Below are 126363 nucleotides of genomic sequence, written 5' to 3' on the forward strand. Positions count from 1 at the left end.
TAACAGGTTAGTCAACATCCATCCATTCCTCTGTGTATGCAACAGCAAACTATGTATATCAATCAGCAAGGCATAAGTTAATGTTACAGCCAGATGTGTTAGCTGTAAAGTGAGCACATTTAACACAGGTGTCATTGAGGACATCAGACACCATTCCAGGGTTCCCTCCTAACAACCACTGCAGCATAGCACAACACTTTATGATGCTAATGGACATATGCTGCAGCTCCAAATGCTTCCTCCACCTGTGTTGCTGACCTACCTGCCTGACAATTCATTAACCAGGCAGGGCCATAAACAGATTGATTTCCAAGGACTTTATGACCTAAAGGAAAAGTTGAAAAGCAAGAGAGATAAAAAAAAAGCCACAGAGCTTAAAGGCACATCTACTAAAAGCTGATAGGAAGAGGCTGGCAGCCAGCACCATCACCCTCCAGCAGCTCACACCAGAAGGCAGATGCTTTGAGGAAACAGCACCCCTGTGATAGCACAACCAGCCCTCACTATGGGACCCAAAACACTTGCATGCTTTCCTGTGTGAGATTGCCCCTATCAGGGCAGGGCTCTACAATACTCATTACCAAGCTAAAGGCAATTAAGAATGCAATGAAAGTCCTTCCATGGATAATCACGCACCTAGGATACAGATGAGAAAGATATTCAGCTTCTGCAAATGATAAGGAATGGAAACAAGCAAAATTTCATTGGCTCTTTATGCAAGAAGCCAAAAAAAGCTCTGGAAGTGTAAACTCAGTACATGATATTGCAACACTCAAATAACCTTATTACTGAAACCCATAGTAACCCCTGCTGAGAGCATTAAATATTAATAATGGCTCACAGCTGCTACAGCTACATAATGGGCTTATTTTGATGAGGAATAAGCTCACTGCTTAAGTAATGTGCATCAGCTCAAACAAACCTACTTTCCTTTTGAAATTCATTCAGGTCCTTCTCTCTTTGCTGCAATTAATTACAGAACCCAGGGCTATTATTTTTAAAGGGCAGGATTTGCCTCTGATCTCTGTCCTACATTGCACTGTTTTCCACCAGAAGTTGCAGCATAAGCAGAAGTAGGCAGTGTAGCTCCACGCACCACCATTGCAGGGGGCAGCCTTGTTTTGATCTGTTCTGTCCTGATTCCTCTAAATCTGCCCACACACGAACCCACAAGGATAGCTTTATATTATTACTGAAGTTAAAGCAACCCTGCTGTAGCCAATCCCTGTACCCACATTGGTAGAAGCACTGTAGGTTATGACATCTCTAACTTGCTTCATAAATAACATTAGGTTACTTCATTTCACACTTCTCCATTTAACACTTCACAAGGAAAATTTGGCCTAAGATTTCTTTACTGATAAAATAACTGCTGTCTATCTGATCATTAACAGAATGTTTGCCTAGCTAAAAGGTACTTTCTTCTCCACTTTGCCATTAAGTTATATGGGCTGCCTTAACAAGGCTCAGCTGATACCCATCTCTAGCTTAGAAGCTTCCTGACTTTAACTTTTATATAGGTCAACAAACTAAAGTAAATAAATCAAGACCACTGTGCACTTGCCGACCTAGATATGGATTATTTACAGACATAAGAGGGCAGCTAGGAACCCTTATGAACAGGCAGGCAGTGGACTGTATACACTTAATACTGTTGGTTGTGCAGAAAGATTCGCCATGCTCTACTGAAAAGAAAAAATCTCCTCAGAACTAGTTTAGGAAGAGGAAGCAAATCCCTGAAACAGAGACATCACTCATTTCTAGAATTATCTTTGTGAGCTAATACAATAGTTACAAAGCAGTAGTTCCAAATAAGTTTATCCTCAGCCAGTTCCTATGCAGGGGTGTTATGCGAGAATGTAAAGTTTGTTATCTAGGTCTGAATACCTCCTCAGGGAAAAAACAAACAGAGGTTTACCCTTCTCCCCAGATACAGCTCCAGAAAACCCTCAGGTGGGCAGACACTTCACAGCCTGAGTTGAGGGCTCTGAAATGAAAGCTTTCATTTAAAAAGCCACATTCCTAGCTGCTATAGCTGCAGCAACAACCTCCCCAGTGTGAAATGAGTAATGGATGTAATGATGTCTGCAGGCTCAGAGTAATGACTCAGAGGAGGGAACTCCTCAGTCACATACAAGTCTGATTAGAGCATCAAGTTCAATGCCCAATTAGGTGACATCAGTACTACTAGCATTACCTAAAGAATTACCTATTTATTTCTTGAGCTGAAGTGATTTGGGCAAGTGCAGCTCTTCTGAGCTGGAAGCTCATGTGACAGAGCTCACAGAAGCAGAAACGAGGGAAGAGAAAGGACAGAAGACAAGAGGAAGGAAAGTGGCAGTCAGTGCTGCCAAGAGACTCTGTGCTTAACAGAGGTCATGACCAGGCACTAAACCAAGCAACTAAAGCTTTAATTGCAGGATAGCCCAGGCCCATCAGGAAATACTCAGACGGATCAGTAAGCTGCTGGGAACATACTGAGGGTCCCAGTCAGCCTGGCACTGAAGCAAGTGAGCTCCCACTTTTGCCACTGTACGGTGAGCCACTATCATCTCAGCAGGGCCCTTGTCTTAAACTCAAAGCCAGGGAGCTCCAGGCAAGCTGGCATTTCCCTGCCATTTCTCAAAACTACTTCAGCACTAGGGTCATACATCTTTACAGCGAGCAATTTTCTTCCATAAAAATAAATTCTCATTGGTAGGATACTTTATAGGTGCTTCTGTAAATTACTTGGAATGCACATGAGAAAAACAAGTTAAAATGGGATCCCTAAGTTCAGCTCAGGTTCAAATATTTAGCTCTTTCTGTTTCAGAGGGTATTCACTGTAGATAGAGAGCAGACAGCTGATGGGCTTGGGGTCTTGCCAGTACCTCAGATTCAGATGCTGTCTTGACTATAACGCTATAGTTTAGGTTTGAGGAACAAGAAATGAACTTCTGTCCATCACTGCAGCAAAGACAAGACAGCCTGGCAGCTGCAGGGGAAGATAAATCACTCATGCATGTCCTCGGAAAGGTTGATGACTAAAATAAAGCTTTCAGCACAGAATGCCTACAGTACCCTCACATAAATGCAAGGCTGGCTGCTGCTGCGACCGCTGATTTGTGTGTATGCTGCACACACTTCACACGAAGCGCAGTTTAAAACAACATCGGATTAAACACTAATAGGAGTGCACCCATCAAACGCATCTTCCAAAGCGACTGATATCAGACATTCAGCTCACGTGTCGGTACACGGAGCAGCACCTCCACCTCGCACGGCGGACTCCATGCCGCAGCTGCTCAGCTCTATGGCCGCGCTGCGCCGCCTCAGCCGCGGAGCGCTCGCACGAGCAGCGGGCAGCGCGCACCGCGCCGCACTGCGCACGCGCGCCGACCTCGGCGCGTGGTGTGACGCATGCGCGGAGGGACCGCCGCGAGCCCATCCGCCGCCGCCGTTACCGCCGGCGGGCGGGAGCAGCTGGGCCGCGCCATGCCACGGGGGAACGCGGCGGCTGCCGAGCGGGAGCGGGGCCGCGGGCGCTGAGGCGCGGCGTGAGGAGCATGGCCGAGCTGCCGCGCGTGGAGCCTCCCGGCGAGCCGGAGTCGGAGGCCGAGCTGTCTCAGCGGCTGGCCCGCATCAAGGCCCGCTCGTACGGCAGCACGGCGAGCGTGGCGGCGCCGCTGGCGGAGCGCTACGTGGAGCACCACCTCAGCGCCGGGGACACGCTGCAGGGCATCGCCCTCAAGTACGGCGTCACGGTAAGGCCCGCGGGGGAAGCAAGGCGTCGGTTCCGTGCCGTGTCCCCGGCTGCTCGGCCGGCCCCGCCTGCACAGATTGCTGCTGGAAGGGGAACGCGCGTCGGGTCGCGCTCATCACCGCCGAGCTCGGTTCACATTGCAGATTGCTCACCTGACTCCTATCCGGCTCAGGTGCACTGCTGCTTCCTTGCAGCCCTAGGAAGGGCTGTGCAACACATTATGGGCTTCTCCCAGCCTCTCTCACAAGGCTTACCATCAGCTCCTAGCACACCGCATTGCTCCCTACCTCGCTGACAGTGCACCTGAGGCCCAGCAGGCTGTCAGCAGTGCTCCCTACGTGCATTTCAGTGGTACCAACATGTAGTTGCAGGGGGTGAAGCAGTTTGTGAGCACAGCCAGCAGCACAGGCACACAGTGAGTGTCACACTCACACCAGCTGTAGAGAGCACCTTCCAGTTGGGCTCTGTCCAGAAGAGGTACAGTGCAGGCCCAAATTAGTAGGTTGAATATAACAGGTTTCCTTTCCCTTACCTATTTCTGAAAACTGCTGAGACTTTCCAGCTTCAAGTTGCAACAGTATTCAATCTTTGTTGTGAAAAGGTTTGAGAATATTTTTCTTCCCTGAAATACTAAAGAATTTTTGACCAAGTCTTGGTAACAGCATTCTTGGCGTTTGCAATTTACATAGGCAAATGTTAAAACAAACCTTTGTTGAGTACTAAAGCAAGTAAAGTAACCTTAGCATAGAATCATAGAATGGCCTGGGTTGAAAAGGACCTCAAAGAGCATTTAATTTCAACCCCCTTGCCAGAGGTAGGGTGGCCAGCCACTAGAGTAGGCTACCCAGAGCCACATCCAGCCTTGCCTTAAATTCCACCAGGGATGAGGCATCTACAGCTTCTCTGGGCAACCTGTTCAGTGCATCACCACCCTCTGAGTGAAAAGATTCCTCCTAACATCTAACCTAAATGCCCCCGTCTTAGTTTAAAACCATTCCCCTTGTCCTATCACTGTCAACCCATGTAAGCAATCATTTTTTCTCCTGTTTATGTGCTCCCTTCAAGTACTGGAAAGACCACAATGAAGTCTCCTCCCCAGAGCCTTCTCCAAGACAAAGAAGCACAGATTCCTCAGCCTTTCCCAATAGGAAAGGTTCACCAGCCCTCTGATCATTTTAGCAGCCCTCCTCTGGACCTGTTCCAAGAGCTTCTCATTTAAAAACAAAAATTTAGTTGCATTTTCCATAGTGAATGAAGTCTTTGGCCTAAATGATTTAACCGTTTTCTTCTTTATTCAGAAGTGCATTTGCTCACTACAGTAAGTAGAAAAATGATTACACATGGATTATTAAAATAGTTTCTAAAAACTATTCTAAACACTGTAGTTCCCCCTCAGCTGAAATAAAGTTGTGGATCAGATCTATCCCATCTAGGGTGTTTAACTTGCAGACTATAAACTTCATACTGTGATTCATTAAATAAACTTTTGTAGCACTAATGATGCGTTTGAAGTATAAATGCTGGTTTTGAGCTCTCATTTGTCGTCTCTTTGTTGCTAGTATTTTGGCTAGGAAGCCAGAGCTGCATCACTATAGACTCCAATTCAGAAAGGTTAAACTGACATGGAATCTCCCTAAGGGTACTGCCAAGTTAGCTGAAATCAGTCATTTGTTATTGCTCTAATGGTTTCATCCTAAGGTTTGAATGCATGCAAACATGCTGGCTTTACACAAAATGAAGGCTCTTACATGTTCACACAAGAATGAGGACTGACTTTGTCTGAGGAATCACTACATTTGCTTCCTACACTCAGTATAGTTGTCTAAAACTGAGGGGTGCTGTGCAGCATCAGAATTATCTTAGGCTGTCATTGCCTCCAGTGTTACTGTTAGTTTCCCCATGTGGTTTTCCTCAAAGGGAGGAACCTTGTAGCAGAAGACATCCTGTCCCATGCCTGAGATGTCATGACACATATAAGCAATTTGAGACAGATGGAACTAACATTTTAAAGAGAGAGATCAGTATGATTGTTTTTTGGCTTCATCCACTGCCCTTCACCTTACTTCCCGCAGATGCTATTAATCTTGCATGACTGAGGTTCATGAGGTATTCCTTTGAACACTTAAGTAATTTAACTCTGGGAATTAATAGCTCACATAGAGTACCTTTTTGTCTTACAGAGGGATCCCTTTCAGTGGGGGGAGAGGGATGAGGACTAGTTTCCTGTCAGTGGTGCAGTTCTGATGAATTCAGCACCAGTTTACCCATTAGTGCCACTTCAATTACATTACTAAGAGGAAAGGCTTTTGCTATAGTAGATATAGCTAACAAGTCAGTTTTCTTCCTAGCACAGAGAAAACTGGGGTATGGAGAACAGAATTTAACATCTATGAATGTAGGAGTTACAGTTGTAGGAGTAGAATATAGCACATTATCAAGTAATGTGATCAAGACTGTAAAATGATATTTTTAGAGACATTTCTTATTTCATTGTTACTAACACAGGTGTGCAGTTTTCCAAATGCTACCAGATAGTATTTAAAGGATATTCCAGGAAGAATTAACCAGGGATAGTGTTGCAGTGAAGCAGGATAGAGAGTAGCACTGCAATGCATTATTTATCTGCTGCTAAAGCATCAGCTTTCTAGTCCCATTGTTAAAGAAATCAAAGGTTGAAATAGGGTTTTTTGTTTTAGATTGTTATTTTCACAAAGAGCTCCACTTAGCATTTTAAGCACAGGTTTTCAATATCCTTCAAGAAAAGCATCAGCTTCCAGAAATTCTGAAGATTTGCATTTAACTTGCATCCGATGCTGTTATGAATCTCATTATCAAGCAAGACAAAGCTCCCTTTGTGGCACTCCAATGGTACTTTGCTTGGGAAAGAGCTTGGAGATATGTCCTATACTGCATAAGGTGCACTAAAGATAGTTCATAGTCTTGAGGAGCTGGAACAGCAGTGATCTTCTCTTTGAGAGTTTGTGAAACTGGATGCCAGTTATTCAGCTTTTGAGAGCGATTAAACCCTTCATCTTCACAGCCACCTGCAGTAATATCTCTGAAGAATAGACAGAAGCTTTCTAGAGCCAACCTCCTATTATATTTGACCAGTATTTCACCAGGCTTCCAAGACTCAAGCAAATTCATCCATATACAACTTCACAGCTGTTGCTACTGCACAAAGCTGTAACAGCAGCATAGCAGATGGTCTTACCACATGCAACAGGTCTACTCTGCACATAGCACTTTGTTCTAGTTCTGCAAGTGGCCACACATCACATAGCCTGGAGCATATGAGCATGCTGAGAACTCACATCCTCACCCTCCACTGATTTTTTTATGTAAAGAAAACCAACCTCTGGCAAGAGGGGACCGTGGGGAAGTTCTTTCAATTACACTTTTCTCCTATGTTTTCTTCTCAAATCTGCTGCAGGGTAGAGCACATTCAGGAGAGGCAGGTTAACATCTCCACTGCTTTCCATTGTTTTTAGGCTGCTTCCACTGCTAGCATCCTCAGCGTAAGAAACAACAGTGGTTTTCTGTTTTTCAGTTGGGAAGGACACCAAACAATGACAGAACAAAGCTTAGAACAACTTAAAAATGATAAGCAAAAGATAGTAGAGCAATTTTTCATCATCCATTAGCTAAACTCAGGATATTTCAAAGTAGCAAATGGCTGCTGCTTACAGCTTCTCAGCATTTTACATAAATATATAGCAGTAAAGTTCGTATTATGGCATGACTTCAGTTTTTATTCTTAGACATTTCCACTCCCTTTAATTTAATAAGGTATAACACTGCTTCTCTGAATTAGAAGAATATTTTTTGTTTTCTTGACACTTGTTTGCAAGCAGGTTTTACTTAGTGTTTATCACTCGGTAATCATGATTGTGGATCACTGCCTATTGCAGTCACCAGGGGGTTAGGACTTCTGGTAAAGTCTTGAGCTCAAGTTGTAGCAGAAGCTGTTTAACCATGGACAGTCATTCCTGATGTGAGGTGTTTTTTTTTAATAATTTGCATTTGAGAAAGTCAGCTTAACTCACTGACTTGACAAATTTTGGCAAGTGAGAACTTAAATATTCTTTGTAGAGAGGCAGCAGTAAACATTCATTACAGCCTTTTCTTTGTAGAGCAACCAGAGACACTATTACAAGTTCCATTAAGTTTAGAACAATTGGTTTCATACAAATCTCTGCTGATAAAGATGCATCACTTCATTCTTGCTTCTGCTCTGATGTAGCATTTGCTGATGAGGTTATGGAGTGTTGTGAGTAAGAGTTGCATGGAAAAGATTTAAGTTAGGTATTAGTTCATATGCATTCTGATGTGGAAGCATTTGATAATCCTGCCCCAGAATTCTGTTCAGTAGAGAAATGCATGTAGTCTACATAGCTGTATTATACATTGCTTAGAGAGCCTTGTATCCTTTTCCCAACTCCTCACTGAAACTTCAGCTGAAATCTGAACTTATATCTGCTGTGGGGAAGAAGTGACATGGATGAAGCATATACTTCTCTCCCAGTGTTTGTAGTGTTCCTTGTTCATAGCTAGCATGTCCTAGAATGTTTGAGGTAACTATCACCCCCATCACCCCTTGTTTATACTATGCATGCTTTTCACCAGAGTAGTTCCCCTGTAACAGCTCTGAGCCTTACTCTAACATAAATCCAAACTAACAGCTCTTCACTTTACTGTAAATTGCTTATGTGAGCCTGTGTAGAGATTTAGAGATTGGAAGACCATTTGGGAAATGCATCTTCAGGTAATACAAGACTTCAGAAAAGACCAGTAGTGTGGAGTCAAGTGTGTGTGCAAGGGAAAAGCTAGGATGTTCAATCTGTCTTTGAATGTGAAATAATCCTGTTTTGAAATCATTGCTACAGCTAAGTGTAGTCTTACTGGAACTAGGGGTTACTGTAGCACTTCAGAAAGGTGCCTTTTTTGCTTCACCGAAACCTAATAATTTACTTTTTTTCCTATCTTTTTCAGATGGAACAAATAAAGAGGGCAAATAAACTGTTCACTAATGACTGTATATTTCTGAGGAAAACCCTGAATATTCCTGTTGTATCAGAGAAACCATTACTGTTCAATGGACTTAATTCACTGGAGTCTCCTGAGAATGAAACAGTTGACAGCTCCCCTTCCTGTGAAGAAGGGCTAGTTGCAGTTCAGGAAGAAAGTAGTTCTTCTCCCAGTCCTCAAGAACCTGACAATCAGCCCACTGCACCAGAAGAACTGTCTGCCAAAGATTTTCTTCAGAGATTGGACTTGCAGATTAAGTTATCCAAACAAGCAGCCAGAAAACTAAAAGATGACAGTATCAGGTAAATACCACTTTCAGTATTAAGCATCTTCATTTCATCCTGGAGGCTTTTCAGTCTAAGCTGAACCCCCTTTGTGGAGCATCTCAGACAGCAGTAGTTTTATCAACAGCTGGTCTACATACACTATCATCATGCACAGGACACATTTACAGAGCACCACGAGCAGGTGCCTTGACATGGTTCTAAAGGCTGCCTCACTATACATTATTCATAGAATCTGAGCATATCCTACGAGAGCTATAATGCCAGCATTCTCCAAGATGCCTTGCTGTGCAAGTAGGCAACTACTTAAGCAAACCTAGTTTGCTGTAGAGTACTAAGCCAAAGCATATGTGGAAGCTGACTGTTTCTCCTGTCCCAAGTTAACTCACAGTGTTCTCCACACTGCAGTTTCTTAAGCATTTACACATTTAACATTTAAGCATCTACACATTAAACCAAAACCTTATTTCCTGGGAGGTTTGATTTTTTCAACAAGTTGTTTCAAGACAAAAGCAGTATCATTAGCTTAAGTTTTCGGCTGGACTACTCAGAAAAAGGGAAGGATTATGAAAAATTTGCATAATTTACTAAAAGCTGCTTGATTACTCATTGCTTTTCTCCTACTTCTATTCTGGGAAAGTAAGAAGGTATATGAGATTTGAGTAGTAGCTAATGATGGTCAGAAGTTAGCACAAAAGCTTGTATGATTGGGTTTGGTGTAGTTTGTGCTGTTACTGGGCTATGTGAATAACCTTATCTTTGCATGCAGGCTCAAAACATTGAAAAGAAATCCTTTGACGCTCACAGTGCAACAACTGAGAAGTCTTTCAGTTCTCACAAAAACACCAGAATTGGCAGCAGCACTGAAATTATGTTACTGAACGTATTCTTAAAGATATACTTCTGGAAAACAACCATCTTCAGAGTGCATGACATGTCTGAATTAACACCAATCATTGCATTAGCTTTATGTAAACTTTTAAACGGCAGTATTGTCAAGTAACCAGTAAGCAGTTTGAACTTCTCTGAGAATTTGTAGTAGCAACACTATGGTTCATGCAGCCATTACAGTAAAGATGGTAGGCAACTAATTTCTGCCAATAAAATCTTAAGTGATCAGTCTGAATATTGATCAGTACATTGGGGTATACATTAAGCTCAGGGGATATCCTTGCAGGAACAAAATACAGATACAGCTGCAGCTCTGCTGGACTGCTCCCATCATGGCCTCATTTACCCCATCCTACATCCTCCAGCACTCAAGGCTTAAAGTAAAAAATGAATTTTTCTTCTAAAAAAGAAAAATGGAGAACAACAATACTGGAACTTCAGCATGTTCTCTACTTGATTATCCTTCATACCAGTGCCAAATCAATAAGAAATACTGTAAAGAATCAAATTTATTTTCAGTTTTCTGTTCTGGAAAATAATGAGATTTTCAGACATATGTAAAGAACAGTAGCATACAGCACACAGTGTTATTCTCATGGGGAAATGCCAAATCTTGTCTATTTCGATCCACTAGGAAAACTCATTATTTTCTGTGATACCGTGCCTCAAAGGTAAAGCTATCTGTTTCTAATCTAATGCTTATGATAATTCTCTTTCTAGAGAGGAGGAGAATGAGGAAGGTCCCTATGCAACTTCTTCATATCACCAGTAGAAGACGTGATAGCCTGAAAACTTCCCATGAAATCAGTTCTTAAAGAACTAAATGGTCAGTAATTCAAAAAAGTCTTTTGGACTCATCATCATGATGTACTTTAAGTCATGGATGGGTAATTGCACTGAAATTGACCTCTTCTGCCTTCCGTAGGTTAATGTCCTTATGCTATATCAACAAAGGGTTTAAGCCTTCCAAATCTAGCAATGGCCTTTACGCCCCTTCTGTGCAAACTGTAGCATGGTAGCAACAATATATCCTTGAGGTCACCCTATAAGCAGGATGTTGATCTTTAGTAAAGATTTTGTAAATACTTGTTACAGTGAAACTTGTTTTAAGTATTTAAAATGTTAAATAAGTTTGCTTGTGAAAACTTACTCTGCAGACCCAGACAAGTTTGCTGTGGAAGTTGTGTCTACTTCAGGGTTGCAGAGCTTGCCTCTGAACTGTGCGTGTCTGTGTGGTTATAAGAACACACGTTTATTTCTTGAGAGGGGTATTTGACTTGTTTTGATTAGTCAAAGCTTTTTTCAGTAAGGAACTGTCTGCAAACTGGATTTTTGCTAAAGAAAGGGAAGAGCTACAGCAAGAGAGTTTTCCTTTGTGAAATACAGCATCAAAATGTCAGATGTGTGTTCTTGTGTGCAGTTACATTGTGTGGTTTTAATTTAATAAATAAAGAAATTCCAATGTGTTTGTTCATTATGAAGTCAGCTTGATTCTAGTCTGGATTTGCAAAGAATGATTTGACCAATTACATGATCTGTTAGATTCAAATTTCATGGCAAATGTAGTCCTTTACTATATGCAAAGCACTACCCTTGCTGCTGCTTCTACATACACAGTGTCTTAACCCAAGGGTTTGCTGTTTATGAGAAATATTTACTGCCAATGAGACTCATAATGACTGTTTGCTCTATGTAGTTGTGTAGTCAACAAAAACCTTTCATTGAAGTTCACAAGAAACCCTGTCAAGCCTTCACTATTCTAAGTATTCAGGTCTGCAGATTGACCCCACACAAGGCTGAGGAAGACAGAGTGCAAACCACATTTACTCTTTGTCCCACAGCTGATACACAAACAACTTCTTAATCATACAAGACCCTTTCCTCAGTCATTCAATAAGCTGCACAAAACTCTGTAAAGAATTGCTGCATCCCTGCTACAATGACAGCAGAGCAACAAGGTCCCAGACTACAGCAAAGAAGAACTTGCTCAAATACAACAGCCACAAACAAAGAAATAAAGGAAAACTGCTTCTTACCTTCAGAAGGCCTCAGGCACATAGGGAACTCCAGCAAAATCCCCTTACCTCCACTGCCGACCCTTAAATGAGGTCTGGAAAGGGGTGGATCTTGGCTCCACCTCCTCCAGTCACTCACATGCATTGCATTGCATACACCTGAGCTCCCCTGTGCTGGCCCTGCCTTCCCACCAGGTGCTCTGTCACTGCTTTAGCTGTAACTTAGTATTTCTGCCACACCTGTGTATTTTATTTTCCACTCTACCTTCAATCTTCCTACACTTGTGTATGGGAACTGCTGAGTCACAGCCCGAACCACTGATGGAGCACCTGAAGGAAGGCCTGGTCAGTGCTGGGAGCACAGGTGAAGGCGATTCACCTCTGACTGGAAGGGGTGGAGCTGGGCTCAACCCCTCTTGCACCCCATTTAAGGGCTGACTGCCACTGGGGAAGGCTCTCTTGTTGGAGTTTCCTTTTCTTGGAGTATTCTCTTTGTGAGCTCATCTTCTCAGTGATGGGTGAGTATTCATTTCTTTCTTTTTGTAAGTTCTTGTTCATGCTGTTGGTTTTGTCTTCACTTTCTTGCTTTTTTAATTTTTACTAGTTGTAGGGGTTGAAGGGGAAAATTTCAGGCAGAAGAGCACTGTGCAGATAGTGCTTCTTGTTTTGTCTTTAATCAGCTGGGCAAGTGTATGTGTTTGTAGCTTTTACAAATTCCTTGAGTTAAGCATGGAGAATCTTGGGCAGACTTAAACTTAATGCTTTTAAATGAAATAGGGTGTATTTGCTGATATGTTTTCATTTGAGTGTTGTTAGTAACGTGGCTGGAGCCTGTTAAACTTTTCTATCCAACTGATTCAGCATTTGGGTACTGTGGTTCTTCTGGGTGCTTTTAGAAAGGGCCTCCCCTTTCCTGTAGCCATCAGTAAGCAACTCCTATTGCTCTGTGCTCAGGGCCTCCTCTGAAAGCTGAGCATTGAATAGAAAAGATGCATTCTTCTCAACACACAAAAGCAGCCTTGTACTACTATGGCTTGTAGTAAAGTGTTTAATAAAGTACAATCTCAGACACAATAGTCTAATAGAAAAACTTAAAATGAGAATATTGTATATATTGAGCATGTTACATTTTCAATGCTAACTTTGAAAGTGAAGGTTTTCTGAAGCATTCAGCAGAGATACAAATAACATAGAAACTGTTTTTTAGAAGTGGGGTTGTGCAAGTGTTGAAAATACCTTTCTCACCAGGTAAAAGGAAAGCAGTGATGGAATAGGATTTGCTGTTTATGTATTAAATACACAACTGTAGATGTCCAGTGTTAGTGTACCCACAAAATGAGGATTAGTAAGGGCTGTAGTGTAGGCTGAAGCTCAAGTCAGCGTGTTTGATTTTTACTTAGCATATGTCAAAGCCTTTCAGAAATGTCATCAGGCTGGCTTTACTTTTATTCTCTAGTTCTGAAAGGTGAGTGCTATCAGGTAGAACTGATAGTTCATATTGTGTGTGAACAATCAAACCAGTATTTGAGGTGTCCAGATAACAAGTTAAGCATTTAGCAGGGTGGGAAGTGAATCTTGTTTGGGGAACCATTGTTGGGACTGTTCATTTAAACATCAGAGTGCTTGATCAGTTCTTAGCTGGACACTGTGTTAGTGGAATCATGTCTACATATGTTCTGTAGGTTATAGAGAGCAGCAGGGTGAGCACAGATGCACTGATGTGCATATTCTGAACTGGTATTGGGTCATGCCCATTGTTTGGATCTTTTTGGTAAATGATGTCATATATATTTTGTTGAAGTTGTAACATGGCAAATGGAGATGTTAAAAATATTGGACCTGTCTCTGTAGACACAAACTGTTCTATAATCACGGGTTGTTGGTGATGTCTTTCTGTTAGTTCCAGACTCCTACATTGATACCAGCTTCTAACAAAAGCTAAAAAATTGTTATGCTATGCATTATATTGATGGGAAAAGAAATTTTGCTTTTTACAGACTATCTATTGGGGAAGGAAAGCTTGCAAATCTTAGGTCTCTACTAGTTCCTCAGGTGTAAAGGTCTGTTGTTATGTATCCTGATTTCTTTTGTACATCAAAATGGAGGAAACAGTCCGCTTCTTCAGTGTGGTAGTTGCAAAGCTCTAAAGGGACAAAAGTACTTTCTGTCCTTTGGGAACATGAAAAAAGAAGAGGCTATAGAAGAAAACAAATACATTGATTCAAATTTATAGGAATTCTTTTCTTAATGTTTTCTTTTGCATTTTTAAGGGGCTGTTTTTCAAAGAAGGTTGTTTTGTCTACACTTTTGAGTAATGTTTTAACAGAAGTATCACTGTTAATGGCTGATGCAGCAATTCAGTGATGTACTTTTTGGATGCTGCAAAGCATTCTTTAGATTGTCATCTATTTTCAGAGAGCTGTGATGTTACACCTCACTATCATATTTGTTTAATATTTGTTACTGGTAATGTTCTAGTGATAATGTTCAGTTGATAATTTGTTTTGCAGGGATGCCAAAGTTTACTTCAATCTCCCCCTTCTCTTTAGTTTCCAATTGTGCTGAAGAAATAAGGAAATGAAAGGCCTATTTAGCACTTACTGAACTTTGTGCTATGCAGGCAGTGCTGTGAGTCTCCTTTCACTGCTCTTTGTGAGTTCTTCAGGCATAAAAACATTCATTTGCTCAAATGTGAATTCTTCATAAACTCTGCAGGTTGAGGAAGAATAAGAGTGGGATTTTGGTGCCTTTTGGGTACCTAGTAATTGCCTTGTGACAGCATATATGTGATTAAAAAGTAGTTTTCCAACATGACACTGCTCAAAACAGAGCCAAGTCACTAAGCAGGAAAATAGGGCTTGTGTTTCTAGAAGCAAATTTCCCTGCAAAATGGCTTTAATTGCTTTCCTTTTTTATAAGGAAGTAATGTTTATTTACACTTGTTATCAGGCTACTTGCATCAGGAATTCAGCTAATGCATGCACAGTCATAAAATGGTGCACTAAAGAGTACTTCTACACATGCTGAATGAAGTCACAGTGGGGAGAATAGAGCTCTTTGAAGAGGCAGTTGTAGTGTCAGAGGGCTGTTAGCTCACAACACTGTGCTGTAAGTTAAAATACTATGTAAAAGAAACAACGTCTTTTGACTTTTTTTAGGACTTTAAAACAAGATCTCGATGTAAAATATCATTAAGATTGATATAAACTTTAATAGGTAAATTATTTTCAAAGATTTTATTTAAAGAACTATGAACTATTTCCTAATAATGCCCTTTACATAGTTGCATCTATAGAAAGCTAGGGGAACGAGAGCGGAAAGGTGCAGCGTTAAAAGACTTTTCCATCAGAAATGATCGGTTTATCTACAAAAGTAAACCGAACACAAATAAATCAAAGAGCATTATGTAAATATTTACCCTGTCAAATAGAAGTTCAGTGTCAAAAGTTGGTGTTCAGATTTGATTTGTCAGTGTAAGGAAATATAGTATGCAGTCAGTGTACGGAGCACTACAGCTCTCTGTTCCTAAAAAGTTATCAGTACAACGTAAAGGAGTTTCTAAGGATATCCTCAAAACAACAGACCATAAGTCATGGAGCTGGGATGGGGGGAAGCTATGCTAGTTTTCTACATGGCTGGCAGCCACCAGCTTTTTACAGGCTGCCATATATGCGTTTGATTACATCAGCCTCTTCCTTGTCCAGGATGCCCTTCTCCACATACGCATCTGCTTGCTGATCAATGAAATCTCTCAGCTTTGAAAGATCATAATCTGAAAAATAAGAATTAATTTACACAATGAGTTATACCCATCATATTGCTCTGCTTAAGAAACAATGCCATTGCAAAGTCAGTCCTGCGAAGGCACTTATCTAACACAGAGTTCACCACAAGTACAGCTTGTGAAGCAGTAAAAAAGAGAACCACCCACACAGTCTTCTTCCATCTCTTGGCAGGTTTACTACTCAAGAGTAATAATCATCTCTTGCTTGTTTGCTGGTAAATGTTCAAGTATGAATATTTTCTGGTCCAGAGATTTGTTGTAGTCAGCATGCAAAAGCTGGTGTTAAAGCCTTATTATCTTCACCATTGTCATGGATCGAAATGAAAGTATTACAGTGACTGTTTCCAATAAAATTCTCACTTACTGCAGACATCTGCATCAAAAATGGACTTCTTAGAAAACTCAAAGTGACTTCCTGAAACTAGATGGCAACAACTTATTTACCTTGATAGAGAATATAGTATCCTGATTTGGAAAATATTGCAGAGTATTCTTTATGACAGAAATACTGCCAAAGTACTCTTTGAGTGTCTGCATGTCAGTCTGCAGCACAGGAAGGTCCTTTCTCCTTTTCTGATAGATGCTTGTGTCTATGCAGCATGATTCATCCTCTATATATTAAAAAATATTTTCCTACAGTAGAAAATATTGCTGTTTCCTGTGAGCAGAATGTAAAGCTTTATCTGTTAGGATCACGACTTACTAGTCTGGGAAGCATTGTCTTAGGGTTTTATGCCAAGTTAAGTGAATTAGTATCTTTCATAAAACCAGATTCATCCTGAATATTTGTATACCTTATGTTAGTAATGATTTTGTATTGTAGCCCAATGATTTCACCATATAGCAATAAATGGAAGGACTTTCAAACTGAATATTGTTAACAAAATGTTTTTTTTTACTTCTTATAGCTAAGTGGCCAAGAATTATTTAATGTCTCTCTACTTCTATTAGCAAATCTATGCTTGTGGTCTTTTTAAAAAAGACAGGGAAATTACAAGTGACTAATTCAGAAAACACTTATTCAAAGCTCCTTACTGCTTCAGGGATATCTTCTCCCTATCCAAGTTAGTAGGTATTTTGCCATTTGCTGTACTGAGGCCAGGATTTCACTTCCATTCTGTTATGGGCTTAAGAAAATTTAATTTGTGGCTTCATCCTATCTCAGTGACAGAGAATAAAATAGTGAATTAGTATTAAGGTTGTGAGATTTGATTCATGTTGATAGAATGAGAATCTCCAGTAGAAGACACCATTGAATCATGGAGTGGAAATAAATGGAATGACAAATACTAAATTAATATCCACATTATATTGGTTGATAGTGATAGGATGAGTGCAAATGATTTTAAACTAAGACAGGGTGACTTAGGTTTGGTGTTAGGAGGAAGTTTTTCACTCAGAGGGTGGTGATGCACTGGAACAGATTGCCCAGAGAAGCTGTGGATGCACAATCCCTGGAGGCATTCAAGGCAGGGCTGGATGTGGCTCTGGGCAGCCTGTGAAAGGGGGCTGACACTCAATGATCTTAAGATCTTTTACAACCCAGGCCATTCTATGATTACCCTCATTACAATTCTTAGGCTTTTTCTATAGTAGTATTTACAACTCTGTCATTATACAGGTATGTGAAGGCTGAATTTCTAAACAAATAGTGTGGGATTATAACTATACAAATTAGCCAGAATTTGGTATCTTAGTATTTTGTGGTAATTTAATTTGATTTTTTCTAGAAGTCTGTTAATTGCTAATGCTTAATTACTGGCTATTAATTTGTGCAAGTAATTAGATAACAACAGCTGCAGCATTGCACTGAGTTCTTCTCTATGGTACATGAAGTGAGGTCTTATCTGCATATTCAAATCAATTCATTTGCTGTGCATCCTGAAATTAATTGCAGAATTTATTTTTATTCCTGAATGGCAACTCTTAGTGTCATGAAACTAGAAACTAAGTATTCTGTGAAAAATCTAAAGGTGCTATTTGCATGTGTTAGTTAGATGAGTCACAGCTGTGCTCTTTGGAGACTATGGTATCACAACACACAGCAGCCCACACCCAGTGGTGGGAGAGATGTTATTTTTACACCTGAGTGGATCTGCTCTTAGGAGAGCACAGATTTTACAGATCAAGCCAGGTCTGTGAGATAGGAAGGACAGGCCCAGAGCATCCTCAAACAGTTGCCTGAAATAAAAACTAAACATCTTTAAGTATATACAGTGAGTAAAACAATCCATGCTTAAGAACAAGGAAGTCTACCTCTTTTAATACATGAACTTTGTAAATCATTTTCCTTCTAGCTCCTGGATGCTAGATGGAAGTAGGGAAGTGATTGGACACATAAATAACCTAATCTTGTACTGAAGGAACACAGCACTATGCATTCACTGTCAGATAAGCCTACTCTGACTGTACTTCCCTAATCATTGCAGGAGAAATGAGTTAGCATTTTACAAAAATAACAATTATAGAAAAGGTACAATAACTATGATGTATCAGAAGAGTAAGGACTGTTTTCTAACTTGCTCATAACTTACACTCACTTTAAGACCCACTTCCATTGCCGAAGGACAGTAAAGATCTTTTACTGTAGATGAAAATCCATTTATGTGGAAAGCTGTGCATTCAGCACTAACCCAGTGGATCCATTTTCTGGAAGTATTAACATCAGTACATCTAATGCATTTCTAAGCAGATAAAATGTTATTGATCTGCACAGCCACTTTCAAGCTGCAGCAGTGTGAGGGAAGGCTACTGATGAGGAGGGGTGAGGGGCTGCCCTGTCAGTATGTGTGATACAGAGAAATAATGTCATTGGGAGCTAATTATTATGATTTTTAAACAGAAATATGTATTAGAAGTGTCAGGAGAATGCTTCATCAAATAGTACAACTGTGGTTACCATTATGTGGGAATGGTTTTAAGATGGGGGGGAAGTAACTGTAGCCTTGAAAGAAAAGGCCTTTCCTATACAGAAGCTTTGTAATTGGAAGAGGAACATGCTGGGCTGTAGGCACTCCCTTGTCTCTGAAATTGATTTGTATACACTATGGCTCCAAGAGGGGGTGGCTAGATTACCCAGGGCTAATCTTATCTCAGATCCCCTTCTGCTTGGCTGGCACATGAAGGATTCTTCTCAGTAGGCTCCACTCATACCCGAGGGGTGGATCTGTTAGCTAGGAACCGTCACTTACAGAGTGGGTGACAACATGAGTCCCAGCAATAGCAGAAATAAGGGACAGGAGGCTGGTTTGACAAAAGATCTTGAAGGAAAACATGATATAGATAAAGGTCTGTGAAAAATAAGCTAGAGATTTTGCTGCTGCTGGTTTCCTCCCTCCAGCTCTCATACATCCCTGTCTCCAAGGAAGAGTCAAATGGTGGAGCAGCTGGTGAGCAGACCCTGTGCATCTGCTTCAGTCAGTGCTTCCCTTCTATACAGCTTTGCATGTGAGAGATAAAAGTCATTAGCTTAGATTTGGGCTGCAATCCAATGTATTACAGTGCTAGTGACATAGTTTTGTATGTTAATTCACCACTATAAATCAGAACTTGTTGCAATTTTTGATGGCATGCACGGTGCTAGCCAGATGCAATGAGCTTTTCTAGACATATCCAGGCATTTAAACAGATGCTTATCTCATGTATAAAATCATAATTAAAAGATATGTTGAACTAACAAATAAAATGCTTAATGAAATTGACACACTATTGGTGATGACAGGCAGACCTCTGTGTCTTTCTGGGTGGCATGTGAGTAACTTCCAGCTTTGACACTGTGCATTTGTGGGCAATGGCAGTTTGAGTCAATTTCCATGAGTTTGCCTTCTATCAGTAAATGAACATTGAAGACTAACTTTGTATGTATAATTTAGCTTGTAAGGTCACCTATTATCACTCTAATAGACATGCACAGTTTTGTATTACTGTTATTGAGCCTGCAACACAATATTAAGTTATGCAGTTTATATTATACGGTTTGCACTGTACGTGGTGCCCATCCTAATGTCAAAGCTTTTTATTGCATACCTTCTTTGTTACCTTGATTGTTGTGCTTTTTTAGCCATTCAATGTTTTTCTTGATTGCTTCCAAATATGCCTCAGCTTTTCCTAGAGGAAAGGATAAGAGAAATTAAGCACTTACATCAATGATTGATGCAGAGTGTTTAACTGAGTGAAGTTGGTTACAGCAAAGGCAGATTAAAACTATTCTTAGTTTCTGTTTAAAAGCTGAGTCCTGTCAGCCTTAGTCAGTGAGAATTCCCACAGATGGCCATGGGGCTTTATTGGGACATGATTAGTCAACTGCAAACTTAGAATCAGGTTTTTTTTAATCCCTGTGCATAACTTTTGGCAGCATCTTCAGGTACTGGGTATGAGAGTTGTAGGCAAGCTTTATCTTCTTGATCATAACTGTTCAGCAAAAGTGAAGCTGTTAAGACAGTAGGGGATGATTTAATAAGACTGAAAGCACTGACTGTCTGCTTGTGTACAAAGTGTCAGAAATCTTCATTCATCATTACTAACAGTGTATCACGGATATAAGATTGTAAATGTTTTGGAAAGACAAGCTGAAATACAGCTCTTACACTGCTGAGAGAAAGCGAGCACTAAAAGCATTAAAATAAGTCCTTTTTATAGATGAAAATTTAAAATATGGCTATTTTTGGACCAGAAAGTGCACATGATAAAATTAGTTTCAGGATTACCTAATAGAGCCCCTAAGGAAATATTCCAGCTAGTGGTTTTTGAATTCTTAACTTGGCTGGAGCTTTATTGATGTAATGCTCTAACATTTGTCAGGAAAAAAAAAACCCTAGAGTGATTAGCCTGTAGAAGGCTACTCCATTACAAAGTACATTACAGTATCAGACTGTAAAATGTGAGCTGAGCGTGCAGAGCTGGCTTTATAGTAAGCTATTCTATGAAAGAGCAAAGAATATTGTGTGAGACAAAGAACTAAATATTAATCTAATTTTGATGTCTAAAAATGCAGGACTTTTTTTGAAGGTAAAATAATCTGAACCAAACTGCATAGATAAATCTTCAGTAGACAAAGTAAACATGTTATTTATTACTTCCCATGGGTACTGAGACAATTTCTCTTTACTGTGAAATTGGACAGCCACCTTGAGATATTTTTCCTCTTCTACTCATGTAACCACTGTCATGAAAAATCTCTTCTACCATCTGTGACTGGCTAATAATTTGTAAGCTTACACTGGCCATGGGAGGGACCCATGTGACCAGTGGACAACAGTCTGTAGCCTTGAGAATTAATTTGTCACTGAATATCTTGCAGTGAAAACATGTGAATAGAGACCAGAGCAGTTCAAAGCAGGCCACAGCTGTTTGTTTTTCTACAAATAACTGTGTAGATCCTGATGCTGGGTACTTAGCAACAAGAACCCACTGGAAGGTCTCTGCACTAACATACATCCTTCACAAGTTCAGCATCAATTATCTGATAAATCTCTGTATATCCCTTCCAAAGGAAGCCCTCCAAGTCTGGTCAGTAAATTGCTAATGAAGGTTTTAGAGTACAGAACTAAGAGCTTACTCTGGAGGTGCATCTAAGGAACCCACTCTGTTGAAAGACAGCAACACACAGACATGTAAGACGAGATAGTTCATTCTAAGCTTATATACAATCCACTTCTAAGAATTATTTCTACTACAAGCTGAGAGAGACAAAAATGTATCTAAGTATTTCAGAGTTGTGTTGGATGCCACAAATATACCTAAACATGGTACATTTCTAATGGAGAAGTAATGCAAAAGACAGGAAAAGATTCTAATCACTTGAGACAGGTGTGGCAAAAACAATGGTTATTTTGTACCTCTGGGCTCTTCACTGTTTCCTGCTGCATTCTGTTCCTCATTTTTTGTAGAATCCTTTGAGATTTCATATTCCTTCTCCATTTTAGCTGCTTCTTCCTTCGTACTGTCTGCTTCTTCACTACTCTTGTCTAAGGAAATAACAAGATTAATTTTGTATCCCACATTCCAGAAGTATTTCTACATTATGTCAGTATGATCTCTAGGAAGTAAAATATTTTGACTGATGATTGAGGAATAAACACATTGGATCCTGTCTCAAATCAGTTTCTAAATGTCAAATCTACCCCAGACCTCAGGAATGTATCTGCTCTTATGAAAAGTGGCTGAATACAGGTGATTAAACTACAATAGTATGTAGTTCATAAGGCTTGTCGTTTTTGAGCAATGTTTGGTTTTCACTGAAGGAAAGGGAGTTCATGTGAATATACTTGAAGTGAACAATTAAGCAGAAATTACTATCTTCTTGTGCATTTAGACATCCACGCTATGGCTGCAGGCCCCTAAGAGACTGTATCTCTAACATTCTGTCTTCCAATGTAATTTACCTGTTTTTTAACTGAAAGGATTAAAAAATGTGCAATTAAATAGCAATTTCCAGAAGAGAAAATTATAGAATAAGTACCTGCTGGTTGCTTTGGTTTGCTTTTAGTGGAAGGATTCTCAAGTTTCTTCTTTGTCTGAACAGCTATCATGGTATCTAAGTTTTCTAGAAATGAAGGCAAAACAAAACCAAACTCCAGTTATTTTTCATTGTATATGATATAGAGACTATACTATGTTCCCTACAACACCAGTCTGAAGGATGAGTAGAACTGTGGAATAAATCTTCTTTCTTTTCTCTTGAGTTTTTCTCAGCTCTGCATTAAATCTTGATCAATATTTAGTGAGGAAAAAGATACTAAATCATGACAATATTAGTACAAAATATGGCCAGTAAGTATAAATACAATAAAACTATGGATATGGGTTCTAATCTTTTGAGTTGTCAGTCACAAATTATATATAACTATGTCAGCAATGTACTCTGGTGAATGCAATGAAAGGGTTTAATAATCAGTCTGTGAAATGTGTACTTTGTCCTGGTAGGACAAAATTCTCCTGTTCTTCCATACTGCTTCTCTGTATGGATTTTATACAGTTTCATTGGAAATGAAATCTGATAGAAGGTTTAAAATTATTTTTAGATTAAATAAGTACTTTGACTGAACTGCTTTTCAGAGCATTTAAATGAAAACCCAGTGGACAGTGGTAGCCATGTACACACCCAAAATTTAGCAAGTCTGAAATCAACTAAAATCTAGGTGCAAGTTTTAGGTCTGAACTCAAGTAAAAGCACTTTTTCATCAAAAGGTATTTTTGACATACAATAATCTCGTGCCTATGTTGGGGGAAAAAGTTTTTTTATACAATACTGAATATCCACAAATATGGATGATCTCAGAAGCTGTCATGTTTTCTCAGCCATTGTGTAGTTTTCTTTTTCTCTATTGGCTTTTTTCATAGATTTGATTAAACAGTTTGGAAATTTGAAAGATAGCAGATGGTGGAATACTTTTACAGTACTTTTTTTGAATTGTCAATATTCCTTTTACATAAACAGCTGAAGTATTCAGTATTAGATATTCTGCCACAGTTAGCTTAGGTAATACAGGGGCAGTACATATTTTAGAATGTCTTATGTACTGAACCAAGCTTTTATCCATTTGCTAGGAGCAAGTTTTTCTATCAGAGATGCTCAGTGCTGAAATGTAAGGAATAGCTTCTCAGCAAGCACAGTTCTCCTCATGGCAGCTCACCATAGACAATTCAGCCTGGCATCCAATGAGCGCAACATAATCCTGTCTGCCTGCATCATCTATGTTTTATTTACATAATGCTGAAATGTAAGTGGCTTTTGCTGGCAAGAGATTGCAGATTGCAAACAGCAAAAGATTTTGCTGGTTTTTGCAACCTGTCAATTCTACATCACACTGTATTTTTTGTGTGAGAAAACTGTTTTAATCTGGTACGTGTCATTTTAATGTGTTTTTTTCACTCTGTCCTATGCCCTAAGCAGGTCTGGGCTGGGTTACAAACTGTATCAGACACACTGATAAAGAGAAAAAATGAGCTAGCATTATAGTGGTACTGATGCCTCACTTATCTCTTGATCCAGAGCTTATGGGGAAGACTGAAAACATTCCTTTCAGCTGAGACTGAGATTCTATTTTCATCCTGAATTGGTACTCGTATTCTGGCAGGAATATAAGGATTTCTGTGTTGCAAGAAGCACAGCTTTTAGGATAAGATTACACAGCTAGGAATGCTGTGCTTCACTAAAAGCATCTTAATAAAAGGAGAGTATTAACCTGGTATTCATAATTTAAATATATTCACTTAAAAGCCCTTTCTAAATGCAAGTGAATATATTATTCTCCACTAATTCATGCACATGCAGAAATGTCACTATTTTATGGTTTATTCCAGCAAAATCTAGTGAATCAGGGAAAATCTAGTAAATTAGGCATAAAAGTTGATGTTAAAATACTGAGTATTCAAATGTGTTTAAAAGGGCACACATGTAAATTCACTGATTCCTGAATGCCTTTCAGGTTCTGTCCCCAAAGTGGTCACTAACTGTCTGAACTTTGTTACTAAAGCCAGACTGAATATGATAAAAAATAGTGTATTCTGAAGCCTTCATGGCAACAGTAAAGGTATGGACAAGATTGAGTGGCCTTTTAATAGGGGCTACGTTTTACAGAGGGAATATTGAAGCTGTCCTGCTAGCTGGATGACAACTCAACCTCAAGATCTCACAAGCAGCTGTATTTTGTGTAAGTGTTCTCTTCATAAGCCTGCTTGTGTTTATGGAGATCTACATATATAATTCAGACAATTTTGCCAGAGAATTCTAATTCTTCTTGAAGAGGATGTATTGCTATGTTTTTCCCCCTTCAGAATTAATGTCTCTAACAGCTGGTATAGCTCCAGAATGTTTGCACTTGTCACACAGGGCTAGGCCATGGCTGCACGATGTTTGCTCTGAGTTCCACTAATGGTGTGAGTCATCTTCTGAGCTGGGATGTGCCTGGCCAGCAGCTAAGCAACTGAATGTAGTATCTAGATCCTAACAAGAACTGATGACTTTTCCGGTTATCATCTCCTTAGCAACATAATTTTTACAGCATAAAAGTTCAGAAAGGTAATGACCTTTCTACAGTGCCAGCCACTTATTTGAGATGGCACTAATTAAAACAACAGAACAATAATGACGGAGCTAATGGAAGCAAACTACGTCAGTAAATGGGTCATGGCTGTGGCGGCTGGCTTTCCGGGGAGCAGATCATCTCATCAGTGGAACCAGGCAGCAGCAGTCAGATCTGGTTTCTGCCTCACCTCCCTTTCTGCCTGCTGCTTTGATCTCAAGTGACTCACTCCAGCATCCATTTTTCAGGAGGGCTCCTATTTTGGGGAGGCACTGTGAGACAGCTGAGGCCCAGATTCTGCAGGCAGCACATGCTGACAGGTCCCCTTGACTGCAATTGGAAATGCAAGTTCCCATCACACTGAAAACTCTGTACTGAAGTTTTTCAGGTGGGGGATCTGAGAATCTGGATCATATAAAAGCAGAATGCTTATCTTTACTCTGTGAGAATGTACTGTGGCAACACCCTTGAAATCTGTGGACAAAGATATTACATGAAAAAAGTATTATGAATTAAGTGACTTTTTTTTCCTCATTAGAGAGGTGGAAGTTGATGTACTAGTTTCTGAATATTACCATTTGTTGTTTTTTTTAATGGAGTTGGTAATGGAACTCAGACACATATTCCTCTCTACAGACAGATTCATGGTGTTTGCTGGACTGCTGGTAATTTTCTGGCAAAGACTTTTTTATCTGCATAATTTTTTTGTGCCCAGGAGGCAGTTTCACATTCTATCCTTGTCAAACTGACTGATGCTGAGATTTCATGTCATTAAACTTCTGCAGAAAGGCCTGCTAAAAGGCTGTATTTATTAAGGGACCAAAAAGGATGGCTGTGGAACCTGAGATCAATCTTGGTGATAGTTATGAGATGAGTTTACTTAATGAGTTCACACACTACAGCAGCTATGGATGGAAAGCTTTGTGCTGATGACTGCTTATGAGATGTGTATATTTCATGCATCAATTGTCTCTTCCAGTAGGTAATCTGAGAGAGTTTGCAAAGCCTTTTTTCTGTGCTGACAAATCTCAGGATATCAGTGTTTCCTTGTGGCTCTTCCATGTAAGAGCTGCATATCAGCTTAATTCTGTGGTCATATTCCCCTTTTACTGTATGTGAGTGTGGGTACTGTCAATATCCAGTGGATTTCCACTAACATAGCTAAAAGCAATGTGACCTTCAGTCATCTCCTGTCTTAATCCTTTTCATTGCTAATCAGAAAGGTGAGGAGTTGCTGTTCTGGATGAGGCCCACAGTTCATTTGATCAGTATGTTTTCTTCAGCTGTGACCAGCAGCAGATAATTCAAAGGTCATTTAGGCTGCATAATAAAAGCAAATCTAGGAGAAGAGCTCTGCTGTAACTCAAACTGGGTGAATCAAACAAGGGAAGAGCTCCAGATGCAGTTTTGGTTACTAGAGATGATGACAAGGTAGATGTAGGGAAAATGAAACCCTAGGAGGTGTCAGTGAGGTCTTCTGGGTAGAGCTGTGGAAATCCTAATGCTAGTGAACCAAGTACCAGTGTTGCTGCATTTTGAATGTAATGAACCATGCTTAAGAAAAAAAAATATTAAACTGAAGGAAGTCTATCAAAATGACAGCAAAGAACTTATTGATCAGAAAAGAGAAAAGCTTGCCTCAGTTGCCTTGACAAAATTAAAGTTGAGAGAAGATAAAATTGCTATATATATATATATATGCAAAGGGGTAAACACCTAATGTAAAGGGAAGTGAGATATTTAGTGTGGGTGATAGTGCTGATACAAATTCAATTATGAGCCAGACTAAATTGAATTAGAATGAGGTTTCAGAGCACTGGAGAAGTAAGATTCTCAAATGACCCCTTAACAGAGTTTGCACTAAATAGGAATAAATAACACAACCAATTTATAAATGGGTGCTCACTAGAAGATAGCCCAAACTCAGTTGTCCAGGATGTTCCTGTAGTTATGATGGTCTTTGTCAGTTGAAGTAATCCTTTTAAACTGTCTGTAAGTTATATAAAATGCTAGGGGAAAAAAACCTGCATGAATTGCTAAGAAGCACAGAAAGAGAAAAAAGTTCATATATCAAACCTTATTCATATATCAAACCTTATGAATTTGCCTTGCAAACCTCCTGTTCCTTTCTGACTTGATGTTTTAAGTGTCAAGATATGGCATTTTCTTTTTGAATCCTCCTGATTGGCTGATTTGACATGGTGTGCCCGAAGCTCAATGATGCCATGAGGAACATGTCAGATGACAAAGCCCAGGTAGCAGCATCACTTGTAAATTGGTTACAGGAAGATGGCTGGAGTGATTTGAAATAATATAGCAGCAGTATCTCTTGGTAATCAGATGAAAGGCAATTCAAACAATAAAAACACAATACAGATAGGGATGTTTTGAGATAAACAAAGCTCTGGCCAAGTCTTCTTAACTGTCCTCATTTAATTCCCTACTTTACAGAGTATTTCTCAGATTCATCTCTTCAGGATTCTAGAGGCATTTCCTTTACAGTGTTCCAGGTCTCTGAGAGCTGTGTGGTACAGTCCTTCCTTAAGCCTTCCCCATCTGAGATTGCCACAAGACCTGTGCACCCACTTCAAACACTTCGATGTCATACACGTTATAAGCATCATGGTTTGTGACTGCAGCAGCAAATAGATGTCTCCATTGCAGGAGTGGGCTGGATTTAATTCTGAGTTTGGTGACAACCTATTCACCTTAAACCCACATCATCATCTCAGATCATAACTTAAGATCTCAGTGCTCAGCTGTCATCAGAGAGATGGTAATGCAGAAAGTATTTTTTAAATGTAGATATTAAATACAGTAAGAAAGAAATGAAAGCTTCACCCTTCTTTAGAAACTGGGCAATATACCTATTTATCAACAGACATCACCAGGAAACTGATTTCTACCAAAGCAGGGAAAAAACAGAGGAGGAAGTAAAGGGAAATTGAAGAAGCAGGAAAATATTTGCAGGAACTAGTTGCAAATTTGAAGGGTGGGTGGTGATTAAGAAATCAACTGTAATATATTCCTTTTGGTTTACAGGCCTGTACACTTGATTTGATAGTCATGCAACATGGTGGGAGAAAAAAATCAGTAATATTAAAACTACTAGTAATCTCCCTCAGAAAGGCAGCTGAGAATTTAGATTTATGGATAGGAAATACTATGCTATCATATGTTGTCCCTCCTAAATAATGACAATAATAACTTACTGTAATGAGTACTGATTCAACTTTTTAATAATTCTGATGCTAGCAGAATTTGCACATCATAGATGTTCATTTTTTCCTATGCAGTCTGAATGAGGAAAAATAGGAGATGACAAAAAAAAAACAATGGGAGCCAGAAAATCGTTCACTGTTTTGTGCAAATGCAGCAGTAGTGAGGATAGATATGGATGAGGCATGGGATGAAGCGATGGAAAGGAAGAAGTATGATTATGCATGGGTAGTTCCCTGTATGAAATACTGTCAGTGCACTTCATCTTCCAGGTCAAAATGAAGGGAAGAACAGAAATTCCACCTGACACTGTCCATATATTGTGCACAGCCCCTGGCACTGGACTACCCACAACTTCTCTCAGCCCTTTCAAAATCACACACTTGATATTAGGAAGCATTTGCTTTTGGAGATTGAGTAGGGGAGAGATGATGCCACAGATCTGCTCTTTGCCTCTTACCCTTGGCTCAATGCCTGATCTTGCCCAACTAAACAAATATCAGGATCAGACCTCTGGCCTGGAGTGTCTGTGCTGATGACAACTTCAGGGGTTAGTCACAGTACTGAAATGAATATCCCTGTCTCCCAGGAAAAGGACAGAATGTGTCTGCTGTGCACTGCTCTGTGCTGGGGAAAATGAAGAGCTTTGCCTTACTCAGAGGTGGAGCTGTGAAGGGTACCAGGCACAAATGTGAGACAGAACAGCTATTCCATGTGCCTCAGCACAGACGGACTGTGCCTCTTTGACTTCCCTTAGAATTTTGTCATGCAGCCTCAGCCTGGCTCAAAAGGAGTATGACTGTGAAACAGTATCCCAACGGTGTCTTTAGAGAAGGACTGAACTAATGGGTGCATGTGTACCCAGGCAACAGCTCACCAGTGAACCTTCTCCCTGGCTCTAGTGTGTCCTGCAGTTGGTGCTCTTCTTTGAAATTGCCCACAGAAAACAAATGACAAAAGGGTAGAAGAGGTAAACAGAGACATCTGTCCATGTCCATTTCTAACTAACACAATCTCCTACACAGCGGCAGGGGAGAGAGTGGCTCCTGATAGTGAGTCAGAGCCCAGGGGAGGCGAAGAAGAGGTGGCTTTGGTCTAGAGGAGGAGGCGGCTGTGACTCAAACACTGCATGCTGTTGAGCTGCAGCAATCTTTCCATTTCCCTCATAGTTAAAGGGGATTTTGCTCCTAAACCAGTTTGCTGTGGTCCATGTGGTGTACACTGTGGCTATACAATGCTAAACTCTCTGTAAGGAGGTGAAGAGTGGGATCCTGCTTAGAGACAGCAAATCTCCCAAATGCTCAAACTTGATTTTTTTCCCCACAATATTTTTCAGTTGTAGATGATAAAGAAGCTCTGGTTTAGAAACTGGAAAAAAAAAAAAACCCAACCCAAAATGGCCAACCTAAATAATATGTGATAAAATATTCATTATATACAGCATCAAGGTGAAGCCCCTACATATCTGTGAGATAAAGAAGTCCTCAGGGCAATAGTTAGTGCTTCATGCACTAGTAAATAAATGAGTGCTCCACACAAAAATAAAACGTGCATATAGCTGATTTACATTTCTGGAGCAACAGTTCATTGGGTAATGCAACTTTTATTTGGAGTGGAGCGGCTATGGATAAATTAGCAGCAAACCTACTCTTATAAGCAGTGTACAGTAGCACAGTATAATCACTGCACTGTGTAAAAAGAATTCATACATATCCACTGGTGCATGTTAAGAATCTGTCGTGTCTGAAAACTTTATTTTTGTTTTGGTTCACTATGGTTTAATATTTCCTAGAATACTTCTAAAATTCACTCACTATTTTGATCTTACTAGTGGGAGATGATTTACAAATGTATCTGAACAAACTGGCAGAAACCATTTGTTTCTGTGTCAAAGCTGACAACAATATCATTAAAATTAGTGTATTATAAAACTAGTTTGCTTTTTCTATCTAGTATAAATGGAGCTTTTACTAGGAGAGTAGTGGACTGATACACTTTCATTTTTTTAAATTAGCCAAAAGACAGCATGGCATCAACTCTCAGCACACAGAAAGTTCCTCTTCTCTGTGCAGCATAGGCGGAGCATTTCCTTACCACTTATCTGGCCTGTGATAATTCTGGTAGGAAAACTCTGAGTGAAGCTCCACCATGACACTACTCATCAGGCAGAGTACAAAAGCAAAGTGTTTTTACTCACAAACTAATATTCAAACAGTTTAAGTAGGTTTACAGTGCATTTCTTACTCTGCTCTACTGAAATCAAAGTGAGTTTTCCTATTGGCTTGAACAGCATTCCCTTTTCCCTCAAAGCATTCAGTACCATAACGGATACAGACCTTCTCAGTTCAGCATCACCCATTTATACAAAAGTAACAGCATGAACACCATAAAAAGTGAAATAATTTACACTGTCTCAGTCACAACCTCTCTGAAAGCTTCTTGCTGCTTTCAACTGGTCATTATGTGGAGAGACTGCAGCTCTTTCACTCCATGCAGTCACTGCGCCCTTACCAACAGCAGTCATTGTTTCAGTAACTGATATCCTCTCCACCTGTGCAGCAATGATACCCTCCCTGTTCATCCAGAAGGTTGGGGCAAGCTGAAGGATTCAGCTGCTCGGGCAGGATTTTATAGATGCTGAGAAACAGCCCAAATGTGGATAAATTGATCAACTGATACTACCACTGTATCTAATGGACAAGGTGTAGCTGTCATCCCAGGTCTTATGACCTTTGTACCAACAGTGTGTGCCCGTTCTTTTAATCGCAAACAAAACAACTGTGAAGCAGATTTCAATCTTCTGAGGGCAAGATAGGCTTACTAGGAAGGCTTATGAAACCCTTTGAATAATCTAAAAATGTATCACAGGACTTTCATTCCACAGGCTTTGCTCCCAGTATATCAAAATTCATCACCCAAAGTTAAGGAATAGAAGATAGCAGCATTATGCCATCAGCAGGGCAGTTATCAAATGTGATGCCATTTGGCTGAATGTACAGTTTGTCTGTTTGAAGCAGCCTCTCTTTAATGCTTCCAGAGCTATACTTTCTGAATACGTGCTGCAAAAGACAAGTAGTACTTTTTCTCACATCATATGTATTAATACACTGGTGTCTGCTTTCTGGGTTTTGTGTTACAGGCTATATTTAGCTTATGGAAAGGTTTTAAATATGTATTTCATGATACCGAATGTGTGTATTGAAACACCAACTTCCTTTCCCTTGCATTTGTATAAATGCTTGCATGTTTTCCTTGCACCACACTGCAGCTAAATCCTTTGTAACTTAAAGCTAAACCTAATAACATCATTCACTGCAGCAGCAGCAAGATATTTCCCCTAGAGTAGGATACAATGATGATGACATAATGCTGTGGTTCCCAAATCCCAAGCCAGCTGTTACTGGTATACGCATTCAGATTCACTGTTCTCATGTAAGAGGCACAAAAGCCTATGACTTGATTCAGTAAATGATTTATTATTTTGAATATATAATTCCAGGACATAGCTTATGCATGGCTTCACCCTTAGAGTGAGGGAAAGTAATTTAGGCAGTTTCCTACTGCGATATAGTAAAGAAGGAGTATACTTCATTTTTCCCAGAAACAGTAGTTATTTTCTGCCAAGTAGCATAGGATCTGCTAATTAACTCTGGACCAAAGGAGCAATTAAAAGCTGCCAATTTTTTGTAATTATTTATTCTCCCTGTCAGATATTCATAGTAATTCCTTCATCTGCTACAGATGAACATAGCAGTGCATCAGTCCCAAAAACTAGATTGCACTGAGCAACACAATACATATACAAGTACTACTAGGTGTATTATGTTGTAAATTTTAGATGAATAAGGGTAATAAAACTGCTTGCTTATGGATGCTGCAAGAGCTGATCCCCTGTGCTTTCTTTTCATAAATATTTGAGAATATTAACTCAGTGAATGAAGGTCAGTTTCAAAGTCATTTCTCAACAGCAAATCTAAAAAAAGAGAATACCTCAAAAGCAACTTGAGTCCTACAAGAAAGCTTTTTCTACTACAGTAAGTTCTCTAATGGAGTGCAAAATCCACCTCCCTTTAAATCACTAATTTACAAGCTAGTATCTGGCTACATCAGTTGATAGTCTTGCTTTGAATCCAAACTAAATCAGACCTCTCAAATTCTTAAACTAATCCCCACCTTCTGTATTAAGACGAAGAAGATGAGGAAGATGACAATTATCACTGTTGTTAGCATAAGAACATAGCATTAATAATGCTGTTAAAAAAAGTATGTAGTCTCACCCAGATAGGAAACTCCTTCTTCTGGTGTGATTGTTCCATATTTAACCATCATCTTCACAAAATCAATCAAGGTTTTCATGATTGTTATTAAGGTCTCTTTCTCTTTTGTCTCTGTCTCTGCATGATGGGATAAAGCAGAAGTAGTCAGACTTTAGCCAACTTAGAAAAACTCAGTTCTGCAAGCTCTGCATTAAGTCTGATGCATAAAAACTGACCTAGTCTCTAAAAAGGAAGGTTGTGGTGGATTACCAAACAGAAATCCTGCATATGTTCCTCTTTAAACTGCTCTTGCAAAATACACCTGAATATAGAATCATAGAATCATCTAAAGGTTTTGAGTTGGAAGGGGCACTTAGAGGTCATCTAATCCAACTTCCCTGCAATGAACAGGGACACCTACAGTAGATCAAGTGCTTGGGGCCCAATCCAGCCTGACCTTGAGTGTCATCAAGGATGGGGCACCCAACACCTCTCTGGGCAACCCGTGCCAGTGTCTCACCACCTTTATTGTAATAAACATTTCTTATACCTAGTCTAAATCTCCTCTCTTTCAGTTTGGAGTTTTTTTTTTTTTTTTAATCTTGAAGTTCTATGTTACAGAAATAAAATGATACTAATTCCATTTTATGGATGGATTAAATGATTTGACAGAGTTCAAAAAGTGGGTCGGGGGCAGATAAAGGCACAAGAACTACTTAGAAAACTGGTCTGGCTCTGTATCACAAATGATTCAGGGACTACTTTGGTTCACTAGCAAACATCTCAAATGACAGTGCACGAGACCATGACTAAGGTAAAGGGAAAACAGATGATATTACATGGCTGGAAAGATTGTGACCTCAAAATAGGACATGACCATTTTCATGATAAAAATTGATGTTTCTTGAAAATGCTATCTCTGATTATCCTAATGATTGCGAATTCCTAGCTTTCCTTTTCTACTGCATCTATCTGCTGAGCAATATTACTGCCATTTCTGCATTAGCAGCATGATATTCTCCCAGTCACACTGTTACACGAGCATCTTCTGCATCTCAGGTTGTCACTGAAGGATCCAGCAGAGCCAGGTGCTCAATTAGACAGGGATGGTCAGAAATAAACTCCCAGCCTTGGCAGAGGACCAACCCCTTTGGAGAGCTACTGAACAGGTTTTTGTATTGCTCTCTGCAATATAACACACATCTGCAGGATGCAATTGAATCTCCTCTCCAGCTTGCTAAAAGTTGGCAGGTGGACAGGATAAAGCAGGAGTCTAGGCAGAGATGTGCAGTCAGTGGAAGCCAATTCTGTTTGCTTGATCACCTCTTAACCCCAACATGCCTTTTTGCATTGTGAATAGAGAAAGGGGAAGGAATAGTATGCAAAACTACTAAAGGAAAATGAAAAGAACAAGAATAATATGAGGTTTCTAGACTGGATTTCAGCAAAACACGCCTTTGGGTTTTTCATTCTACTTCTCCACTCAAGTGTTTATAGGGACAGGCTGAGAAAAGATTAAGGCTCCTGCAGGACAAGGAATCAACAGAATAAATTGCTGCTGATGGCGCTGAAGGTATGCTGGCTGCAGAGAGTAAGAGTTGACGTGTGGTGGAGCATGCTGACAAAGGGCTGTGGCAGGGTGCCACAATCTTGCCTGCACTAATTGGATGGCAATAATGCCTAGCACCGGAATAGGAAGAGACATGCAGAGCTTTCATTGCAATAAACAGCAAACCTGTGGTTTGTGAAAAGGCTGGGAAACTCAGACTCATTTACTGGTAGAATGACTGTGAGAATTTTACTCTGACTTCCTTGTATTTCTGTTGGCTTAGAAGACAAGGACCTTATGGGAAAGATCTCTGAAGAAAACAATTTTCAAGTTTTTCATCACAACCTTACAAGAATCTTTAGTCTGGAGAAGAGGAGGCTCAGAGGAGACCTTATTGCACTCTACCACTTCCTGAAGGGGGGTTGTGGTGAGGAGGGGGTGGGCCTCTTCTCCCTGATAAATAATGACAGGACGAGAGGGAATGGCCACAAGTTGCGCCGGGGAAGATTTAGATTAGATTTGAGGAAACATTTTTTCTCTGAAAGAGTGGTCAGGCACTGGAACGGCCTGCCTAGGGAGGTGGTTGAGGCACCATCCCTAGCGCTGTTCAAGAAGCGTTTAGATGAGGTGCTAAGGGATTTGATTTAGTAGTTCAGTGGGTAGGGATGGTGTTAGGAGGATGGTTGGACTAGATGATCTTGTAGGTCCTTTCCAACCTAATGTATCTATGAATCTAAGAATTAAAAGAGTTTAGGATTCCTGAATCATATGTCACACAGGTATCTCATTATGCAGTCTGGAGTACCACTGCTCCCAGCATTTAGCCATACACACAAAATGAGTTTCTGTTTTGCATCTTAGAGAACAATTTTTAAATAACATGGTCTCTAGCAACTAGGGGAGCCATGGGTTATTCAGGGAGAGAAGTGCAGGAGAAAACAGAGAATCTGTTTCCTAGTTTTTCCCTAAATATGACTGTAAACACATGATAAACTCACCTGAGTTAAGACTTTTTAATAGTGCGTAAAAGTTTGGAAAGTACTGAAGGTCTTCAAAATCATCTTCAGAAGGCAGCTCATTTCTTCTTTCCAAGATATTAGATGATGACCATGTGTTATCAAGTGTATCATCAATTTCTCCATTGATGAAACTATCCTGATCAGATTTGCTTGATTTCTACACAACAGACATAAAAATAAATAAATCTGTAAGCACGTTGCTATTAGTCATAGAGTTAATAGAGCAGTAAATAGCATCATAATCTTATACTGATGTTTTCCTATATATCAGGTAAAAATGAGACTTTTTTTCTCAAACTTGTTTCAATTTGGGATCTAGCTTAAAATTCATTGTAATTCACTATTTGTTTTTAGGTCTCATGGTATTTCTTTCTGAACATTAAACTATTCATTGGCTAAAGCAAAGCAGTCTGTTGCACTATTCGTATTGTTTGGTAAGCAAGTCAAAATTATTAGCAAAGTAATTACCATTTTTTCCTGTTGCTTTTCCTTTGAATCACTGTCTGCTATGCTTGGAGGGTAATCAAAATCTTCAGACTCCTTCTCACGATCCTTTGCTTCATTTGCAATTAGCTGTTGTAAAGCCTCTGCCACTTCATCTTCCAGAGTATAAGCCTGACTCTCTGTGATCTGTTAAAATATTTGTGCAGAGCACTTGTAGAACATTGTGGTTCTCTTAGAATTAAGGTCAGTATGAAACCTGAGCTTTTAAAACATGTTGCTTCTAATCTGTTTGCTTCAAAGCTAAGCACAGCTAAGTTAGGTGTAACAGCTTCTCTGTTGTGTGTATATATACACACACACACACACAAATATATAGAGAGAGACATAGACACATGCCTATATATAAATATATATATATGTATACAAATATACATAAAATATATGCATATACATACAAACTTCTACCTACACATAGAGCCTCCAAGAGGAAAATGTAACCCTATAGGACATAGAGCAATGGAGTCCAGCTTGAAGAACTGCCTGTTTTGTTTACCAAAGTATATACATACCTAGTTCTTCAACTCAGTATGTATCTTTGAATAACAACAACAGAATATGGTAATACAGAAAGGGAAAATGCAAATAGCTTTCTAGGTCATCTTCAAAATGTTCTTTCTATGCTTTGTAACAGTTGTCACTTGAAAAACAACACTTTAATGTAGTTGTCCCTACACACCTTCCTTTATAATCAATAATCAGTAATAGCTGACTGTGCATTTTCTTGTGCAGAAAATGTAAGATCAGTAGATTAAAATATTTCATATTGCAGCAGCTAAAACCATTGAGACATCCAGAAATTAAAGTCAAACTTAGTCTTGGTGCAAATCAGCAACGATGAGAAATGTATCCTCAGATAATCAGCACCATCACATTTCCACTGATTGAAATAATTAGTAGGAGGGTAGGAATGAGCTCAGACTTTTCTCCATAAACATGCAAAAGTAATTGATAATAGAATAATGAGAAGAGATATTACAAGGAAAAAATGAGAGCAGACATGGGAGGAGTGGAAGTGGCATTTTCTCTGCATCATAAACATTCTGCAGTTGGCATGTTTTGCTGCAAAGCCATCCCAAGAGCAGTGCTGTTGTAGACCTAAACTAATGTGCCCAAGTAGTCGAAAGGCTTGCCTACAGTCTGAATCTCATTAATTTTCTCTCAAGTCAGCATTATTCATTGGACACAATGTTCCTGCAAATTGTTTTTTAAAAGAGCTCTAAAGCAACCCACAAGACAGCTACATGAAGTATGAATATGATACTTACTAGCCCCAGATTCAGAAGTTTTGAAACAATCTTGTCAAACACTCCTCGATCATTTTCCTCATAAATCCTTGTAGCAATTTTTTGAACAATGTCTTCAGCAGTCAAGGGCGTGCCATCTAATTGATGAAGGCCATCTGGATCATCTAAAAGGATTATAGTTTAACTGTGTGATAACTGTCCTAACTCATTTGGATTAGATTTCTTGCAAAAATCATTTGCCTGTATGGGTTTTTGTTTTTTTTATTTTTTATTTTTTCCTCTTCAGAACAAAGCCATGCTCGTTTAAACACAATAGGAATGCCCTTTGCTAGGACTGCAAGGCATTACATCAGTGCCAAAGAAACGCTCAGATCCATTTCCTACAGCTGAAAAATATATTTAAGACTGGCTCTTTTGAAAAAAGCACAGAAAAAGGACAGGAACAAACTGTAAAAAAAACTTGTAAGAATGAAAGAATACTGTTCACCCATAGATGTCATATCAAAATTTCACAATAAGCAGCATATTAGAGTCTTATTTGGATTTCAGCAAATTAAGCTTTAATTATTTAATCATTACTTATGGGAAATAATGTCATCATGACCACTGAGAAAGTGAATGGGATGAGTAAGCTTTGATCTGTGATCAGCACACCTTGTCATAATTAAAAATACCTCCAACTAAATGCTTCTCCCAACTCTCAAAGGACTCAAACTACAAGTCAATTAGCTACTCCTATACTAAAGTTTCATATTCTTCAGTCTTCAGTAACTTCTTTTAGTTATATGACGAGGAGAATCATTCAACAGACTTAACATTTATTACAATTGTATGCAATTTAGCTCTACATAAAAGTGCTTCTTCCTTTCAAAGCAGAATAATTATATTTTCATTTGAAAATATGTCCTCTTTTTCCCATCAGATCTAAAGCTCTAAAAATTAGTTGGATTTTCTTCCACAGATTAAGATTGTAATAATCATCAGTAGCAGTTATTTGCATTGTGTTTCAAAACTGAATTGCAATGTGAATAGCTTTTACAACTGGATTTCACTGTGGCAATGAATAGAGCTCACGGTTAGTGATGAATGCAACATCTGTGACTGTAATTGGTTTGGAAGAGAAGTCTAACCTAAAAGTTACTGAAAGATTTTTATAGAATACCTTGGAATTTATAATCCAGCCCACTTTTAGTAGAGTCATAGTCATCCACGAGCCTGCGGTTCTTGGTGGAGTCTGCATCATCAATGGCCAATTGCTGTTCATACAAAGAGCTTCTAATTGACTCCCTCTCTTTTTCATTCCTCTCTCTTTCTGCTACTGACTTTAGCAGGTTCAAGTCATCAACAAAGGAATAATTCCTGAACTCTGGCTTATTGTCTGGAAAATACATACAACATGGAATCTTATACCTCTTAGAATACTGTTATGAAAAATAACAAAAGATGGAGAGATGTTTTACCTGTGGGAACTATCTTCCTATTTTTATCTGCCTCAGCTTCAGCAATCTGGTATACAAAACAAATAAACAAACAAACAAAAAAATTAAAAAACAGAGGCAGAAGTAAATAGACTAAAATGTGTGATATCTTACTTTATCAATAGCAGCCAAAGCCATAATTCCTGATCTTCATTCTTAGTACAAATTTGGCTTAATGCATTGTACATGCTTAAGCTCTTGGCATTTCTTGTCAGTACCAACACACCCTCTGACTAGAATCAGATAAAGCAGGAGACTGTATAGATTTTCAGCTTTAGGGAAAATACTAGTTGTGTTTTCCATCCGTAACTCATGCTCTAAGAGTACTCTCCTAGAATTTGAACACAAAGGAGTTCCACACATGTGAACTGTCGGAGCTGATGACCTGCTCTGGGGAGGCTGGAAAACCATATATATATATATATATATATATATATATTTATACATATTTAACCATATATATATGTATAAAATTTCTTAAAAAATATTGAAACGCTATCTCGTGCATAAAATACAGCAGTATTTACTGATGATTCCACTTGTGTGTCATTTGCTAAGCCATCAGGATATTCATGCATCTTTCATCTGAGTGCTGAAAAGGTTATGAGAATACAAACAACAGAAAATACATAGAATATTTTTTATATTACATACCTGTTCCTCCAAAGGTCTTTCTACACTTAATTGCCTGTTGTGTATAGCTTTATCTAGAACAAATAAGTGTATTCAGTTACATGATGCACACAACTCCAGGGCAGAAGCACATCTTTTCTTAATTTCTACTTTTCTCACATAAAACCTGGTGTCTTGAATACGACGCTAACTGTAAGTTTTCATAAAAATGTCTCTGAGAGCAAGAATGAAAGAAGTCAAACATTTAAACAAAGCATGACTGGGGCAAAAGGAGAGGTTCTGCAGATGAGGTAACAGAAACACAGTAACCCCTTTCTGATGAGAAAACTCAAGGAAATTAGGGGAGGAATGCAGTAAGAGATAGACTGAAATAGCAGTAATCGGATCGGCACAAGCAGGAGATTAGAAATCTGACAATCCAGAGTGCCGGGAGAGAAGGGGAGCGGGAGCTGGGCACCGCCGCGAGCAGACCGCAAGAACTCCGCGCCTCTCCGGGTGCCACCACCTCTCTCCACTTCGCTATCACGCTGCAACTCCAGCGACTCACTGTTTTGCGCCGTGAATAATATTCCTTTGGATCTAGCCGCTTTTAGCCAAGCGAGGGGAAAGTTTTGGCTTTCCTCCATCGATCCCCAGCAAAACTTTCCCCATCTCGGAGAAAACGGCTTCGCGAAGGGACTTACCTCTGCCCGCGGGCTTCGGGAAGCCGTGCGCCCGGCTTGTCAGCAGCGACAGCACCTGCAGCACGACCGTCAGCTTGAGGAGCATCCTGCAGCCGCCCAGCCCCGGGGCCAGCCCGGTTGGGGCCGGGATCCCGCCCGTCTCTCGCACCGCACCGCACCGCCCCGGCCCGGCCGCCGCTCAGCGCCGCGGAGCCGCCTCCCGCCGGGCGCTGTCCAGCGTCGCGGTGCTGAAATCCTCGGGAGCCGCTCCGGCAGAGCTCGGCCCCGCTCGCTCCCGCGCCCGCGGAAATGGTGGAGGCCGCCCCGCAGCCCGCACGGCCGGGGGAGGAGACGGGGGAGGGCTGTGCCGGCGGAGCATGCGCGGCCCGCAACGCGCCCGAGGGGCGGCAGCCGCAGTCACGGGCAGCCCCTGCCCGCTGTCGGCGCGGGGATCGCGGCTTCCGAGCGGGGCAGCGTGCCGAGCACCGGGGTGCACGAGCCTGAGTACGGGGTGCCCCGCCCTGCCCGGCCCTGCCCGCCTTTTGAACAGTTGAAGGCCTGGGGACAGGCCACGGGCAAACCTGATCAGCTCGGATCATGCGGAGCCTTCGATGTGGTCGAACGGGAAAGGCTGAGCTGCGAACCGCGAAAGAGAAACCTGGTCCTGCGCTGAAGGCCGAGGAATCACGTACATACCGACCCTTTCCGAGGGTTCAGTGTAAAGGTACAGCTATCGATGACTCTTTGCTGCAAAGAGCACATCCGAAGTTTAACTGCAGCTCATCTGCTTCTATCAGATTTAGAACTGAGAAAGCACAGAGGGCAACAAGCATGTAGGCTAATTCTGAACATTTCATAATTGAAAATGTAGCCCTCAGAAGCACAGAGGAGCAGCAAATCCCCAGAGACCTGGGGAAGACATTTTCCCATTTTACAGAAGAACAAAGGACCGCAGCAGCGCTCTTCAGAACGGCAGAATCTGCTTGCAGTGTTGAATACAAACAGTGGCAGTCTTTCTTTTAAAAAGACCTTATCACTTTGTAGTCACAAATGCAGACATGCAGGGATCAGCTGAAAACGTTTTAATGGAGGAATCTCAGAGTACCACAGTACTTAGTGCAGAGACTGCTAAAAATAGCTAGAATTGGCTATGTGAAGACATGAAGAGGATCAGTGCATATAGAACTGGAAGCCAAGACTACAGCTTACCCATTCAGACTCTTGTTGATGTATAACATTATCATAGTATAAGCTGGGAAAAACAAAAATTAGGAGAATGACTATTAGTTGTACCTTTCCATATCATTTATATTAAATACTGGCGAGATTTGATGCTCTAGGTTACAGAAAGAAAATAGCTTTCAGTTATAACCCACAGTCCTCAACTGTAGCACGGCTCCTGTCCGTGGAGCTGTACCAGAGTTAGAAATTATAGGATAGCTTAGATAAAAACATTTTAAGGATGGTTGTATGTAAAAATAAAAAAAGCCTTATTTACACATTGCCTGACAACCTATAGAGAAAATTATTAAGTTAAACAGATTTTTTCCATCTCATTAGAAGCACAGAAAACAAGTAGATTACAAAAGAAGGTGGTGTCTTCTTCCTCTGCCATCTTCAGCATATATATATATATACACACCAGCAGAAATCCTGGGAGTGTAGAATATAGCTGACATAGAAAAATGAAAACATAATTTCGTACTTTAATGTGGTTTGACATAATAACTCAGTTTTTATATTAATTCAATAGTTCATTGCCTATCTGATGTTCACAAGAGTTAAAAAAAAGCATTTTCTCTCCATTTACTCTTTCTGACATTTATTTCTATCCCACTTCCAACATTTCCTACAATACATTGAAAATACACATCCATTTATAGGACCATAAACGTTTAGTCATTCAGAGAAACATCACCATGCAATACTAAAGCAGTAAATTTACTTTAAAAATACTGAAATCAAGATAGCTGTAAATATATGAGATCAGAAAAGGAGCTCTAGTTGATGATAATACTGCAAAAAAGTTGTTAGTTAAAAATATACCTATTTGTGTCATGTGTCTACATTTGGCTTTTTGTCTATAGTGATATGTCCAAATGCATCCCAATGCATGTTTTACATTATACATTTCTGTTTATTAGATAAATGCTTCTATTTATTTCTATTTCTATTTCTATTTCTATTTCTATTTCTATTTCTATTTCTTATTTCTATTTCTATTTCTATAATGTAGAAATATTTTCTACGTTATTTCCCAATTCCCTAGAGCTGAATCACCTTCTGCTTCACTGAGCCTCTCTAACCAAGGCAGGACTCTGCAGCAGTTGGGAGTGACACTGGGTCAGAGAAAGGAATTCCAAATTTCCAAATTTGCCTTCATCGAAGCCAAGCCTAAGTCTTGAGACACTAATCATTTCTGCTTCAGCCAGGCAACACAGATGGCACATAGGGGTGCACTCAGACACATCTGAGGCAAGCAGGGAGTGCACCTGCAATACCATGCTCTGTATTTGCATATTTGACTCAGTGTTCCTTCATAGTGCACTGGTGATCTTGTATGACATGTGACAGCATCTTATTGCTGCTAATTGGAAGAAAATGTGTTTAATTGTCGTAGAAAAATGACAAGTTAGAAGTGCTGTCTTTATTTCTCACTGTATCTCTGTCTTTATTTGGCATCATTTACATCACATACTCCACAGTGCAGAGAAAACCCAGTGAAGCGTGTAAGCTCTTCTATTTTTTGGATTCTATTTTGGCTCCAGCAGAACCAACCCATTTTCTATTTATTTCTATTTATTTCCAGTAATGATTCATGAGCCAGAAAGAATACTACTTGCCTATCAGATGCCAAGGAGAACTTACAGGAAAGGCAATTAGAATGTTTTTATTATGGTGAACGCAGTTGATACAGAGCCTTGAGAAATAGCTGAAATGCAGCTGCTCAGTGCTATTTTTGTGGTTGTTTCATAACCACACTTCAAGGCTTTTCCATCTAGCTGATGAAAACAGAAAGGAGATGAAAGAAGAAAAAGCAGCAAACACTGCCAACCCACCTTGCCAAGTGTGTGCCTAGATGGTAACATTCCATATTTCAGTGGCTGTGCTTTCTCTGCTTTATCTCACATCATGCTAAATGATGCACCAGGTCTCAATAGCCTACAACGAAAAAAAGAAAAAGGAAAAGTGCTACTGATGATTTTTATGCAAGGTATTAGGAATGCCTATAACCATCTAACAGTACGTCACGTATTCTGCACATATGTCTGCACTATGAATAGCTCTCCCGAGTCCAGGGCAGCCACCAATGGCACGAGGAACTAACGCCACAGAAGCTGGATTTACTGAGGCACTTGAAACTCAGAAAAGAACAGAACGTAAATGCCAAGCTAGTGACATGTTTGCATTTATCCAAGCTCTATCGGCTGTACCACCCTTTCCCGGCTGGCTGAGCTCACGTTTTTGGTCTATGAAGCTCACAAGCTGCTCCCACTTCTGTCACACAGTGTTATGTCTCTGAATAAGCAATTTTTAACAGAGCTACAACCACGGAATCATAGAACGGCTTGGCAGGGAAGGGATACCCTCAGCTGTCTCATTTCCTACAGGAGGGCAGCTTTTCCAGGCGGCAGCAAAAGCCTTTAATTTAGCCTCGTGGAAATGTCAGCTTCCAAGATCTTTGAAAGTACGGAGTTCCGTTCGCTCAGTCTTTTATTTATTTATTTATTCTAACAAGCAGTCCTCGTCTGGCTTCTCAATTCAGCATGACTTTCAGACCAGACATGCGCTGGGGACCGGGAAAGCATTTTTAATTGCGAGAAAGACATCTCCAGTTCCGCCCCCCCCCTCCATTTCCAGGGGAAGGTGGCGCTGCGCTAACAGGAACGCAGCGCACTGCGCGCCGCTCAGTTCCGTCGCCCTTCGCGCCCAGCGGCCGGCACAGCGCCCCCTGCCGGCCGGCGGCCGCGCCCCGCTCGCGGGCGCCTCGGAAGCGCGCGCCGAGGCAGGCGGGGCCGCGCCTTCCGCTTCCGGTCGGGGGCTCGCGGGCCGCGGCGGCGCTGCCATGAGCGACGTGGTGGAGCGCACCCTGGGCGCGCTGCCTGCCCTGCTGGGGCAGCACGAGCCAGGCGCGGGGCCGGGGGGTTCGGGCGGCCCCCACAGGCTGTCGGCTTCCTCTCGGCTCGGGAGCCTCATCCGGAGCATCACGGCTCTCACCTCCAAGCATGTACGGGGCGGGCCGGGCCTCGGTCTCTGAAGTCCCGTTGCGCCGCGGGCCGCTCGGGCGAGGCGGGGTGATCTCGCTGCTCGTCTCCCTCCCGCCGGGCCCGAAGTCTCACGGAGAGGGGCAGGCGAGGTACCCTGGGCCGAGCTGAGCGCTTCAGGAGCCGCTGGTGACTCAGTGCAGCGGATGCCCGCTGTTGTTTGGGGCATGATGTGTGGGAACAGGAGTATGAATAATGCCTTCCGTACTTGAGTGACACTGTGGCGTTACTGCCATCAGTGAGATGGGCGCTGTTTTTCAGAATGTTGTGGAGGCCTACTCCGTGGAAATTAGTTTTTGACTTTTTTTTCATATCTTGTTTCAAAGAATTTCACTGAATTAAAACAAGTTTTTTTTTTTTTTTTCTAGGAAGAGGAAAAATTAATCCAGCAGGAAATAACCAGTTTGAAAGCAATGGTATCTGCCCCCACCACCTCGCTTGTAAGTTCTGTTGGTGGTTGCGTTTGTCCTGCTGCTTCCCCAGCCTGTAAATTATGTGCTTCACTCTCAATGCCCAATGGAGTAACTGTTTTTATTATTTCTGTATAGCTGCTTTATCACTGATGTGAGATAGCCACCCTGCAAACCCACTGATATTGGCACTAAGTAGTTACAACACTGTGATTTCATTCTTTTGCCTCATATGTAATGATAACTTAGGTTGATGTAGTGACTGGTTTAAAAAATGCATTAGCAGTGGGATTGTCTTAACACTTCCGGTAACTCAATAATATTTTGTTAATAATTTGGTGTTCAGATATCTGTCGCAGTCAAAACTAGATAATGTCTTTGAGGGTGTTATCCTGTTGTGCCCAAGATTCAATGTTGATTTATAAAAACATGTCCATAATGGAAAAGTTAGAAATACTCTGGTATTAGGAAACTTACAGGAACGTTGTTACGTTCCTGTTAATGCCTTCTACTTTGTAGTAGTGAAGAAAAGCAGGAAGCAAGACTGACTGGAAATCTTCAATAATGTGTTTTTGATATTTCAGAGACTGATGAAAGAATGTATGGTGAGGCTCATCTATTGTGAAATGCTGGGTTATGAATCTTCCTTTGGATATATCCATGCAATCAAGCTTGCTCAGCAGGGGAATCTTTTGGAGAAAAGAGTTGGTATGTGTATGTAGCTGGAGCCTTAATAATATTTTCAGACCATGTTGTCAAAATTTCTTTGAATTTATAATTCATTTAGAAATACAATTGAAAATATTCTTGTAATTTAGTTGTTTTGCTTCTTAGTCTCTTCTCCTTCTGAAAATAACTAAATCCCTGGTTTGTAGCTTTGTAGAGCAGGAGGTAGGAGGAATAACTTTCAGTCATCATTTCTTTCAGTGTTTTGAGTTGCAGCACTAATAAATGAGTCATTTACCACAAATATGGTTAAAAACCAACTCCGAACTAAATAAGAATTTCTGTCAGGATCTGACTTTTTTTTTTTTTTTTTTTAAGAATTATAGTGCAAAATAAGAGAAAAACTTTAAAAATTTTTATAAGGACCTTGGAGCCACTTTGCAAAAGCAATAAGGTATTTTATTGTCTGTTTTGGTGACGATGGTATTTAGTTTCGAAACAGTTGTAGGAAGTGAGTCAAACTTGGAGATCCTTAGAGTGTAGGTGCATGAGTTCTTGAGGAGATCTGAAAGGTTACTTCAGATTTTGCTGAAACTTCATGCAGCTGATTTCCTTGCCCTGCCGGTGTGGCTGTAAAACTCCTTCTGGTAGATTTGTTTGAAGTAGTGGTCAGCCTGTCTTGTCTGGAGATTTTTCTTGCAGTTGCTGATTCAACTGCCTAGTGAAGACATTTCTTCTTGTTTGCAGAGAAAATGGTTTAACTCCAAGCAATGCTATGTCTGCATACACAGAAGGAAGGCAGTGTCTTGCGGGATATGCTTGTTTGATATCCTTTGTTTGAATTTCATCTGGATCATCCACTCAAGTGTTGGAATTTCTGAGGAAATGCCTTACAAGTGATGATTTAAAGTTGCTTTTCCCCTGACTAATGAAAGCCAGTGCACAGATGCTCTGGTAGCGATTAAGAAAGTTATTCTTCACCAAACCAGGGAGGGCAAGTGGTAAGCTGATTTGAAGAAAACTTTATATGACCTCTGTAAGTGTCAAGAACTGGTGTGTCTTATTATTAATCAGTTTGAGACCTTTCCATGCTAGGACTATCTTTTAAGTAGGTTTTGGTGAAGTAATTTTTTTTTTTAAATGAAGATGGCTTAAAGTTCTCCAGACACAAAGAGCTGTTAAGCTTTGATCTGGTAATAAGATGTGTGGGTTTGTTGTTTATTTTATTCTGCAGCTAAATGCGATACATAAGGTTGATCTTGTTTGTTCTTGCTGTATACCAAAGTCTTTATTAAGGAATTGTTGTCAGGTGATCAGATCAAGATAGATTACTCTTCCCCAGTACTAGACTGATTAAATTTCTACAGGTGTGCTAAAGTGATCAAGTGTAGTTTCACAAGCAGATAGGCTCAAGTATATGATAGCAGACAGTGGAGTTTGGCCTAAATTGTTCGTTTTGGTCTTAAAATCTTAAATGAACCAAGTGCTTCCATCTCTAAGACAAATAGTTACACTATATATGTGCTCCTGAACCCTCTGTTTTTATTCCCTAAATTTAAAATAAAGATTTCTTTTTCTGAAGGAAAAGTTTCTGGCATGTTACTTTTCAGGGGCTTTGAGTTTTTCTTTGTTATTGTTAAGTAACAAGGAGTTTTGGCGCAGGAAAGGGAAATAATTTTATATTCAACTTGGAGTACAAAATTCTATTTGAAACTGAACTCTTAAATTTTGAAGAAAGAGTAACAAATGTGAGGAAGCCCATTTACTGGGTAGGAATGTGGTTTTATCAGCAGAGATGTTCACTTTCCAGGAATTGCTTTCTCATGATGCTCTTGGCTGCTCTTCAGCTCTTAACAGTATTGTATTTGTCACAAGGTATGGTTTCTTGGCCATTATTTGTTACGGTTTACTGCAACTTAAAGTGTGTTTGCTTGGAAATAAAAGAAAGTCTTGATATTTGAAACATGAGCTATTGCCATCCTTCAGTGGCTTTTTTTTAGTTGTTTGAATTAACTCTTCTTGTATTACAGACAGGATTAAGTTTTCTATCTTGAAGTTGCTTATGGTTTGAAAGTAGTAATGGAGGCTGCTTTCTTTTCCAGGTTACTTGGCAGTTTCATTATTTCTCCATGAAAATCACGAACTGCTGCTCCTTCTTGTGAACACAGTTGTGAAGGTACAGTGTTTTTGGAGGTTTGGAGGTAATCTAACCTTGTACCACTTCATAATTTAAGTTGCACAATCTCTCAGCTATATACTCTTAAGTTACATCTTGCTCTCTTGGAGTTCCTGTTTCTTTGGTTAGGTCAATATTTGAAATGTCTTTCCCTAGCTTTTCTTGTTTAATTTTGGTGCTTCTTTTGTTGAAGCCATATTTTTTAAATTGTAAACAGATGATATGCCATAAAAATTCAGTTATAGGCTATACTATATGTATACACTCTAAACTTCAGAAGGAGCCATGCATCCTTATTTCAGTGTAAAAGTTTGCTTTTAGCTGACAGCAAGTATCTGTTAGCTTTGAGTTTTCTCTGAGTTCTTTTGATTATTTTGATAGAAACTGGAAACATTCTTTGGAGTGACACAAAATCTGTCACAAAATGAGGTTTTGTAGTAGTCTCCTTTTACAGTACTACCTCTCATGAGTCAACTTTAACCTTTAACCTTTTATTACTTATACATTTTAGTAAGCTGAGACTGAAAATAGTATTCATTTTGCTGTTGTGATAGAAAAATTCTATAATCCTTGAAAATATAGTTTGAAACTGGTGTTATGGAAGGAAGTGAGAAATGACAGTCCTCAAGGGACTAAATGAGCGTTGAAACTATCTATGATAAACAGCCAGAATAAATAATAGTGTGAGCTACACATGTTTAATTAGTTTTCAAAAATGATGCTAATCATACTTAAGGAATATGTGTTTGTGTGGTGTGGATTTTTTTGGTGTTAGGTTACAATGAACTGTACCTTCTGTTTTCAGTTTGATTGGGGACACATAGTGAATTTGTTCTCTTCTTAGGGTGTAGATAAAAACATAGTATAAAAAATGTAATTGCTGATGTTATTGAGCTTACTCATCTGTTTTTAAATTCTTTGGGCTAGATTGAAGGCACTGGAGAGAATACTATTGACTTCAGTGTAAAGTGACTCATTCCACTGATTCAAGTGAGAGCTCAGCCTAGTTTTATAATGATCAAACTATTTCAGTAAGCACATGTTGTGTCTCTGTCGTGTATGTTTAAAATATGAACATAGCTCTGTAATGCGAGTGTGAGGAGCCCCTTATTTCTGTATGAAAGAAGTAAAGATCTTGGTTAGCTCAGTGAGAGCTGAAACTTCTCAAGCAAGCAGACATCAGGCTGGTTAGCAGCAGATGGCTTGGTGCAGCAGGCTAGATCCAGTCTGCTTGCAAAAGACTTGGGGTGTGTCTGTAGAGAACTTAAAAGTATACATGAAAAATGAGTCTTATTTCAATGGTTACAATAGGACTTACAGAGCACTAATCTAGTGGAGGTGAGCATGGCCTTAACCGTTGTCAGCCAGATCTTCCCACGGGAGATGATTCCAGCTGTTCTTCCCTTAATAGAAGACAAGCTCCAGCATTCTAAGTACGTATCCATTTTTGGGACTGCATGTGGCCTTGGGAGGTTGAATGACTTAATTTTTTAGGTGGTTTTAGTAAATTGGTCTTTTTTTCTCTGATTTGACCTTTCTAGTCGTTACTTTCAGAAATTGTTCCTCTCCATTTTTCTCTTGTATTCTTATTTCATTAATTTGTATTCTTTGCAGAGTACTGGACAGGTATTTGTTTCTTTTATAACCAGTTTGAATAGGTAAATGTAATGTAACTTGTCTATTGGAGTTCTTTTAGTAAATATGTGGATGAAGAGGTATTTGTAGAGTATATGGAGAATTGGGGATCCTTCACAGATGCCTCTTTTCTAGGAAACTCTTTATCAAAGCTTTATGGATCTCATCAGATACACTTTTACCAATACCCTTCATTTGTTTGATTTGTCATTCCCCATACCCAGAAGATAAAACACTAGAAGTGCTGTATTAATTAGAAAGTTGTAAGAAACTGCAGAATGACTTAGTAACTCATAGACTTGATTTTTTTGGAGCTGCACGTGTGGCCACAGTGGATTTGTAGTTGAGAATGTCATGGTTTGTCTAACAGCTGCTCTTGTGAATTGTCAGTCTGACAATAGTTAGACACTACTACATTCTTGAGTTAACTGTGTCACTGCTTCACTTAGATGGTATTTTCAAATTCATTTGGTCCCAATACTGTAAAACATGGATTCCCCTCTCTCCCCATATCACAATGTTCTGATGGCTGATCACATCATTCTACTTTGCTATAGAAATGAGAACAAGTGTATTTTTCTGAGTAAAATTCTTGAAATGTGCAACATCTTGATATTGGTTTGTGAAAATCTCATTTTTCTTCAGGGAAATTATTCGAAGAAAAGCTGTTCAGGCTTTATATAAATTCTATCTCATTGCTCCTAACCAAGTGCAGCATATTCATGATAAGTTCCGGAAAGCCTTATGTGACAGAGATGTTGGTGTCATGGCTGCTTCTTTGCATATTTATCTTGAAATGATTAAGGTAGGCAGAGAATCATCTCTTGAAGCTACTTATGTATCTTTTTTTTTAAGCACATAGTGTACTGTGGTTTTATAGCAGAATATTACTCCTAATTGTTAGAAAGGTTAACTTACTCATGATGGATATGTTTGCACTAGCTCTCCATTTAGTTTGACAGATGCTTCTTGTCTGATACAAGTGTTTAGTGCCATTGGCATCCTTATTTGGCAACAGAGTTTAACATCTGCAGAACATTAAAGAATTCAGTATGTTTTTTCCTCTGTAGCTTTGAAGTTACATTCACTCTGTCTTGCATATGTACAAGATACTAGCATAGGTTTAAAGTTGAAGAGTAAGCTGTGTGAAGAAAGTAGAAGCTGGGTTTAAAGAAATGAAATAGTGGCTATTTTTATTGTATTCATTTTGTGGATTGTGCTTCTGAGGTGCTGTATTTAAAGTATTTGCACTGTGTTTCTTCTTTGTTATGCAGGAAAACTCTTCTGGGTTTAAGGACTTGGCAGAGAGTTTTGTAATCATCCTAAAGCAGGTAGTGGGAGGAAAGCTCCCTATTGACTTCAATTATCACAGTGTGCCAGCACCGTGGTTACAAATCCAGCTTTTAAGAATACTGGGGCTGTTAGGAAAAGATGATCCCAGGTAATCAGGTCTTTTTCTGTAATTAATGTTCTGAAGGTACAAAGAATTCAGCTATGACCATTTTCTCATTGACAGCTTTTCTATCTTTTTATTAGAGGAGTTTAGAGTTTGATTTCCTTTACATTTTTTTAATATAAACCAATACACTGAACAGATGACTTCTGAATTGAAAAACTGTTTTTTCAGCTTCTGAATTGGATAGGCAATTAATTGTTATGGAATATGCTTGAAATATGTTTTTGCTGGAGTTTCTGTTAGCAGGTTACCAAACAACAGTGTGAAGAGTTACAGGGCAGAGTATTTAGTTGCCTGTGATATTTTTCCCATTGATTCTTTGTTGGCTTTTTTTTGTTGTTGTTCCTGCTTAGGTGTTTTTACTTTTATGGTAGTTACTTCTTAAAACTATAAACCCAATTTAGGTGTCATTTAGAGACAGGCTGTAGAAGTCTAACATGTTAAATTGAATCCATGGATATGAATAATTTGTATTGCAGTTTTTTAATATTGGCATGTGGGTTGCTTGGACGTTAAGGCTACATGCTGTAAGAATTGTAAATATTTCTTGTTAAACAGGACAAGTGAGCTGATGTATGATGTTCTGGAGGAATCTTTAAGAAGAGCTGAAATAAATCATAACATTACTTATGGTAGGTGAGAATCTTTGTCAGTGCTTGGGACAGTTGAATGGGCGTTTCATGCATGCTAAAACATGTATGCATGGCAGAGCTCTAGATATAGTGTAATGCCCACTTGTATTTTCTATAAGTTCTTTTTCCACTGAAAATGGAAGTTAGGGAGAGGTATTAACATTTAGTAATACACGGGGAAGCCTCTGCCAGATGTTCAGTTTATTCAGTTTAATTGCTTCTATTAGGCAAGAACAACAGCAACAAAAAATGGAGTCAGCTTGCAACAGAACTGGTCCCTATGCAGTTTTCTATTTTATCTTGTTCTTAGTTCATTCCTTTTTATATTGAGCTGTGACAGATTGCCTTATTCCATGCTGCACTGCACGTTTGTGGCAGTATTTGTCTGATCTGCATTTTAAACTGTCTAAACCAGAATAATCATAATTTGTTCTTTCACATTTTATGGTAGTGGAATATAAGAAAAGGACTAGTTCTGCTAGGCTGTGTAATTTATAGCTGTGCTACAGTGGTAGCTGTATATTCCCATATTTCAGTTGTATTGAATGTAGTGAGAATATCATTTGTTTACAAAAAGGAAATGCTTTTGTTTACAAAATATCTGCTTAAAAGCCAAAATATAGGTACTCAACTCTTTAGAAGTAGACACCTTCCTTAGTAAGATATGACTGCTTTAAAATATTAAGTGAACTGTGTTCAGTCTCATTGTTTTATCATACTTGTGTGCCTGTTAAATGTTGCATAATAATTATTTAATACATATTTATTATGCTTCTTTTCTCCTAGCCATCTTGTTTGAATGTGTCCAAACTATTTATACCATTCACCCCAAATCTGAATTACTGGAAAAGGCTGCCAAGTGCATTGGAAAATTTGTTTTGTCCCCCCAGATTAATTTGAAATACTTAGGTAAGAATAGCAGATTTCATTAAAGACTTTTTAATTTTGTTGTATTGTTTATATTCTTTTAGATAATTTCCAATTGCTTATATTCTAGGTTTAAAGGCTCTGACCTGTGTTATTCAGCAGGATCCTAATCTGGCACTTGAGCACCAGATGACAATAATTGAATGTCTGGACCATCCTGATCCCATTATTAAAAGGGAGGTTGGTGAATTTTTAAACAATGCAAATTAAGTTATTTTTAGAGTGGATAGTAATTTTTCTGAAGTGAAGAGTGTGAAAGGTATGTATGTCTCAGGCACTGAGAGCGTGCAGTTATGAGCAATATTAATGTGACAAACTTTGTAGATAAGCAGTGTGTTTCATTTAAGTCTCGTTAAGTCAAGACAGTTGTTTACTTTCACATTGTACTGAAGTGTTTCTGTTTGCCTGATAACTGTTTTCAGTCATCAGAGCTGATTAAATGTACCTTGCTTTCTCTTTCAGACTTTAGAAATTCTGTATAGAATTACAAATGGACATAATGTGATAGTCATTGTTCAGAAGATGCTTGACTACTTAAAAGAAACCAAGGAAGAATATGCTGTCATCACCTTAGCTGGCAAAATAGCAGAACTAGCTGAGAAATATCCTTTTATTTTTCAGAAGCCTTTTTGTACCATTTAAGGCATCTTTCATGATCTTTTGAAATACAGGAGTGTTACAGTCATGCTTTTCCGCTCTTTAAAATGCAAACAAATAAGTGTGTGTATTCTTTTTTCTGTACTGTTGAAAGTTTCCATTCAGTAAAGTGCATTTTTATTCCTTTCAGAAAAAGCAGAAATGAATGCTTCTTAATCTCCAAGGTTAGGGAAGGCAGTTCAAATTTTAAGTATAAGAAAACAATGTTGTTTTCTCTCGAGTATTTCACTAGATTTATTATTCTTTTATAAAACAGCTGCTGAACTGCTGAAATGATCTGTTCTGTCATTCATTAAGTTGGATGAACAGCCTCAAAGGAATGTCAGATAGCTAGCATGGAGGAAATGTGAGCTAAAGGATTGTACAGCAGGCTTCCAGAACTAAATGCTTACCAGCATTCTCTTTCTGTTGTGTGAAGTCCCATTAAAGCATTCTTTTTCACACTGTCATTTATTCATTTGTTCACAGCTTAAGATGTATTGATTAGCAAACTACGAAGTTATGCCTTAGCACTTCATTCCTTAACATGTGGACAGGTATGCTCCAAACAATGAGTGGTTCATCCAAACCATGAATGCAGTGTTTTCAGTTGGAGGTGATGTTTTGTATCCCGACATCCCTAACAACTTTCTGAGGCTTTTGGCTGAAGGTAACTCACCACATGCTTTGAAGAATTAAACATGTTATTTAATCATTTGGCTTTCTGAAAATATACTTTGATATAGTGGCATTTGTGCTTCAAACAAAGTATGCTTTTTAATTTTCCAGGATTCGATGATGGAAAAGAAGATAAGCAGCTGCGAACATATGCAGTGAGGTCTTATTTAGCATTACTTGAAGAGGAAAATGTGTTCTATCCACAGAAGTTCCTTCAAGTAATGAGTTGGGTAAGATAGATGCATGGTCAAAATTGAGTACACAGTTGTGAGGAAGCTGTTTATGTAGTGATGCTTATAATTATTTTATTTTGATAATGAATATTCTCGTGCAGGAGAGCTACTTAGTTTGCCCTAGTTTGCTGAAAAGCTGATGTGCTTTCAGAGCAGGTTACTGTTGGTATGGTTTAGAGCTCTCAGCGTGCAGGCAGATTGATGCAGCTTTTCCATCTTTATCAGTTAGGCCAGATATGGTTATAAAATGCAATTCTAGCCTTGCAGGTAACTGCACAAGTACTGTGGCTGTTGTGCTGTTCTTTTAGCACCTTGTTGAGCTTCGACTGCCATCCAAGGAAGAGGCTGTGGTTTAAGCAAATTGTGTTTTTGTAAGGCTTTTTTTTTTTCACTTCTAACTTTCTTTTCAAACAGCTTTGTTTTTTTTTTTTTTTTCTGTAAAACTAAGTTAGAATCTACAGAGATAAACACAAAGATCATTTCAAGCATTTGCCAGGCTGGAAGGATTATGTAGAATATTGTTAAGGGCTGAAGTCTTGTTGAAGCAGTTTGGATATTGTGTAGTTTTGATAAAGCAGTCTTCCAGCAGTAATGCTGGGAATGCCTTCTTGATGTGCAGTTGGATGTTCAGATTACTTTTCTGGCATTACTGTGAGCAGTCATGACCTTCATGCAGCATCAATTAAACCAGCAGCATTTTGTAATAGTTGGAGCCAGCTCAGTGGTGCTGACTATTTTACCAGTTATTCATTGGTTGTTCAGTGTGAACAGCTTTAAACTGAAGAAATAATAAAAAAGTGTTGGAGCTCAAATCCAGTAGTGAGATGTCACCTCATACAGGATCTCATCCTTTCTTTTTATTTGCACAGAAGGTCCTTCTAAGATCTGTCTTAGTTCAGTGTCTGGTGTGATGCTATGTTTTGGTCCAAGGAGGAAAACAATGTTGATAACAGTGATGTTTGTAGTTGCTGCTAAGCAGTGTTGTAGAGTCAAAGCCATTCTCAGCAAAGGGGAGCTGGAAGGGAGCAGAATTGGGGCAGCTGAATTCAGCTGCCTGAAGTGATACTCCATATGATATGACATCATGCAGAAGGAGTTCTGAAGGGGATGGGAGTCAATCTCTTGCTCTCTTCCACAGCTTGACAGGCTAGCTGGGCATTGATTGTAGTCTGGTGAGCAATTGCTTGTGCATCACTTGTCATGTATATGCTTTTATATATATTACTCTATGTATGTATAAAATATATATTTTAATTCATAATACTTATCCTTTTGCTTTTCTCTATCTTAATAAATAGTTTTATCTCAACCCACAAGTTCTACTTTCTTTTTTTCCAGTTTTCTCCTCCATCCCACTGGGAAGATGGGGTGTGAGCAAACAATTGTGTGGTGCCTATCCACCTGCTGGGATAAACCATGACAGTTATTTCAGCATCAGTGATGGCTTGCAGAATGCGTTTCATTTTGTTACTATTTGATGCTACATGCTGATTTAAAAGCTGAAAACACTGCTGTGTGACTGTATTTTCTCTGTTGCTTGTGCATAGGTTTTGGGGGAATATTCCAGCCTTGCTACAGATGTTGATCCAGAAATTATTTTGACAAGGCTGTACAACTTGCTGAAGAAGACTTTTGTTACCTCTGAAACTAAAGCATGGATTATGGCTGCAGTCACCAAGATAGCATCGTGTACCTCTGTTTCTAAAACAGTTGACAAGTTAATCCAAGAATTCAGTAGCTCTCTTGATACCTGCATGAGACAACATACCTTTGAACTGAAGCATCTGTGTGAGGACAAAGTACTGATGAGGGACTTGCTTCCATTTGATGCTAGTTGTAATGATATGGTGGTAAGAAAGCTGCAATGCACGTTCTTTGAACTTTTCTGTCTGAGTAGTTAGGTATTTTGCTAACAGGTGTTTTCAGAATGAATTACATTTGGCAGTTCTGACTGGTGCCAGTTTTTAGACTGCTTAAAGTGAGTTTTGAGAAACTTTTTTTTTTTTGCCAAATATGGCAAATGATAAAATGCCATGGTACTTTGTAAGCTGAAGTAGCTTTAACAAAATTACAATTTCATACGCTGACTTTTTTAAAAGCCAAGCTAGGTCAAGTTTAGTGATTTTGTGGAGATCTTTAATTCAGAGCTTTTCCTTCTTGTTTAGAAATTACTATTTGCTCTGGAACGTCTGTAGTAAACGAGGGGAAATAGTGTTGGTATTGATAGTATTGTTTAGATTATTTTTCCTTTGGTATTTTCATGGTAGAATCCATTGCTTTTGGAAATGTCCACTCTGGTTTTTTTGTTTTGTTTTGTTGGTTTTTTTATAGAAAAAAGTCAGTTTTGGAGGAGTTGATTTAAGTTACAAATCTGTAGCTCAAAGTTTCTTTCAATATACTAGAATAACAATTTCTGTACATAAAAACAGTTCTAATGGATGTGAGCAATACCGTAGCCTTACTGGTAGATATGGGAGGTGAGACATAAGATCCTAATCTTGCTGATAAGACAAAATATTCTTCTGGTAACATCAATCTTTTGTATAGAAAATATAACCGTTGCTTTCTCATTTCTCTTTATTCTTTGTAGGTGGATGCTTCCTTATCTTTTCTGGATGAGTTTGTGGCTGAGGGTCTTGGCCGGGGAGCAGCACCATATAAGCCTCATCACCAGAGACAAGAGGAAAAGCTTTCTCAGGAAAAAGGTGACTGCAGAACATCCATTTCACTGTGTAGTGTTTGCAGTGTTCTTAGATTTTTACAGGGAAACCACTGTAGACTTGAATTACTGTTTATTTCCCTCAGATATCACAAGCATTGGTTAGCATCTTCCACTAGTTCAAAAATAACTCTAGGAGGTAAGGTGTAGGTTAGGCAGAATGTTCAGAAATATTTTAGAAGGAGAATCTATGAAATGTATTCATTTGGAGTTCTTTGGTTTTAGGGAACTAATTTTTATGTGGTGTTAGTGTTTGAATCTGAATATGTATGTTGTTTTTCAGGAGGACCTAGTCTTTTTTTGTTTAAAAAGAAATAAAAAGGCCAGAAGTAAGAGACATTTTATTAGCTTTGTCTCCTCCTTTGTCAGGAGATCTCTTTCTTCTCAGATCTCCCAGCACTTCTGCCCTGCTTCCTGGGAAGAAGAAAGCACAAGGCTAAGCGGAGATGAGAGAAAGAAACTGTACCCTGTAGTAGTTTCAGGGCTGTAGTGGAGGGTCTGTGCTCTGCTTCTTGCCTAATTATGACTGTTCATGTTAAGGTATAGTCCAAAACAATTTTTAGCAGTTACTCAAACTGCACTTTGTTTCAGAAAAGATAGCTAAGGTGAGTGGCCTGAATCTGATTTGCCAGTCTTGTTGAAAATAAATTGTAGACCGAAGTGGGAAGAACATGAGTAAAGCAGGTGGTGGTATATGGACATGTTGCTGTAAACTGGGTATGTGTTATGTAGGTGCGTGAGCAAATGGAAGAGCATAGGTCTGATACAGTATTTTGCTCAGCACATATTAAGAATTGGCAGATATTTTAGTGATACTCTGTGAAATCACTTATGCTGTTTGTCTCTCATGCCTAAATGAAACTTGAGTGGTCAAATTTGTTTTTAATGAGGATGGAATCCTGAATAGGTTAGCTTGAGAAGTGTAGTAGTACAGCATATTGATTTTTCAGAAAGAGATTTCCTTATCTTTTTGTGCCTTACTGTGATTCTAAAATATTGTCTGTATTGCAGCTCTGAATTTTGAACCTTATGGATTGTCCTTTGCTTCAAGTGTGTCCTCATCTGGTATCACTGGTAGACAGTCCCCCACTGGCTTGTCATTTGGTTCTGATACATCTGGAAATAGTGCTGAGACAGGGCATAAAGAGTGAGTTAATTTGTTTTTAAAATGAAGTACATTTAAACTTATGTTCTTAACTCTTTTTGTGTGCTTTTGCTTCATTGTGCTGTATAGTTTGAATTTGCATTTGCAGTGGGATGTAAGTAGTGAATAACCTTATTAACACAGAACTTCATGTGGATAGGGAAGCATTCACTTGCACTCTGTTCTTCACTGTGTATGTTAAAGTGGCAAGTGGTGTTTGAAGCAGAGTGCTGGCATGCTTTTATGAACGTGATGTTCACATAGGTTGTCCTGTTTCACTGTTTCCTCTTTCAGGACAAATACTCTGAAACTTGAGGGCGTCAGGAAGCTGTGGGGCAAAGAAGGCTATCTTCCAAAAAAAGAAAGCAAAGTAGGGAAAGAAGACGATGCACAGACTGTGTCTTGTGGCAGCTTATTGGCAGGACGGGTGGCTGAACCTCCTGTGTCGCAGTCTGATCGAGTTTCCAGCCCCTCCGAGGAAGAAAAAGAAAAGCAGCAGCTAGCATCAACATTGTTTGTTGGGCTGGGATCAAATGCTAGTGTCAGTCTGGTAAGTGGTTCTTCTGTGACTTTACCAGTTAGAAGTTCATGTATAACCTTATTTACAATTAGAAATGCTTAGATGCAAATGGAGATGAAATCTATGTTTTTGGTAGAACTAGACAGATGACACCACGACACTGAAAAACTATTGGAAATTGCCATTGTAATCCAATCATTTGCTAAGAATGAAACAGATTGGATATTGATCTAGCTGTGTCGGGAGTACATCCCATTCAGTAGATCTTCCTTCTTTTTACCTGTTGTGTTTCAGGTTTTCTTACCAATCTTCCCTAAGAACTGTTCTTTGACTGACTTTGTTGCGTGTCACTTGCTCCTTCTGTTTCAGTGTTAGCATTTACACAGCCGATTGATAGAAGCTCCTTTTATCCTCAGCTTTCTTTTTTACTTTTCAGATGGGGAAGGTGGATTTGTCTACTCAAAAGTTCAAAAGAAAATCAAAGGTAGATGAAGCCCAAAGTAATGAGGAAACATCAGATATGCAGAATAGTGCTGCATCGGATTTTGGTCCCTTACTTGATACAGTTCCTATTACCAAGGAAGGCTGTGATGGAGATAAACACACAACTTTAAGAAAACCTTCCGTTTGTTCTTCAGGTACTGTGGAAGGAACACTTCAGTCCCTAAAAAAGCCTGGGCTGGATGGCAGGCTTTCAGATAGTAGACTGTCCCCACTGTCTTTGTTTGCCGATAGTAATATTGAAATTCTTCAGTCTTCTCCAAGTTCTCAGTGTGAAAATGCCAATAAGATGGTGGTGCTCCCTTCCTTAGCAGAAGAACTGGAAGAACTCCCTCACTCTGAAGTAGTAGAACTTTGTCAGAGTGATGCCTTAGCTCTGTATTTATGTAAGGTGTGGAAAGATGACTCTTTGCTGCTCGTTGTGTTTCTTTCAAATAAAAGCACTTCTGCACTTAATGCTGTGAATTTAGTGTTGGAAAAAGAACAGCACTTTCAGGTAAGAAACTGTTTCCGTTATTTCAAGTTTACTTCAAAGTTTTTGCTTTCATTTGCATTTCAGTGTGTCATAGTTCAATATAATAGGCATGCCTTTTTCTCTATGCATTTCCTTCAAGCCTGTGATATGACTAATAGGCTTCCAAAAGATAATGGCAGAAAACTCCGTACTAAACTTACAATGTCATTTGATATTTAAATATAACATCTCACTTTTCTTATTTATATTTGATTTGCTGCTGCTTGCCTCTGTAAAAAATACGAACTTCTGCATCTGAATTTACTTTCTTCCTTTAGTTTGAAGGTGAATGTATGTAATCAGCAATACTGAGAGTTGTATGACTTGAGTTGCCAGAGAAATCACTAACTTCATTGTTATGTCTGGTGGGCTTGTGCAGTCAGATAAATACAAACAGTGACAGGCAGACATGGTGCAGTTTCTTCACATGAAATTGTATAAGCTTGCTTCAGCCTTTTGTTTTTTTTTCAAAAGTATCAGTTGTTTTGTTCTTGTGCATTCAATTGATGGTGGAGTGAAGTCAGTATACTTTTGAAATTGACTGCATTTGTGCCTTGAATGAAACTTCAACTATTCAGAGGCTGTTTAAGAATTGTATATTGGTATAACTATCCAAACAGCAAAAAGATTTGCCTCTCCTATGCAAATCTCATAGTGCCTTTTGTAGGTGTTCATGGTTATTGTTTGTGAGAACTGAGGAATATTAACTCTGTTCACTGGCCTAAGCAGTGCAGAAATAATCAGTGATCATAAAAGGCACTCTGTACAGTTTTATAGCTGTTTCTTACCCACTTAACACATCGTGAGAGAAAGGCTTAAAATGTCTTTATTTCTTTTAAAAAATATGATGTAGATTTTGGAGAGCCCTGCCTGCCAGCTTTCTGTGATTGAAGCTCAGAGTGTGGGACATTGTCAGAAGTGTGTGTGGATGGACAAAGTCTGTACACAGGGCGTTATTTCTGGCGTTGTTAGTTATCAGTCAGAAGTGGAAACTCACCTTGAATTTTCAATACCTTTATCGTTGCTGGATTTCATCAGGTAAATTAAGCTGTTTAAAAAATGTGTACTTCAAATGTGTACTAGACAATGCAGGATTGTCTCAGTATTGATTTTTGAAAACAAGGCTTCATCGTGAGTGACTCATGCTAAAAAAAAACAAAAGAAAACACCAAAAACCAACAACAAAATTTGGGAGATCTTTAATGTATATAGTTTGAACTTAGAAACCCAAAGCAAGACTTGAAACTTTAATGATAATTTGACAGGAGTTGGTTTGCATTGTTTGTTGCTTGCTCTACTCAGTTCATTTTGGATACAGAATTTTTTTTAGGAGACCAAGTTTATTCTGAATAATGCATCTTATCTCCTGCTATGATCTGTGGTAAACTTTAGGCCAATGGAAATGACTACAGAAGACTTTGGGAAGCTGTGGTTGTCCCTTTCCAATGATGTAAAACAGAATGTTAAAATGCCATCTTCTCAAGATTCCCTCTCAGCAGCTGTGAGTGTTCTGCACCAAAAGCTGAAACTCCACATCGTTGATATTATAGGTGAGTGAAGGTATGCTGTGAGATGGCTCACTAATCTGTATGTTTTCCCACAAAAATAAATACATGGAAGCAGAAGCAGATATATTACAGTTCAAAATTGAATGTTTGGGAGCATGGTAAACACAGGGACATTGTCCTATGGGTTTTATTGACATTACTCAGCTCTATGCAAAAGTTGCTGTAAAGGTGTAAGTGTAAAACAAACAGTACCTTTTACAAGGGAGCAAACTTGTAAGCGTGCTGAAGAGATCTGGAAAGGATATAAATGTTTGAGGAGAAAAAATAAGAGGTTTGTGAATGATACTATAGCTATATCTGATTGTTACTTCACTTATTTTTTCTGTGGCCTCTGTTATTTTAAGGTAATGAGGGAATACTGGCATGCCAGCTGCTTCCATCTGTGCCCTGTCTGCTGCACTGTCGTACTCACTCAGGGATGCTGGCTTTGTGGTTCAGATCTCCTTGTTCTGCTCTTCCAGATGGTTTGCTCTATCAGTGTCAAAAGGTGATGGAAGAATCCTAGTAATAATAGTACCTGCCTTAATCTATTTGGGCTGTGAAAAAGAAGTGAAAAATTTATAGAGTTGCACTGATGATTACCAAAGTGAATTGAAGGTTTGCTTCTCAGAAGTATTCCCAACTTTCTTCTGACTGGCACCTGTCTTGGACTTGAGAGGGAAGGATGGTGACCTGAAATATGCCTGCAAAAATGTGCTCAGGACTGTACAGTGACTACCAAATAATCCATTAAAATATTGTTATCTCTTTAAGTGAAATGTATTTTTCTTACTTTTGTTGTAAATGACTGAAAGTATTTATTTTCATTATGCAGCTTTTGTAAATGTTAACAATCATTCTTCGTAGCAATTACTTAAATATGATTTTAAGGAAAACAGATCTCTTATGCACTCAGACTTGAACATTTACCAGGTTCACCTGATTATTTTGAGAACTTTTCTAAAATTGTTTTTTTAAACACTGCAGTTGGCAACAAGACCCACACTGGTGGTTGTGTAGAGTAACCTATGTAGCAACAAAATCATGTTTTGAACTTGAAAGTTTTTGGTGAGTAATGCACTTGCCATGATCTTGGCTTACCACTGAAGTACATGAGTGGTAAGTAACATCTGAGTAGGGTCTTGGTAGGAGGCAGGCATGTGAACTTGTGTGAAAGCACCTCAAGGATAGCATCTAAGACTTCTCAGGTTACTTTCTGTCTGCAGTTCTTGGTGTTGCAGTCCCATTCCCTTTCCTTAGGGGTCAGCAGCAGTCCCAGTGTTTGAGTGGCGCATGAGATGTTTCATGTGGATCAACTCTGAGATCATGGACGTGGGAATGCTCACTGCCTTTCAGACTTAATCCTGTATATTTAATCTGGCTAGGTTCTCTGTCCAATAAAATTAATCTGAGGAAAATTTTATTTGCATTTTCTAATTATGAATAGCTCCAGTACAGCAGATGTGGCTGCACTGAGTGTGCATGACCAGGAGCTGCAGTGAGGTGTGTGAGATCTGAGTCAGCCCAGTGTTAATGATGAATGTGTTTGAATTGTCTCCTTTTCTTCCACAAATAACATCACAGCCTTCAAAATCCAGTGTTCTTAATTTAGTTGAACAATACATGAAATCTTTAATAGTTGAAAGATTATTTATATCTTCCTATGGTTTTATTTAAGAACGTGAAAATTTTCCAGATGGTTCAGACATGATGTAAATGATGTCTACAGTAGGATTCTCTCCTTTGTGAATGTTGATATGAAATTGAATATTAACAAGGAAGTTTCATATTTTAGTTTTATTATTTCTTACCCAATAAGCATTGGTTGCAAGGGAAAATAAAGTATCATTTTTGCTAGTGTTTTGGTGTTTGTGAAATCATAAGAATGTTAATATGCTGATAGTTCCTTTTTTTCTTTGTTTTTAGTTACACTGCTTGTATTATCACAAGCAAAGATCCTTTTCTATTGCTGTTTCAGTACCTTCTTATTGACAAATCTAAAGTGCACTGAACCTGTAAATACATTTAATGTTCTGCATACTTTAATGTTTGCTCGTCACTTCAAGAAAGCTTATATAGATGAAAATGAATTGACAGTGGAATGATCTCCAGCAAATGACTTTTCTGCTGGTAAATCTGACTTGTCGTGCAGTTGAACTTGTGGAATTATGTGAAGTGTAATGGAAGTATTTGTTTCTGGCCTATGCATTGAAACCATCTCAGCCTTTCCATTGTTTGATGTCCTAGCAATGCCTCGTGTCACTCATGTCACTGCTCTCTATGACCTTTTTCACTGTATGATAACGTATGGTAAGCTATAAATATGCCATCTAAGAGAATTATGCTTATATCACATAAAGGGTTTTGTAGATAATTTGTACCTATTAGTCTTTATTTCTGGAATGTCCAGCTAATAATTTTCTTGATCTCACCATCTTTACATTTCTTGTGGTTTAATTAAAGAAATAATTAGTTTGTTTATTGCCCTGCGGACACCACCAGGATGCAGCAATGTGGAACCTTGTTCATAGTTTAAGTGGTATTTTCCTGCCCTAACTGCTGGAGTCAATAGATAAGTTATATGGGCTAATAATATTATTAATATTAATTAATTAATATTTTTCCTATTTCTATCAGCTTCTCCTGTTTCCCCAAGTATGTTCAAATATTTTTAATGAGAGAGTCAGAAAATTGGTAAAAGTAGATAGATAGATATTCCTAACCTCTTCTCAGCCTGCTAGGAGGATACACATGTAATGAATAGCACTGTCTTCAGGGCCTTCTGTATTTGCAGATAGCTTGGAAATGGTATTGCCTGATGGTTTTTATATATTGGAAAGAGCAATCTCCTCCGTGTGCTCTGTCCTTCCCTCCATCCAGCCCCCAAGCTGTATTATCTGTGTGGATAAGAATGTGCCTTGTCTTCTTCTGGACTTAAGGTGTGTATCATAGCAGGTAAAAATAGAAGCAGGCCTGCTTAAGTTCTCTGGGTAAGACTTGCTTTTGCAGTTCTCTTTCTGAGATAAGAGGAAGTGGTGTTTCACCTCTTCAGGGTCAGTCATTTATATGCCTTTCTATGAAAATGTTTCTCCAACACAACTGAGATTGCACGTTCAATGCGGTGTACTGTTCTGTGGTACATCTGCAACTTCTTTAGGATGCCAAATGCAGTCACTCTTGAGGATTTCTTCAATATTAATGGTCTCTGTGTGATAAAATTGGCAGTGATGAAGCAGAGAATATCAAGTCCTGCCATAATAATAACTTAAAGAGCAGTGCTTTACTGGAAGTGTGACTTAAAGTACCACTTACTAAGATTTCCATTAACTTCTCTTTGTGCCAGCTAGCTTACAAGTCCTGAACTGCTGACAATGTTTTTTTTTGTTTTGGGGGGATGGGGCAGGCAGAACTAAGGGAAGAAGAATATATGCTTGCTGTTGTTAAAGCATTCTGGTAAGTCCTTGCATCTACGTGTTTGGAGTTGGGATTTGAAATGTGCCAGGAATGTCTTCTAACTTAAATCACACTTTGCTAAACAGGAACTAAATGAGATAGTTGCAAAACATGCTTGCTAAAGAGCTAGGTCTTAGGCATGTTCTGGCCACTCTGGCCCTGGCACAGAGCGTTGGTATCATCTCAGCACCAGGCTCTGCCTGAGGAGAGACTGGGACCTGAAATGAGGTCCTCTGTTGTTTGCAAGGAGGTTCTGAGGCTGAAAGCCCCTGAACCATACTGCAAAACAGATGGAGCCAGCATCATCATATTTAGCTCAAGCACTAATGATGTAAAAGTATGAAAAATTGATTTCCTTTGTTGCTGACTTTATTTTCTTTTAAACAATTTGTCTGATGTACCTTCCTCCTACATATATGGTCTTCAAAGAGCATTGGAGTTGCAAAAATTGAAGATGACAAAATTCATATTAAACAAATTCCCTCCTCTTAACTGTTTAATTTCAATTTACATTGGGTAGTAGAGCAAATAAACCAAATGAAAGAAGAGAGGGCAGTAATCACACCTTTAATCCACAAATATGATAATACATCATATACTTAAGATGACCTGAACATTGCCAGTATTTAGCAATGTTGTTACATACTGAGCTACTAGTACAAAAGTAAACAATGAATATACTGGATATGCAAGGATGATAAATACTCAAAAAAAAACATTTTCTTTCCTTAAGGCTACTCTGATTTATAAATAAGATGACAGATGTTCAGCTGGCTTGTCTAAAATACCGGAATCTGGAATACTGATACTTGCAACACGCAGAAATGAAGTCACGTATACAGGATATCCCTTTCGTTATGGACATCTTCTTGTTGAGTAATCTTTTGCTCCAGCTTAAAAAAAAAAAAAAAGTCTAAACAACCACTCAAACAAACTTACATGTTTGCCACAAGAGAAACAAACACAGATCAGACCTGTGCACTGGAACAGGAGTCTTGGATATAATAACTACTGTTCAAAAGCATCAGTTGACAAGTACGTGCTGTGAGAAAGAAAGCAGCTAGTGGTGTTTGTAAATATGGCTCTGCAAATGTCAAAACTTGCAACCTTGTAAGGCAAATCTTAACAGACTTCAATCCTAAAAGTTCGTATCTCATTACCATGCTGTACAGGAATAGCCTACATTCACTGCTACTAAATATACTTCTTATGGTTGAAGGAAACACGACAGAAAATTACATCATTATCCAACTGCTCCGGTAATGTTTTGTGCTGCCATTTTCCCTTGCTTCAAAATGTGTTCTTCTGGGAACAGATGCTCCTAGCATAACTGCAGTGAGTACGTGGTCTGGGTATATGTATTCTCAGCTGGACGAAGGGAAGTTATCCTCAAGGTGAAAAAAGGCAGAAGAATAGAAATTGCTTTTGTAGTATTTAAGAGTTTAAATGGGAAAACAGACTTTTGTTGTCCTGAAGTAGTAGGTGACAATATTTGCAAGTTCTTAGAGAGGATTGACTTTCATATATGTGGGATTGTCTGCTATGTGTGTCATGAGAAAGGAGAAGCCATGTGACATTGAAGCCTTGGCAGACTGAGGTGAGGCTGAGAGCCAGGAGGCAGGGGGCGAGGAGAGGAGAGATTTCTGCACGTGCTTCCTTTTACATGTGCTGCTGGCTGACCCTCAACCCAGCTGTAAGTTTCTGCAAGCAGCAAGCTGGTGTATCTGCTCTGGTTCTCTTTAATCCTAGCAAAACTTGACAGAAACCAGTATTTCTTTGCAAAATGTTTTTGGTTTCAGGACATCAAGTGTATTTTGCTTAAGAACAAAAATCTGTAACGCTCTGAACCAATGAGTTGTTTATGGAGCTCACCAGAGTCAGTAGTGTTCTCTTAAAAGGGCTGGGGATATACTACACTCATGGCACTGTGAGCATAGCAGATGGGGCTCTTTTTTGTCACCGTTGGCACAAATTAATACCATGGACATGTTAAAATGAGAGCTTTACCTAGGTTGAATGTTATCTGCTTAGGATATGAGATGTTAATGTTGCTTTGTAGAGCAAGTGGTTTCTTAATAATGTGAAAATTTTGCATTTTTGAAGAGGAACAAAGGATATTTTTGCACTGACAGGCAGAACAGCATGCTGCAAATTGCAGCATAACCTCCAGCCTAAACTCATCTGATGTTATCAAATGCACAACGCCTGTGACTGGGAGAACTACTGTACTACTTCATCAAGTTTTTTGATTGCCTTTGAGCTTCAGCCACTGAGCTGTTCTTCAAAATTGAAATGAAACTATTAGTATAAGCCAAACAATTCTAATGAAAACATGGTTTCATAGAGCAGCTCTTTACATTTTCTTCTGATTTACTCATCTGTATTATTTATTATCCCTTAGTAGACTTAAATACCATGTAAAATCAGAAATGCATTCTCACATTGATTACTGATCATTTTGAAAGGAGAGAGCTCAATGCATCACAGCCTTACCTTCTCTCTAAGCCTTTCCTCTTACTGTTAGAATAATAAAAACATACACGCCAGGGGCAGCCTGGGTAAATTCCATGCATTGCTCTTTTGCCATCTCCTATGTTAACATAGCCATGCATTTGAGCTTACTTTCTTTTCACGTGTTCAGCCTTAACCACAAAGCTAGTAAGGTCACGATGTACAGCAATCTATTTCTGAACAATATATATCAGCAGCTTTTTTTCATGCCACGCCTTGGAAAAGAATCAGTTATCTGTGAACAAAACGTTGAAATCGATAACTTTCTGGTTTAGGTTTTCCACTTCATCATGAGCCAAGTGAGCACTTTCTGGCTCCTGCTGGAGGCTGCAGTAAGAAGGGCAGGAAGGAGTCTGTCGTGCTCGCTGTGGCTCATGAAGGGTGGCCAGTTCTTGACAGAAGTTTTTGGCTGGTTTCTTACTTCTGAGCACAGTTTCAAAGGATCTTCTCATCAAGTAGTTTGTTGATACCATCGCAGATCTTTTTGAGGTATGGCCGACAATCCCCATCAAGACTGTACAGGGCAGTTAGAAACTCCACATCTGCGAAGTGGTTGAAGACGTGGTTGATGCGCCCATGGGATTTCGGTGTCAGGTGCCGATCTACTAGTTCATGCACAAGGTCTTTACACTCATTCAGAAGTTCTGCAAGAACATTTCTGTCAAAAGTGTATTCTACTTCATAGAAACTGACAATTGTCATGGCAGTTTGGTTCAGCTTCTTCCTGAACTTGTCTACAATTTCCATCTCTTCGTGGTTGAACTGATTATTTCGATAGAGGATCCCAATTTTTATTGCCACTTTTATCAGGTCTTTCATAATTTTATGGGCTTCCTTTTTGTTTCTGGTGTGTTCCTTCGTTACCTTGTACAGCTCATCGAAGATTTCGCTGCTTGTGTCATCAATGAGCATGTTAGCCATGGTTTTGGTTGCCATTTTACTCAGGATCTTTTTCTGGGCTTGCAGTGCGAGATTCTTGGAGCTGAAACAATCGGGACCTGTTTCAGGATAGCAGAAAAGAGTGGAAATGTTAATTTTACTTGGTGAATTGTTTTTACCATCAGATAATAAAAGCAGTACCCAGCTGTTTAAATGTTAACCCCATTTCGGGTCTTGCTGTCACTGAAATGTTTTCTTAAAAGTGAGGAACTGGATGTCCTGGTGGAGGACAGCTGGGCCAGCTCGTTGCTACTCACTGGTTCACTAGCAAAGCTTTTTGTAGTCAGTAGTTCTACGTTAAAGCTTTCTTGGCAGAAAGATCTCTTGAGATGTTGTGCCTCTATAGGTAAACAAAAAACCCAGGATGTTGGCACTTACTTAAATTGAAAGAATGATACCTTTTGCCATTGGGAGGCACTGTTGCTTCACGGTCACACCAAGCACAAGGCTACTACATCAGTCACAAATACATTTGTTTTGCTTCATCTCCTGTCACTATGCTTTTCCAGTTTGCTATCGACTTGCAGAACTCGAGGCTGTTATTTATTTTTTTGCCTCAGTGGATGGTTCAGCTGCTTTCTGTATGTTCATCGGTGAATACAAATATCTTGGATTTTTCTTTTACCCATCTGTGCAGGTTTCCCTCAGGGCAGTATCTGAGCACACTGTTCATTTGGAGGCCGTGGCTGCTGCTGCTGGACTTTATCCAGTGAAGGAGAGGGGAGGGCCACGGGGATAACCAGAGGGCTGGAGCACCTCTCCTACTACAAAGACAGGTTGAGGGAGCTGGGCTTATTCAGCCTGGAGAAGAGAAGGCTCTGGAGACCTGAGAGTGGCCTTCCAGTGTTTATAGGGAGCTTATAAACAGGACAGAAAACAACTTTTGACTTGGGTAGATAGTGTCTTTAAACTAAAGGAGAGGAGATTTAGCACAGACGTTGGGGAAGTTTTTCACAGAGAGAGTGGTGAGGCTGTGGATGCCCCATCACCGGAGGTATTCAAGGCTTGGCTAGATGAGGCCCTGGGCAGCCTGATCTGGTGCTGATCTAGTGGTTGGCAACCCTCCCCATGGCATGGGGTTGGAACTAGATGATCTTTGAGGTCCCTTCCAACCCAAGCCATCCTATGATAATGACTGGTAGTGATTCATTTGATCTCTCCTTTTCACCTTGATGTTGTTAGTTTCAAATGGACTCTGTGTGGACAAAATAAAGGAAATGGTAAGATTTCACCCGAAATAAGCCCCAGTTTAGTACTGTGCAGTGGAGTCGCTGTTGGCTCCAAGGGCAGTTTGTCACTGAGGGGCACGTGTGTAGCTTGGGGACCTTGGTCAGATGTGAGGAACAGAGCAGTTGGGTTCTTTGTCAGGTGCTGGGGAACCTAAATGCTAAGGGATCTAAAAAATCTTCTAGTGCTGATTTGATTTTTGGAGCCTGAGTGGGTTTCTGGCTGAGCTCACGAGGCCTTTCCAGCCATTAGCACATAAACGGTGCCTGCAACAGCTGTAATTCAGTTGTGCAGCAGGGATCTGTCAGTGCTTATGGTGGAGTCTGCAGTACAGTTTTCTATATCTGTCTGTGTACTACATATTATGTGGTCCTCACTCGCAACTGTTGTTCACTGCAGCCTCCTCTTCCTCTCGGTGCTTCCTACTTTGTTGCATGGGGCAGCAGTACAGCTGTGAATTTAGACAGACTTTGAATTATAGAATTGTTTGAGTTGGAAGGGACCCTTAAAGACCATCTAGCCCAACTCCCCGGCAATGAACAGGGACATGTTCAGCTGATACAGCCCCCAGCCTGACCTTGGGTGTCTCTGGGGACAGGGCACCCACCATCTCTCTGGGCTGTGTGTGCTGGTGTCTCTCCACCCTTATGTAAAAACCATCTTCCTTACATGCGGTGTAAATCTACTCTTTTAGTTTGAAACCGTTTCCCCTCATCCTTCTGTTTGAATCCTGTTTTCCAAGTTCACCAGAATGTCACGTTGAAGTTGTCATCATTCCTTGTGCACCATAGCTGTACTAGCGAGCTCTACAAAAGAATGCCATTTAATTTCAGCTGAGCCACCACCTGGAAAACATAATTCGATGCGCTTAAAAGAATTGCCTGTCATTGGGAGAGCAAATTGTGGGCCCTCTCTGCTGACTGGAAGAAGCAGAAAAACGGTGATCGAATCTAGAAATGATAAAACCAGGATGAGAGCGTTCTTTCACTTTGCAGTATGTTGGAACATAAATAGTATCCGTGATGAATAATTACGTGCTTTTGACAAAGGAAAATGGAAGATGAATATTAGCGTCTGTTTCTGTAATAAGCGCTATGAATTAAGTGGGTGCGGTTGCTCTGTATCTGTTTTGATCAGAACCTGCAAATAATTCCAGGGGACTTTGGGAATATTAATTTACTTGCGTTATGACAATCCCACTGCTGTGCTGCCTCCACTGGCTGCCAGTAGAGTGGTCTGTCCCTGTGCTCAGCCCTCAGGGCTGACAAGGACATAAAACTGAGAGTGTCCAAAGGAGAGCTATGAGCACACTGAAGGTCTGAGGGCATGCTGTGTGAGTGGCCGAGTGCCTGGGCTCTGCTGGCCTGTCACGTGAAATCCTAGCTCTCCTGAGGACTGCAGGTTGACTGTGGAAGTCTTCCTGCAATACATTTCTCTTGAAACATCTTCACCTCCTACAGCCAGCGCTTCTATTTTCTGCTTCTTTTCACACAGCAAAACAAATCAGCAACATTATGGATGCTATTAGCATTCAGGGACATTACACCAAACCTAAAAAAGAAAACCCAGCCTCCCAGCACAGTGCTTTGCTGGGTAATGGTTAGCCTCCATTACAGAAATTTGCATGCCTTCGTTTTCATTAATGTAAGGACTGGTTCAGCCTCAATATTGTTTGTTTTCTCCCTCTCTAAATCACCGACTGAGTTGTGCATGATGAAAGCTATTCCAGAAGGCCATGCAGAGGGTCTGACCCCACAGCCCCCTTCCCACACAGCTCTGCCTGCATCTGGCCCCTCAGAGCAGTGCTGAGCCCCACTCGCCCCACTGCCATCCTCTCCTCACGGGAAGGCTTGCATCCACTACACCTGATAACAGGGCTGCTGATAACAGGACTGCCTCAAGGCACAAGTGTGGAAAGACTGTGGCAGCTCTAAGGGAGAAGGGTGTAAGAGGTTTATAAGAATTCTAAGAGTTTTTAAGACTAAAAGGCAAGAGCATCTGTAACGTTCTCAAAATACTAAGCCTCCAGATGGCTGTACCAAGTACAAAATGGCTAGAATTAAATGCTCAGCAACTGCAGTTCTGTGTAAATATCCATTCAATCATTATATAAGTGACAGCAGACAGAGTACATACCCCCACTATGCATGGGGGAGAACATAACTGACTTTCTGGAAACGAGGACATGGAAACAACCACCCCGAGCAGACAAATCCAATTAGCCACTTCTTAGCCAGAGCCTTAATAAAGTTTTGCAGCCAAGATATTTTCTCCCCAGCAAAAGACTGAAAGTGACATTTCCCTGAATGCTGGAGGGAGTGCTCACAAACAGGTGAGGTGCCCATGGAGCAGGAGCTGGTCTGCAGAACGCCTGTGGAGTTTGCCAAGTGATGTTTTTTAAAAGTTGTATTAGAAGAGAAGGGATATGAAGCAATCGATCTGGATTTGCCCCAGTCTGATCTGGAGATCAGGTTGTGTATCGATGCTGGGAGTTGTTACTATAGTGCTGTTACAGCTTTTGTGCTAATTCATCCATCAGCTGAATGCCAACTCTGCCTCACCTGAAGCAGTGACACCTGCAGCTGTGTTATCTCCCTGTGAAACTGAGACAAGCCGAATCTGAGCTGTGCTGCTGGATCCCCCTGAGCCTGCACCAGCCGAGGAGGTGAGCAGGGCTGCTGCGAGCTGAAGGTACTGAGGGCTGCAGGGCTGGGAGGCAATGCGAGTCAGAGCAGGTCCTTGCAGCTGTGCTGCAAGTTACTGAAGGGCTGAATCTTGAACTGAAAAATGGGAAGCACACAGGAGAACGAAGATGATGAGGAAGCTGAATTATTTTTAATAGTCCTGAATCCTCATTTTTTAAATGCAGTGCAGCCTCTGTAGCAAGAGGCAGTCTTCAAGGAGTCAGCAAAGCTGCCGGAAACGCGGGCACCCGTCCAGCTGCTGGCAGAGCTCTGACCTGCAGGAGGGGGACTGAGCCAGGGGACAGGCACGTGCTCTCATCTGCCACTGTCAGAGAGCTGTGCTGTGAAAAGTGCTGTGGGGTTGGGTACAAAAGGAGCACAGAAGGAATTTACTGTTCTCGTGTGATATCTATGTATCTTCACGCTGCCTGGGTGCACCTGCCTCAGAAGCTGTAGAGTTTGGATATGAGGATGAGAATGAATGAGGCAACTGCACCAAAGGTTGTGGCACTGCATGGAATGTATTGTAAGTTGTGGCACGATGGGACGTGGCTTAGTGATGGGACTCGTTAGGTCAGGATGGTGGTTGGGCTTTTCCTGCCCAGGTGACTGCACAGTGCTCCAACCAGGAGTTCAGAGAGCAGCAGGAGCCTCCACGGCCGCTCCAACGTTGCTGCAGTTGTTGACAGCTCGGGCTGACAGCTTGTTTTAGTACAACCCAGTTACCTGTAACAACTCTTTATCTGGAGATAAATAGCTTATAAAGCGTAAATAACCTCTGATAAAAATAAGAACAAGATGTTTCATTAAGCTTATATGGACAAGAAAAGAAAATGCTAGTGTGGGTTTAGAATGTGTTAAAGCAAACAACAACAAAAACTCTGTTGCTTAATTTGCAGCCATCGTATAAAACATTTAGTGGTATAAAATGGCAGCTAGCAGCAAATGCATATATTGTACTTATCCTTCGTGTATCATACATGCTATGAAACAGATGAGTAAAAGCGAAAGGCAGAACTCAGGATTTCAAAACAGCTCTTAGACCGGGCAGAAAAAAATGCAGGGAAAGAACTTCTCCCACAGTATTTCAGTACCGAGCGACCAGCGAGCCGGCTGCGAGCGCGTGTTGCTCTTGGACAGCTACAGGATCATTGCAGGAGAAACATTCAGTGTTTCCAGTAACTTTCAGCCAAGAAATCCAATAGACCAGATGGAATATATCAGCATTCAGGGAGGGCCAATTTAAACATGTGTAAGCACAGGGGGCCCAGCGCTCAAACTTTTAACACTTCTAAATGGTTATATGTACATGAGAGGGCTGCTCATTTCTGCAGGGGGAACAGGAGGCTGGGGGCTGGTAATTACACAATCCCAGGGGGAAGGGCTGGTATCCAAACTTTAGAACTTAGAATGGCAGCAACAGCTCCAGACATTGGGAACGTGACTGGATGGAGGGGAGGGGGGAACCCACAAACACACTTTTTTGTCTTGATACCTCATGCAAACAGCAATCACTGCAAAGCGGCGCTTTCTGGGAACCTAGGGACTGGAGATGCCTGAAGACAATCTTATTTCAGCAGCTGGCTTGTATTTTGAAAATACTTAATTAACCCAAGGTCACCGCAGTGCCTCCACCACCTGTCCAGTGGGGAAGGGCCTCTGTGGTGCCTCAGCCCCGTGCCCAGGTGCAGCCGGGGAGGAGCGGCTCAGCTGCTGCTGCCATCAACTTTTCACAAGGATAGGCAGAGATAGGACAAGGGGGAATGCTTTTAAGCTGAGGGAGGGAAGGTTTAGATTGGATGTCAGGGGGAAGTTCTTTACAGAGAGAGCACTGAGATGCAGGACCAGGCTGCCCAGAAGGATGGATGCTGCTCCGTCCCTGGAGGTGTTCAAGACCAGGTTGGATGAGGCCCTGGGCAGCCTGGTCTAGGACTGCATCTGGAGGTTGGTGACTGCCTGCAGTAAGGGGGTCAGCCCTGGTCTGGTAACCTGCGTCAGAAGCAAGGTCTAGGACAGGCTGCTACCATCTAACTGTCACGCTAACATCCTTGTAGGTTGGCTTTCAAATGCTCAGTTTAAATTTTGCACCTCCCATTTTGTAACACGCACGCAGCTGTGCTGAAGAAGCAAACACCTGGCTGGCTTCTGGTGGTTGGTGTAAACAAGGTGGGGTGCTTGGGCAGCACCCCTGCTACACACGCAACAAACATGGTTCTTCTCTGCAAATGCTCAGGTCTTGTAGTGATGAGTAAGTCTGTCTGCCAGAAGCAGTAATAAAATCTTGGTTTCTAAGCTTTGGTATACAATTGAAAAAGATTTTGATGCATCAATCACTGTATTTTATAAACAGGTTTAAAGTCTTTGAATGTCACTGCTGTTTGACAGTGAGTGCAAAATACATCAAAAACAGTGAACATCATTACCCAAGAAAATGCCCCTTTAACTCTGGCTGATGCTGTGAGACAAAACACTCTCACAGTGACAGCAAGCTGAGCCAGGGGAGGTATTTGCAGTAGCAAGAGCCATAATAGACCATACATTTGTTGCTGGGGCTGAGCTTCAGGCAATGAGGCTGCAGAAGGAAGCTCTCCTTAATGTGAAACCACAGCCCTGCACACAAGCAGCTCTATTCTAACTGTGTTATGCTGCAGGGAACGTGGCAATTGCCAATTACCATCGATCCCATCCCTATATTTTGAGATGGAAATATTTTATGATTTTAATGGCAGTGTTTTGCTTTAAACTGCAAGTTTGATTGAGAAAACCTTCTAGAGAAAAGATGTGTGCTGATGTATGCACAGCACTACAGCAGGGTCCTTGGTAGATATGGGTAGCTCATGGAAATCAGAAGAGTGCAGAGGCAACAGGGGGCATCCCGAGTTGGTTATGAGCTCTTCTGCCTTCAAATGCTGATTTTTCATCTAACTCAGAGTTTAACTTAAGTCTCTGTAATATTTTGTGCTTAACTTCCTTTGTCTTCTCCACAGTTGTCACCTCTTATATCTTCTTCCTGAAGGTGCCATACCTTAACAAGTACGGTATTTTGATGACTGCACAACAAAAAATCCAATTATGCAAATTATCATCTCTATAGAAAATTATTCTTGATTGCACGTCAAGCTGTGTGATTTTCCCAACAGGACAGAATTAAGTTCTCTGATACGTGCTAAGTAACTGCTTTTTGCTTAGACAGGACATAGGCATGGGGGGAACATCAGGTACATCATGAACAATAAGTCGATTTTCTTGTGAAGGGGAAAAATGTCTCATCCTTCCGTATAAGGATACAGCTATCACATTCTTCCACACGTCATGGCTATATAGAAAAGAAGATTTTCTTGCCAGGGTATTTGTCACCGGACTGTACAAGCCCTGACAAACCTTGCAAGGTTTGAGCCAGCAGATCTGCTGGTTCAATCTCTGGCTGTTCTCCTGGTGTGGGTTTGGGGCCACAGAAGAGCTACATCCTGCTCCGATGTCTGAGTGCTTGCAATGGGTCTCAGGGGAGCTCAGTCCCATTTCACAAATGGTTTAGATTCTTTCCTGCGTATCCCTTAGCACACCCTGCTGGCAGTGAAAGGGAAGATGAGGGCTACGGAGATATTTGGGCTTTTGTGAGATTTGTGCTTAGTAGTTACCACACCTGTAGCTCCTGGCTAACAGGAGGCGTAAGTCTTGTTGTGCATCTGTGGCTCAGATGCTTTGTGCTCCTTCCCCAGCAGCTGCACAGGAGCCAACAATTCTCAGTGGGAGTATGGTAGTATGTTGTAGTACAGCAGGGCTTGGCAATATCATCGCTAAATATTAAACAAGGCCTCCGTGTAGTACTTGTGTACTTCACCAGGATGTTGGTACTGCTTCACTGATTTCTCTTTCTCCTTCTTTCTCATGAGCTTGGGAAGAAAATTCTGCATGTTTATTTCTGTGCTTGACGTTTTCTTCTCCAGAGATGCACCCCACCGCCTTTTACATGGAGTACTTCTATTTCTGACTCCGATATATTAAGAATGGCATGAAAAATAACCACATCCATGCTCTGGGGATGTACAAAATTCTGTGAGAAAGCAAGGAATCAGGACAGCTGGTCCAAGGATGCTTTGAAACTAAAGATGGTGTTGCTCTGCAGCGTAGTACAAGGCCAAAAGAAAGCAGGGGGAAAAGCATTTTTGCTAAACAAGGTCAAGGTGAACAAAGATCCAGGAATAAGAAGCTGCAACTGCAGGAGGTGGGGAGCTGCTGCTGACCAGCTGGGCTCCCTGGGGAGAGGGGAGAGCATGGTGGTGGTCCCACGGGACTAAACCAGCAGCTTAGTACTGCACCACACTGCTCAGATCTGCGGTTTATCCCATGGCTTTTCGTTTAGAAAAGGTACTTTTCATACAAGAGACTCTGCAGGTCGGACAGAAATATTCTTTTAAACCTTCTCTGGCCATGCTTAGTGGTAATACTTAGTTTGCTTCAGTGATGTTGCTTATAAGGTGTGTGGGTGCTGCGTAAGCCTGTGTATTTACTAAAGCTTTTTCCAATAGGAATGTGCAGGCCTAGGTTTGCTCCTGCACCTAAGAGCAGTCCAAGATTTTTATTCCTAGTGTGGAAATGTTTGAGTGTGGAGGTTAATTTGCCCACTCCATATGCAGGACCCTGTTGCACTCCACTGTTTCCCCGACATACCACTCTCAGCACAGTCCCATGCTGCCCACAGGATGGGTGCTCTGCTCTGCTCCTCTAACCTATGCCTTCAGCCCTCGCGCTGCCATTACCATAATAGGCAACAGGACATCAGACCCTGCTCTGCCCTCGTAAACCACTGCCATTTGAAGCAGAAAATTTTATTCTGCACAGCTCCAACGAGCTGATGTTTTGTGCTGTAGCTTTATAACAAAGGCACAATACCAGATGGGAATGTTGCTTTTGCAAGTCCTCAAGACCTGAGGGCATCTTTCCTTTCCAAGTAAGAATTGCTGATAGTATCAGTGTCTGAATGGGGCCTGGTTTGCTTTATTTTAACTCATTTTAAGTGCTTTTTTTTCCTCTCCCTTCTACTGAAAGTTTAAGGATTCCTTGAGAGACTTGTACAACACAGTTCCCTGTGCAGAAACCAAACCTATCTGCTGTTTAATGATGATCTCAGTACTGGTAGCGGAAAGTCCATCTTTAATGAGTTAGTTCAGAGGAACATAAACGAACCAACAGGGTTACAATTAGAAAAATGTCTTCTGCTTATCCTGGCTGAGGAGCCCACGGGTGGATTCCTTTCAGCTCAGTTCTCTTCCTTCAGCCGAGAGCAGATGAAGGCCATTATACCAAAGTCTCTGCCCACGCACACACCGCCGCTATGTATACCTTTACAAGCAAAATCCAAACTGAACACGTCAGTGCTGTCGATCCAGGGATAAAGCGATGGCTTGTTCTCAGTCTGAAAGTGCTAGAGAACTATTTAACAGTAAAGCTAAAACTGAAAAGGCAGAAGATGTGAATACTTAAAAAGAAAGAGAAGCTTTCTCCCAAAAGACAGCAACGAAACTAGAAGATTCTCCATTTACTCAGGGTTTAAAACAATGCTCTACTGTTTGCCTGGTTCTATTAAATAATAAAAAAACGTTGTTACAGTTACAGAACGTTAGGCTGTGTGAAACCTTTTATTTCTTTTTAAGATGTCTCTAGAGGAGACCAGCTCCTGGGGAGATGGCCAACCCAGATTCTGGATGGAAAACTCCTGCCCGAAGGAAAAAATGAATGCTGGTCGATGCAGCGCAGCTGGGATTCATCACGTTCCCCATTTCTTACAAGTCCTTGCGCATCAGGGCTTTACTGGTGGGAAGAAGCACATGTTGCTGCATGCCTCAGATGTGATCTATGACTCTTTTCCTTTAAGATGAAGCCTGATCTGGACTTCAGAGTGTCCTCTGGGCGGTCTGCTCTGCACTGCTCACCTGCGGCATGAGGCCAAGCACCCAGGCAGGATGTGCACAGCTCTAAAATGGAGCAGGGGTGGAAAAAAGACGCATACTGTTAGGCATCCGTCCCACGTGAACAGGACCACCTGCTGAGTTCCCTGAAATCCTGTCCTAAGGAGTGACCAGTGTTTATCTACACTTCAGTATAGAGGGTGAATTGTTAAACCACAGAGACACCAGTGTACCCTAGTGAAAATTAATGAAAATTCAAGCCAAATCTCACAAGGAGTGCAAAAGAAGTTAATTTTCTGTGGAAGGGGTCAAAGCTCAAGCAGGTGGATTTGTATTTTGATTCTCTTCCTCAGTATGAGATCTGCATGAATATTATCTGCCAAAAGTTAGTGTCTTGCTATCCTGTACTAATGAGGGAAATGTCCTCAAGATGTACTGGAAAGAAAGGGAGGAGAGCCTAGATTACGAAGGATGGTTTTCTTGTTCTAGTCTTAAACTGAAAGAATAAGCACTGGATTAATGCTTTCACAGAGGTGTAACTCATTTGAGGAGCACAAAAAGTGTCACACAGGCATAGCTCCTTAAGGGGATAATGCTAAAGGCAATGATCTGGTTTCATGCTTTTATCTTGTTCTTTGTCTCTATGTATTGTGAAACTCATCACGCCAGGAGGAACATCCTGATGACAGGGACACTTCCTCTGTCATCAACGAGTCTCTCATACGAGTTTAACAGCAGTAGCAATGACAGCCTGTGGTGAAGAAGTTCACTCTAAATGCAGCCTTTTATTTCAGGGAAGCAGAAATGGAAAAGATGTTGGAAAAAATGTTGAAATGGTCAGGATGGTTCTCAGGAGGTCTGTTTCATTATTCTGGCGAGGGATGTGAGCAACTGATGCTTTCCTTCTATGTATCCTCCCACGATAACACAGATATTTGGAGTCAGAATTGAATTTGGAGAGAGAAAAATGGAAAAATCCCCTGACTATATGTAAACCAGAGATAATCCATGGACAAGCTTCACTGATAAACACAGATATGCAGAATGTGCCATCCTCGTGAGGCTTCAGGTCTGTGAAATCTGAGTACACGTGTCCAGAGCTTATTCCTGGTGATACCTACATATGTACTGCAAGCATCCAGCTGAATGTTGGTATAATGCAGAAATGTTACCTCTGAATACAGCAGTCATAACAGTCTCCAGAGAGACTCCACACAGCCTGAATCAGGCCCAGCTTAATAATAAGATTAAAATGTGCACAGCCCCCGTGCTGTTCTCATCTCGCTGTTTCAGATGCCAGCAGAGCTGCTGCTTCTGTGTCTGTTAGGCAATGGCAATTGAATAACAGACAATTCCACAGCTCTCCTAAAAGTATTTGTACTTACTGAAATAATTCATTTCACCGAAACAACTGCTGCCTCTAAAGGTATTTGCTCTATTTTCTGTATCTGATCTCAAGCATGAATTTTTAGTGTCTCCAAGTGGATGCTAAAGAACAGAGCCCAGGACACACTGCTTCTCCTGTGGATGCAATTCTAAGAGGAGGGCCTAGTAGTCTGCAATATATACTTGCAGAAAGAAAACTGCTAGGCTCACGTGTCCTTATATGTTTCAGCTTTTCCCTTTAGCAGCATCTATCTGTAGTTCTTGCAGTTGCCATGCTATGATCCAGGGCTACTCAAATCTAATTATATAGAAGGCAATGACTGCCACAAAGAGCCCTCAATCAAATGATCTGTTTGTATTCTTTTAAATGATGATGGGAGCATGAAGAAGGAATGACTTGTCATTCTTTAACAGTAACTCTTACACCAGAGTAATCTCAAGTATTTGCTATGGGTTTGCCCCACAAAGCCTAGTAAACACAATAACCCGGAGTTTGTGCTGCAAATACAAACTAGTGCTGTGCTGCTCATAGGAAATAGAATGTTGGCAGTAACATTTAAATGAATTCTTATCACTAAGTAATCTGGCTTCTGAAGCAGAACTGACTCATTTACCTTATACTAACACTCATCATTTAATAAAACTTCCTGGGATGAGTTAGGCCAAAAAGAGAAAGTTTGCAACCTTGCTTACAGAGACATCACATATTCAGTGTTATGAATTAAATGTCCTTTGTGTCTTCTCCTTGCTTCATTTTAATTATTGCTAATTTGAGCAGCTGATGTAGTTACTGAGTGCTACACTGCGATGGATTTGAAACTTCCCTTGGCAAAGCACTGAGCAGGAATGTAACTCAGCTCCACGACAGAGAGGTCAGCTACACTGGCTGCCAAACTTGCTGCTGGCATGGTTTATTTTTACTCCACCCCCTTCAAGTCTACTCAATGGTTCTTTTCTGCAGCAATCTGTTCTCCTCCTCTGGGCCTGATGGTGCTCAGGCACCCTCTGCCTTTGGGGTGGGTTTCCTCACCCATGCTCCTCAGCTGCTGGCAGTGCTGGACCCTCCGTAGCCCCAGCTGTCTCAATGTTTGGTGGAGGAGTGATGCTACCAGCAGCTCCCCATCATCTGGGGAGCCTCAATCTTTTCTTCAAACCTAAAGCCTGAAGATGATTTACCATTACCTGCTTTCCGCGTCCTGCCCCCAGATATTAAATTCTCTCATTCTCACAGAGGAAATACAAAGCTTTCTGACTGCTTTACCCTTCCAGCATCCCTAATAGCCAGCCCTTCTATGAGAAAGATGATAAAATTGCATTTTCTTACAGCAGTGGGCACCCTGGTGAGCCTCTCAGCCCAGCTCCCGCTTTGTGAGCTCATTAAATGCAGCCCAGCGGTGCTGGCATAATGTTGCATCAGATGACACTTATTTGATTTTAATATACATGGAAATTACTTGTGGAGAGCTTTTATTAAAGAAATAAAACTCAGTGCCACAACCTGATCTTATATAGAGGGACACTGCCTAGAAATGTGAGCGGTGTGCAAGAGCATGTGTGATTTCTGACAAATGGATCAGTGGGTGAAAAACTTAAAAAATGACATCTGTCGTTGCCAACGTTCTGGCCTTATGTTCATTCTCACAGTCAGCTGACACTGGTTCCCCCCCTCCCCCCTGCAAACTGCATATAGGATACAGATCTCCCTGCAGTTGCTGTCTTAGAATGTACCCAGTGACTTTTGGGTAACTGAGAATATCAGTGCTGCTTAGAGCGAATCTATAAATGTGACTCTCCACAAGAATTTATTCAGGGCAGCACTGAGTGTGCTACAGACACTTGGCAATTCTACAGCTGTCTGTTTCATCCCAAAATAAAATACAGACCAAAAATCATTAAAATAATTTGGCATTTTTCAGTACTGGAAAAATATACAGCCGAATTGCTGAGTTTGGATATGTCTGCATGACTTCTGGTGTTATTTCATTACTTTCCACTTCTACATTTGCCCGTACAGGATCTTGATGTATTTAAAATCAAAAGAAGCATTATCTAATAGCTATATATTGATATAAGAATCAGTGAAAATATTTCCATCTGGAAGTGGTTCTCTTTCATTTCCCTTATAAAGATAACTACAAGAATTTGAATATGTGGCCAAGATAAGGTAAGAAAAAGTTGTCCCTATGCCTGCCGTCTAAGGTATAGCATGCAAACTGTTTAAAGAAAACATTTGCTCTTGTTTTCTTTACAAAGGTCCTTTGTACCCTGCACAGTACTTATGTGGTTCTGTCTGTATATTGTTATACATACATGTGTTTTGAGATGCAGAGTACGTTTCTCAGACTACACTGACTCTGTACGGGATGTTTGGTGATATCGCTCTAATTTCCTGCTGTGGCTGGAGGATAACCATGCATGGCATAGTGGCTGTGGCCTGAACCGATGTCCTGAATTCCAAAGTTTCGTCTTTGTCATCTTCAAGTAAGTGCAGAAGAACACTTTCTGCTTTCTTTTAGTTATGTTTATTTTTTACTATGACAACTTCACAAACAGAGCAAGCTTGACTCTTACCGCGTTTGTTCTTGCCTCATTCCTCCTGAAATAATAAGCGATTTATATTCCTGTATTCCAGATGAACTGTATTATGTCAATGGCTGCATTAGGAGTGACTTTCAATAGTGTTATCCTTGCTATAGTTTTAAAAGTGGAAGGACGAAAGGAGACCTGTGGGTCACCAAAGCAGCAAATGAACACCCTCAGAGATAGGAATGGTGAAATGGGTGCAGTGGATGATGTTTAAAAAACCACAACCAACCAAACAAAATGAAAAAAAACCACCCAGCCAGCCAAACCAACAACATTTTGAAGTACTGTAATCTAATTCTGTTAAGCTCTTATGACTTACAAGATCTCTGGAACTCTTAGTTCTGTGTCATTTGTTGGCTGTCATTCTTACCCCATATGCTAGTTCATGTGTTTTAGTTAAATATGGGCAACTATAATCACATTCTGTTCTTAAAGTGTGTAATCTCCTCCTCTCTTTCTCTGTTATAAAAGAACAAAGGACTTTCCTTTACCAGAGAAGTGCCCAAAACAGTTTAGACTTCTGACAATGTCTGCATGTTCCAAATGATAAGGATATGTTTTCTATAAAAGCAGTATTTTGCTGGGATTTAAATGTGACTTTAAAAATTTCCCCATTGATGGTAGGACCACATAGTTATTCATCTGAATATCTACTCAAATAGATGTGACCTGGAAAATATACAACAAATCCCTGCTTGGGTGAGGAAAGACCGAACAGAGTACTGAACAACATCTAGTGCATCCACTTGCTCGTTGTTTAACAGATATTCTGAATTGCATTAATAGCAGCATGGGAAAAAGCAGCTTTACAGCTGCAGCCTCCACCCTCGGGATAACAAAAGCACAGCACTGAATTTGGAAGGGTCATTGCTTCCCTTCTACAAGCACATTGTTGTTTCTTGTCAGCTACAGAGCGTATGATGCTTTCTCTCAGAACAGTTTCGTAATTCTAACAATTCCAAAAGTGTCTATTACCTCTAGCTCCTGCCTTCTGCTGTAGTTCTGGAGTTACAGCTTAAGATGGCCACTGATGCCTGAATGCTTCAGACTTGGTGCTAACTTGGGGAGGGGAAAACGCTCAGCTCAATTTTATGTTTAATAAATATGTTTGCAAGCAGCCTTTATAGCATTCAGTGGAAAAAGTCTCCTCTCTGAATCCAGAATCTGCAGACTTCAGTAACAGCACACTGCTAATGAATGAGTTCTGCAGAGTAAAGCTGTTTGGCTTGCTTTTCCTAATTGAGATGTACAGCACTGAATGGCATGAGCTAAGCAGTGAGTGGAGCAGCCCAAAGCCCTGATAACTTCAAGAGGTTATTAACACCAGCAACGCCACCTCCACTTGAAAATATACAATCCTCATCCTCTGACCAGGTACAATAACGAACCTGTTCTGCTCTGCCAGTCCCCACTAACCCCACTGAAGTGGGAAGAAAAGGAATGAAGGCACTGCTATTTCCTTCTGCAGTGCCAGAGAACACTCTGGGAGCAGTGCCGTGCCTGGGAAGGCTCAGGGGAGGCTGGGTTGCCAGCCCTGGCACCTCGCTGATTCTCAGCACTATTTGTTGCTTTTTTTAAACCTAAAGTGAATTGAAACTAATCAAAACACGCTGCTTTAGCAGCCAGGGATTTCACAGCCAAGCCCTGCTTAAACTTACTCATGTAAATAGCTTTGTTATAGGACACTTTTGGAGTAAAGTGAGTGCAATTTAATGTAAAAACAGAGTAAAAAATCTTGATTTTTTTCCCCTATATTTTCAAATGCATCCTACATTTTTGCCCATACAAAGGTAACCCTGTTCATGCTAACTAGTGTTTAATGGTCACATTGAATAATAACCCAAAGATGAGTCAGAGCCTTGCTGAAAGTTGCACTAAAGCTGTAGGAAAACATTACCCCTGAACCAAAATGTAATTGCAGCCCTTTTCTTCTCCTGCCCCAAGGTACAGTTCCAGCCTCTGAAACTCTTGTTTACTCCTCCTAAAATATGAAGCCAAATCCTCTGGTGTAAACTGGTGTACTTGCACCTGTGCTGATAGGCCAGTGCAGCTCTGCTGCAAGGGAGGGAGTTCTGACCTTATCACTGCTTTTTTTTTTTTATTGATGATTGACTGAAAAACAATATTTACTTTGGTATGAAAGGGACTTCAGACTGGTTATACATTATGGCTGTATCCACTTCTCCAACTGTAGAGAGGGAAATACATGAATTATGAGCTATCCCAAGATTTAATAAAGCTGGGAACTTAGTTATTAAAGTACTTTGATTGAAAATGCTGAAGGGTTTAAAGGCATTTATTTCTGATAAAATTCCATAGGATTTCTTGTCAATATTTCAAGCTGTCAGACAGTGCTTACTTCCTCTGCCTATTGCTTGTGTTAACTTTGCTGCATAGAATTTTGGCTATAAAGTTGAGTTTGTGCTGTGCAATAGCAAATCCAGCTTTTTGCTTCTCTTCAGATTAATACAGCTGATATTGGTGTCGTTTTTTGTACTCAGTATCCCTTAGACACACACAAAACTTGTGTATATGCATACAAAAATTTGTATGTATATGCATAGCACCATTAGATTTTGCTCATTTTTGAGAAATGAGACTTTGCCTTTTGACCAGGTCTAGTCTTGCAAACTCTTATGGAGGTTTCCACAATTCTGTTTTAATTTCATCTCTGTCACACCACAGGACAGTAATAATTACTTTGGGTTTTATTATCTACTGTCTAAAGCCTTTGTCATTTCACAGGGAACCAAGTGCATTCATTGAGATACTCTAAGATAAACAATGCTTAAATTATTATTATCATAAAATGTTCAAAATGGCTGAAACACAAAGGGAATGGTCCTATTTCTCAAACACCGCAGGATGAAATCACATATTTTGGGGAACTGTTCCTTAATAAGAAATTATTTATGACTTGAATTATATCACTTCTAAATATATGAAGAGTTGGGATGGCTTCCAACAATTACTAAAGAAATGAGCCAAGTGATGCTTTCCAATTAAATCAGATGGACTTTTTTTTTTGTTAACTTCTCAGTGCTTTGTGTTTGTTCTTCTGTTTCTCATGATTCAAGTAGATAACGTATTAACCTTGTGCAACAGAAGTCTCGCACATCCCCTCTTTGGTATCCTTTCATGCAGTGGTGATCTGCAGGAGTCTCTGTAGGTGCTTTCTACATGAAAGGTTTCTTTCTTGTCCATATAAATGCTGCTGGTGATGCTTGAGCTCTTGCTTTTATTTAGGATGAGTTGTTATATGGAGCTTCAAAGCTTCTAACTTCTGATGCCTCATTTAGATCTCTGTAGTTCAGCCTTTGATAATGACTGTGATCAAAAAATTGCAGAAAACAGAACAGTGCAGAAAACACTGACCTCTGTGGTGGCGCCTGCACTGCTTAGGCTATGCAAAGAAATAGGTGTAGCTCCATAGCCTAATGTATTAGAAGGGGAATAAAGATGAATTAATTAAAAGCAAAAGTGCTAAAGAAAAGAAAAATCCATTAAACCACAAAGCACTCAGTTTCCCACTTGCACTGGAAGAAATTCAGAAGCTTACAGAGAGTTTATGAACCACCTATGCACTATATAGCACTTGTACCAGTTCTCTATAGAGTAAAAAAATGTCATAACACTCGACAGACATTAGGCTTTATTTTCAAGGTAAAAATGTCATAGAAAGTTTCTGGTCCAGGCTGAATCCTAAGCTGCGTAGACCTGAATGGACATATCCAGAACAAAGCAGCTCATGAGCTTTTTCCAAGGTGTCAATGAAAAAAGGTAACTTAGATAACTTATTCAATTAACTATAAGCTTAAGTTTACTATAAAAATGCTCTCAGCTGCTGCAGTAGGCTGCTGGAATGTTAGTGTTTACTCCTTGGCAGGTCAGTCTTCCCATTGCTGCTGCAGAGTTGCCTTTGTTCTATGCTGAAAGAGTTTTCTCCTCTGGAATTTATAAGGATTGTCCTTATTGTGAGCTTTGCCTATTTTACCTATTTGAAGTTTGCCACTCAAAAAAAGAATATGTTTTCCCCAGCACTTTGGAGTAGACAGCAGTCTTCCATGTCCCTGGCACATTTACTTAGCTGTGTTACTGGTTCATCTAGTCACTGACTGATCGTTCACAAGATTAAAGTAAAGGTTTCTCCTCCACTTAGCTGGAAAATGAAACCAGATTGTGTTACTTGGAAAAACGATTTAAAATGATGGAAACAATTCTTGTACAAGAAAGACAGAAATAACGCATCACAAGGGTATTCCTCAGTTGCCCATTGATACAGCAGCCTATTGTGCTTTGCTTTTCACTGACGCATTTCTGGAGCTGTTCTCTAAAAAGAATCTACAGTTGGTGGGTCTGAACTGCTGCTTTCTGTCTGGAAACAGAGTGGCTACTCCATAGCCTTCATCCGAAAGCTCCTTTTGAAAGCTGAAACACTGGACCACAGAGATCTGCCAGAAAATGGCAGTGGGAATGTAGGAAGGTAGAGCTGCCATCTCCTCCCTTTCTGCTATGACAATTCATATGCTGGAATAGTGGCTATCATTGCTCACGCCATATACAGGAGCTTCAGCTAGTGGATTCATGAAGCCAAATCCATTTGTCACACATCCGCACCTCCACCAGCCACTGTAAGAACTTCCCTGAAACAATTCAACAGTTACATGGACTTGAAGTCAGAGCACAGCTTGACCCAAACTGCTCTCCTTCCTGCAGAATGGAATTATCCATGGGATCATATATTAAGGAGTTGGCACTTACTGAACAATCTCCTGTTTTCAAAAAAGGCTTATTTAGCCTTTTTCCAGAACCTCAAGTTTTCAGGGCACAGAACTACTATCTAAACCATCTAAAGACTGCAGCTGTCTTCGTGGGAGATGGTGCGACCTTGCAGAGATGGATAGAATTAAGATAATGAGTATGAAGCTGTGCATTGTGCTTCTCCCAGATGAGGTCTGCAGCCATGCCTGCTGATCGTAAAGTTAGCTCACATCCAAAATAGCACTTAGCTGCTCCAAAAATTATCATAGCTTCTCTTTTTGAGTCACTGCCAATGCAGATTCTGTCAAATTGGTTATGTACAATACATCCTAAAAGCCCTTTGACATCCCAGTCAGTAGCAAAATGAAATAATCATTGATTTCTTACAAGATGTATCAATCCTTGTGCCTTTATGGAGAGGAAAGAAAACAGAGGCTTCAGAGATAATCAGAGTAATAATAACTTATAAATCTCCATCTGCAAATAGCAACACATACTTGCACATATTCAACAAATAAGGATTTTAAACATTTTCTAACCTTTATTACTTGAATGCTCTCCTCTTAGAGCATACTGAGCCAGAATGGCTTGGGCTGGGAGGAACATTGAACATGATCTAGTTTCAACCCCTCTGACAATGGGTAGAGATGCCACAACTTAAACACGGATATTTTCAATTTCCACTTGCAGAGTACATCCTGTTTAATGAGCCATCACCATGTAGTATGTTGCTTATAGCAAACAGCTCTCTGACACAGTCCAGACCTAACCAATTATTAATGATAACACTTAGCACCTAGATGATCTAAGAGTCTCTTCCTGCTCAGAGAGAACTGATAAGCCTATTGCATTTGTGCCAGAAATGTCATTTTGTAATATTCCTATTTGGAAAAGGAAAATGAAAAGAAACAGAAGCATGTCCCACACATTCCCTTCCAGAAAGGAGTTATGAAAATCATACAAAATTGTACAGAAAAGAACTTCTTGGCTGATATCACAGCTGGGATTGGAATTACCTGCCTCTTCAGTATTCCAATTTCTTAATCATTGGAAAGGTAATGTCCTCACTGAAATATTTCCTATAGCACTGTGCGTAGATAACATCTAAGATGAAGACACTTAGCTCTGTATTTGGACTCCCACTACATTCACTTTGGAAAGTAAGTTATCTGCCCCTATATATTTATGTAACCTATTTGTGTCCTCATGTAATTTGTACAGGATACTTTTTTTTAGCATCCATACAAAAACTATATGTTCAAGCCTTCTGAAGAAAAACCAACAGTATGTTCTACTTCTCTTAAACTTCAAATGTCTTTGTGCAATATGTGCTATACATCTCAGTGAACACATCACCGTTATTTTTTAATATATCCAATCATATAATCTTTGTTCTTGTAGCCAGCAGATTTCACACTCAAGCTGAGAATTTTCATTAAGGTTTGAAAAAGGACAGATTTTGGGACACAGCTAATCACAATTTCTTTATTACACACAAGTGTTATGCAGTATTCTTGTAAATGTGAACTTTCCAAAGCTTTACACAATTTGAAAATGTGTACCTCAGTTTTCCAGTTGTATCATTTTCTGCATTTGAACACAAACTTTCCTGTGCTAGGAAGCCAGCTTCACACACAGGCCAATTAACCACCATTCAGAATGGGGGAGGAATGATTACTGTACTGGAATGCTGCTGTTTCTTAGCAACCGTGAAAGATAGAGTAAAGGACATTCAAGAGAGACCCAAATAACATCCCTTCCAGATTGAGAACTTCCACCTAGATTACCTGCTAGCATGGTATTCAATTAATTTTAAATTTCCATTTTCCTATTCTGATGCTATGTTCCTTGCAGGCTTGAACAGCTTGACTCGCACAGTCTGAGATGGCACTTAAGCATTTAATTTCCACAGAGCTGATATCTACTAGCTACTTGTTGCTACTTTGGAAAAATTGTAATGTTTGATTAGGAAAATATTTTTTCTGTTTCCGCCTGAAATAATGGCTGATTTATGTCTAACCCATCACTTGCAAACTGCAAGGTTATGCCCTGTTCCACTGCCACACAAAAACAACATTGATTTTATTAATAGCAAGGTGAGAAATTATGATGTTCCTCATGATGCTAATGAAGTATTTTAAGCGCTTATATTACTGTGTTCTGAAGATGCATATTTCACATTACCAATTTTACACTGCAAGACAAACAACAGTATTGCTGGTTTTCAACAATATGAACAGAATTTAAAACACACTCTGGCAGCTCCAAACTCCAGTTCTATGGGAAATGCATCTGGCACAGAACAGTATGGCCAGTACATAATTATGGCACCCACCAGCCAAGGGCTCCTTTTTGTTTCTTTTTTGTTTGCAGTGAGGCCATCTTAGGAGGAAGTCTGCCCCTCACAGCACAAGGTGCTCCTCAGCAGCCAATTAAGGGGATTGCTGAACACCTGCACCTGGTGCTTGAAATGGAGGAGAGGTGGTGGGAAGGCAGTTAGCTTGCTGCAGGGGAGTATGGAGAAGAAGATGTTTATGGAAGGCTACTGCACAACTTGACAGGTGGGTGCTTGGTGCTACTGGGGTGGCATTTAACCTGGGAGGTCTTGGGGATGTTGGTTGTTGGAGGCTGTATGATGTTTCTATGCTGGTATTGTAGTGTTCCTGGTTTGTCTAGTCCTGTGTGGCCATTTGCTGTTGAGCAGTGTGACAGGCTGTGTTCTGGGCTGGAGGGAGCCCTCATCTCTACCGGTGTGTGCTCTGGGTAGCCCAGAGTAGCTGTCTTGAAAATGTCTACAAGTAAAGATAGTTTTTCACAGTGCTACAGGAAGGAATGAGCATGTATAAGGTTTCTGCAGTCTCTCTGTGTTATCTTGGCTCTTAAAGATGTGGCGAGAAGCCAAAAGCTATATGTGAAGTTAGCATTTGTCTGGGTGGTCGTTGTGCTTCTGGTCTGTGTCTGTTATCCTATGGAACTGAGAATGGATTATGCTGGTGATGCAGGCTGTTGCTTTTGCTGAAAGAAGCACCTCTAAACATACAAACATCTGAAACTGTAATTCCTCAGCCAGAAACTGATAGTGGTATTTGGAAGGATGTTCTGCAGAATCCTGTGTGAACCAACAAGTCATCTCTGCAGACATCGTGTGTGCCTGCCAATCTGTCTGGTTATGAATTTAAAGGACTCTCTACCAATGGCGGGGAGGGGGGTAAGAGAGAGGAAACAGTTCAGTTAATCAGTAGAAACAAGTATATACTCCATGCTCAAGTGGTGCTCACTGAAAGAGATTTCCCTTGCCCTGTAAGCTCAAAGATGCCTTGGAAATAACATCGTATTATAATTTAATTGCTTTCTGTTGAGGTACTTTATTTTGCATCTAAAAGGTAGATGAATGTTTAACCCTCCTAGTATTCAAATGAGTATCATCAAGGCTTGATTAGTTTATTTCTGGCAGAAGAATAGCTGAACATTATTCCAATTGCTTTCTGCAGTAGTCTTGTTCATGTATTGTATTTCAATAACTGTTCTCTGATGCATTCCTCTTACTCAGCCCACATTGACTTTGTAGTCTGCTGACTTTGGGAGAAAAAATGACTTTCCCTTTGTTCACTTGCTGGTCAGGATGGGGCTTGCATTCACAACAGGACTCTGGAATGCTGCATCTGTTAAGGCTTAACCTAAAACCTACCAGTCCTTGCTTCTTTCACCTGTTCTTATGTATGACAGAGCCTCATCTTAATGCCCTTCAGTCTGCTTAGACTTTTCAGAGGAAACTTAAAGCACTATGATGAAGGATTAAGGGCACTCATAATTCCCAAGTTCTAACATTTCTTTTTGTTTGCCTGTTTGTTAAAAATCAGATTTCTACAGTAGACTAAACAGACCATCCATCTTAAGTCACAGTTCTACTTTTCTAAGACTTATTCCTGCCAAATATGGCTTTGTTGTAACAAGACAAAAACTCAGAAGACCTCAGATGTTTAACATCTGACATGACGTTCTCAGGTTTGCCAGAAAGTGGATCTGCTCCTCAGCAACTGCACTCAGTGTTAATTTGCCTCTTGGCCTCACTGTAACACTAAGCTGTGAAACAATGTGTAATTGATCTCTAGGTTTGGAGTAAATGGTGTATTTCTAATTGAGCAGAAATTCACCTTTCTCTTCCGCAGGTGTAATTTAAACTCACAAAGTGCTTCTAGGCAATAGGCAGGTTTCATGTACAACTACCTACAGGAGACAGAGGTCTCATTCAAAATCACATGTGTGTTCATTTAGATGTCAATAATATCTCTTACGCTCAAGGCTACATAACATGAAAATACAAGATATTGCAGACAGACCTTCAGGTGCAGTTTGTTGATGACTTAGGCTAGCTTTTCAGAGCCAGCTGGCACAGAAGGTGGCTGCACCTGGTCTTCTGGAGGAACACGAGCTTCTGCACAGGTGAGAGCAGCCTGTTGGGCAGTGCCTTCTGTATCTGTTAAGGAGCAGTAGTACCTGAGGTGCTGCTGAGTCTGAGAAGGGGGAATAATTTGAAGTGAATCTAGTGAGGTGAGAAGGGACTCTGCATTTAAAAACACGTGTGAGTGTGGCCTGATGGCATAGAATACAAGTGGTGGATGGCACAAGTGGTGTCAAATACAAATGGTTCCCATTGCTGAACAATGCTTTGAGTCACTGTGTTGAGTTTCAATATTGGTTTCACATAATTTCTTACAACCTCACCTTTTTATCTATCATTTAATGCATTCCTTTATCCAGGTAGGACAGGTAGGCTAAAGGAGGTGCTTCATTTCTAAGACAGCATCTCTTCAGTGCCTGCAGCTCTTACAGTTAGTCTGACAGTACAAAAATTTATCTCATGGGCTATAAATAAGTGGACTGCTTCTTGTTCTTTCTCCAGCAAGTGTCAATCTCTGCATGCCTTTGCTAGCTCTAACAGACTTGTGGAGGGTAGGGAGGTTGTCCTGTATTGATCTCACCTCTAGATGAAAGAAACAAAGAGATTGTGAAGTAAGAGAAAAGGAAGATAGCATCCATTACAGCTGTTTACCATCAGGATTTCAGCTCAGGTTTCTGTAGGTGGGATTACTGTTACAGCTTTATTAATGCCTTAGATGAACCTGGTTTTGGAGTCAGTGGTATCCTTGGGTTTGGCTCCATCGTGCTTCCTAGAACTAGAGGTATGGTGCCGTGTTACTAGAGCTTATCACCTTATGTCATGATTTATTATTCCTTCCGGAAAGGCATTATCTGAGTTTAAGTAACAGAAGGTAGACAATTGTGAAGTACATATCACACCCTAGGAAGCCAGCTTCCTACAGGGAATTCTTACTGGTGAGGATCAGAAAACCTCTGTATCTCTTGGTCTGCACACTAGTGAGCTTGGCATCATGCACCTCTTGTGAGAAGACTGTGCTGTAGAGTTTCATATGGAAAGTTCACGCGAACTGTTCACATGGAAAAACAAGAACTTGGGTTATGAAGAAAACTGATGAATTCAGGTGCTCTGGAGAGCACCTGTCACTCTGATTTACAGTGGGCTTCCTGGGGACAACATGAACTTGAGCCAGGGCATATGTATCACAGCCATGGAAGGCAGCGTGTATCCAACCACTACTGGCAGTGACCTCTTTTCTGATTGATCCCACCCTGTGTTCTGAAAGACTTATAATGGAGATTATGCCAGCAGTCATGAGCACATTAGTTCTGGCAAACTTCTTTTGTTCTGGTAAGTTCTTTCTGGGTGAAAGGCTTTCTTTATTTCAGTAAGCGGCTCATGTATTAAAGGGCAAGAAAAAAAACATTCAAAAAAACATGCTTTTGCTGCCAGAGAGCTGGACAGTCTAAATCGGAAGCAAATGGAAAGATGGGGAAGCACGTGAATATTTTTTTTCTCCAGCTGAATTTCTAAAAATGTAGTAAAAATTTTCTACTTTCATCTATAACATTACCTCATGACAAGCAGTAGCACTGGTTGATTAAAATAAACCTGCAGAGTCATCTGCTTAACATAACTGAAAGCCAAGTGTGGCTGAGGAGCAAGCTCTCAACCTGCAGCCTTCTGCCAATCTTCTGAAAGAGCACTGAACAGCACCTTTATATTTTTCATACTCCAAATGAAGTCAACTGCAGAGGTGTCCTCAAGGATTGAAGCTTTCCCATAGGATATCTGTAAATGTACTTGCAGCAATGATGCACTGTACTGGTATTAGTATTTATTGGTGTCTTTACTGCACAGACTCATAATGAAATATATGACCTTAAAAGAGTAAAGGTGAGTGGACAAAGCAGACCAGAAATGGGAGGAGAAATAGACACAACTGAAATACTTGCTTAAGGCTGTGATTAAGACCCTGCTGTCAGTCCAGCACGTTATCCCTCAGACTGCACTACCTCCCATATGAGACCTTTTACAGAACTTGGACTGTCTTCACAATGTGGTTAATACATGTCCTTAAATTGCAAGTCCTGCTCACTTTGAAATTCAAGAAACTTACTTAAAAGGCTAAAGCAATGAATTTTGATTCAGAAGATATGCAGATGATAGTTACCTCGACCAGTCTACAACACTGGTGGCCAGGCAGTTGCTATTTCCTTAAAGCACAAGCTGAATGTGAGTACAGTATCACTTGCTCACAGCTACTGGAATATTGCTTGATGAAAGGAATCCCAACACAGTTCTAATGATGAAAAGCAAAACAGAAGGAGAACTTGGAAAATCTTGACCATAAATATTTTTTTTCTATCTGTTTCCAAATGAGCTTATGGAAACAGTGACATTTCTTAAACACTGCTTTTTTTTTTAACCTCTCACTCTGAACACATCTACCAATGTGTGTGTTCTGTTAGAACAGTTCTATGCTCCAAATCAGCATCTCGCCTGCTGAGATCTGACATCTGGGCATGTCCTAGGAGAACCCCACCTACACCCTTTAACTCACAGCCATCTGACTGTGATGTGTGGCACACACTTGTGAATGGGAATGGCTGAACTGGCCAGTGTGCTGTGACTGGCTCAGGTAGCAATTTCTTGAGGTGAATTTTGTTCTTTTTAATTTTAGCTTGTAAATGGCTTGTTTTGGGCAAGGTGGCCTCTGTTTACCCCTTCTCATCACAGACAATGTGTTTAGGGATATTTCCTAAATGAAAGTAATTTCAAATAACAATGTTGTATGCATGCATGGTTTATATTTCCCACGGATCTGCTTAAAAACAAAGCAAGCATGACCACACCAAATACTGAGAGAAACCACTCCACCACAACTCCTGGCACAATCACTCAAGGCTTGAAGGGTATTTGCAGAGGGTTAAGGAGCAGGATTTCTGAGGCATTGCTGCCACAGCATTGTGTGCAGTTCCCTTATGGCAGCTTCCCAGCCATGATGTTCCTTAGGGGCAAGAACAGGGAGGCAGGAAATCCCCAACATCAGTTTGCAAATGGAATGGCACAGAAGTGGCTGGTAATGTTCTGTTCTTCAGAGCTGCTGTTCCACACTGCACCTCCTGAGCTTTCCCCTTATTAAGGTCTTAGGACTGATGTGTGTATCTACCAGGGTATGACTGTTACCAGAGTGAAAAAATGCAAACCAACAGGATATTACCTTCTATTCTGCAGAACACTGTCCTTTGTAATTATTAAGCTGCTTCTGATGCTGTCTGTATTTTTATGAAGGAAATCACTTCAATATTTTTTTGCTGTATTTCTTCCTCTAGACATTGATATTTACGAAAAACAAACAAACCAAGAAACTATTGAAGTGTACGACTTGAAAGTGTTTAGCTTTTCTTCTATATATAGCATTTCCATAGCTGAAGAAAACTATTTTTGCCCACTCTTTAAGCAGAGGGGGGAAAGGTCTAGCTGTATTCAATCACATGCTATTCATACAAAATGTTTTCAGCCTCAAAAAATTTTAGACCCAGCCAAGTTTCAAACCAAGTGAATTGAAGCAGATAGCTGTAAAACTTTCAACAACCAAACCGTTGTGAGTTTTATGAGTTCTGTGATGTCATGTGTGTTTTTATGACTTTCATGGTAAAGAACTGCTTATGTAAGGATTCGTTTTCAAACTCTTTAATAACACAGGATTTGTAGAGCAGGCAGAACTTGTGTGTCACTGACAGTGACTAAGAATAGGAGTCAACTGTCCCTAAATTATAAGCCCTGCTAGAAAGCATAACTATTGCTTTAACCTCTACACAAGTGAGGGAAGAAACAAAGTATTCTAGAATGAGTTGTTCAATAGAACAGCACATATGGTAGCTCAATTTCCTTCAGATGTGGCTGTGAGGAAAAAGAAACTCTAAAAATGTAGAAGAGCTGTTGCAGGAATGAGGATACAATAAAAAAAACCTCAAGTAATTGTGGCTGCCTGCATTGGTTTTTTGGTATGTCTCGTTGTGCGTTAGCGTGCAGCCCAAAGTATTTCACATGTAGCTTTCTACCTCCTTGTCACTGACTGTAGCAGCTTTAAGGAAGTGAAACTCTACTCAATATTTTTCATCTTTTCATTGAACAGTATTTCCCCAGCCCTTCTAAACTCTTCCTGCACATCTGTCTTAACAATGCTCAGCTGTTGCTACAGCAGTACATTCCTACAGAAGTTCTAAAAGGTGAATACACAGAGCTCTAAGCAAAGCAAGAGCAACTGTTGCTCCCCTTCTATATATATGGATGGGCAACTATGGACAAAACTCTTAAGGGAATGTGGAAGCTGAACAGATGACTTGGTTGCAAAATTATAATATATGTATTTTAGCTATGAGAATGGGGGGAGGGATGCTGCGTGGGACTGTGTCTGGGCTCAGCTGTAATCTCCCTACCTGCTGGACATCTACTCCAAACTCAATTCTCAATCAGGCAAGACAAAACCACAAAGCTAAGGCAGTCTCCAAAAAAGTGAGTTTCCTCTCCAATGAAGATGAAACCTTGGTGTCAGGGTGGCTGCTGGCCCTGAATGTGGCGGATTTGCCTCTGGTGCTGGCTCAGTTCAGCTCAGCCATGTAACTGGGGCAGTGGAAAGGGGAATGCAGGTGCTAAGCTGATTTTGTAGGGAACCTGCAGCTCCTTTGCTCCATGTTCTTTTCCTTCTATCTCCCTCGTGTCTCTGCTCCCATCTCACTAGCATAAGAGTTTTACTTCCACAAACATCTCTGCTGCGGAAAGCTTCTGCTTGCTTCCCAGAGGCAATCTCTGTGCATCCTCCTACAGTATCTTTTCATTCTGATTTGCTACATCATTTAAGAATATACTGGAAATCTTGGGAGGGGTTCTGAATACCATGGTTCATCAGAATACTACGCTAGAGGGCTAGGCTCCATTTTACTTTTTTTTTCTTTTTTAATTAAGCTATGTCTGTATAAAGTAGTGTCCTCCTCTGACCTCATTTGATCAGTGATGGTCACAGGTCCTGTCTGGAGGGGAATGTAATTCTGCCCTGGACCTGCTGTTTAGACCCAAAGATTTTAACTTATGATGTGAGGATATGCTGTTTCTTCAAGGAGCTGTTCAGAAATGCACTCTGGAAATGAGAATCTGCTGTTACTGGTGGAAGTAACACGTTCTCCTTATTGGGCAGATGCCTCATTTACCTGCTTTAGAGTTTGAATATTGAATTTGCCTTTACTAGACGTGCCTTATTAATCAGGTTGACACCCTTCTCATTTGCAAACCCGTTGTGGGGATTGTTCATTTGCAGGTTAGTTCTGGCAAGGCAAGTCTGCTTCTAATTCCACAAGATGACAATATCTTACTCTCAGATTTCCCTTTTGAAGGGAACTGCATTTACTTTTCAGAACAGTAGAAGCTGTAAACCCAAGAGTGTTTGAAAAGAAATGCATTAATGATGAGAAATCAGACCAAGACTGGAAGAGTTGAGGCTTGCTCAACCTATGGGGCATGTGCACCCAGCACAGCTCACATTGCGGTTCAGCCCTGCCCTGCATCATATACTGCTGCAGCTCTTCCACCACGGGCCAGCCCTGGGTGCACACCCCTTGCTCAGCAACAACGAAACATCAGTGTGAAGTCAGCACAATTTTCTTTTGACCTTGTTGGGCTAGGTACTAACTGGTTAGAAAGAACCCTACTTTGAAAACAGTCCTCAAAGCTGCAAGAGGTATCTTGGTCTGGAGGGTAAATTGTTACTGGCTGATTCCCAGCTGAGAGTTGGGAGTGTTCTCAGTTCTCAGCAATCTGATTCAATCCAAAATGTAATGTTTGAATCATGGAATTATGGTGAGCCCTGGCATTCATCTGTCTTTAGAAAGATGATTTGTTCTTGGCTTTTCTTCAACTCTATATGGCTTGCATAAAGGAAGTGTTTTTTTTTTTTCATGGAGCAATACCAGCAGTGACTGTGCTGGATGAATATATTTCTCTCTCTTCTTTAGTGGAGAAAAGTAGGGGACTGGCGAGAGTGAAACCTCAGCCATATCTGCTCTGCAGATACGAAGTGCTCTGTCGTTCCTACTCATGCAGGATGATATGATGTCCACCTTTATGAAGTGACATGGGAATACACTCTTTAATAACAAATAACCCTGGTTAGGAGTTCTTTCTGGCTACACTTATGCCACCAAAGTCAGCTTCTGATAGACCAGTGACCAACCACTGATCAAAATGGCTTTTATTTATTTTGTGTGTTACTGAGCCCGATAAATATAAAGGCCATTAATTGGTCCAAGTTGTTAAGAAGGGGCATACTGGCATTCTATGGGTACTTTGCATATGTTTATACTTGTGAACAGTTTTATCCTATTCCCAGATCTGTAATTGAAGTCAATGTTTTTTTTCCTCATTGATTCTCTAGTTTCTAAGAAATCCAGCAGCTGTGAGTCATGACTGTACCGATAATTTTGGATTTATGGTTAAACATTTTCATTAACAATGAAATTAATGAAAAGATGCCTGACTATTTTGATCCTTATAGCTGATGCATCAAAATAGTTATAATTTGCTTTGAAGCAAACATGAAGGTCGTTCTTGATACCTCTTACCTACCTCTTGCTTTTAGTGTGAGGGGGAAATTGTGGACAAATGCACAAATTTTAATTTTAAACAAAAAGCACTGACATTCTCTTGGCAGAATGCCACACGGTGCTAAGTTTTTACTGGAAACATCATCTGAAAAATGGTTATCTTAAAATAAATAACCTCCTCAAAAACTTCACTTTCAAAAGTCCAGGAAACCTGAATTTCTTTGGTCTGTGTTTGTTATTGATTTGACCATGTAAAAAAAAAAAAGGCTGTGGAAATAAACAGAAAACTACTTGGAGAGGAAACAGTGACACAGTAATAGCATTAATAAATCTTTTCAAAGAGAGGAAAACTTAAGCTGCTTGGATAAATAAAGTTAAAGCCAAAAATAAAATGGTCACTGGTGGTAAGGAGGTGTTCTGAAACACTAATATTATAAAATAGCAGAAGATTACCTTTCATATTAAACTAGCACTGGCAAAAAGACTGAACGTCTTCATGGTGAAGTAATCTCCAATCTGTTATTACGTTGTCAAATGTTAGTGAAACCCATGTCTATACTGAGAGACCACTCGCTTGGCTTGTCTGTAGGAAGGAGGACTGCTGGCAGCACTGGCAGACTGACAGCAGAATCTCTGCTGGAAAGGGATTGATGGAAGGGATTGAGAAGTGACTTCTGCTCTTCCTCAGCCTTTTTCAGTGAAGATGGTTGTCTTAATGAGCAGAAAATCTCTGCCTACTGAGCAGCTCCTGAGCTCAGCTTGGCTTCTGAAGTGGAAGTTTAGGGCTTATATGAAACTGTAATTACTGCAGTAACTTTGTCCTGGCTTTCTATCAGGTTCCTAGAACTAGACTTCTGTCAGCTTGTAAGATCCCTTCTTCTTGTGAGCTAATTAGAAGATGATTTCTGCAGGTAAACAGCAAAACACTTTGCTTCACTTGGGAAAGGCTCCAAAGCCAGCTTTTGGCCCAGTGTAGCTGTTCTGAGCAAGGTCCACAAGCAATCCAACAGCACAGGTTGCTATAAGTGTTGCACCAAAAGTCACTGTCATAGCAAGGACTGCAGCCTGTTCTGACCACTGGGTTTATGTCTGTGAATAAACTGGGACAGAACCTGTTTTACGTGCCATAATACTGCCATCTGAATTCTTTCCCACACTCCAAATGTTTAACTCATACAGGCCACTGTTATCCTCAGTCATGCCAGGACATTTTGTGGGAGGCTATCTGGCGTGGGCTCAAACAGTGCCAAAATGTATATTAATAGACAGTTTAGTTTACTGCTGCTTGGGCCCACAGCCAAGCTCTGTTTCGTTCTTTACTGTTGTAACTGCTCTTAAGAAGTTAAAGGGTTTCCTTACTTCATGGGACCTGGGAGGGCCTGTCACCCCAAGTGATAACATAGTTAATGTGAACCTAGAAAAGGCTTCTTAGGCAGGACAGGTTTTCAAGAACTTTCTCACCCAGCTGATGTGTTCAAGAGTGCATCTAGCCTACTGTTTTCCTTTTTACCTATACCTTTATTCTTCCATCTTTCTTTACCAAGAAAAAATTGAGAGACCTGATTTTCCTGCTGTGACTTCTTAGTCTTTGGTGTAGATGTGAAGAAACATTAATAATTATTATTATTATTATAATTAAGCATTTATTAAAAAAAAGGCATGAGAGTTTTTGGGGGGATGTGCATGTAGCTTTATATAGGGCATATGTTATGGCAAAAATGTCATATCAAGATGGTCACTGTTATTCCAGACTAATGCAGGGCAGTAATAGTCACTGACTGCTGTAATGAGTCACAGCTTCATATTCCTATGTGTGAGGAGGCATTAGACATTCCTGCTCCAAAGTTTGTCCTTATCCACAGATTTTTACTTTGTTTTACTAAACTCTGATTAAGAATGGCAAATATTTATGTGCAGATGTTAGACAAGATTCTTTGTGTGCCCATTATCCCCACCTGAAAGTCAGAATCTCCTTCATCCATGATGACTAGTTCATCAGAGACTACGTGGTTCAATATGCCATCCTCTCAAAAGTGGGAAGAAGAATCTTGATGACATTTTCCTTTTATTTCTGATGTGTGCAGGAGGGATGTGTTTTACTATGGTACAAATTGCTTACTGGAGCACATCAAAGCTACTGCAAAAGGGTATTACTTTATATAATTTCATATAGTAGTCACTATTGCTGCTGAGCAGTCTGGTCCATAGATGCACAGGAAGGTGGGATTAAGTTTCAATCAAGTGCTTCATAAATGTTGTATATCCATTTGATTTCTACAAAAACAGAAGCCTGAACAGGTTGACCCATTCAGCCAAATAGCCTCCTCAGCTTAGCAAGAGTGAGATTTCTTATGGTCTGTACTACCAACACAGTGTGACTGGATTCTTGCCCTTGAAAGGTTTATTTTCTCAGTTGGATGAGGCTCTTAATCTGTCAGTCCCGTCTGTATGTAAATCAGCAGACCATGTGTTCCCTGGAGGGAAGAGTAAGGCAGTCCAGGAGAACTCAGCCAGGTGGGCTCAGCTCTGGGCCTGCCCTGCAGCTGCTGCCCTCTCATCTGATGTGTCTCTCACCTGCTCTGTCCTGGCAGAGACCTTGGGCACAGGCTTGACACAGCTTGCCTTTTCACCCAAGGAGCCACGTAAGAGAGTTTGGAGCATGGGATTCTGAGGTGTGCTCCTTTGTGTCTCTTCTCATTTAAACTAGCTCTGCTTTCAGTAGAAAGCAGAGCCCTTTGTTAAACAGGTATAAGTAAGCACTTAATTACAGAAGCATTTAGTAGAGTCTGCAGCTTCCAGTAAAAACAGCCTTTCCTTCTAGCTTCCATACTTACAGCGTGCTATTACCTACCACTTCTGCCTGCTTTTCTAAAGCCCAGCAGATACTGTTCCATCTGTGACTTCGGACCTTTTTACGTAAAGGCAAAACCCTCTTTTCTTAAATTGAAACCCTCCCTGTTCAAAACACAGGCATTTCCTGGGGCAAAGTATACTTTGTCATGATTTAATAAATAAATATTTGTTCAAATGTCTGGCAGGATATTGCAAAAAGAACTACAGTGTGCCTGCTTGCACTCAAGCATGTTACCAATGCCACCAATAATTTTATGTGTTGCTAAATATCTTACAGTACATAGTCAAATTAGCTTTGTGTTTACAAGATTATATTGGCTTTCAAATGACATTTAGCTCTGTAATACAATGCTAAAATATGCAAAAGGCTCAAAAGATTAATATCACAAAAGTACAGGCAGTTCACACAGCATGGTAAATAATTTTCAGGGAGAAAAAAAAAATTGCTAAGCATTGTGATTCAAATAACATCACAGCTCCAGAAAAAACATTCATGTCTGTCGGGGCTATTTTACAGCGCTAAATAATGTTTAAATCTGTTGTTTTTACTAAGCACATATTTATTCCTCAGGGTAGAGTTCAGAGAAATAATCAGATATTTTAGAATGCATTCATGTTTTTGTGCCAACAGTCACAGGGTGAGATCTTGGCCCCATTGAAGACTATGAGACTCCCGCTGTCTTCATGGATGCAAGCCTGGTGATAAGGGTGTTTTCATCTTTGTTCTCCTTGGCATCACACAAAGCTGTAGCCTCCACAGTGCTTACGTTCCAAGAAATCCTATCACCAAATTAGAGCTCTACTTGGAGCACAAGCTGCTCTCTTTCCTAGGCCAAATTTCTCTTGACTTCAGTGGGAGGAAAGCTGCAGAAGGCACCAGCAACAGTCTACTCTGCAGGATATGTTAAGCCTAATAAAAATAATCGGTATTGTTTCAAAGACTTAGCTTCCAGTTACCATATGTTAATGGTGTAGCGTAACAGTTCTATTAAACAAACACAGAAACCTGTGTTCTGACCTAGTAGCCTGTAGAAAGGCTTAAATCAATATTGTATAAAAAAACAATTTGACTGAATTCCTGCTGTTTTAGCTGAGAGACCCAGGGCAATGCACACCAAACAAAGGTCTGCTGCCTTTCCCTTGCAAGGAAAATTCCTAAATCCACTGCTAAACCATTGCTGTTGGAGATGACCTGGATTTTTGTGAAATGCTGATCAGAAAGGTGACGCAGTGGATCTCACCTTCATGTGGTAGGCTGCTGTGAGAGAACTGGGGGAAAAAATCCACTGTTCTCTTGAAGAACTTCAAAAGAAAAAGTAGAGGAAAAGGAGAAGAGGAAAAAAAACCCTCACACCTTCCAATAGGTGGACAGGGAAAAAAAAAATGGGAACTGTGTTCTATTTTAAGATTACTTGCTCAGCTTCCGAAAGCTTATCTATAGGACAAGAAAAGGAATATGACTTGTAGTGTATACAATAAAATTCAAGGAAGTTCACTGAAGGTAGTGCTAAATGCACTTTGTTGCAGTTGTGGAAAAAACAAAGTGTTCAGTGCTTTCAGCAGGGGGCTATCTCATGAGTACTTAAGAAATAAATATCTATATATGTATATAATTCCTGACTGTATGGACAACTCGGTGCAAAGCAGCAATGGATGAGTGTGAGCAGGCTGGGCTGGTGGAAGCTCTGGTGTGCTGAGCTGTGGTTTCTGTTGTTTTTAAGTAGAGCTAACATCTTGAGCTACTCACATATAAGGAGCTTTTTGCCTGCACCAAAGAAATACAAAGATGCTATCATGACAACACATTTAGAATACAGGAAAAACTACTTCTGCTTCCTTGGAGACTCGGCTTAAGTGAGCTATTAAAGGAAATGAGGCTGCTGGGATCTCAGCACAAGCCTTCAGCTGGCTCTTGAAAGCTGAGCACGTGCAGCAGATGGCGGGGGCACATGAAGAAGCCCCCTGCCCTGCTCACAGCCCTGAGTCTCAGTGATGGGAGCAGTGCTGCTCCACTAGGACAGAGTAAAGGGCTGGGTAATGCAGGGGAAGCAGATGCTGAAATGGGCTTAAACTTCTGAATTGCACGAGCACCTGAAACACTAGTAGTGTTTTGCATTGGGTTTGAACAACTGAACAACTTGAAAACTGGACAGTGACCATGAGAGATTGCAGCTGTGCAAGCTGGAGTTATTGCTGTATGTACTTGGAGTGAGAAGGCTGCTAAAGGAGAACAAGCTAAATGGTCCCTTTTGGCATAAGATTCTAGCTGTCCTGAATCAATGGCCACAATCAGGCCATTCCTAGGGCTTCATCCCAAATATTTCTCCACAGCACTCTTCTTGCCCTGCAATTTGCAGGCTGAGTGCCTCTGGCCACTGGGTGTGTGGGGGTAGGGTATGGTGACTGAAAGTCATGCTGCAACCTCTCTGCTTCTGTGCCTGAAGCAGTGACTGACAGCAGGACACCCACAGCCAGGGAGGTACTGTGCAGTGCATATGGCACTGTGCAGAGAAAGACCAAGTGAGATGCAGGGGAGTGGAAAAAATCAGGAGAGGGTGGGGGATACAAACAGCAAGCGATAACACTGCCACGTAGGAAAAATAGACTGCAGCTGGTTAAGACAAAAGCACAGTTTTCACTCTATTCCAGTTTTATTCTATGGCATAGGCATCTACCATGTACGGTCAAAATGCCAGGTTCTTCTCTTATATAGTACTAAGAAGGAAAAGCGTAGAGGAGTGTGATGAACATCAGCTCTTGGCAGCTTGTAAGCAATGACATAAAATGCACTTAATGGCAATCTCTAAGTATAGTTACTTTTAATTTATTTAACAGAAAAATCCATTTACTGTAGGAATAAGGTGTTGGCATCTGGGGCTATACTGTGTTAATTCCTTTATAAACATAAAGCATGTAACTTCAGGCAGTGCTCTGTGTATCTGGATGAGAAATTGCAACTGTTGGTGACTTTAGCTTCACAGAGCTTTATGTCTATGAGGAGCTGTCCCACCTGTTACTGTTCTTGCTAAAAATCTGGAGGAAGAAATAAAATACAAAGCAAGTTGTTGCAAGTAGGTACCCCTAATAAATGAAACCAGATAGCCTTCAGTCTGATAGAGGCTAGATGAAAAGACACCTATTTATCTTATGATTTTTGAGGTTGTTCATCCCTTCTGCACCAACAGGGTTGTTAAGAGATTTCAGGGGTCAATGTTATCTAAGTAAATCAAGGTGACAATGGGTTTCTCATCGACTACCTCCCAATGTACCACAGTAACTTTGTCTGTTCATGACCATCTAGGGCAGTTCCAGACGCTTCTCCAATTGCACTTAACTAGTCTCACGCAGGTTTAATGCCTTCAGAGAGAAGGTACTAGTGGTAGAGCTGTGGGCACCTGGAGGGGATGTGGGTCCACCTGCACCTCGGTCAGCCCTCACCCAGCACCTGGCAGTGCTCCCAGCACAGCCAGCACCCCAGGGGCAGGCAGCACCGAGCCCACCGCTGTGCACAGCAGCGGGGTAGAGCCAATCCCCTCCTGTAGCGACTTCATACAAGTTTGTCCCCACTCACTGCTCCCGGAGGGCACCCTTTGAGTACACCTTATCCGTTTGCTGTTCTGCACAGGACACGAGAATGTGAAGATTTGGAAACAGCAGGAGGGCTTGTTATTTTCCTCCCACCTCACCTAAGAACCATGCGGGCTGCAGCTCAGCAGCAGCAGCGTTTGTGCGCTCTCCTGGTGAAAAGTTAGGGCTTGCAAACCGAAGCTGTGCGGCCAGAGGGGTGGGTTTCTCTCCTTGCAGCGAGAGCCCGAGCAGCCCCGGAAAACTTCACCGCCTCTGGATATAAATCACAACGGCTCAGATGAGCGCCAGCGCTGCTCGTGTCACCGGCTGTCGCGTCACGCGTGGCTGTGACTCTCCCCTTCCCCAGGCGGCGAGCGGCCGGGGCGCAGAGCGGTCGGGGCTCCTCTTGCACCCGCAGAGCCCGCGCGCCGTCCGGAGCCCCTCACCGAGCCCCGCGAGCCGCTCCCGCCGGCGGTCCCCTTACCTGCAGGTGAGACCAGCTCGCCTTCGCTGAGCTCCCCGGAGTCCGAGTCCATGCTGCAGGTATCGGCGGGGCGGGGGACCGAGGGCGCGGCTCAGGAGCGCCCGGAGCCGGGGAGCGAGAGACGAGCAGCGCTGCCGCCTCCTCCTCTGCTCCCCGCCCGGCCGCCGCAGGCAGCACCTCGCTCCGTGCCATTGGCTGCCGGGACGCGGGGAGGGGACGGGATGGGATGGGAGGAGGCAGCGGGGGCGCGGCGGAGGAGCGGTCTGTATCCACGTTACACAAGTTTGGGGCCGTCCGGCGGCGGCTTCAGGGAGATGGGGGCCGGTGACTGCCTGACGGCTGTGGCCTCCCCGCTTCATTGGGGCTTTGGGTATAAACCGAGACCGAACTGACAGCGCTTTGTGGTGCTTGCCGCCTTGCCTTGTATTTCCTTTCTGTTCTTATGGGCATCCCTCGACCTTCAGTCACTTTCCCCGCACTGCTCCCTCCCCTGGATGATCCTTGTTTCGTCTTATTTGCAATCCGTCGTTAGGATGACGGAGGCCAACGGAGATGTTCCGCTTCTCGTTGTTTAGCGAGTGCCCAAGGTGTACTGGGGAGGTGAATGCGGCAGCTGTTGGCGGGCTATTTGCCGACACCATTTGGTAAATAGAGGCTGCGTTGGAAGATTACTTTGAACTCTGAGTCTGGAAACTGTAGTTCAGACACGGTGCACTCTGTGTACGTCCCACAGCCCGCTGCAGCCTTCTGCCATCTCGTAGGTCAGGTGGCTGAGGCCACAGGTTTGGTTCCAATGTATCTGGGACTCCAGCAGATCTCTTTCCCTGGCTGCTTCTCTCTTCTCCTTGCTCTCCTGCTATTACTGGCAAAAAGTATCTTTAATTCTCATGCAAAAGTCCTAGCAAGACTGCTTTTCTAAGTGAGAACCAAACTGTGCCCTAAAACAGACCTCATAGATCTGTTTGAGCTGTAGATAGGTTTCGTCATGAGAACCAGGCAGCGCCATAACTGCAGACTGCTGCAACCTCCAGCCAGAGGCTTATTCCTATAGCTGTAAAATACAAATCTTTCTTTCTTCTTCTGTAATGCACAGAATTGTGTGTTGGAAGGGACCTTTAAAGGCCATCCAGTCCAACCCCCTGCAATGAACAGGGACACCTGTAGCTCTATCAGTGCTCAGGACCTGGTTCTCCCTGTTCTTGAATGTCTCCAGGGATGGGGTACCCATCACCTCTCCCCTAAAACCACATGGATCTTTGTGTTGCTGTGGATAGTGATACCTGAATGCTGCTTTGAATCTGCATATGTGAGTTTATCTGTTGTCATCGGGCTGTGCTCAATGTTCTCGATGAACTTGAAGGCTTTTCTGTATTTTGTGTATACTGTGACAAAAGTTTTTTCTAGGCTGAACCAAAAGGCCCTGCCAAGTTTGTATCAGTGGTGTGTGATTTTTATGTGCTGTGCAGGTGTAAGAATGACAGTTTAGTTCTCATTTAATGGGCAGTAAAAATGGAGCCAGACTTTGCCTTAAGCTACAGGTGAATCCTGGTATGTTCCTCAGCCATCTAACCAGACTGAGCTTGAAGAAGCAGTGGACCTGGAGCTTCCTGGCTCTCAAATATGCATTGGTATTTTGAATTTTGATGCTTTGTGGAGTTTAACTGCATGAAAGGCTCATCTCTATTTGTTTATTATTTTGCAAATTTTGAAGATAATCTTCAATGTCTAGAGCGAGAAGCTGATGTAAAACAATTTGGCAAGTTGCTGTCAAATTCTGGGCCTGTTGTAATATGAGAGTGCCTTTGTTTTCAGTTCCATGGAAACAAATTTTGACTTCTGTTTGTAATTGCTTTCATTAAACTGTAAGTGGTATGGCAAGCACTGTTGATTATAATGCAGTAAGTTAGCATAAAGGAAAACACTGAAATTCTAGTGATTCTGTGAGGAGCAAATGCAAAATCTGAACGTGTGTGCATATCACATCAATTACAGGGAGTCTGCAAGCATAATGTAAATTACATAGCAATAGGAAAATACTGAGATTAAGTCACAAAAGGTAATCAGAGATATCAAAGCAAGAACGGAATCTGAGAGCTGGAAAGAGCTCAGTCTGTGTTTCTCTCTTGTTTTATTTATTTGCTTTTTACCAGTAGGAGTGGAAATTAAAAGCACTCCCCAATGAAGTAGTACAGTGGTTTAAGGCTAATGGGAAGAGTAAATTTTGTATGTAAAATCAATTTATTTTCTGGCCTGTTTTTGATTACATGACATTCCAACGGCAATTTCCAACCTGCACAAATTCTGGGTGAGGTAAGCAGAGCAGAAAAGCAAAGCACCAAAATGGTTTTTGCAGGGGCGTGCAACAGTAGAACACATCCTGCCCAAAGAGGGTGTGTGTACTGCCTGGTACAGTGTAGTCTGAGTCACGGAATGAGCTTGATGCAGTGCAGCTGTCTGTGCTTCCAAGGTATGCTAGGCACCAGCTCTACCCAGTTTGGTGTGGATTTTTGCTACCATCACACTTAGATGTTAAGCTCTGAATTGACACGCTTCTCTGCCTCTGGTCACCGTTCAGCTGATAGAAGGACAGATCAGTTTTCATGATCCTCTGAGATGCCAAAGAGTTTCTGTGTTTGCCTGGAATAGTTCATGTGGAAACTGAATCCCACTTGTTTTAATTCTTGTCCTCTAGAAGAAAGTTCTAATAAATATTGTGATGCAAATGATATAACTTAATATTGTCGTGCGTCAGACTTGTGATAGATTCATTGGGCATTCTCATTTCTATGCTGTAATTACTTTCTATTCCACAGCAAATGTTATTTCAATATTACTTTCCCTTTTTATTGCTGCTGACTGTAAGGCAGTTATTGAAGTCTTCAGCTATAACAGAATGAACATATTGTTTCATTTCAAAACATATGGTTAGAATTGGGTTTTTCCCTCTTGCTGCCTGCCCAGCAGAGTCCGGCGCTTGGCTCAACATGTGACCTGGAAAATTCCATATGCTTCGAGCTCTGAGCCTCAGAGTTTCCACCCGTTACAATACTGGTACAGAGCAGAACACATAGGGTTGTTTTTTTTGACAGCAATATATGTGCTAGTCAGATGCATATTAAACTGAACCTCACATAGAGAAAGTTGACATCTCATGCTTTTTTTTTCATTTTGTATAAATTGTATATTTTTATTAATAATAATATTTAATATCATAAACTAAAGTACTGCCTGCAGCTCTGTGACTTCTCTTCATTACTGGGGCAGACATGAAGATTTTTAAGGATAGTTGAGAAAAAATGTTCTAGTTCCTAAAGCTTGTTTAATACACTTAGGAGCAAGTCCCTACAAACACAACCAGGGGAGCTGGCAGCACAGCTGATGGGATCTGCCCCATGTGTTGCAGGTATTGACAGTGACACCATGCTGTCTGTAGTGGCTGTGTTGCTATAATGACCCCTCCATATATATTTCTGCTGCATCTGGTCTTGATCTTCACTCCATATGGAGCTTATCTGAAGTCCTTCTCATTGTATCTGGGTGCTGGAGATCTGCCTGAGAGAGCTTTTAGGATCTGTGCTTTTTCCACAGTTCTATCTGCAAATCATGCTTACTTGCTCATACAGTTTTATTGTATTTTAAATGCTTGCATAGTCCAGCTACAGTAGCATCTGTATATTTATTCTTACAGGACTATTGTGAAATATGGAAGATATATTATAATATGATTTTTAAACCCAAATGTGATACACAGAGTCCAACCTTTATTTTTTGAGCCTTATGTCAACTCTTAGACTTTCTGGTTCTGCTTGGCAGAAGGCTGGCGAGCTGCCCCATGCCTTCCTCCCTAACCTTTCCTCTTGCGAACTGAGCCTTACATCCTATCACATCAAGCAGCAGTCTCTCATTTCTCTCCATTATTAAATAACAGACCTCCCTGTGCGCCCCCACCTCTGTGTTTCACTTATCTGTCTTAGGCTGTGAAGATGCAAGGGTAGGATTAAATCTTTTTGGTTCTGAATGTAGAAATGTAAGATTGTATGTTTAGATCTCACAGATAACTTTAATAGTATTTAAATAGATAGCATCTGGAATGTAGTATTTGTAGCATTAAATTCTAATATTTTGCTTCACATCTTGTGATAACACCTTTTAAGTGCTCTTGCTGCTGTGTGTATTCATCAGAGCAGCATCTCCCACAGGCTGACGTACTCGTGGATAATACTGTGTGATGGTCACCTTTCTTAAATGAATACCTGTATGTTGGCATCACAGAGAAACCAGAAACAACCTAACATCTATCTGAATAATTACTGGCAAAGTGTACTCACCAGTATCAAAGTCTGATAGCTTCTCTGTCAGTGCTCCTGTCAACTCATGAACTATCAGGCTCTTAGATGTCTAGAAGCCAGCCAGCATATGTACACGTGTATATGTAAGTTGCTTTGAAACTAATGCCTTCTATTTATATCCATGGGAACTGAAACAAATACAAAAAAAACCAAACCCAACAACAAGATAATGTTATTTGATAGAGCAGATCCTCAGCTGCAAAATGCAGTTTCTACATAGGCACCATCATTAGCCGTGCATTTCCACAAGCAGTGAGCTTGTCTGCATGCCACACTTGTTAAAAAAAAATAAAATTGCACAGCTGTCTGGAACTTGGCTTGTCTTTCACGTTGCTGTCACCACTGCTGAAATGCACTGCCTCACTATGCTCACATCCGCTGTCTGGTTTCCATAAATGTTCAGCAAATGTTGAATGTTAACAGGGGCTGTATTTTTCTGCATGAAGGAATTCAGTTCCATCCATTTGCTTCATGTGCTTTTCAGTATCAGATACCATTTTGTTAGACTTGCCCCTCTGCTGCCATCTGTCACTCAGAAGCAAAATATAATAGAATACTTTGGGAGGGTTCAGCCTTTATGCCATTTTATCAACATCTGTCTCTACCATCGTGGGTTAACATAATAAAATAGGCATTTCTTTTGGAGCAGTTCTGTACATTTGCATGCATTTGGAATAAATTTTAGTTCCAATAATACATCTGTAGGTGGTCTTCAAATTCAAATAATAAGTTTAGAATTCAAATAATGAACAAGGGGTCTGTATTACTTTAATTCTTACTCATATGGGCCATTAGATACTCCAACATCTAGAGTTTTGAGTTTTCTCATTTAGACAGTGTGTGCCTAAATGATTATATATAAAATTTATCCTATACAGGGGAGAGAAATACCAAAGAGTGCAGTATTTTTGCCTATGTGTATATTGCTATAGTAAGGGATGTAGGCCATTAGTTCTGAACACTTAATGTTGTATGGACATATTTTAGCAGTCGGACTTGAACTTAGTTGTACCTTGGTGGTGTGGACTTAAAGAAGGGCTCAGGGAGCAGTCACAGACAGGTGACTGGTGCAGAAATATGCTGTGGTATTTCTTGTTGTGTTGGATTTAAAGCTAGGACTGAAATTTACCTTTTGTCTGAAAAGAAATAAGATAGATGTTGGAAACATCATAGTTTTTTCTGATTTACTTCACACTGAACTGCATTGCTGTTGGTAGGTTATCAGGAAGTATGATTTTCTCAGTTCATATTTTTCACCTGATTAAAAAGGAGCTGAGCCTATTGGTGGGATGAGAACAAGAGAAGTTTAGTAGAAGCAGTAAGAACTTGATCAGATCAGAATACTTTTTTTCTTCCTCAAAACTGTTGGCTATTCTTATCTTGTAGAAAGAAGACTTTCATCAAAGCTGGATGGCATAAATATTCATGTCCAGTCTTTGGCTGTTAGATTTGTGTATATTCTATCCCCTTAAAACGTAGGGTTTCGCTTGCAGATTATGGCTTTCAGTGTTGAACCTTAATTTGAATTTCCTGAGCGTTTTGTATTTTTGTACTCCTTTAGTGATTATTATTATTATTAAGATACTTTGCCATTATTTGGGGGGATGATAATTTTTTCTGTGCTTAGAAGGATGCCCAGCTGGCAAATTGTCTATGCAATTTGTGTTAGATTAACAAAATCTTTGCATTCATGATATTCCATTTGAAGTAACGAAGAAATGAAAGCTATCTTCTGGAAGTGAAAATGCACCTGTTAGTTCTGTTGGTGGAAGAAATTCTGATGAAACAATGTGCAAATCCTATTGGTTAGGCCGTGATCTTCCTCTGTTTTAATGCCCAGAATGTGGGGTGTTATTATTTTAAAGGTCTAATAAATTAGGTACTTATTTTGCTTGTAATTTTAAATTTCATTATTACCGATTTTATATGATTAAATTGACTAGCCAAAACATGAATCTTCTTCCTGAGTTCTCTATGCTGGTTTGTGAAAATAAAGGCACCATTTTAAGGGGGTCACTGGAAAATACTGGAGGGAATTGGCTTTGTTTTGACCTCATGCAGACCTTATCTAGAGGAAACTAGCTGAGAGCTGCCGGTTAAAATCACTTTTCCCACTACTACTATCTATTATTTTTAATTTTTGAGGTGGTTGCTGAAGTTAGTTAGTATCACGTTCTTCTTTTTTCCATCTTTGGTTGGGTTTTGTTATTAATTATCAGGGTTGTTCATCTGATTTTATCTTTAACTATTGATTGTGGCTAAGTTGCAAGTAAAATACAGTTAAGGCAGCAACAGATGCTGCTTGTTGCTGATTTGTGTTTCAGCAGGCTTGGAAAGTGTTCTCAGCTTCTAGCCTGTAAGATGGGCTGTTCTTGTGTTTTCATCCTTGATTTCAAATTATGTGTAGGAGGAGGATTCCACAACTTCATGATACTCTGAGAAAGCAGAGAAAATTTTGTTGCTAGGAGACTGAGGAGGACCTATACTGTACTCTTTCCAGAATGGTTTTATAGTTAGCATCTCTTATTTCATTAACTTCTCTAATTTGATTCTTCTTGTAAATGCCTATTTTTTATTAAAGGCTTTTATTTTGTTTTATGCACAAACAAATAACAAAGTGTTTTTGTACCTTTTTCTGTACTGCTTTCCTCTATTCAACACAGATAAGAAATATTTGATGGTGTGTTTTTATGGTTGTGCTTTGGAGGCTAAAGGTTATTCACATCATAGTGCTGCTTAGGCACCTTAAATTAGTAGGATCTGGTATACCATGCTTTCTCACAAAATAAATAAATAATCCAAGATCTGCAAAGGGTTGCACATTTAATTTCATAGCACTTCTCAAGTATGCAGTGATTTGCAGCTGACCAGATGTGGTGCCCCTTTGTGCTGGGTGCTGCCATTCCCATTTCAGAGCCAAATGACTTATCTACGCATTGGAAAGATAACAGAATCGGTGCTGTCAATTTCAGCCCAGGAATGATACACCTGTGTGAAATAATAGCTGAGATCAGTCTTGGTATAGAACTTCTGATAAAAACTGTAGCGCACTTCCAATATCACAGATGATGCTTTTGTGTGTGTGGAATTGTTTGTTGACATCCATGGAAAGTACTGCAAATGGTGCAGTGTTACTTGTTTAGGGTTTCTGTTGAGCTTGATGTGACTTTTAGGGCAGTATGGAAACATCTTAATCTGACAGTGCGTAGACATTACTTCATGACCATTTCTAAGAGCATGGCAAAATGTATTCTGCTATAGCCACCAATCTATAAATAACTACATATCATCAGTATAGACTTAAAATTGCATTTTACGGGTAGTCTTAGGAACATGCGACATAAACAATTAGATTACGTGTAGTCCTACAACATTCCCAGTAAAGAGAATGAAATTACTTAGAAACTTGCTGTCCAGACCACTTCCAGGTGAATTATTTCTCTTGCATACACATTTGAGGAACTCAGTGTACCTTTAAAAATAATGTATGAATGTCTTGAATTCAACTCGTATAGTAGTGATGTGTCTGTGGGTAGATGGCATCTTGCTGGGAGTACTCAGCATGTAAGCAAAGTCTGAAGAGACAACACTGGGTTTCAAAATGTAAGAATGCAAAGCCTTCTCTCTGTGCAGGGCTAAGAAGCCTTTGTTTTGAGATCAGAAGTGAAGCAGCAGATTTCAGGTAGTATCCAGGAGCTGGTTACATAACATTGCTTTCAGTTCTGTGTCAGTGGTTAAAAAGAGTAGCGAACTTAGTCACTGTAGATTCACTGTGGATATCACAAGCCTAGGGGCACACTTTCTGTTGCAACAGGTGTTATAATGAAAGAATATGAAGGATGATGGGAAGACATCAAAAGGTCTACAAATGTGAATGCTTCAGGAGAACATCAGGGACCAAAGCAAGCATGATAGTTGATTAGCTAAAGAAATAAGATTCGCACCACTTTAAAGATCACGCATTCACACGTAACAGACCTCAGCTCAAATCATGAGATGGGCATGCCCCTTAACTGCCTCCTCAGAACATTGTTAAAGCTGGGTACCATACAGCTCTAACAGTGTACCATGTATTTCAAGAGAAGGGTCTATAGTACATGATGTTGTCCAGGAGCTAAAAAGGTTTAATGTGGGGTAAAACTGGACCTGGGTAATCTTTTAGATCGATTTTCTTTTATTTATTTATTTGTTTGTTTGTTGTTTTTACTGAAGGATTGATTATTATTTGTTCTAAAGAGTTCTGGGAATGTGTCAGTTCTAAAAAGCAGCATTCATCACTGTCAAAGAGACATGGATCCTGTGGTGTTGCTGTTGCTTCTTCACAGCATCACAGGGCAGGAATGAGGACTGACTGAGATGTTGCTGAGGCAGTGCTGCAGTCAAATGTTGATGCAGGAGCTAGTGGGGAGATGTTGTCCTTGGTTAACTGGTTATGCAGCTTAATTTTTTTTCCAAAGTTAAGGATGGATTTTAGAAATAAAAGCAGATGTAAGAAATGCATGAGTGTGTACTTTTACTGCTATAGATCATTCAGGACCACACTGAACACCAGCCAGACTTAATCTAGGGTAGCAAATGAAGTTTCAGAAGTGGACTTCTGTTTAAAGTGAGTTGTCTTACCACAGGGAAAACTACATACTATGAAAGGGCAGCCTTGTGAAGTGCTGGACGAGGAGCACGTAGGCTGAATGTAAGCAGTCCATTTGTGCCATGTGCTATGGTAAAAATCCTGAAATACCTTGTGTAATGACTCATCTGATATTAAGATGTGTCAGTGTTCATAAACAGTGCTGTTCATCTTGTGTATGTGCAAGTGTAGGTGGAAACTGGAGTTCTGATTGTGATGACTCAGCCTTTATTCACTGTTTCTCCTACTTCTGATTTATGGAGAAGCTCTCTCCTTTCCTGTGCACTTAGATAGTTCAAGTCTTAGGGTGGATCAAGGACTGGAATACAGTTGTTTCCTGGAATAATCTTGAGACTGTTTCAGATATTTGTCTATTAAAAATCCAGCCTCCTGTTGTAGGTGGTGTGATGTTTTTGTTTGGTTCGTTTCTTCACTCCCTTTATTAGTAATCTATTCAAGTTAGTTAGGAAGTTTTACCTAGTCTTTTTCAGATTTTACCTGTTATTATTAAGCAGCCTTTATAGGTACAGCTTAAGTATATCTTTTATTAGTTTTATAGACTGAAAAAAAGAAAAAAGTTTCTTATTTTGTTATCTCTCCAGGGTACTTTGATAAGCTGATGACTGGCTGAGATACAGTGCAGTGTGTTTATGTAAAAGTTATAAGGAAAAGGGCAAATAATTTTGTCAGTGCCTCAGGCCTTAGTTTCTAAATTGGTATGTCTATTTAAATTTCCTTACAAGAAGTTGTATCATTTATAAACTTGAGACTGTAACCTCAGTAACCTTTCCACTGATACAACCTCCTTGAATCAGGTATGAACACAGTGTGTTACCATGTAACAGCACCAATTTTGGACTTCATCAGTTAAATTTAAACTGTTAATATTGACTTGCAAGCTGCGTGCACCAAGCATAGCCAGCAGGTGGAGGGCTGGGCTATTGCTACAAACTGAAATTCAGCCATCTATTGCAGACACTAGACACAACTAGCTGAAAGCTTTTGTAGTTCTGGTTCTTCCTATTACTTACCATGTAAAATACTGTGTTTGAAGAGGGTCCTTATTAGAATTATCTGGGCTATATTTTCTTCACAATAACATATAGCCTCCATTTGCGACTTTAAAACTTTTGTGGATGGTGGTGGCAGTGCTTAAAAAAGTAATTTTTGCAAAGTTGGAGCTGGGAAAATACTGTATTTCTTTTTAACAACATGAAAACTCAGAGGTCCATAGAAATATCTGCTATTCCTGATACAGTGCAAAGGTTTGTGGTCTTTTCTAGTTTCTATTTTGGGTAGTTACTGTCTGGTGGGAATCTGCTATCTCCTCTTTATTTTGTTGCCTGCTTGCTCCTTGAATGGCTACAGTGTCTTTGGTACAGAAACTTATGCAAACTGAAAGCCTAAGAAGAAGGGCCAGCAGCGAGGACAGAGGCACTTGTGCCAAGTGTGTTGGTATGCAAACGGAGTAGGCCTGTCATTTTGTCTTTTGCCAATTTTCATTTTGTTCTGTTTTCTTGCACTCCAAACAACAGGAGCAACAGTAGAAAGCAGTGTGATACCCCTCAAGTTTTTTCCTTTCTCTCCTCTACAAAGGGTCTTCTGGATCCACTCTCTTTCAAGCTTGTCAGCTATCCCAGCTTGACTTTTCCCTGGCTGCCTGCAGCCTGCCTGTAGACCCTTCTCCTTTTGTGCCTCTTTAAAAAAACCTCAGTAATTCCAGGCACTAAGGATCTGCAGTGAAATTCTGAGCATCCACACTGATGTTTAGGACAAATGATTACTCAGAATCAGTTAAGAGAGGGCATCTAGAGAGAAGTTATAGTGACTTGTAATACGGCCATGCCAGGAAAGTGAGCTCAGTTTCACCATGTTTTTCATAGCTTTGTAATGATGTCCTAATGAATATTTATCATTATTTGTGAGACTCTATTTTCAGCAGTTGTGTATTATAGTAACAGATGACAAAATGTGCATTTTAGTTTGTAATGGAATTGTCTCTATTTTAGCTGTTTATTATGATGGGAATGTCACTCCCATTGCATTGTCTGCCATAGTAACACAGATGGACTATTGGCAAGCTAGGAAGATTAAAAGCATATTTGATTAGTTTGTTTCTTGTCCAGAAGAAGGTCTCCCAGTGGAAATGTTAACTCTTTGGACTGTACATTTGTCTTATAGAAGAGGTGAACAAAGTTCTGTCAGATTTTGTGGGACTCCTCCAAATTTTTTCCAAGCTTTTGCTTTTAGCATTAGTAGCTAAAATAAAATTCCTTCAGTAATAATACAAAAATGTTTTCTGAAGAAGTATTCAATTGTATTAGACCTGCATATATTTTAAATCAATTCAGACATCCTGTAGGTGCTGCATTAAGGAATACTTGTTAGATGTATGCTATATGTGCTCTTTGTATAATGAAGTAGTAACTTATTTTGAATGATAATAGGCTTTTGCTTGTGACTCACATTGTTCTCCACCTTTCCTGTGTCATTACTACACTGGATTGATCAGAGAGTTAGTGGAGATGATTAGTGCTTATTCTGCATACATATGGCCTAAAGTTCTCAGTTGTTCTTCAGTCTTAGCACTCACTAGGTTTGAAAGAAGAGACTGCCCACAGAAAGAACAGCTTTAAATACACCCTTCATACTTTTGTGATTACTATTTCCCTTCTGCCAAATAATGCCATTGGTCTGAGGATAAATTCTTGGAAGAAAAGAACTTCTGGGGAAGGTGTTCAGTTTCAACAAATGACATTTTCAGATGAAAAGATATTTTATTTGAAATTCACAGTCAGCTCTACAAGTGCAACATTACACTGACTTAAGTTTGAAGGATGAAGCCATAAGGTTTTCTCTGCAGTGTTAATTTTGAAGCTTCAAATAAAAGCTTCAAAGTTCAGCCTCAGTTAGAGAAACTCATTGAAATTTGAGTGGAAAAGAAATGATTGATTCCGCCTTTTTTCAGTCTTCTCTTGTAATAAATGGAGAATAAATGTTGATTTTTTTGCTGTAGGAAAGTGTTCTGCAAATGTGTTTTGTCTCTTTATAAACGTATCTAGAAAGATTTGGAACTGGGTCCCATTTATCACTTACACTTTCCAAAGAGTTAACAGGGAACAAGAATTTTCCTTTTGTTCTGTATAACATGGTCCATTAAGTTTGTCACTAAGTGACTAAGTTTCACTGCAGTGCATGTTGCACTACATCTGGTTTCTTCTTACATTCTCTGTTTAGAAATAGAAATCCAGCTGTTACCACAATGAAAGAAGAGGGCTGTGCTGACATTCTCATTCTTAAAAAGCACCTTCTATAATACTTAAACTAAAGTGGGGACATTATTTCAAAATGATTGTCCTGTAAGAGCACGCAGGAAGTGTTAATAATGTAACATTGTGCACAAGAACAGATGTACCATAGTAAAGTCTAACTGAAATTGGAAGAAATTAATGCCCAGTTTTCTGATGTGCAGCAATGGAAACTTTTCCACATACAGGTGCTGAAGCTTGGATGCCTACATCACTTCCCTTTCATTACCGAACAAAAAGGAGAACACAATAAAAATAGAAACAGGTTTCTTTTTTTTAAGACAGAACTAATTGCTGTGCTCATTTCTATCCTTTAGCAGTTTCATTTGCTGATCCATATTCTTTGCATAATTGCCAATGAGTTGAGCTCACCTTTAATCTCTGAAGCATAACTGTCATTTGCGTAAGTGCAACATATAAAGGGAAGCAACATAATCCCAGTGCTAATTTCAGAACATTGTTACTTTTGATGTTTCCCTTATCATCTTGCTAATATTTTATTTCAATTAAATTATTTGTACACAATAAGGCTTGGAAAAATAGGAAGATTAGGTAAGTGATGTTAGGTTTGTCCTGTTCCCCCTTAAAAAGAGATGAAGAAAAGTTGGAATCAAGTCAAGGCCACTGTATCCAGTCCCTGAATTATTGAGTAGTTCTGAATGTACATTGTGTATCTATGGGTTTTCAGTTTCCTCACAGTTGAGAAATAAATCCATGTTACATTATTATCATCCAAATCTCTTCTTGAATTATCTCAAGTCAAGCCAGCAATGTCACAGAGTTACATGAGTTGATAAATTAAGTCTCCCCCTTTTTTTTTTTTTTTTTTTGGGTGCATCTTTACCAACTGGTTAATTTGATGTGTTTGTGTTTTTCAGGAATGTAATTTAGAGATCTTATATTTCTGAACTGACCTGAAATTTTGTTCTTAAAACAGGGTTTAAGGAGGTTTTACCATTCTGTCTCTCAAAAATTGATTTCTTTGGTGAGTGCCATGCATTAGTTATGGTTCTTTCTCATCCAGAAAACAATGGATCAATTATATCAATTATTTTAGTCCTGTGCCTCTGCTTCCCAGTGTCTAATAAAATTTAATTACCAGAAGATGCAATGCTCCTTTTTTAAAAAGTTAATTAATTTAGTCTTCATCTGGATTTAATCATTCTGAGCACTTAATTGCTTTCAGTTTGATAATTCAAAATCATACAGTCAAGCAGAGATTATGAGCTATGTTAGCAGCATTATGTACGTTTTATTTTTTTAAGAAGTTTTGAATTTTACCCTTTCAGCAGCACCTCCAAACACTTCACTTGCCTGAGGGAAAAAAAAAAACAAGAACCAACACAATGAAATCCAGAATTCCTGGTTTGATCTGTTGATTTGTTTGTTTGGATTATCTCATCTTTATTTGGCCAAGGTGTACATGGAAATTTCCATTTGTGTGCCTGGTTATGAGAAATAGATTAAAATCTTTCTTTTTAACTATGTTTGACTCTTAGAGGAGGCACTATTGAATGGGGTTTGGGAAAGGACTACCTAAAGGTTAGGTACCTTTAGGTCAGGCTACCTAAAAGATAGGTAGTATGGAGTTGTGTATGTGTCCATCTCCTTGAGCACTGGGGGAAAAAGGGTACTCAGTCAATAGTGTCTGTGATATCACTGTTTTCTGTATCTTCTGCCATATGTCTCAAATGATACTTCCAACTTCGAGGTGACTACAAGTACTTAAGTGCAGTAATTGTCATGCCATACTCAAACTACTCAGTTTTGCTTTGAGGAAGGCTCAATGTAGAGACAGTGAAATGACACAATTCCAGAGCATGGACAAGGTGTGCTCAAACCTTAGATGCGAGCATAAAGATTATGGAGTTTAAACTTAACTTTGACCTGATAACATATGGATTTTGATTGATTTGGCTGTGTGTGATGTGAGAGAGGCAGAGCTGCATTGTGCCTTCTCTATAGTGTAAACTGTCACTAAAAGTCACATCATAATGTTTGAAGTTTATGATCTTATTGTGGCTGCGTTACAGGCTATCGAGGGCTGCATGTTGGATGCACCTGATGTAAACTATTAGAAGAAAGAGGAGAATAGGGGTTTCTCAAAATGTTTTTGTTTTCCTGGGGAAATAAATTTTTACTTTTTTTTTTTATTATTTTATACATATTTTTGTTTTTTTTTGTAAAGAATAAGAACTTTTCTAACTGTGGTAATAAACAAAACTGAATGACTGAGAAGTTAGTGAAAATTCCTACAGGCATAAAGAAATACCAAATTTATTTTTGTGAACTATCATAGCAGGGATGAAGAAATTGCTTTCTTATTTGCAGTGATCTACAAGCTTTATTCACAAGAGACAGTAGTGCAAATGGGAGAATATCATCCTCCCACTTGATAGTCAAATAATTAATTTTCAGGAGTGGAATGCAGACTTCTATCACTAAATTGATCTTCAAAAGTAGATCTTATGGGGACATCATATTATTGTCACACTAACTTCAGAAGTGCAAAAGCAGGCAGTTACTCTGCAAGCATAACCCCAAGTGAAGAACATACTTCTGTATAAAATATACATCTGTTCAAGTTTGATTCACTATTATTTTGCATGATATTGTAGATTAATTTATGAGATGATTGAATGTGAACATGCATTATTCAAGGACTTGAACAAGGAAAATCTCCTTTTACTCCCAGAAGACACAGTTAAATATTAGTCTACTCAGTGTATCATACTGAACTTCAGCTGCATCGTATGCTACTGCAGTTCTTTGTCATATTGATCTGCTGCCTGACCCTTAGAAACAATTCTAATTATAAGCATAAAATAGATTAAAACATAATAGAATTGTGTCAGGTTATGTTGAAAGAAATAAAAGCAGAAGTACTATGGAACAGTGGGAAGAAAGCAATATAGTCCGGGGAGCAAAGGAGGCAGTACAACAATTTGAATATGTGATATGGGAACTTGGAAAGAAAGAAATAAAAGCATCAAATTCTCACTAAAAATTGAATACTATTTCAACATGCCTTTAATTTCAGTGAAACCATGTTGGACTAATGGTCTGATTAATCATGGTTCAGGAAAGCTCTGACTGTTAGAGTCTGTCAGTTGTATGCATTACAGGGTCTGAAGTTTTTTTTACATTGTCTTTTTTTTTTTTTAATAAAATGTAGTATTTGACAAAAGGCTTATATTCCCTGCTACAGAAACTCTCTCAGACTTTAAGGCAAAATACTTGATGTTGTGACAAATACTTTAATAGAGGTGACAGAGAGGGACAGATTGTATTGACTGCTTTGTATTTGTTTTAGCAACATTTTCCATAGTCTAATCAATCAATTCAGTGTATATGTATTTGTTTGTCTACCAGATTCTGTAGGATTTTACAGTTAGTGTGCGTGAAAAAAGTTGAGAATTATGTGACGTAATCACGTAATGCTTGCTGCTGTGGTGGAGCAAGTGTCTGAGGTTTGGTGAAAGACAAAATATTTTTGAATGGTCAAATAGCGGCTTAAATGAAAAGCAAGGGGAAGGAGTACAGTTTGTAGTGCTGTTTTTTTTTTTTTTAATAATAATTATTTTTTTCTGTGTAGGGCTACTTTTTCATGGTTTTTTTTTGTCAGCAAAACTCTAACAGGAATATATTTAATTTGGATAAAAGAGCCTTTTGCAACTCACAACTTGCTGTGGTGATGTAATAGCTCCAGGTGCCATCTGACTTCAAAATCAGTACAGTATGTCCTATATAATACCTAGTTCCTAAGAGCTACAGTGTCTGAAATGTCTTCATGGCAAGAGGGAGAACTTTGATAAGAGGGGAAAGAGTACACTCTACAAGACTTCTGGCACTGTGTCCAGACAGCTTGCTGGGCACATGATATAAGCATAATATATCTGGGACATAATGTATTAGGCATTCAGATTTCTGTGTGTCAACAGTATGTGATAAATAGGAAAAGGTTCTGATGGAAATCAGACTGCTGATTGTCCAGACTGAGAGCTGAACAGCAAGAGAGCAACCTACTCCTGGAGTAAATTACGTTAAGGCGCCTGTTCCTGCAAGTGACACAGTACTGATGGAACCTTTTAGAAAGCTTTTGGCAGTGCAGGAAATTTCTTCAACCTGATATGTTTTGGTTTTTTTTTCATCGTTCCTCTACCTTTCACTCCTGAATCTTTTTAAATTTTCATAATTTATAAAGAGTTGAGCTGAAGTGCACCAAAGGAAAGCCTTCCTGTGCCTTCAGGGACTTCATGTAGTCGGCAGTATTTGATTGCAAAGAACAATGATCATTAGAGTTGCATATGATCTCTGGTTTTACTACTGAAGCTATTTTCTAGTGAGCTGTTGCTTTTTCATAGGGTTACGTTTCAGGTAATGTTTTTTTTTCCTGATATCAGCCAAAAGCATAGCTAGTTCTCCTGTCTTGTTTAGGAACATACAGCTCACATAGGTGTGGTAATGACATGTTAATTTAGTGTAAGAATTATATAAAGAGGAAGTGAAATAACTTTTTTCATTTTCATTTCAAAATCATTTTCAAAGATGAGGATAAGAGTGCCCCTTTTTTAATATTCTTTTGAAACACCTGTTACTATGGATCAGCCTGAAACAGATGCAGAGAGGCTGCAAGTAAATAATTTAAAAAATGTAATTCCAAAGTTAGCAAAGCAGTTATTCAAGTACAGAAAGAGTTGTGGCTAACACCCAATTACTCGTCAGTTTATAAAGAGGTAACATATCAGACTTGATCATGTGGTTATAATAGCATTACTTTGTAGTAATAGGTCTCTTAAATAGCTACATTTGACTGCCTTTAATTTCTGGAAAGTACTGAAGTATTTTCATTTTTACCCAGCATGATGTGACACTCTGCAATGTTTTTTTTTTAGCAGTAGTCTTTTTATCCTGTAGCGGCTTTAACAAGCTGCCCAGACATTGTAAATAAACAAATTGATGCTGGGGAAATGCATGTTGCAGAAAATCTTGCTGAGTGTCACTTTACTGTTTTGCAAAAAAAAAAAGAATAAAGAGAGAATAATTCAGAACCATATGGGAGTCTGAAAAAACAGAGTGTCAAGAATCCTCTCACATCCATTCCAGATGGTTGAGACTTTCCTTGGTACTTGATGTCTCATGTAAAATTAGCTCCCTGTTTATTCTCAGCTAATAACAGTCACAAAGGTGAAGAGAAGACTAATCCAGCAGAAAGGACATGAGAACAGCAAGATGTCTTTAGTGTGAAATTATTAATATTGAAAAATACAATTCTGGTGCATGAGCAGAAGGGGATGACTAGAAATTAAGTTTAATTTATTATATGTATTGAAACAATAAGAAAAATAATATTTTCCAATTTAAAAAAATCATCTGAATTATTAGCTGAAAAAATTAGCTGAAACTGCTAAATAATGATGTGCTCTGAAAAATAGTTTTGGGAGAGAGAAATTTTATTTCAATGTACTGATATCTTTTAACTTCAGGAACTACTCAAGGAACATTAACCTTGAGGCAAACAGTAATACTCCCCTAGTATGTATACTGTATGTATGGATCTTTATGCTGCATGTATGATCAATATTCTGTAAATAACTTATGCTGAACAGTTACTCTTGAATATGCAGAGATAGCTGCACAGCTGGCACAGAATGCTTTACACTTGACAGAACATATTCTGGTAAAACACCCACCCCTCTTCAATATTGACTGGTTCAGTGCTTAAATGATACCAGATTTTATTTGCTCACCTATGCTTTTGCCATGTGCACCTTGATCAAGCATCCTGTGCAGTCTGTCAGGATTTTGCCTTTGACTGCAATGAGTAAATGAAAAGTGTACAGCTTCTTTTTTTTTGTGTACAAGTACACACTTAGTGTAATAACTGCCTTAAATTTCTGAGCTATAACAATAATTCCTGAGTTGTTATTCTTTAATAAAAGCAAGCTAACAGCGTAGTTGCCATGGACAACTCTTACAGTTGTTATCAGCTGTTTATCTAGTGAACAAACATTATTTTTGTGAGTCATTGTTCTAGGCCTGAAGATATTATATCCAGTTGGCAAAAACAAGTTGCTGTTAATATACGAAACCTGCTCTGTCAAATAATTGAAAACAATTTGCAATGATTGCTTTGTTCTTGTTGCTTGACTGCAAAAGATCTTTAAAGAGTTACTGGACACTGGGGATTTAAAGTAGATCTGAAGGCATGATCAGTAGATCTGAATTGTTCCCCAGTTCACTCAAACAATCCTGATATAGCTTTTTCAGTGCAACTAATTTTGAATGCACTATCAGATTTATTTTCTGACATTTGTACTACAGTGGGATTTTTAAATTGTAGATTCTTTGGGAGGTTTGTTTTCTAAGCATCACTCCTCATTGTTTTATTTTCATGTGTGTGGCTCCTGCCTTTCTTGCAGAGTACAACAGGCAGTGTACATTCAATGTGATCCCCTTAGAAGCAATTCTTTTTGTTCAAGAAGTGTAGTAGTTTAGATTTAGTTGTCCCTAGTTATCCTTGGCTTGCTCTGGGATTTATTTTGTATATAGGAGCTACTATTTCTTGCTAATTAAATTGAAAAATATTACACATTGATATTTAGAAATTTTAAAATAATTTAAAACAATATATTTAGAATTATTTTTTGTGTTCTCAGAAGAAACCTTGAAGCTTATGCAGTCAGTGGGATTTATTTCATTAGATTTGCTTAGAATATTGAAATCAACTCCTGTAAACACTTGGTAAGTTTGGTGTGAAAGGTCTTATTGAATAAATGTCACACTTCAACTTAATTTTTGACTCTTCTAACAGTGGACTAACACATAAATATCACTGGAATTGTGATACCACTTTTTTATGTGGTTTCCACAAACTTGTCCTGTGAATCTGAAGTCTCTCAGTCTCATGACTGTTTTTCTACTAGTACACTGGATGTTCCTAAGATCTAGTTCTCAAAAACAATTTATCCTTTGTGTCATAATGTAGTTCCTACAGTAGTTTTCAGAAACGATTGATGATTAATGACTCATTGAAGAAAAATTCAAGTCTATTTTATTCTCTAGGTGACAATTTTCTGCTAGAACTGACAATGGGAACTATCATTCCTTGATGCAGTTTTAAGTAAACATTCAAATAAAATTGAGGTTCTTGCACTAGATATGTTAATCAGGATACTTCCCAGCAATGAAAGAATATGGCATGAGGCAATAACATATTGGTAATTACTTTATATGTAAACAATAATCTTCCTCTTATCCCTGAGTCTTGCTATATGTTTTAACCCAAGTATTGCTATTTATTATGTGTTTCCTGCTTGAAAAACGTTTGGCTATGCTGTTTGGTCATATGATTTAGATGGTACTGGACAAATATTTCCTGTATACTCCATCTTATTTACTCATGCTGTTCATAGAGTCTCATAGATGCAGAACAGACGCTAGCTGAATATTTTGGAATCTTGGCAAAGGTGTTTTAATTGGATTATGGTCCCAGTGTCCTGAGGTTTTGATCAAAGATTGTCTGCTATGGAGTTCTCAGATGTTAAGCTGCTGAGCTAATCACTCAATTGTTTTTAAGAGGGGTTTTTTTCGTTTTTTTTTTTTTTTTTTAATTATTTTTCTTACCATAACTTTTCTCTGGGACATGAGTTAGCAAGTCAGCTCTTATGACAGTATCTGTCTTAACTGATACTCGCAGAGAGCTCTGTGGTCCTTAGGTGAAGTAATATAAGGGAAGGATAACATTTTTGTAATATGACTTCTTTGCATTATCCTTCTTGCAAGAAGGAAGATGAAATCAATATAGTTTCATTTTTGTTTATACCTTTGAGCTGGCGATATTTCGTTTGAAAACATTTCACTTCCCATCAAACACAAGAAAAAAAAAGCCAACCATTTGCAGCTGCTTTCATTCAGTAGCTGGATCTAATTCTTTTACAGAATTTAATAATGTGCTTTCTGAAATGGAAGTAAGTGGCAATTTTCTTAATGCAGTTAGCACCATACTTAATATTATAATAATACTGATTTATAATCTTCTCGTGTTTCTGTTATATTTTTCAGCGTTGTATAATAGTTTCTTCTAATGTTTGCTGGAATGAATATGAGGACAAATATGCTTACAGGTGTTAGAAGGTGAAGTTTCTGAATATAGATATTATGATCTGTAATTACTTGCCAAGAATCTTTCAATGGCTGATAAATGGAGAATGAAATTCAGCTCTATCTCCATGGCATTACAAGGTAGGGATAAGTTTATAAAGCACTGAGTGAGATGCTCATGGGTTCATAAGGTTGGAAAGGACCTACAAGATCATCTAGTCCAACCATCCTCCTATCACTATCCCTACCCAACTACTAAATCAAATCCCTTAGCACCTCATCTAAACTTAGCTTCTTGAACATGCTAATTAGCTCTTCTAGAACTAAGGGGGAATACAATGGCAGAAATTGTATGGGAGATACTTTCATGTCTAATTGGGCATCTTAATACTTCTGTGCATGTTGTGTCAATTTTATCTTTCTTTGTAGTTGAGTTAACTGGTCTTGATTTTGCCCAGCGGTTATTTAAAGAATAAAGGGCTATATGGAAGTTCTTGGACTGATGAGCTCCATAATTACTTGTGAAAATGTGAGACCACACAAAGTACTAGGACCTGAATTACTCATTGAAGGATCACTCAATACACAAAAATCAACTTCCTTCAAAAATTCTGATATTTCATTAGAGCTTCCTGTTATACTGTGAGCTGTGGAAAAATGCCATAGATGCACTAAATTAAATTAACCAAGCAACAGGGTAAAACAGCATATAAAAATGTCAAATGAAGGGAGAGAGAGGTAGTATAAAGACATCAAATTAATTAAGCTTAGATTAATTATACTTAAAATCTCAACATAACTTTACAATTTCTCAAAAATCATTTTGGAACTTACTTAGGTTCTGTCAACCTTGTTGCCTATATAGGTAGATAGATTCCACTTGGGTAGACTGGGAGAACTGTTTTAGTAGTATGTGAAGATAATTCTCTAATGCCAGTATCAATTGGTATAATGCTAGTAAGGTCTGCCTGCTGCTGGTTAGATTTGACTCCAACTGTATGTTTTCAACGACTTTACCTGTAAGAGTGTTTAGTAATTAAGACTTGGATGTCTGGCTTTTAGCTTTTGTACATCAACAGAGGCTTTGCTAACATGTGAAGTTGCTCTTGGTGCAAGAATAAATTTTGTGTGTGCCATCTGCTGGACCCTGCTAGCAGTGCAATCTCTACTTGAAGGTCTTTTATATTTGTACCTCACCAAAGTTATCAGTATCTAATGAGATGATACACAAATATGAATAGCATAATGTCATCTTATTTTGTGAAACCGGTAGTTTTATTTGTGTGGCTAGTTGTTCACAAAACATACTTCTACAGTGATAGGTTTATTCAGTTGTTCTTTGTTTTTGTAACTCACTGGTGCGTTTAAATTGTATTATTTCTAGAGTGGTGTACAACTGTTGAGATCTTGTTTACATTATAAGATTAAAAGTCTGTGTTTAAAACACTGGAGTTACGAAAACAGCATCTAAAGTTTAAGGCTTATAATAATGGTAGACATGTTTTGAGCTATAGCTTTCTTAGCTCAGTAAATTGAGGGTAAAAGACTAGTTGAAAAACTAGTTGGAAACTAGTATGTCACAGCAACTTTCAGTCACAGAGCAGGATTTATGGATCCATTTATGATCCATATATAAGAGTAGATTTGTCTCAACGTACTTTTTTCATGGTTTTGCTTTATCCAACGATAATACAATCTGTTTAAATTGGGATTTTGATTTTGAAGTTAAAATTGAGTTTAATGAGATATTAACTGAATTGTGTTGGAAAATACAAATGGTTTTATCTAATAAAGTGCCAATTCTTTATTCCTGTTTAAATTCATTTTCACTTCCAGAACTTGTAAAATTCTGGGATAAATGTTTTTGAGAGTGTCTCATGATACCTGAAAAAGAACAGATTTTTCAAGAAGAGTTCTTATGAGTTTTAGTGTATGCCATTTGCTCCCCCTATCTGGTATTTTAATATTTAGTGTTTCAATAATCAGTTTGTTTGCATATACATTCATACATTTAACCACCCCTTTTTGATAACTATTTCATTTTTAGATTAGGAAAACATGATGAAACATAATTTAAAACATGTTTTTGTGCATACAGCTTTTATTTGATGATCACTTATTTTCTAACATTACATTTATGTGCTGTGAGCAGCCCATAATCACAGTGATGTATTAAACAGTCTTCAAGTTTGATCTGTTAATAAACTGAACATAAATGGAATAGTCACTTGATAGTAGACTTGATACAGCTGTAAGGTCACCTATACCAGTGTCTGGTAATAAAACACTGTTTAAAATCAAGTTATATACAATGGCATGTTTACATCTAAAAGATTTAAACTGTTTGTATCCACATGGTAAGCTTTGAAATGCTGCTTCATCAATTACTGTTTACAAACACGTGGTGAAACAGGCCTCATCATGCAAAGATTCATGCAAATAGACCACTGTATGACAACCATAGAAGAGATATGGAGAACTGGGCTTAGATTAGGTAACAGCTTGGGTTAATTTAACAAGTCCATTATCGGCAAAAATGAGTACTACAGAAACTTGAGGACCAAGATCACTATTTGCGAAGCATATGAGAAAGAGTGTACCCAAATCAGAATGTAAAATAATTCTGCAGCTTTGCCTAC

The 126363-nt window shown here is 39.9% G+C and overlaps 4 protein-coding genes across 5 annotated transcripts; 2 read left to right on the forward strand and 2 right to left on the reverse strand.

Annotated features, from left to right (window-relative positions):
* Positions 1 to 3465: 3465 nt before the first annotated feature.
* LYSMD2 (LysM domain containing 2) lies at positions 3466 to 11084 on the forward strand. Its single transcript, XM_065733848.1, has 3 exons — positions 3466 to 3744; positions 8736 to 9073; positions 10667 to 11084. The coding sequence occupies exons 1-3, from the start codon at positions 3547 to 3549 to the stop codon at positions 10716 to 10718; spliced, it is 588 nt and encodes a 195-aa protein (XP_065589920.1). The 5' UTR covers positions 3466 to 3546; the 3' UTR covers positions 10719 to 11084.
* A 4067-nt stretch (positions 11085 to 15151) lies between these two features.
* SCG3 (secretogranin III) lies at positions 15152 to 39500 on the reverse strand. Of its 2 annotated transcripts, none has more exons than XM_065733870.1 (12): positions 39357 to 39500; positions 38695 to 38747; positions 38023 to 38068; positions 37725 to 37940; positions 36584 to 36726; positions 35283 to 35444; positions 34794 to 34971; positions 32268 to 32384; positions 22206 to 22289; positions 21583 to 21711; positions 19784 to 19852; positions 15152 to 15733 (listed from the first exon to the last, which is right to left on the reverse strand). In XM_065733870.1, exons 1-12 carry the CDS (start codon positions 39439 to 39441, stop codon positions 15615 to 15617), a joined length of 1401 nt encoding a protein of 466 aa, XP_065589942.1. In that variant the 5' UTR covers positions 39442 to 39500; the 3' UTR covers positions 15152 to 15614. The 2 variants fall into 2 exon arrangements, with proteins under 2 accessions (XP_065589942.1, XP_065589941.1); XM_065733869.1 differs by having other exon boundaries at positions 19772 to 19852.
* Positions 39501 to 43401: 3901 nt separating this feature from the next.
* AP4E1 (adaptor related protein complex 4 subunit epsilon 1) lies at positions 43402 to 62018 on the forward strand. Its single transcript, XM_065733879.1, has 21 exons — positions 43402 to 43563; positions 43969 to 44040; positions 44595 to 44718; positions 46779 to 46852; positions 48164 to 48285; positions 49133 to 49292; positions 49762 to 49928; positions 50502 to 50575; positions 51362 to 51484; positions 51573 to 51682; positions 51965 to 52104; positions 52696 to 52808; positions 52928 to 53046; positions 54597 to 54899; positions 55640 to 55754; positions 56780 to 56915; positions 57207 to 57462; positions 57869 to 58429; positions 59301 to 59485; positions 59840 to 59997; positions 60360 to 62018. Exons 1-21 carry the CDS (start codon positions 43402 to 43404, stop codon positions 60518 to 60520), a joined length of 3435 nt encoding a protein of 1144 aa, XP_065589951.1. The 3' UTR covers positions 60521 to 62018.
* A 1898-nt stretch (positions 62019 to 63916) lies between these two features.
* TNFAIP8L3 (TNF alpha induced protein 8 like 3) lies at positions 63917 to 103473 on the reverse strand. Its single transcript, XM_065733878.1, has 2 exons — positions 103338 to 103473; positions 63917 to 66956 (listed from the first exon to the last, which is right to left on the reverse strand). The coding sequence occupies exons 1-2, from the start codon at positions 103387 to 103389 to the stop codon at positions 66394 to 66396; spliced, it is 615 nt and encodes a 204-aa protein (XP_065589950.1). The 5' UTR covers positions 103390 to 103473; the 3' UTR covers positions 63917 to 66393.
* Between the last annotated feature and the right edge of the window lie 22890 nt (positions 103474 to 126363).

This window comes from Cyrtonyx montezumae, unplaced genomic scaffold (genome assembly GCF_038088225.1).
Source record: "Cyrtonyx montezumae isolate F1298 unplaced genomic scaffold, pur_monq_1.0 scaffold_17, whole genome shotgun sequence".
NCBI classification, from domain to species: domain Eukaryota; kingdom Metazoa; phylum Chordata; class Aves; order Galliformes; family Odontophoridae; genus Cyrtonyx; species Cyrtonyx montezumae.

What these genes read in the sequence shown, in the direction of transcription:
- SCG3 (XM_065733869.1), bottom strand. Translation starts at nt 39,441, where the DNA reads ATGCTCCTCAAGCTGACGGTCGTGCTGCAGGTGCTGTCGCTGCTGACA. An exon ending in GCTGGATTATAAATTCCAAG is followed by an intron (nt 36,727 to 37,724) that starts GTATTCTATAAA and finishes TAATCCTTTTAG; the next exon opens with ATGATCCAGATGGCCTTCAT. An exon ending in CAAACCAAAGCAACCAGCAG is followed by an intron (nt 21,712 to 22,205) that starts GTACTTATTCTA and finishes TTATTTCCTTAG; the next exon opens with ACAAGAGTAGTGAAGAAGCA.
- AP4E1 (XM_065733879.1), top strand. Translation starts at nt 43,402, where the DNA reads ATGAGCGACGTGGTGGAGCGCACCCTGGGCGCGCTGCCTGCCCTGCTG. An exon ending in CGGCTCTCACCTCCAAGCAT is followed by an intron (nt 43,564 to 43,968) that starts GTACGGGGCGGG and finishes TTTTTTTTCTAG; the next exon opens with GAAGAGGAAAAATTAATCCA. An exon ending in TCCTTCAAGTAATGAGTTGG is followed by an intron (nt 53,047 to 54,596) that starts GTAAGATAGATG and finishes GCTTGTGCATAG; the next exon opens with GTTTTGGGGGAATATTCCAG.
- LYSMD2 (XM_065733848.1), top strand. Translation starts at nt 3,547, where the DNA reads ATGGCCGAGCTGCCGCGCGTGGAGCCTCCCGGCGAGCCGGAGTCGGAG. An exon ending in CCCTCAAGTACGGCGTCACG is followed by an intron (nt 3,745 to 8,735) that starts GTAAGGCCCGCG and finishes TATCTTTTTCAG; the next exon opens with ATGGAACAAATAAAGAGGGC. An exon ending in CTAAAAGATGACAGTATCAG is followed by an intron (nt 9,074 to 10,666) that starts GTAAATACCACT and finishes TTCTCTTTCTAG; the next exon opens with AGAGGAGGAGAATGAGGAAG.
- TNFAIP8L3 (XM_065733878.1), bottom strand. Translation starts at nt 103,389, where the DNA reads ATGGACTCGGACTCCGGGGAGCTCAGCGAAGGCGAGCTGGTCTCACCT. An exon ending in CGAGCTGGTCTCACCTGCAG is followed by an intron (nt 66,957 to 103,337) that starts GTAAGGGGACCG and finishes ATCCTGAAACAG; the next exon opens with GTCCCGATTGTTTCAGCTCC.